The sequence below is a fragment of the Pristis pectinata genome, chromosome 8 (assembly GCF_009764475.1).
Source record: "Pristis pectinata isolate sPriPec2 chromosome 8, sPriPec2.1.pri, whole genome shotgun sequence".
Classification (NCBI taxonomy): Eukaryota; Metazoa; Chordata; class Chondrichthyes; order Rhinopristiformes; family Pristidae; genus Pristis; species Pristis pectinata.
In genome coordinates this window covers 34641037-34785215 of record NC_067412.1, presented here as the reverse complement: position 1 = coordinate 34785215, position 144179 = coordinate 34641037, and the positions used below count along the sequence as shown (strand labels likewise).

General features: G+C 40.4%; 5 protein-coding genes across 9 annotated transcripts in view; 2 read left to right on the top strand and 3 right to left on the bottom strand.

The window, feature by feature from the left end:
* Positions 1-11639, bottom strand: part of drg2 (developmentally regulated GTP binding protein 2) — a 31848-nt gene extending 20209 nt beyond the window's left edge. The window contains exons 1-4 of the mRNA XM_052022487.1: positions 11490-11639; positions 7328-7488; positions 3743-3832; positions 2016-2076 (exon numbers count right to left, since the gene is read on the bottom strand). Coding sequence (XP_051878447.1) covers positions 2016-2076; positions 3743-3832; positions 7328-7488; positions 11490-11553 — 376 coding nt within the window. The 5' untranslated portion in view covers positions 11554-11639. The remainder of the gene's footprint in view (positions 1-2015; positions 2077-3742; positions 3833-7327; positions 7489-11489) is intronic.
* A 4166-nt stretch (positions 11640-15805) lies between these two features.
* gid4 (GID complex subunit 4 homolog) lies at positions 15806-56252 on the bottom strand. 2 transcript variants are annotated; one of them, XM_052022488.1, is made up of 6 exons: positions 55910-56252; positions 37142-37201; positions 34324-34431; positions 32618-32719; positions 24571-24701; positions 15806-18051 (listed from the first exon to the last, which is right to left on the bottom strand). In XM_052022488.1, exons 1-6 carry the CDS (start codon positions 56063-56065, stop codon positions 17988-17990), a joined length of 621 nt encoding a protein of 206 aa, XP_051878448.1. In that variant the 5' UTR covers positions 56066-56252; the 3' UTR covers positions 15806-17987. The 2 variants fall into 2 exon arrangements, 1 of the variants encoding a protein (XP_051878448.1); XR_007956839.1 differs by lacking the exon at positions 15806-18051 and adding an exon at positions 27193-27328.
* A 27209-nt stretch (positions 56253-83461) lies between these two features.
* On the top strand, positions 83462-100996 carry zgc:153896 (uncharacterized protein LOC569930 homolog). Its single transcript, XM_052021363.1, has 6 exons — positions 83462-83729; positions 85612-85757; positions 93644-94267; positions 95759-96005; positions 97681-97807; positions 100939-100996. Exons 1-6 carry the CDS (start codon positions 83462-83464, stop codon positions 100994-100996), a joined length of 1470 nt encoding a protein of 489 aa, XP_051877323.1.
* A 5326-nt stretch (positions 100997-106322) lies between these two features.
* Positions 106323-117736, top strand: eef2kmt (eukaryotic elongation factor 2 lysine methyltransferase). 2 transcript variants are annotated; one of them, XM_052022485.1, is made up of 8 exons: positions 106323-106473; positions 108595-108657; positions 110005-110085; positions 110446-110547; positions 112961-113094; positions 113597-113907; positions 115584-115742; positions 117601-117736. In XM_052022485.1, the coding sequence occupies exons 1-8, from the start codon at positions 106336-106338 to the stop codon at positions 117705-117707; spliced, it is 1095 nt and encodes a 364-aa protein (XP_051878445.1). In that variant the 5' UTR covers positions 106323-106335; the 3' UTR covers positions 117708-117736. The 2 variants fall into 2 exon arrangements, with proteins under 2 accessions (XP_051878445.1, XP_051878446.1); XM_052022486.1 differs by lacking the exon at positions 110005-110085.
* A 335-nt stretch (positions 117737-118071) lies between these two features.
* Positions 118072-139470, bottom strand: alg1 (ALG1 chitobiosyldiphosphodolichol beta-mannosyltransferase). Of its 3 annotated transcripts, none has more exons than XM_052022483.1 (13): positions 139168-139470; positions 137788-137868; positions 134557-134660; positions 134306-134454; positions 129712-129801; positions 127558-127668; positions 126482-126603; positions 125048-125086; positions 122168-122227; positions 121848-121958; positions 121310-121424; positions 120527-120602; positions 118072-118219 (listed from the first exon to the last, which is right to left on the bottom strand). In XM_052022483.1, exons 1-13 carry the CDS (start codon positions 139433-139435, stop codon positions 118088-118090), a joined length of 1458 nt encoding a protein of 485 aa, XP_051878443.1. In that variant the 5' UTR covers positions 139436-139470; the 3' UTR covers positions 118072-118087. The 3 variants fall into 3 exon arrangements, 2 of the variants coding, with proteins under 2 accessions (XP_051878443.1, XP_051878444.1); XM_052022484.1 differs by having other exon boundaries at positions 118072-118206; XR_007956838.1 differs by having other exon boundaries at positions 118178-118219; positions 121299-121424.
* Between the last annotated feature and the right edge of the window lie 4709 nt (positions 139471-144179).

The window sequence follows — 144179 nt, the reverse complement described above, 5'->3', positions numbered from 1 at the left end:
TAGTATTTTTTTGGATGGTATGCACTGCAGCCACTGTGCACAGCCGATGGGAGGAATGAACATTTAGGGCAGTTGATGGAGCGTCAATCAAATATGCTGCTTTGTCAAGTTTTGTGGGAGTTGTTGGAGCTGCATTCACCCAGACATCTGAAGACTTTCGATGCAGATGAAGTCTAACCACCTACCACTGATTATCAAGGGTAGGTGGTTAAAAGCTCTCGTTATAGATGGTCATTGCCTTGAAGTATTTAAAGTGGAGGTAGATAAATTTTTGAAAGATCAAGGGACTGAGTGCCATGGGAATTTGGCATAGAGGAAGAGTTGAGGCCTGGATTTGATCAGACATGTTCACATTGAATGGTGGGAAAGCTGGAGGGGCCTGGTGGCCTACTCCTGCTCCTATGTTCTTGCATTCTTGTACATTTAGAGTCATAGAGTCATAAACAGGCTCTTCAGCCCACTATGTCCATTCCAACTGTCCAGTACTATCTATACTAATCCCATTTACCAGTACTTGCTGAATAGCTTTCTCCGCCTTGGTGATTCAAGTGCTCATCTAGATACTTTTTAAATGTTGTGAGAGTCTCTGCCTCCACCACACCCTCAGACAGTATGCTCCAGATTCCAAACACCCGCTGGTGAAAAAATCCTCCCTCAGATCCCCTCTAAACCTCCTATCCCTTCTCCTAAACCTCTGCCCTCCAGTTTTAACTCCATCATTTATTTCAAAGTTTTTATTTACATCATTAAACCCACAAGGACAGGTTGCTTTTAGTTTGCCTGGCTGTATTCCCGTCTCACCACTCCCCCTCTCTTTATACTGGCTATCTTCCCTCTCCACCATTAGTCCTGATGCAGGGTCTCAACCTGAAATATCGACAATTCCTTTCCTCCCACAGATGCTGCTCCACTTGCTGAGTTCTCCAGCTGATTGTTGTTGCTCTAGATTCCAGTATCTGCAGTCCCTAGTTCCATCACTGTGTCTGGAAGTCCCCCCTCTCCGATCGCAGCCTACTCTGATGTTGCTTTACTGATTTCTTACCCCTTTGCACCCCCCCCCCCCCCCCCCACCCATTCCACCTGGCTGTCCACAGTTACCGGAGGCATTGAGGGGACGCCTAGTTCTTTGTTGTGTTTTGTGGCACAAATGTTGCTTGCCACTTATCATCCCATGCCTGAATGTTGTCTAGTTTTTGCTGCATAGACACAGACTGCTTCATTTGCTAAAGGGCGGTGAATGGAATTGAACATTGTACAGTCATCAGCACTTCTGATGTGATGATGGAAGGAATGAAGAATGTCACTGATGAAGCAACTGAGGATGATTGGGGCTCAGACAATGCCCTGAGGAACTCCTGCAGCAATATCTAGGGCTGGGATGATTCACTGCCAACAACCACAGCAAGCTTCCTTTGTGGAAGGTATGACTCCAACTACTGGAGTTTTTTTTTCCCCATTGACGTTTACTGACTTCATTTTTACCAGGACTCTGTGATGCCACACTCAGTCAAATGCAATCTCGATATCGAAGGCATTCACTTTCACCTCACCTCTGAAATTCAGCTCCAATAAGGCATGAAACCAAGTGTTCCAGGCAAAATTCTAACTGGTGAGCAGGTTACTTGTCAGAAAGTGCTGTGGATAGTAATGTTGAAATCACCTTCCGTCACTTTGCTGATGATTTGCAGTAGACTGATTGGGCAGTAATTAGCTGAATTGGATTTGTCTTGCGTTCTGCAAATAGGACATATCTGGGCAATTTTCCCCATTATCAGGTGGATGTCGCTGTTGTAACTGTACTGGGACACCTTGGCTAGCTGCACAGCTAGTTCTAGAGCACCAGCCTTCAATACCAAATCTTTCATTTCAACTTTCCCAGTCTCCTTTCCTCCAAAACCAGAGTGTAAAATTGTGATTAGAACATTGAACAAAGGTTTTATGACGACAGCCCAACAGTAAAACCTTTCTGAATGAATTATAAGATGTATTCCAATTAAACAGTGACATGTACAAACCTTGTGCTGCTCCTTCAATGATACCAGGCAGATCCAAAAGCTGAATGTTAGCACCTTTATGCTGGATTACAAAAGAAAAACATATTAAGTCATTTTATTCTTGTGTTTAAAGCAACTAAAAATTTGCTCACAATAGTTTCACTCTTTGGCTCACAGGGGTAAAGTATATTTGTGGTATTTAATGTCTTTTAGGATTTCCAAAATCACAAACCAGCCAATGTGCAATATAGGATGTTTGGCTCCAAACTCCCTGCCATCACGCTCCATGATTGTTAGTGCAGAAGTATACAAACATTAGTGATGACTTAATTGTCTGATTATTTTTCTTCTGCTAATTAAGGAAAATATGTTTCATTTAGATGTCTTTATTTTAAACTTCTATGATGAACATCACAATTGTTAAAAGTTGATTTTCAGTCCCAGATAAGTTGCTTGTTAATAATTAAAAGTCAAAGTCATTAAAGAGTACCTACACTAAAATAAATAAGCACTTATATTTTCTGGCAAACACAGTTTGCATATATTGGGTAAGTATATCAGGTTCACATCACTGCACTTGCTTCAGTGCAGAGTCTCTCGGGAAGTTCACAAGAGGCTCAGCAGTGAAGCGTGTGGAATGATGTGAAGTTATTATTATCACAGCCTCCAGAGCAGCAGAGCCACAGACTGTAATATCTGGATTTTTACATTTACTACTACATGTGCAGTCAATGGAAAATTCTATCCAACTTCCAAATAAATATTAGTTCTGACTGCAGCCTACAGTGATTTCTCCTTCACAGAGTAGTTTGTTGTTAAAACTTGAAAGCTATCATGCACTGCATACCATCAGTCTCATGAGACTCCTGATAGGCCTTCCTGGAGGGATGGAATTTTTACATGCAAGCACAGCCCCCGCAACATTATTTCCAGAACATAACCTATTTAATAGGAACTTGGCATATCACCACAATTCCTTCAAATACTGTAGGTAGAGCTGCTGATTTGCCTCCAAACAACTTCTAGCGTTCCAAATAAATCAAGGGGAGCTATAGACAAGGTGGACAAGCATTCACACCATTCAGAAGAAATGGAGGGGAAAAGATTGTTGAAAAATGTAAGAAACTACTTTTCATTTCACTGATCCAGAAATGGATGCAAATTAGTTCAGTTACTTTTTTATAACAGCAGAAAGAGGAGGCAATAAAAACAGCAAGAGAATGAAGAAATAACTACTCAAGGGCTGAAGGGGAATATTATAAGGCAATTATGGCAGTCTGGCTGTTTTAGGAATGAAGAGTGATTTAATCACCAGCAGATGAGCTCTACAAACAACTGAGGTTTGAATAAAAAAACCCTGAACTGGTTGGAATTTAATCGCAGTGAATGGCATACATTCTTCTGTCAAGGGCGGACAAGATCAAATGACAGCAACAAATGCAGTCCACTAGCATCCCAATCACAAGGCACAGGTGAAGATACAGCATTGTTTAATTTTACAAAAGTCCCAATAATTAACTACACAAGAAATGTTCTCAAATAAAAACATTAAATCCTGGAAACACTCAGCAAGTCAGCCAGCATCTATGAAGAGAATCGTCCTGTTGAAAGATCATTGAACTGAAATGTTAATTCCACTTCTGTTTCCACAAATGCTGCCCGAGCTGTCAAGTCAGTTATGAAATCTTGTTTATAATTCAGATTTCCAGCATCTGCAGTTTTTTTTGTTTTTGAAGAAAATGTCTCACCTCGATGACACCTGGAATGCAGGTAAGGGTTGTAAATTCATACGAAGCTGCTTCGCTTGCAGTGGAAGTCATCAAACTCAAAAACGTAGACTGAAAGACAAATATGAAATCATAAAGCACTACAGCACAGAAACAGGCCCTTCATTCCATCTAGTCCATGTCGACCTGATCTTCTGCCTAGTCCCATCGATCTGCACTGGACCATATCCCCCCAAACCCCTCCCATCCATGTACCTATCCAAACCTTTGTTGAATGTTACAATTGAACCCACATCTACCACTTCTACTGGCAGCTCGTTCCACACTTGGACCAACCTCTGAGTGAAGAAGTTCCCCCTCCGATTCCCCTTATATATTTCACCTTTCATCCTAAACTTATGTCCTCTAGTTCCAGTCTCACCCAACCTGAGGGGAAAAAGCCTGCATGCGTTCACCTATCTGTACCCCTCATAATTTTGTATACTATAAGATCTCCCCTCTTTCTCCTGTGCTCCAGGGAATAAAGTCCTAACCTATTCGACCTTTCCCTATAACTCAGGTCCTCAAGTCCCGGCAACAGCCCTTTTTTCTCTGCACTCTTTCAAGTTTATTGATATCTTTCCTGTAGGTAGGTGACCAAAACTTCAGACAATACTCTAAATTTGGCCTCACCAACATCTTGTACAACTTCAACATAACATCCCAACTCCTGTACTCAATGCCCTGATTTATGAAGGCCAAAGTGCCAGAAGCTCTCTTTACAACCCTATCTACCTGTGACACCACTTTCAAGGAACTATGGATCTGTATTCCCAGGTCCCTTTGTTCTACTGCACACCTCAGAACCCTACCATTCACTGTACCCTGCTTTGTCCTCCCAAAGTGCAACTCCTCACACTTGTCTACATTAAATTCTATCTGCCATTTTTCAACCCATTTTCCTAGCTGATCAAGATCACGCTGCAAGCTTTGATAGCCTTCCTCGCTGTCCAATATGCCCTTAATCTTGGTGTCATCGGCAAATTTGCCAATCCAGTTTATCACGTTATCATCTAAATCATGAATATAGATGATAAACAACAACAGACCCAGCACTGATCCCTGCGGCACGCCACTAGTCACAGGCCTCCAGTCAGACAGACAAGCATCTACCACAATTCTCTGGCTTTTCCCGCTAAGCCAATGTTGAATTCAATTGGCTATCTCATCCTGAATGCCAAGCGACCTAACCTTCTGGAGCAGCTCCCCATGTGGGACTTGGTCAAAGGCCTTGCTAAAGTCCAAGTAGACCACGTCCACCACCTTTCCCTCATCGACCTTCTTGGTAACCTTCTCAAAGAACTCTAAGGTTGATTAGACATTGCCTACCATGCACAAAGCCATGCGGACTATCCCGAATCAGGCCCAGTCTATCCAAATACTTATATATCCTGTCCCTTAGAATACCTTCCAATAATTTACCCACGACTGATGTCAGGCTCACCAGCCTACAATTTCGTAGCTTATGCTTAGAGCCTTTCTTGAACAATGGAACAACATTAGCCATCCTCCAGCACCTCTCCTGTGGCTAAGGACATTTAAAATATCTCTGCCAGGTCTCCTGCAATTTCTGCACTAGCCTCCCACAAGGTCCGAGGGGACATCTTGCCTGGCCCTGTGGATTTATCTACCTTCATTCTCCTCAAGACAGCCAGCAGCTCCTCTTCCGTAATCTGGATACGGTCCATGACCTCATTACTCTTATGCCTCAGTTCTATGGACTCTGTGTCTGTCTCCATTTTTCCAATGATCCAAAAATCTGAAACTTTCCCTGCTGCACCATCTCCTTAGCCATGTGTTGAACTGGACTATCTTCCTACTTCTTGCCTCACTAGCATGTGGCACGGGTAGCAATCCTGAGATCACCACCCTGGAGGTCCTGTCTTTTAACTTGGGACCTAACTCCCTGAACTCGCTTTACAGGACCTCGTCAGCCTTCCTGCCTATAATCATTGGTACCAACATGGACCACGACTTCTGGCTGCTCACCCTCCCCCTTAAGAATGCTGTGGACTCATTCTGACACGTCTCTGACTCTGGCACCTAGGAGGTAACATACCATCCGGGAGTCTCGTTCTCATCCACAAGATCTCCTATCTGTTCCCCTAACCAATGAATCCTCCTATCACTATTGCACTCCTTTTCCCATCCCTTCCCTTCTGAGCCACAGAGCCAGACTCAGTGCCAGAAACCTGGCCACTGTGGCTTTCCTCTGGTAGGTCCCCCCCCCCCCCCCCCCCCCCCAACAGTATCTAAAATGATATACTTGCTACTGAGGGGAATGACCACAGGGGTGCCCTGCACTGACTGCCTATCCCCCTTTCCCTGCAACCTAAGTGTGACTGCCTCCCTGTAACTTCTATCATCTCTTCAGTTTCCCGTATGATCCGGAGTTCATCCAGCTCCAGTTCCCTAACATAGTCAGTAAGGAGCTGCAACCAGATGCACTTCTCAGAGGTGTAGTCCCCAGGGACACTGGAGCTCTCCCTGACTTCCCATAACCTAGAAGAGAAGCACAGCTTAGGAAAAAAAAAGGAAAAGCGACTTAATTCAACACAAGTAAGGTACAAAGCTGTAACGTGAAGCTGACTAAAAAGCCTCACTTGAGGTTATTTTTCAGAACTACTTAGAATTTTTTTTGTGAATAAAAAGTTTTTTTTCTTATACTCTAGTATCTCATGGGTCTTGTGTTGATTGCGCCATACAAGCAAAGGTCACCTTGGATCATCCCATTTATCAGCTAAGCTACATTTACATAGTATCTTATTATCCTGGCAAATGTTTCAAAGCATTTTGTACATAAGGAGTTATTTTGAAAATACTTTAAATATTAATTAGTGATGTCCTTAATGCCCTTAAACCATAAGAAAGAGCTAGAAATATTTTAATCTTCTACTTTCTTCATATGATTGACAATCTGATAATAATAAACACAAACCTCTGGCATGAAGATCACAAACTTCTGATTTACAGAAAACAAGTACTGCCTAGAACAACAATTTGACATGTGCATACAGCATTTCACGTGACCAATTACAACAAAGCTTTCATGTTTTGATACTTTAGAGTAATAAGAAATTGTAATCAGAAAAATAAATCTACATTTGACTGGCAGAGCACTTTAAAAAAGACAATTAGAGTAAAAAATTTTCTGTTCAAAACATTGATCAGAAGGTGTAAAGTCCTTCTATGTCCCAATAAAATTCCCACATTACAGAGGATGGTACATGGGTTTTTCTATTGCTGTGGTCACGATTCATGTTGTTTTTAAGGCCTTGGAAGATGGTGGTGGATTAAGAGTAAGAGATAAAGTTCAAATTTACTTACTCAAGACGAAAAAAAACAAAAGCCAAAATAGGAAGTGTGCAGTACAAAGGATTAATGCTTTGGATGTTAGCGGTCATCGAGTGGTTTCCGAAGGAAACAAGGCTTGCACATTTAAGATGCTGACTGAACTACTGTCCACTTTCAGTATCTCCTCTAGTTTGTCCCACCAACCCTGTTGGTCCAAAGAGATAGTATTGTTATTGAAGAGTGTAAAGATGTACAAACTAAACTTGTTCCTACCTTACCCACAGAAGGGAATCCAATCAATGCTACCCTGGCATCTCCTGATTTCATCACATCAAAGCCTTCTCCTTTGGATCCAGTAGATTTTGGGGGTTCCAGCAAGTGTGCTCTATACTTTGCAAGTTTGGCTTTTAACAAGCCCAAGTGATACTCAGTGGCTGTAAAATATCAATCACATTATAGTCAGTCTCCCAGTAGTGGTGACTTCAGGCTTATTCAGCATATTTATTCTGCTGTTCTATGAGATCATTCTTTGTGATATATATAAGTGACTTGGACAAAAACGCAGGTGGGCTGACTCATAAGTTTACAGAATATACCAAAATTGGTGAAGTTGTGGATAGTGAAGAAGATTGTCAAAGGATACAGCAGGATATAGGACAGTTGCAGATATGGGTGAAGAAATGGCATATGGAATTTAATCCGGGCAAGCATGAACTGTTGCACTTTGGGAGGTCAAATGTAAGGGAAACATACACAGTAAACAGCAGGACACTTAAGAGCATTGATATACAGGGCAACCTTGGGGTTTAAGTCGATAGCTCCCTTAAAGTGGCAACACAAGTAGATAGGGTGGTAAAGAAGGCATATGGCATGCTTGCCTTCATCAGTCAGGGCACTGAGTTTAAGAGTCAGGAAGCCATGTTGCAATTGTATAAAACTTTGGTTCGGCCACATTTGGAGTATTGTGTAAAGTTCAAGTCACCCCATGGCAGTAACAATGTGGAGGCTTTGGAGAGGTTGCAGAGGAGGTTCACCAGGATGCTGCCTGGATTGGACAGCATTGGTTGGACAGACCTGGATTGATTTTGGATTGGAACTTCCAAGGCTTAGGGGAGATCTGATAGAAGTTTATAAAATGATGAGGGACGTGGATAGGGTAGATAATCAGAGTCTCTCTCCCAGGGTAGGAATATCAAATACTAGAGGGCATAGCTTTAAGGTGAGTGGGGGATAGTTTAAGGGAGATGTGTGGGGCAAGTTTTTTTTACAGAAAGTGGTAGGTGCCTGAAATGCACTGCCAGAAGTGGTGGTGGAAGCAGACATGATAGTGGTGTTCAAGAGGCACTTAGACAGACACACGAACATCAAAGGAATGGAGGGATATAGATCATGTGCTGGCAGATGGGATTAGTTTCATTTGGCATCATGGTCAGCACAGACATTGTGGGCCAAAAGATCTGTTCCATTGTTGTACTGTTCTGTGTTCTTTTCTATGACCATAAAATCCAGGCTAATGCATCATGTGCAATGGAGAACAAATCACTTAAGGGCAACATGCTTCATGTATTAGCTCTGCCTCTAAAATTGTTCCAACTACTAGTGGTGAACCTGTAAATACCATCCATCACCCCAACATTAGACAGCTGAATAAGCTCCCTCCAGATCCAGCATAAGTTTACTATTAAGAAAATCATAGATTATGTCATCACCTCGAGGTAGAAATCGATGACTAGGCATGATAATGCTGCTGGATACACAGTAATATATGGTTTAATATAAACAGATACAAAGGATGTTTATGTATGGTGTATATATTTATACACCACATCATTGACTTATTATGTGAGAACCTGCAAGATCCACCAAAGGCTCCACTTCAAATTTGTTCTGGAGGCACCAAAAGTGCAGGAACGAATACCTGAACCTGCAAGGTCAGTCCGCAGTGTGGGCTGAGTGTGTGGCCAGAGCACTTGTATGTTTCGTCTTGTTTTGTTCTGTAAAATGTTGAAAATATTAATTTAAAATTGTGCTTTTAACTTTATAATTTACTGCAATTGGAAGCTCAATCAGCTTGATGACATTTTGGCTTCTGAGTGCTGGGAGTACCTTTGAATTGATACCTACAACCAACTGATGTCAGAAAATGGCATGGAGTTACTGAGTGAACCCCCAATCACAGTAAATTATAAAGTTAAAAGCTCAATTTTAAATTGATATTTTCAACATTTCACAGAGCACATAATAGACTGGAACATCAATATGAAATTTAGAAGCTGAAAAACCATCAACAAATTCTTTAAAAAGATATAAACTACTTAAAAATTCCTCCAGGGTGGTAAAAGTTTAGTTGACAGTCCTTCCCATGGCAACTTGCTGCTGCTGTCCATCAACCTCCTTGTATTAACACAAAGGCACTCTAACACCTTACCAACAAGTGAAAATCAAAAAAAAATCTGCAGATACTGGAGATCTAAAACAAAAACAGAAAACCCAGGAAAAACCCAGCAGGTTCAACCTGAAACGTTAACTGTTTTTCTTCCCACAGATGCGGCCTGACCTGCAGAGTATTTCCAGCATCTTTCATTTTACTATCATGCCAGCAGGCTTTGCTTTTATTCCCCATCTAATTACTGTTATTCCTACAATACTCTCTGAGTTTCCAGCATGCATCATTCGGGAAATTTAGAAAATCACTGCCTGTATTCAAGGGTGCAGGAGCTGGTATTGTAGGCAACTGAAATGGGTTGTGCTTTATCTTTTATAATCCACTGGTGATGGGCTTGATTACTGAACACAATCCAATAGGGTACATGGGGTCACTGAATACAATCTGGAGGTCATGAAAGTCGTTGATCTCAATATGAGGAGTGGAACGGGGAAACTAATGAGTGACCTACAAGGTGAAAGTTTACTGAACACAATTTACAGGATGCAGTGGGAGAGGAATACAAACTACAAGGTGTGATGTGGGTTAATGAATATCAATGTGGTGCAAGAGGACCGAGGGTGATGATGAACAAATCTATCTGTGGGAGGACTGACTATTGAACATTCTGTCTAGGCTTGTGAGGTATAATGAACACAATCTATAGGATTAAAACAGTGTACAGTTTGTGTGGTGAGGAATTGATGATCAATGTATAGCCTGCAGGGGGAATTTTTCTGTAAAATCTGAAGAGTGTGGAGGGGTCTTGATAAACACAATCCATGGGTGTAGAAGGACAAAATAACCATCTATAGAGAGCATTAATAAACAGTGTATAGGATGATGTAATGGTAATGAACACAAGCTGCAGGGAGGGAGCAAGGGTTAGAGAACAAAATTTGTAGAGCATGAATGGGAGATATTGTTAAAGTACAGTAAATGGCATGCGAGTTTATTTAACAATCTATAGGGTGTGAGGAGTGTTAATAAACAAAATTTATTAAGTACATGCAGATATTCATGAGCACAAACTATATGATGCTTCAATGTACATAATCTAATAGCAAGGAATGGGGTGAGTGCAAGATGATTTAATGAATACAATGTATAAGGTGCAGCTTGGGTTAATGAATACGATCCAAAGGATGCAAAGGTTAGGTAAATGAATAAATCAATACGGGGGGAGGGGTGTAGAGTTATTGAACAACCTGTAGGGAACAGTGGGTAGTTTACTAATTATGTTTTATGAGATACAAATAGAGGATAATGAATATAATATTGAGCACATACGATAAAATGCAGAAGATGATGAAGGAACTCAGTGGGCCACAGGTGGGGCTAATAAGCACATTCCAAGAGGGCAGAGGGTTAATTAGCACATCCAATGTGGGGCAGGGGTATGTGGGCAGATTCTTTTGGGTTCAGAGGATTAATGCACACATTCTTCAAGGTATGAGGTGGTCCATGGACACATTCTACAGGGTACGGGGGGGGGGAGGGATCCATGGACACATTCTACAGGGTACGGTGGGGGGGGGGGATCCATGGACACATTCTACAGGGTACGGGGGGGTGATCCATGGACACATTCTACAGGGTACGGGGTGGGGGATCCATGGACACATTCTACAGAGTACGGGGGGGGGGGGGGGGTGATCCATGGACGCATTCTACAGGGTACGGGGGGGTGATCCATGGACACATTCTACAGGGTACGGGGGGGGGGGGAATCCATGGACACATTCTACAGGGTACGGGGGGGGGGGGGAAACCATGGACACATTCTACAGGGTACGGGGGGGGGGGGGGGGAATCCATGGACACATTCTACAGGGTACGGGGGGGGGGAATCCATGGACACATTCTACAGGGTACGGGGTGGGGGCTCCATGGACACATTCTACAGGGTACGGGGTGGGGGCTCCATGGACACATTCTACAGGGTACGGGGGGCCATGGACACATTGTAATAGGGCGAGGATGAATTTTATTTTATCCCCTGGCGCCAACCTTTGTTTTTCTGGGTCCGTGCGATTTCTTTCTCGATCTCCGAGATTTTCTCCAGGATCCCCATGGCTGCGGCTTTGAGCCCCGGAGCAGATTCACCAAAAGTTCTCGCAAATTCTGGAAACTTCCCACACCGGATCCGGAACCCGGCGCATTTGCATCCGAGAAAAGAATCCCGGCTTCAGTTAAGTTCTGTCTTTCGTTCCCTCCTCTACTGCTGCTGCTGCAGTGTCCAATTACTCTTATCCTTTCATATTACATATTGCTTCATCACATTTCTGGTTACATTATATTTTTCTTTACTTTGAGTTTACCTTACACATTTTCCTGTCCTAGTAGTTGCTAAAGTAATCTATTTTCTCTTTATTTCATTAATGTAGAAATTTTCATGGAAAATGTGATAAACGTTTTTCTTTCAACAGGGAGAAATGCTGCATTTGTGGCTCAAACCACGGCGGATCTCGTGCTTCAAAACACATACAAAAGTTTCCTCAAATATTTTGCATATGGGGCATTTAAAATAATTTACATTAAAAATTCAGGGGACTTCTGACATTTTCCTGTTGTAACTCTGTAAGGAATTGGCTGGGATTCAGTTACAATCTGTACAGTTTTACCAGAGGTGAAACCTCTGCTTTCTCCTCTTAAGTCATCAAATAGCGGGAAAGACGGTCCTGCATTTGGGGCAGCACAGTGGCAAAGCTGCTGTTTCACAGCTTCGGTGACCTGGGTTCGTTACTAAATTCCAGTGCTGTCTAGGTAGAGTTTGTATGTTCTCCCTGTAACCAAGTGGGTTTCTTCCAGGTGCTCTGGCTTCCTCCTACACCCCAAGTATGTGCAGTTAGTAGCTTAATTGGCCATTGTTACTTGCCCCTTGTGCGTAAGTGAGTGGTAGAATCTGGGGGAACTTGATGGTAATGTAGAGAGAATAGGTCAGAGGAATAGGATTGCTCTGTGAGCTGGCATAGACTTGAATGACCCAATTGGCTTCCATCTCTGTTGTAAGATTATATTTGGCCCAGTACTGGAGGTAGAAATATCTCATGAGTATTGGCAGCCTGCAGAAGGGAGGAAGTATTGGTATCGGTTTATTATTGTCACTTGTACCGAGGTACGGTGAAAAGCTTGTCTTACAAACCGATCGTACAGGTCAATTCATTACACAGTGCAGTTACATTGAGTTAGTACAGAGTGCATTGAGGTACTACAGGTAAAAACAATAACAGTACGGAGTAAATTGTCACAGCTACAGAGAAAGTGCAGTGCAATAAGGTGCAAGGTCACAACAAGGTAGATCGTGAGGTCATAGTCCATCTCATTGTATAAGGGAACCGTTCAATGGTCTTATCACAGTGGGGTAGAAACTGTCCTTAAGTCTGGTGGTATGTGCCCTCAGGCACCTGTATCTTCTACCCGATGGAAGAGGAGAGAAGAGAGAATGTCCCGGGTGGGTGGGGTCTTTGATTATGCTGGCTGCTACACCAAAACAACGAGAGGTAAAGACAGAGTCCAAGGAGGGGAGGCTGGTGTCCGTGATGCGCCGGGCTGTGTCCACAACTCTTCCCCCACACCCCCAAAAAAAGAATCTTTTCATTCCTCAATGGCAAGTCATAGAGGTACAAGTACCATTGAAAGATCAAACTGTCTGGTTGAGCTTCAAGTGTTGCTACAACTGCACTTATTAAGTCAACAGGCTGGGTTTGTGGCAGTTTGGAGTTTGGAAGAATCAGGGTAATCTTACTGAAACAAAAATGATTCTGAGGGGGCATTAGAAAGTAGATGTCGAGATGTTTTCACTTATGGGAGAATCTTGAACTAGGGATATGCTTTCAAGATCAGGAACCAATCATTTAAAACCAAGTATGCAGAAATTTCTTCTCGCAGATTTGTGAATCTCTGGAATTCTCTGCCCAGGGAGTTGTAGAGGCCAGATTGTTAGAGGTTTTGACAGATCAGAAGATTGAGGGTGATGGGGATCTGGCACAAAGAAATAGTTGAGGCCTGGGGTAGATCAGCCATGATCATACCAAATAACAGAGCAAGCTTGAGGTGGCCTCCTCCTGCTCTTATTTTTTTGTGTTCCTCTGATGAATTCTGCAATGTTATAATTCAGCAATGTTATAAACCTTATTTCATCTAATACCATCTTTATTTTCTCCTGTCAACTTCGGCTGGATCACTTTTCCTGTTCTTATTGCATTCAAGGGATATATGTGACTTACAAACTATTAATTCTATAAAAAGTATGACAGTAAATTAGCGATGGCTAATTTGTAATGTAGCTTCCCAGTTTATCATAACCAACTCATAACTTGTGCCTTTGTGGTTTGGTTTATTCAGCTTAAAGATTCTGTCTTTAGATTGGACTAAATAATTGCCTTTATGCAAAATTTACATTCACTATTCCCTCAAGGCCTCTTTAACGACTAGGTCAATTAACCTTTCCCCATTGCATAATACCAGTTCTAAAATAATCTGTTCCCTTGAGATAGCGATGTAGAAGCCATCTCTTAAACATTCATAAAGTCATCCTCCACAGTATTACTGAAAATTTGGTTTGCCTAGTCTATATGCAAATTAAAATTCCTCAATGATTGTATTACCCTTGTTGCATGCATCTCTAATTTCCTGATTTATACTATGACCTATATTTCCACTACAGTTTTAGGTCCTATGTACAATTCTTACCAATATTTTCTGCCCGTTGTTCTTTCTTAGCTTCAGCTACACCAATTCCATTTCTTTATTTTCTGAACTGGGCTTCTTTTTCTCTACTGTCTTTATCCCACTCCTTAAGACAAGGGCTACCCCACCTCCTTTTCCATTTTGCCCATCTCTTCAGAATATTTTATTCCCAATCTTGGTCACTTTGCAACCACTTCTTCATAAATCACAACAATCTAATGGCCACTATTTTTATTTGCACCATTCGTTCGCTACCTTGTTATGAATCCCACATGCAATCAGAGGAAGAGCCTCCACTTTTGTCTTTGTACCATTTTCCCTGCCCTATCTACCTTAGCATTTTAAAAATCAGTAAGATCATTGAAGGTTAACAAGGGCTTCAGAACCTTTATATAAATCATTTTTAATAAACCTTTTCTACTCTCAAATCAGCAAATTGACACAAGGTATCATCAACAGTGCTGCAGGAGGCACTTAGTCTCCTATAACCTGCTCACCAATGTCCAGTTTTTCTGCCACAATCACTCGGCTTCAGAACTCATCACAGCCCAGTCCCAAACATAGATCAAGGAACTGAATTCCAGAGGTGAAATGACAGTGACTACCCCCACCCCATGACATCATCAAGCAGCATTGACCCAATGTAGCACAAAGGAGCCTAGTAAAACTGAAGTCAATGGGCATCAAGACACTTAAGTCGTTATTCATATCTTGAACAAGATGGTTGCCATTGTTGAAGGTCGATCTTTCAACCCCACAGTATTGCTGCAGGAGTTCCTCAGAGCAATGGCCCAACGTCTTCAGCCACTTCATCAATGACCTTCCTTTCATCACAAGGTCAGAAGCAGGGATGTTTGCAGAATGTTCAAATCCATTTGCAACACTTCAGCAACTAAAGCAGTCCATGCCTGCATGTAGCAAGACTTCAGCAACATTCAAGCATAGGTCGCAAGTAATATTCAGGCTCAGAAGTATTAGGCAATGACCATCTCCAAAATAAAAAAGCAGTAACTCTTAAGTACAAGACGAAGCTGCTGCTTGTAGGAAACAACCTGTTGCACCATTACGCAGTTAATATTTTAAGCAAAAATAGTAAAGCTCTTTGTCAGGTGATTCCTAATGAATCAGCGACCGCACTGGGTTTATTTAGCAAATTGCAACCAAAATCAGTTTTAATGGGACCCAGGTCATCTCAGTTCAGAGATCTCTCCTTTTCATCAATAATTGATTTGTACCTACCTGGTATTTCACACCAATTAAGATCCAAATTTTCTCCAGGTAAAATTAGTGTACTGCTTTGTATTTGTTTAAAAAGGCCTAATTTACCCACAACTAAAAACAGGTGAGATAGCACAGGTGGAGACTGACAATACTTCAGTTTGATGACCTTTTATCAGAAAGATCATTTTCCTTCAGATGACAAGGTCATCAGAAAAGTTAACTCATTTTTTCTTCCCCCCAATGCTGCCTGACCTGCATTTTTTTGCTTTTATTTCAGGTTTTCAGCAACCAGTCTTCCTTTTCAATTTTCTTAACATTGTTGTGCTATATTCTATTTACATGAATGCAGAGGCAACAACAATAGAATAATGCCCAATTCCATCTCCCAAACAGAAAATACAAACTCCATGAAGTCTTTCACAGGACCTTTATTGGATGCGGCATCCTCATTAATATCACCACAGATCTGCAACTTAAAAGCTCCTGATGTCTCATGAACAGTGTAATGTAATAAAACATTCATTCCCATGCTCTGATTTATACAATAAAATCAACTCACTTTCAAACCAATTAGTCACTCTCTCAAGTATCAACAGGTCAGACGCAATGTACATGGGCTGCTTCACTCTAATCAGCAATCCTTTCTCACACTTAAACAACTCATGTTTTAAATAAAAAAGGACTTTCAGCTTTATTTATTAGAATTCCAAAAATATGCAAAATTCAGAAAAGGAAGTCTTGAACCATGTGAAATTAAAAGTTCCTATTTTCCAAAAACATTGGGATAGTATGAAGCAAAACGCTGCCCTCACTTTTAGATGTAGGGTTCAAAAATTAGAGTCCATTTGAATATCTCAGGAGAGGCTTTTGTTAAATACCTCCTTGATCCAAGCATAATCTTGATCCATAGATAAAATTCCTCTTCCCATTTACTCTCAAAAACAAAGACACACACATTATCATCTCTCTTGGCAAATCAGTAAAGCATTTATCAAGATTCAACAATTTAAAGAATGGACAAAAAGGCTGGTGCAATACATTTAGTAAAAATGATGGCACTATATTTCACTGTATGTCACTGGATTATGATGGATGCAATAATTTTTTTTCTAAGTTTACAAAAGAGTAGCCACCTCAATTGTTATTTTGAATGTTAAAACATCCATTGTTGAAATCACGCGAACTGCTGGCTACAAGACTGCAACCATTCCAATCTTGTTCAATTAAATCCCATTATAGCCAGTAGATTTAGTTTTAACATGCTGTTATATTTAGAATTTCATTGAGGTGCAATGGGGCTTCTGAAAGAGTCAGTCATTGTGAGAATGTTAACGCCTTGCATCTTGTCTTCACTACCTTAAAAAGGATATTTTTGCACCAATTTTATTAATACATCTATATTTTAAAAACATTATATTAAATAGGCTGTCCAATTTGGAAACCCTTGTTCTCTCCCTCATCCACTATTCAAGTGCAACATCCAACAGCAACGAGCTAGTTTGACCCATGGCTAGATTTAAGGTGGATTTGTTCTCTCTTTGCACATACTTAACATGAAAACTCTGGATCCAATACTTTTCACAGGGTTTGCACAAAGGCTTTCCTTGGAGGGGGTCATGATGGGCTGCGACCACAACCTCAAAATGAGCAATATACTGTGCATGGAATTTCCTACTGATGTAATGTAAATTGAGTATTTCTGTAATTCCTTATGGATTTACATGATTAAAGGCACGCAGTATCCTTCTGTGAACAGCTGAGATAGCACCAACAACACACACACACCTGCCGCATTCACAAAAAAAAAACTCAAACTCCACACACAGCATGTGTTAACAGAAAATTACAAAGCTATAGCCTGGCAACTGTTTGATTTATTCCCTATTACTTCTTGATTAGGTCAAAGGCCTTACTAACACACTGCCAGGCATGCCATTTCAGAAATGCTCTATACAACTTGAGTCTTACAAAGGTCAGTTTTTTTTTAATTAATTGAGCATTTTATTTTAAACTTCACCTCTCCCTCCAATACTGTTTTGTGGTATCTAAACAATTGCTCTCTATTAGGATAAGGCCACTTCTGTTCTCCCATAAAAACCCTAGTACAGAACATGTGCAACAGCACCAGCAGCATAGATAAAAAGGACCACTGCCATCTAAAGAATTCAAGCTTGATTAGCAATGTATAAAAATAGCAACAGCAAAAAAAGGGGGAAGAAACAAAAACACAATAGCACACAGCTCTCACACCATTGGCTCATTGCCAGTTCATGTACAAGTTAGAAGTACAAGAAGAACTTTATAAATCAGAGACCAAAATTGAAAATCTGTAAGTGCCATTTAAATTAGCATTAAAAATGAGATTAAAATGGAGTTTTCTTTTGCTTGGTGAACACAAGCTCCAACAGTCATGCACTTGGATTGGATTATTGATGCTCGAGCTCCTCATCATGTTGTGGTCGGTCTGTCAGCAGCAGAGAAACAATAATTGTTCTCATTGTTACAGAACACTTTTCTCTCTCTACCCGCTCAACAGTTCCACTATTTGTCGACTCTCTTCCCCCAACTGTCTGAGGCAGATTGCATTGATGAACGTCACCGGAACTCATAGATCGGAGTGCTGTGTTCAGGGACGTGTGTCAAGTTTAAAGACTGATACCTGTTAAATAAAAGCAATAATTCAATCAAATATTAAGATTCAAACTTATACACATACAATTAAATACACATACAATTAAATAAAAACTATTTTAGTTTTAGTGTGGTGGATTAAGGAGAGGGGAAACTATCAGCTAGGGCCCATGCTTACCATCTTGTAAGCCTGATAAAAGTTGTGTGTCTGAAATTAGAGTGGAACAGTAGTAAACTCAACTGTGACGTTCTCCCACCTAGTTAACTACTCTGATTGTGTGGTCTAGATGCTTGCATCAAGTCCCAGGTGGATGAAGGATCATCAATGTCCATTAGATTTGATGTCTTCACCAAAGAGACAAATTGAGAAAAGGCGAGATAAGGAATAGAATGAGCAGGAATTCTTGTTCTGTTGTATTATTTAATGTTCAGCTTCTCAAACTTTTCAGGTGATTACTTGTACTTCATACAACTTATTTCTCACTTTAATATTTTATTTTCACCAATGAATTTTAAGTGAAATAGTTCACGGCATGTTTAAATATATGGAACTATGCATAATGTCATCATACAATGATGAAATATATATATAGTTTGAGAGGCACTCCACTAAGTCAGAAATTAAGATTTAAAATCAGGACAAAATCTACAAAGATATGAGGAAAAAGTAGGCCAAACTACATTATTAATCAGATTATAAAGGTAGGTCTGCAAATAGCAATAACATACAAAGAAATAATTCATAATTCTCCTTTGGAGAACAAAAACATGCAAAAAATTTTTCCCGTGACAAATAAGAAACACTCTGAAGGAAGTATCAGTATAATGAGGCTGATGTTGCCTGACCAAGTACAAGGAGGATTTTAGAACTCAAAGGATAACTAAGAAACTGATGAAGTGGGAAAAGCAATATGAAAACAAACCAGAAAAGGCTGCAACAAGGGTTCAAAAGAGCTTCTGTATGTAAAAAGATTAGCGATAGCAAACCTGGGTCCCTTTTGATAGGGATAAAATAATGGCAGATATTAAATAAAAACTTAGTACCCATCATCGCCGTAGATTAAAAAAAATACAGAAGTAGTGGGGAACCAAATTTCTAGTGAGAATAAGGAATTTAAAGAAATTCAGAACAAGAAATAAATAGTACTGGAGAAATTAATGGAATTGAAAACAGACATATTCCCAGAAGACCAAAAACAGGGAATTATAAATCTGAAAACTTGACATTAATAGGGAGAATACAAGAATATTAGAGTTATTATTAACAGCAATACAGCAGCAGGATATCTGAGTAAGGGTGAATAGAAAGAAGAAACAGTGTAATTAGAACAAATGAACAGCAAAGGATCACATACAACTTGTTGGTGGTGGGGCTGGGAAGGAAGAATATAAATATGAAATAAGAGGAGCAGTTGCTAAACTGGATTGCTTAAAACAGATTTTAATTTTCTGAAGACTTGGAAAAGCAGAACAGCTTAAGCAATAGAAGAAAGAAATTTCTAGAATGCCTTTAGGACAGTTTCTGGAATGTGTTTTATAATTAATAAGGGATAAGGCTTCACCAGAGATTAAGTGATGAGTAACAAACCAGATTTAGAAAAAAATTCAACAGGGGAATGTGTCACAATTAGGCACCATAATGTGATTTTGGACAAGAGGGAGATGAGGGAATTGAAAATTTGATATGAGAAATAAGCTGACAAACTGACACTAGAAAATTGGACTGAAACATTAAAGGGGAACCTATGGAGAAACTGGGGGATGGACACATTGGAGGCTTTGTTTGACACAAACACAATACATACCTGGAGAGGGTTCAGTAGCATTTTGGTTATATTAATGGGAATCTAGAGGCCTGAACAAATGATCTGGAGGTCCCCTCACAACAACTCTAAGAAATCTGCTTTAGGAAGATTTTTTCTAAGACTTAAACATGGTAGTGACTATTTCCAAGTCATTTTGGAACACGTAAAGGAATCTGGAGCCCACTCTCCTGGGGTGACTGTCATTGACCATTCCCAAGACAATATAGTTTTACTTGCCAAGTATTGATCTGGGAGGCCTGCAAAATAAATTAGCTTTCTACATTCTTGAGATCTCTCTGCTGAAATGACAACCTGCCCCTGCCCCATAATACATACCTTTTTCAATTTATCCCTCACCTCCTCTAATCTGAGTTTCCCCAACCCACAATGAAATACCAGTTCCTATTCCCCTCCTGTTTGTGTCTTCTCACCCCTTGATGCTGCACTAACCCCATTTTCAATCACACTGTCAGTCTCCCCCCTTCAATCCTCTCCTGTCCGCCTGGCCACCCTTATGTACCATTGGTCTCTGCTCCCAAACCCCCCTCTCTACTCTGTTAGCACCTACCATTAGATGGTTGCCTTCAGCTACTTCCCATAACCCCTCCAAACATGAACTGCCCATCTCCCACTGGGCTCCAGCAACCAAATCCAACAACACAGGCCTGTGGAAAGGAGGACTAGATAGCACATTTTCAAATAAACACATTGAGTAATGCCTGTTGGACCCAAGACTGAGGGTACTAGGATTTCTAGGCAATTGTCTCCACTTAAAAAGAAACAGGACAGAAAGTAGAAGCACAATAAAATCAAAAAAGTAATTGGAGTTAATAGAAGTAACAAAAAGATAATAGGGAAAAAAAATCAACTTGACAGACAAATCCCCAGGGCATGATGTTTTTACCCAAGTACATTTAAAAAAATAGGTGGGGAAGTTAATGATATTTCTCAATTGTCTCCAGAAATGGAAATTATAGTGTTGGATTGAGAAGCTGTAAATATCACTACACAATTCATGAAAGGACCAAAGAAGAAATTAGTGAAGTGCACAACAGTTGGTTTAATGCAAATGTTACTGGGATCCAAAATCAGAAGCAGAATTAACAAGTATAAGCTGATCATGGATTTGTGATGGTGTACATCATATCTAACATTTATTTCCTGGAATATGAGTATTTACAAGGCCAGCATTTAATGCTGATACCTAGATACCTCCGGGAAGGTGAAGGTGGGCTACTTTCTTAAATTGCTGTATCCTAGTTGTGAAAGAGCTCCCACATTGCAGTTTGGTAGGGAAATCCAGGATTTTGAGAGAATTTAGAGTGAGAAAAGAAGAGTGCTATATGCAGATGAAGCAAATCTATTTGAGTGTCTTACTTTTCTATACACCACGTTTGTGATGATCTCCATGAACGTGACATATGTGGGCTTCTTAAGAAAAGCATTTAATAAAAGTTGTGGATTAGAAATTAAAAATAAACAAAAAGTTGAAAGTAGTTAAGTGCCAGGGAGTAGAAAGTGGTTAGAAGAAGAGTGAAAGGAATGTTCTCCAACTGGCAAAATATAATAAATGGTGTACAAGGGCTCTCAGCTTATTCATCAATGAATTGTTAGCAGGAATAAAGAGAAATATCCACATTTGCATATAACATCAAGTTAGGAGACAGTAAATTGTGCTGATTGGAACAAAATATTACGAAAGCAGTGTAACATTAAGTGGGAAGAATTGAACAGGAATGGAGTTCGGGGTGGGGAAATTCAAAGCCATCCACTTCAAACCTAAGAAAGACAGATCATAATATTTTATTAATGGAGATGTGTTTCTCGTACACATGTTAGAAAACAAACATTTTTAGTTAACTATCTTTTAATATAGCAAAACACCCCAAGGAACTTCACAGCAAGTCACATGTTGGGGCTGATGTCCAAAAACTTCAGAGGCAGGTTTTAAGGAGCAGCTTTAAAAGAAAGAGGTACAGAATGAAAAACTTACAGAATGATTCCATACCTTAGACTATCAATTGTGGAGTGACTAAGGTAAGAACTGGAAAAATGGAGAAATCAAAGGATTTGAGAGCTGGGAGAGATTATTGGGACAAGGATAAAGTATGACAGATTCTATCTGCTTTAATGAGTTCTGGGCACCTTATTTTTTTTCTTGATACAGGAATCCAAAACTCAATTGTTCACAAGTAAAAGCATGATGCACTTTTCCCATACAAGTGGTTGTAGAACTTTGGGGCTGGGGATCTAAATAAAGATTGAGTAGGCTGCAGGGAAGGTGGTCTAATTAACAGTTAAAACTGCACAATCACCAAGGTGCCCCTGTCAATTAGTACCTAGTATCAATACATGGGCTGAAAATAGAAACAGGACCAACATAAATGTAAGTGGTGCCATTTTCTGCAATGCAATATTGAGAGCTACTGGCTTGCCTACTTGAGCTCCACTGAAACTAGGCAACAGAAGTGACACCCTCAGATCTTGCTAATAATGGGACCAGAGTGAATGCGAAAGAACACATCTAGCGTCACCGTGTCTCTACATCTCTACATTTGTGTGTTTTGTATTTTGCATCACTGATGAAGATGCTGGGCTGGAATGTGCTGTTTGGCTAGTCAGCAGTTTCGTAGCTACAGTACATATGGAAACATGTGAATTCCATGCCTGCCCACTGTTGTCCAGTCAGGAATACACTAGAGGTCAGATAGCCACATGCATCTGATATTGCACCCTCTCTCTGGACTCATCATGGAGTGTGGGACGTTGCACAAGATGAGTCAAGGGACTAGATATACTTTGCATTCAGCCATTGTCAGCACATCTACTCTGGCTCCATTCAGTTAAAAAGGGTCATCACCTTTCAAATATAAACAAATTTTGCTTTTAAGTATTTTCATGTTTTTTTTATGGCATTCAATACATGTCTTTTATTGATTAAGTTTAATGAGTTTATAAAGAAATTTTTTAAATTGTCTTCAGTTTTTTGAAATACTGAAAAAATGTTCTTTCAGAATAAGTCAAAAAACAAAGACTGCAGATAGGTCATTATCTTCAGCTCCGTTTGTGGAGGACTCTGCCTTGCAGAATGCCGGAGGCAGTGATACCAGCAGGACCTCACCACAAAATGTTAGTGCAGCCATTGGGCTACTGTAGGGGGCAACAGTGAGATATTAGCCAATATTTTGGGGCCTATGCAAGAGAAGAGGGCTAAATTAAGTTAAAATGTGTACCTTTAAAAGATGTAAAATAAAATCTTGCCAGGATCACAAGGCTTTCAGACTTGCATATTAAAAAGAGAAATCATATTCTGCACCATCACCTGGCCAGAGCCTGAAACTGCATGTGGTCTAAAATAGTTCCAAAAGTAACCGGCCAAAATAACTGGAAAATCCAGCTAAAAATGTGAGACATCCACAGAGAAGCATAATTGGATTTTTAGCAAAGAGTCAGAAACATGGGTTTTGGAGGTATCCTTACAAAACAGGTTGGCAAACACAGTGCAGTTATTCATCTAGGTTAGTTGGAATAAAGAGAAAGTTCTCTGATTGGAGGAATGCAATAATTGGTGTTAAGTAGTGATTTGTCCCGTGTCTTCAGCTTTTCATTACATATCAAATAATTTAGATGGAATAGAGGATTGATTTTCCCTACTTAAGAAGTGACATCTAGTAGTATAGTAGGATAGGAAAATGAAGGATATAGATTAAATGGAATGGATTAGCCTAAATTAATTGAGTCAGTCTTCCAAAGAACAGTTTTTGTATCAATTATGTCATGTAAACACATCTCCTACAAGGCCAACATTTATTGCCCATCCCCAGTTGCCCATGAGAGAATGGCTGTGAGCTACAGTCTGAACTACTTCAGTACTCCTGGTGATGAAGGTACTCCCACAAATGTTATTGGCGTGGAGTTCCAAGATTTGTACACAACCACATTTAAAAGGGATCATAGTTTCTATCCATCTGATACCCTTGACCTTCTTGGTAGTCAGAAGTGTTGTCAGAATAACCTAGGGAGTAACAGTGCATTTTCTAAATGGCACACTGCATTTACCACCAGTGTGCTCTTGATAGGATGGTGGACTGGGTATCAAATTTTCCTGGATTGTGTCAATCATCTTAGTACAAGCATGGATGGGCTGACTAGCATGATAACCCCCTTCCAAATCATTCGATGATAGATGGAATTCAAAAGTAGCAGTACTCCATTTTGGATTCAAAAAGTTTTTTTTAAAAAATGATACTAATTGTGCGGTAGAGGGACAAACAGACTTAGGAATCTACTTACAAATTCTTTAAGTAGATAGGTACAGAAAGCAATCAAAGAGACTGGAATGCATTTGCAATAAGCATTCTATTGGTTAGTATTATGTTTAATGCACACAAGAATAAGCTAATTGAAATGTTCAAAATGCATAAAAATCATGACAGATCTGTGGAAAGTTATTTCTTTAGGTTAGTAATTCCTACTGAGGGAATACTTTTAAAATTAGAACTAGGACAATCTGCAATGAAATCAAGAAAGCCTTTTTCATAAAAGTTTAATTTTCTCTTCAAAAGATACGGAAAGAATAAGTGAATAAAACTGGGCACAGATCATCCAAAATAGTACAGGCCAAGGATCTGAAAGACTGTTATCATCATCATACAATCAAGCACAACATAAATCAATAATTTCTATAATGAAATGGAAATATTAAAATCATTTAAATTGAAATCTTTCCAAGTTTCTCTCACCATTCTGAACTCCTGTGATAGTAATAGCCCTCTATTGAAGCTGTGGATTTTTGGAAGCAAATGTAATAAAAGCCTGCGAAGGAAGCACCGCTGATGTCTTTGATTGTGTGATCAGGGACTAGAAATTGTTCCTGTTGGTGGAAAAGAAAGAAAAATCTCGGTACAATTAAATTGATTTATAGGAATAACCTTTAAAACACTTTGTAAACTAGACTAATATATTTTTAAATACATGAAACCTATTGGGAAATGTTGTAATAATATTCAACATAAATGAATCAAAAACAATCGCTATAGCAAAAAAGGCTTGTGTTTATAAAAGAGGCATGGTACACTTTGTACACTTAATGCAAAACTGAATAATGAGGAGTCACTTGCATAGAATGATGTAAGTAAAATACCTTGAAAAACAGTATGTTTCTTACATAGGTATGCCGTGAGGAAATGTAACTAGCACAGAATATCCATATACAACGCAACATGGTTTAACAGAGGGGAAACATTACACAAATTTTCCCATTTGAAAAGCCAAGATACAAAAGGAGAAAGAGAAAGCCCGCAAGAAACAAGACTTATTTTGATAAAATGATTACAAATAGTTCAGATATAAAGGGGTCGAGATGCTTGGATACAAGTATAATTATATTCTACATAATGAAAGTAAACTCTGAATAATGAATGGAAGTACTGCAGACCACTTTGCTTGATGGTTTAATCCCCGCATGTATTTCAGCCCACGCCTGCAGGCATGAAGAAATAACCAACTTTCTTAAGGTGTTCACAACTTAACTATCCCTTATAAAGTTTACCCAAGGTGAAAAAGAAGGGGGAAAAAAGTGGAAGATTTGCTAAAAAAAAACACTTAAGGTATGTTGGGATGCAAAAAAAAATGTATATCTTCAGGATATCCCAAAGCACTTTACAAGAAATAGAACACTTTTCAAATTGCATTTTTTTAATATAAATAAAAATTAACAGTTCATGTAGTAGATTCTTAAAAGTTGTCAGCTTTGGTTCTATTTTAACCATTGTGCTGCAAAGCTAGACAGTTGTGAGTTCATGCTTGCTCCAGAAACAACACAAGTGTTTACAGGCTAGTGTAGTAAATTGGAATATTTCATTGTGGGGAATGCTGAGGAACAGATGTCCCTCAACCAGCATCATTACGCTGCTTTTTGTAGGACCTTGCCGTGCACAAATTGGTTTCTACATATACCAATGTTATAACAGCAACTATATTTCAAAAGCAACTCTTCTGTCTGAGAAGGACTTTGAGATGCCCTAAGATTGTGAAAAGTGCTGTATAAATTCTAGCCTATACATCTTGGCTTCTCTTGCAGTTGCATGATTTCAACTAATTTAGTTTTTAGCTTTTATTTGATTGGTACTTATTTTTGTCCTTCTGGAATTTAAATCATCCCCAACCCCACCCCACATTACTGGCAGAGTTGCCTCAATCTTCTGAAACTCTTCCCTCCAATTTCCACAGCTTATTTCACCTTTAAAAGCTTCTATAAATTCTACTAACATGGACAATCCTATCAGTTAATTTTCCTCATGCTCCTGCTCAGGTTTGTGAAGCACTTTAGGACGTTGTCTCTAGGAGCCCACTACTCTCAAGTCAAAGTTGCTTAATCCAAATGCTAAAATTAATCTTAACATTAAATTCACATTTTCTTGTGCTTTTTACACTGTTGAATTCATGTTAATGGAGAATCTGAATCTTAAACATGTACTTACAAATTAATGGGAGTACAGAAATTAATGCACTAACTGCTTTTGAATGTTTTAAGGAAGCCTCACATTTCAGGTCTCTTTCTCTGAAACCACCCTGATAATAACTTGCCACGATACCCAAATTTAGTAGTCTTCACAAAATTTCAATTTCAACTAATTCTGTAAAATATTGCACAGTATTATTATGCAATAAGGTGGTAAGCATTGTAATTTTTAAATAATTTAATTGGAAAATAAAATCTGAAGAATTTGTAATATATAAAATTTTACTAAGATTATCTTGCTCAGCTAATTTATAAGGAATAATCAACTCAGTTGTGAAGGAAGTGAAATTTCAGACAAAAGTCACCTGTATCACAAAGTGGTTGTTTGTTTATTTTGGAACTGGGAAAACATTACACAGGAGATCCAAGCTGTAAGGTGAGCCCTCCTAAAGGGTATGGCTGTTCTGTAGGGAAAGAGATCTAAAATGGGGGATCCCCATAAAGCTGTCTAAAAGACTAGGATAAGGACAAAAATCTAACGGAGTACAGGTTATTCAGCTTATTATGTCAATTCCGTTATAGACTTGCTCCCACTAGCATCTGTTAATAATCTAACTTAAAGTGGTACAAGTTCATTTCCCAAGTTTTCCTAAAACACTAAGTATTTCTCTTACAATCTTTAACCTCAATCCCCTTCTCAAAAGGTATCAAATGAGCTACTTTCAAAAGTTATCCTGAATTTCTTTCTTCAGGAGTTTGTTTCATGTGTCCACTGTCCTGGTATAAAATAAACTTTTATTTGGACAAATGGCAGAAAGCACCATGAATAAAACAGACTTTTTCCTCTGTGTGACTTGTGTTGATAAGGCAATAAGTACAGACTTTTAATTTTTACACTTACTGTGCTGGCAGCCCTTGCGCACGGAAGATACTTTGAGGTCCTGTGTTTCGGGATCGCAATCATGGAGGGAAGCTGCTGTGCATCAGTTGGTAGAGGCAGGCATGGCATCCACGTCGTGGAGCAGATGTAGGCGGGACTAAAAAGAGGTGTTGAGATTTATTTGAGTTGGAGGATTTTTATGGAGCAGTTGCAGAAGGATGAAGTCAAAACATTAATGAGTTCAATATCCTGGAAATCCTTGTCAATTTCAGGCAGTTTGGAGAAAATTTAATCTGTTTATGTTGCGATGAAAAAAGAAAAGCAATGTTCCTCTGCCCCAGCGTTTATTTTCCTTGGTGCAGATGTGGCAGTCATGGGATAGTTGTGTCCCAAAAGAATGGTTTTGGAGGACTCTCCCTCCTTCCCAATTGAGAAATGCCTTGCCTCTGGATGCCAGCTTGTTCCACTCTTTCCACTCCCCTCCTTCTCCTGCCCCATAGTCCAAATACTAATTGTGGCCCAGGTGGAAATGGTGGGATTCATAGAAAATTATTTGGATGCAAATTTATTGATGATCAAACAAAGTCAGTTTGGTCTCATCATAAGACAGCATCAAATTCTGAAAGCAAAAAACCCCAGCACAGTGACTAAAAGCAAACTTTGACCTTCTGACAATAAATGATTCCTTGCCAATATACTTAATATGTTAGAATTATTAAAATGTGGCCAAAAAGTTACTGTGCTGTTAAAATACATTCCAGATTAACTATATACTTCTCATTTATAGCCCTTGTATAAAATGTGTTTTTTTGACTAAGGGCTTGATACATACTGTAAGGTGTCACCTTTTAGATTAATCATACATCCACAAAGAGGCAGTCAAAGACCCATCACCTCTCTTTTGAAGAACAGAGTTCTTTTGGTGCTCGAGTCAAGATCCACCATCACAAAATCATTTGTTTCTCAGTCATTACAAGCACCTTGTTATGTGCAAATTGCCTGCCATATTTAACTACAAAAGGCTGTGAAGTGCTTTGGGATATGCTGTGGACATAAAAGGTGTTATTTAGATGCAAGTCTTTCTTTCCTTGCCAGATTTGTAAATTACACCTTATTTTTGAGGTGCTCCTGAATAAACTCCTGTCTTACAAAAGTCTGATCAGGAAGACAGAAATTTGGTTGCTTTGAGAATCCTCCAGAGTTAGACTTCTCTCAAAGCATGTTTCAAAAACAAGTTTTCATTTCCATTGCAAGGTCATATATACAAGAAGATTTCATTTTCCCTACAACTCTTTGAACATGGGGAGCCCCACAGTTACTTTACAAGATGAAATGTTTGACTGATTGCCAGAAATTATTGGTTTCTTGTTGAGCAGCTGCAACTTGATGGAAAACTAATCAAATAGACATAAACTAATTAATAGTTAAAAGAAAAGATGGTGCCCTTGAAGCTTGGATGAAAAAGAACAGTGATGATTCCCATTTGGAGAATTGAAATCCCCATTGCCAAAATCCTTGGTTTTATTGAATATGTAGGCATCATACCATTATGGGAGAATAGGTTATAATATCTACTAAATAAATAACCAGAAATCAAGAGATCAGCTGAAGTACAATATAAAGCCTATAAATTTCAATATTAAAAATCAACAAATGATAATGTCGATTTTGAAAGTTTTCCATGCAGGAACCAACATTCACTGAATACCTTAAAAGATTTGATGAAGATTTTAAATTCACATTACACTACCAATTTAATACAAAAGTCATTGAAGTAGTATCACCTTGAGGGCAAAGCATTAGAATGATAGGTTTTTCATCACTGTTGAACAGAAATCTAAAGACTGCAACACAAAACAATTGTTTTCAAGATGTGGGAAGCAGCAAGTATCTCAGCATCTCAAATCAAATCTTCAATTAAAAGATTAGAAATGGAGGGCAAGTCCATTTTTGACAAACACAATCAATAAATTCTTGCTTCCTTACAGAAATCTATTTTTGGCTTATGTATTTTGCAGAAAGTCAGACATTTTGATGAGCAATCTAAAAAGTACATGAAACATCATCCTTTCCTGTCAGAAAGGCCTGCAGAAGACTAATTCTTCACTATGTTCAATGGGTATTAACACTTCCCACTTCAAACATCAGAACAAGGAAGGATGACAACCTCCGAAATTCATTTAGATTAGTTAAGTGTCTCCTTGCCAAGGATAAACCTGCAACACTCTTTCCACAGTTAGAGACACCTACAAAATTTTTTTAAACATCTTCATCAGAAGTTTAATAGAACCCTTATCTCAAGCATGCATTGATCTGCTTTAAATGGTGATATCTTAAACTAGATTTCTTCTTCTAATGTATACTTAGCTTCAAAATGAAACATTAAAATAATCATCAATGAGGTCACAACCAATTCAAAAACAATTATTACAGGAACTGTGCAAGTTTGTAGCAGTGTTATTTGTCATTGAGGCTCTATTATCCAAGTAAATATTATCCTCAAAGGGGACTCTGAAGATTACACTGAGATGTGATGGGACAAGGGTCTGCACCTGTGCTTCATCACATAATGCATTTCTAAATTCAGTTATGCCAATAGAGATTATTAACAGGTAAATGCAAGAACTTTGCCACAGAAGAGAAAGAAATTGAAAACTGCTAATTTGGGTAAATACTTTTCTGGTCCCTTTCACATACTTCTATTTTGCTACAGGCCAAAGTGAAAATAAAGAGGAACAGGATCCAACCCAAATTGATCAGTTTGTGCATGAAGACCAAGAAACAAGTCCCTTGAGGTGAAGAGTAGGAGTTATCTTAGAATATGTTGATCTCACAATAGACTATAGAAAAGATTCAAATGGTACATTTATCTAAACCAATTTCTCCAGGGGTTACTTCTAACTTCTGCACAATAAGGATAATTAAATAATTTTCACAGCACACACTGGAACCTAACACTGGAAAACATCAAGCTGAAACGGGAATTTGTTTTGATTTGCATTGGGGAAATCCCGAAAACACAGAACTTACAGAATTAAGTTCTGACACTTAGCTGAAACCACAAAGCACAATATCATACAATCCAGGAATTGCCTTTGAGATGATTTCTGAAGAAAACAGATCTGGGTCAAGAAACATGTGAACCCACATTTCAGTAAAGTTTATTTTGATAATTTCCCCTCACTATTAAATAATCGATGCTACTATTTCCTAGCAGCATAGAGAGGCCAACTATCCATCTCATTTGGCATCCAGAACACAATTACTCAAGGGTGCCCAAACTACTACAACATCAGAACATACCTCTGATAGCAGCAAATCTACTATAAAAGGAAAAACAATAAAAATAGTATTTTTAAGTTCTTCATTTGAAATCTGAGCATTATATTCCAACTGAACAAGGGGAAATAATATTGGTGTCACAAACTCGGTAAAGGCAAAACGTACTAGGTAATAATTTTGTAATCAATTATACTCTGAAAAGTTCAACTTCCAATCTTATAACAATACTGACTTAAATTAACATATATAGTACATAAAGGAATATTACAAGATAATTGACGTTATTCAACAAGATTATTTATTTTTTGGGAGTAATACAATGGAGAAGATTGACTGAAGGAATATAAACATAAGATGCACTGCGCTTCATTAATTTGCTTGTTACCTGCCTGGAGTTACAGCTTTTTAAAAAAAATCAATTTCATGTACTTTAGCAGTAATACATAGACACAGTGGCACAATCTGATCTAATCTTCAAACTAAATGACCCCAGTCTTGGCTGGGATTTCCTTTTGGACCATTGAAGAGTTAAAAATGATTTAAGTACATTGAAACTGAAGGCCAAAGAAAACTAGAATTATAGTATTGATACGAGATAAAAAGGTGGCCATTTGGCCCAATAGAGTCTGTACCATCACCAACCTAAAACAATATGGTTTGTCTCATTCCTCTGCTACAGGCTATGATGAGGCATCTCAGAGCAGCAATACTTGGCCCTGAGCTACATAGATCCCCTTCAAAGTGAAGGAGGCACAGGACAGAATAGTTTGCCCTATTACAACTTCCTGCTTTTCTCCCTAATAAAATTTTCTCATTTACTTCATACACAAACTTGTATAAACACATCAACTGCATATTTTGTGCATCAGGGAATTGGATCAAACAAAGTTCGCTTCAAAATATTTACTCCTCACTGTATACATCTATGCAAGTGCTCTTCAGATTGCTATTTCTTTTCTGGGTTACCCACTCCCTTTTAAAGAAGGCTCTATATTAAAGTCACATTTTTAGGGAAATACCAGCAGATGAAATTCCTCAGTTTCTTGCATTTCGCTAGCATAATTTTGGCAAAGATCTCATTTATTTGTGGAAATTGGGCTTCTACTGAGGTCACAGTAGCAGAGCAGAAGTGAAAATCTATCTCAATTATGTTACTACCAGTGAATTACTTTTGTCCAATTCAAAAGACAGGAGGGGAAAAAAAAAATCTGTTGGCCTTTAAATAAAAGGTGGCCATTTGGCCCAATCAAATCTGTGCCATCACCAACCTAAAACAATATAGTGGTCTCATTCCTCTGCTACAGACAATGATGAGGCATCTCAGAGCAGCAATACTTGGCCCGGAGCTACATAGATCCCCTTCAAAATGTTTGTCCAGAATCACTGAGCATGCTAGTGGTCAATTTCTGGAGTACTGCAGATACTGCAGCTATGATGGTCAATATTTCTGCTACCACAGGATCTCCAGCTGTACTTGGTCATAAACATCAATCCAAACAGTCTGCACTCAACACTCACAATGAAGAAGTTTTGAAAAACATTTTTCCATTTGACAAAATTTTCTCCAATGTCATGTGGAAAGATGTCCAATGAAGATAGCAATTTTACTTATAACCCTTCCTTTGAGAGCAGAGTTACCAAATGTATCAACACAGTTTTAATCCCTAGGAGATGACTCGTCAGGACATCACAAATTGGGAAAATTAATCAGGGTTGCTACACCAGATCACTATCCAAAGAGTCCAGTAGGAAAATGTGTCCTTGTGAACAAGATAGTCCTGAATTCAAGTTTCAAATAGTCCGCTAACACACTCGTACAAGAGCAAGCACTTAGAAGTATTATAATAACATAATTCCCATAAAATTATGCAATGGGGGAGTCAAAGTCAGGAAAGAAAGGAAAACTTAATCACAAGAATTGATAACCTTACATCAGTCTGTTGGACTGTGCATTAGGCTGTGGAACAGTTTTGAATATATCCTTTGGAAACTTATTAGACCTTTTATTTGTCCACAGTAGTAACTAAAGTAATTTAAAAAGTACATTAATACTTTTATTTTGGCTTTAGTCTATTATAAGCCAAAATATAGTGCTAAATTTTGGTCACTGATCTGTTAAGAGTGAAGCAGGCTTCAACACACATAAGTAAATAATCCTTGTTACCTTCCACCTCATGAAGACAAAGTCACTGTTCTTTAACTCTTCATAATCAAATTCATCTGAGTTAAATGTTTTCGCATATTGGTAAAATGCCAAGAATTTCCCCTGAAAAATAAAAGAAAACATTAGCTGGAAAACAGCAAGAAAAAGTTAAATTACTGAAACAGAAATACTCAAATCTTATACCGGTATAGGAGAAAAAGTGTTGAAAGTGTACAATCCTCAAAAGCTATCCTAAAGGTTAGAATTCAGAACGAAATGGCCCCAAAATGGATTCAGTAAGAAAGCAATAGTTGTGTAATCACTTAAGGGGCAATTTTATTGGGTTCCATTCTCTGTTCCACCACATTAAAAAAAACTCTAGTTGCAAATTTGCTTCCTAAAGATCTATTTACTGAACCATGTCCATTCAGTTAATTCCTATACCAGACAGATTCTTTATTCACTTGCAGTCAAAAGTGTTAAATCTGTATTTCAGATTTTAAAAAAATCACATCATTGTCCAATGCAAGTGGAGGTATCTGAGCTTTTCAAGAAACAGTCTTATCTATGCTGTGACTACATAGATTAACTGTTTCACAAAATGCAGAGAAATTTCATGAACAATCTAACCAAGGCTAGACAGCATTGGCTTATTATTCTGAGCACCTCTCTGGCTGACAACATGTGCTTTTTCCATGTAGTGCTTAAATAAACTCAAGATGCTGGTAAAAGTAGCAAGTCCAAAAGATCACCAATTTTCTCCAGATTTCTGACACAGCTAAACACCAATTCTGTTACTGTCAAACTTTGTTTGTGATTGAAAAGTGCTGGACCAGCTCAGCAGCTTCTAACATTCCACATCAGCACCAATGAAATTTGTCCTCTGAAATTTTTTAATTATCAAGTACTCAAATTTAGTACTCATTGACAGTCATATTTACATGGAATGTCTCATAAGCAAATTGTAAAAGTAATATGGTTGAGGCATACTGTTGGGGGGAGATCATAAACATTATATTCAGTCCCTTGCTGAAACCACCTGGGACTGATGGCTTCAATGCATCAACACCTGTCACTTCAATGGACAGAAGGCTCACACAAAACAAGCCAAAATTCAACCCCTGCCAAAATGAGTGAACTTCGTCAAATGTTAAAATTTTTAACAATCTAAAAACCTATCCCCATGTGCCCATTGGAGGGTTAATGGCAGCCAGACAAGGGACTGATAACTAACTTGATTTCCAGAGGAAAGTTGCCAATTTAAAAATTTTAATGTCTAAGCACCCTCTAATTTTAATGCCTTTGCAGCTTGCTTTTTTTTTACAGTGCTTAGCAGTGTTTATGAAGCCTTGAGAAACCTGACAACTGAAGGAAGAAGACAGCATTTATAGCACTGCTTGTGGACCAGAAGGAACAGAGGTGCTCCCTAGTGGCCTCCGAACTCCCCCACCCCTCAGACTCCCTACTCAAGCAAATGACATCCCAGGATCAGACCTTCCTATTCCCAAGACAACATCCTAAATTCTCACAGTTTGACTGGAAGCTCAGCCCATTAACCAGTCTGAGTTCTGCGTTGGAAACCTGGCTACAAAAGATGCATGTGATGCAGATAAAAATGCACTGGGGAAATAGGAACTTTTTGGGTTCCCTTCTGAAATTGATTAACACCTTTCCCCAGACTTAAATATCCTGCCCATTAACATCCAAAAATGAAGTGCAAAACTTACCCAATGTTTTCGATCTACATCTTCATCTGCATCCCATTTTCTTGTTAAAAATGGATGTTTTTTACTGATTATTTCTCCTTCAAAAAACGTGGTAAGAGTTGGATATTCCTGCAGGAAATAAAGTTGAACAAAGACTGTAAGGCAATGCCTTTTCATTATGATGTCTTTCTACACAATTCTGCCCTCAGTATGATTACACCTCAACAATAACCACTACATGACCGTTAGATTAACAGTATTGATATTATAATCTAACAGAGCAGAGCAACTGGGTGCAGGTACCAACTGTTGGGGAAAAAAATAAAAACTATTTCCTTAGTTCTACTGATGATTATTGTAGAATTATTCATGATCCAAAATATTATGTACAAGATAAACTCAAGTGATTAAACTTTAAAGTCCTTCACTCATTGTAGAGTTTTAAATGCGATTCCCTTGTCATTGAATGGTCAAATTCTTGTTGCCTATACTTTTGAGAAGTTGGTGATGAGCCACCCTCAAAAATCATTGCAGTCCTTCAGATGATGATTTCCCTTCAGTGCTCCCACCTCACAATGTCATTGTGGAATCAAAATCCTGGGACACTCTACTTAACAGTTTTGAGGGAAACTATTGTAGGGACTGCAATGCCATCATCCGCAAGGACAATTTTGTCATTTGTTATGATATCCCACAGACGTGACCCAGACTTGTTGTTACTACAGTGCCATCCTTGCTGATGTTTTGTTTTTAAAAAGTACATCAGCTACTGGAGACTTGGGTTACTAGAATTATCCCAACCCTTACACTTCACCTTTGGCATCTAACTTGGAAGACAATTTCATCTCATAAGGATTTTGACATGCAAGGCAAGAATAGTTATTTTTTAATACTTCCAGTTCAACAGAAGCAGGAAAAGATGGTTTCATTGTGTTCCTATGTGTTCCCAAGATTTCTGTACTGGAACCACTTACATTTCTTAAGCAGAAAGAAATTTCAAGGTGGTTGTTCAATTATGATTCAGACTGCAGCACAAGGAAAAGTGGCTTTGGTCTCAAAGATTTCCAGTTTCAACAAGTCATTTTTGATGGATTTAGTTATCAATACAAGGAATTGTCTTCTTTGTAAATGCCCTGGAACTCATTAAAGTTCAAAGTGTACTTCACAACATGCTATCTTCAAGAGGCAAAATAAAAGGAGAAAATATTGGAAGTTCTCAACAGGTCAAGCAGCATCCATAGGGAAAAAGGATTACTGTTTCAGGTTGATAACTTTTAGTAGAAGAAAGACCGTCAACTTAATGTTAACTCTATTTCTCTCTTCCCAGGTGCCGCCTGACTTGCAGAGTATTTCAAGCATCTATAGTCATGAACCCACTCAAAAATTAGGCAGACATTTTTGAACAAAACATGGTCAAAATACAAAATAAACAAGCCTAAGACAATAAAGAAATGTAAAACAAAGAACTTGATGGATGAATTTAAAACTAGATCAAATTTTCAAGAAAATGATTAATAATACTAAAAGGAAATAGATGAAAAGCGTTAAAATTGAACAGAAACGAAAAACAAAGAAAATAATCAACTTTAAGTGTGCACAATAGAATAGATAAGTGGAGTGGTAGATGGCAGGATCTACCTGCCATCTATCACTCCACTTCTCTAAGAATCTAACAAGACTATTGCACAGTGACTAGAATAATTCTTACCTAAAGTGCAATTGCTGTGGAAAAGAGAGCGAGTGGGATGGAACTTCATGTTGGTGTAGTAGTAAGTGATCTTTTAAGATTATGGCTTTAGACATATTGTCACTGTGGAGGAATAAAGGGAGTTGTACACTGCAAATGGCCACATCCATCAGAACAAAGCTCAGCACTGACAAAGATGCTAAGAATTAAAGTGTGCTATTCCCAAAGCTGATGTGACTGAATGTAACATTCCATGTTTAAAAAAAGTTTCACTTGGTTTGAAGTAAGACTTAGACTACACTTCAGAGTTCCATGCAACTTTTAAAAAAATCAGTGATCTTTGTGAATAACTAATGACCTACACAAGGAAGACCAAAACAGCCATTAGTTCCATTCCTGAGTGCTTGCCATTAAATCTTTCTGGAGCCAACTGTGAACCTCAAGTGAAGAATCAAATGCAATTGTGCTTCCTTCCAGTTAAATTGGCCATGCCACAACGAGGGAAAGATTCTGTATCTATGGAATTATACCCTAGAAAGTGTCTGCAACTTCAAGGAAGAGCAGTAAGTAGTACAACCACTAGGTTTTCATGTACCATTTCTCACAAAGCACATTTACCATGACAACAGAGGGGACCCTAGAGCTATTGAAGTCCGTCCATTTTCTAAATTTCTTAACCACCATAGCTCCTTTTCATACTGATTTGGTCCTGAATGAAGATTTTCTGTTAGCCTCTAATTTCCACACCCCCACCCAACTATTAACCTATTGCTCCCCATCCTCCAATTGCTAGAGACCAGTCAAATGTGTTCTTTGGCTGGTGGATTTTCTGACTGGAAGCTGGTCAGCCTGTTAATTTAGGCAACTGCTGGGCAGGGACGAAAGCAATTTAAATTTTAAAGCACCTCCCAAAAATAATAGCAATCGTACTAGAGATCATTCCTGCTTGGGCAGAGACACATTTATGGTCTAATTTCCAACACCGTAGTAGGAATTAGAACTTCCAATTAACAATAAATAGTATTAATTTAGACAATTACAAATATAGCTCTGCTCTGGGTAGCATTTTTTTTGTAATTTGTGCATTGTCTAAGATAAATATCAATAACTACTGTATACTTCAGCTAAGAACCTCTTTTCTGATTGGCTTACCTCAGTGAGCCCTTTGATCTTTAGGTATCCACAGAGAAAAGAGTTTTCCATGTCAACATGCTACAGGAATAAATAAAATGTTATTAGTTTGTATGCACTTACCAGAAGTAATTAGAAATAAACAAATTATTCAGATGGATCAAGGGAACAGGAGAAATTTCATTACGCATAGAAACAAAAATATTCCATAGACATGTGCACAGCAAAAAGGTTGCAAGAGAAGACGTGGGACCAGAGACCAAAAAGGAAATCTGCTTATGGAGTCAGAATTCATGGTTTTGTACTTCACATCCGTATTCACCGAGGAAAATGGAATCCTAGCAAAGAAGATGCAATTGAGATTCCAGATGGACTAAAAATTAATAAAGAGGTACTAGAAAGGCTAGCTGCACTTAAAGTGGATAAATCACCTGATCAAAATAGGATGCATCCTTGACTGTTGCAAGAAGGGAGGAAATTGTACAGGCCTGGGACACAACCTTCTAAATAGGTATAGATTCAAGAGTAGCATCCAAGAAGTGGAAATTGCAAATGCCACACCTTTTTCCAAAGGGTGCAAGGGTAAAGCCAGCAATTACAGATCAGCTCAACTTCAATAGAGAGGTACGTTTTAAAAAACAATTAACAGGGGCAGAACAGCAGTTACTTGAACAAGCATCAATTGTTAGGGAAAGCCAGGATGAATTTGTTAAAAGTAAAATCATATCTAGCTAACATGGAAAATCGTATCTAGCTAACTTGATGTGGTATAAATGGACTTCTAAAAGGCACTTAATAAAATGCCATAAGCCTCTTGTTATCAAGACTAAAGGCCATGGAATACAAAGAGAGAAAACTGGCTACATAACAGAAAACAGTAGTAATGCAAAGCTATCTTCAGACTAGAGGAAAGTGGAAATTCTCAGGGAGTTGGTACAAGGACCACTGCTTTTCTCAACACATATACTGATTTAAACCTTGGGTGTTCACTTACTTATTACTACAGAGAGGTGCCTATATGGCCCATCGAGTGCAGAAAGCAGATTTAAGGGTGGTGTGACTGCAAGGTTTTACTTGTGGGGCTTTTAGTCATATATATTAATTATTTAGATTAAACATAGGGTTCATCAGAATCAGATTTATTGTCACTGACTTATATGATGTGAAATTCGTTGTTTTGCAGCAACAGTACAGGGCAAAGACTTAAAATTGCTATAAATTACAAACTAAATAATGCAAAAAAATGGACGTAGTGTTCATGAATTGTTCAGATTATAAGTTTTCAGATGATACAAAATAGCCTAGAGGATGACAGGGAGGAAGAAAGTCTTAACCTTCAGGAAACTTAGGATGGGCTAGCCATTGGGCAAAAAAAAAAATGGCAATCGAATGTAATTCAAAGAAACATAAGGTAATACGTGGGGGTGGTATAACAAGGCAAGAGAATACAAAATAAATGGGAGGATTTGATAAATATGTAGGAACAGAGAGACACCAAGGAGTCTATGTCCACAGATCCTTGAAGATAGCAAATAGTTTGGGGAAAAAAAAGCATACTTCCATTAGTCAAAGAACATAAGTGCAGGGAGGCTAATATTAGAACTGTGCACAACGCTCATCATGTCACAGCTCAAGTATTATGTACATTGCTTGTCACCATAATACAGGAAAAATGTAATTGAACTGCAGAAAGTACAAATGAGATTTATGAGAATATAGTAACAATGGAAATCTTTAGCTATGAAGAAAAACTGGACAAGCCAGTGTTGTTTTCTTTGGAAACAGGTAAGACCGAGGGGAAGACGTATAAAAGTATGAGGGACTTGGACATTGCAAATAACTTAACATAAAAGATAACAGAGAGAATGACATCAGTGAAGGCCCATAAAATAATGCAACTTCCTATAAATTGAAAAAGCCAAGAGAAAGGCCAAGGCCTTATTATCAAAATTTAAATAAAGACAGGCAGACCAAACTAAATTGGGGTTTGAAAAGGCTGTTGTCTCCAGAAAGAAAGAAGTCCGATTTTGACTGACATTTTTTTTTGGTCAAATGCAGCATACTTTATACAATGTTAAATTATTTTTAAATATCAGAACAAACAGCTTTCCACAATTGGCAACCAAGCATTGTCAATAACAGATCAAAAGAAAATTTTCTTCCTGTGCTAAAGCTCACCAGAGTTCACCTATGTAATAGCTCCAAGTATCCCTCTTAAGCAAGATTGCCAATTTTTTTTTAATATATAAGTAACTTCGATTTTAAAATGAAACACACTATGATGCTGGAGGAACTCAGCAGGCCAGGCAGCATCTGTGGAGAAAAGCAGATGGTCAATGTTTGAGTCAGGACCCTTCTTCAGGGCTGAAGATAGGAAAAGGGGAAGGCCAACAGGAAAAGGGAAAAGCAGAACATTGATACGTGGACAAGAGGGGAGGCGGGCTAGGCAGAAGGTGGTGATAGGTAGATTCAGGTAAGGGATAGTGATAGGCAGGTGTGGGGAAGAGGGAGAGTAGATCCATGGGGTAATGGGTCAAAGGAGGAAAAAAGGGGGTCAAGAAAAGAGAGATAGGCTAGGAAAGAGAAAAGAAGCAGCATGGTTGGGGGTGGATGATGGGATTACTTAAAGTGGGAGAATTAGGCTGCAAGGTTCCAAGACAGAAAATGAGGTGCTGTTCCTCCAGTTTGCGCTTGGAATTCTCCTAGCAGAGGAGGCAGCTGAGGACAGACATATCTGTGATGGAGTGGGAAGGGAGAGTTGAAGTGACTGGCAACAGGGAGATGCAGATTGCAGTTACGGACAGAGCGCAGGTGTTCTGTGAAACAGTCATCTAGTCTGCATTTGGTCTCGCCAATGTAAAGGAGGCCACACTTGGAGCACCGAATGCAGAAAGATGATATTAAGGGAGGTGCAGGTAAATCTCTGTCTCACCTGAAAGGGCTGTTTGGGTCCCTGGATGGAGGTGGTGTAGGGGCAGGTATTGCACCCATGGCAGGGGCAGTGAAAAGTCCCTTGGGTGGGAGCGGGATGGGTGGGGAGGGAGGAGTAAACTAGGGAGTTGCAGAGAGTGGTCCTGCAAAAGGCAGAAAGGGGTGGGGAGGGGAAGATATGCTTGGCGGCGGGGTCCCATTGGAGATGGCGACTGACATATCCGTGATGGAGGAACAGCACCTCATTTTCTACCTCAAGAAGTCTAAGCACAAACTGAAAATACAGCACCTCATTTTCTGCCTTGGAACCTTGCAGCCTAACAGCATGAACATTAAATTCTCCCACATTAAGTAATCCCCACAACCCCACCCACGCCTCTTCTTTCTTCCTTTTCCTAGCCTCTCTTTTTGCCTACCTTTTTTCCCCTCTATATCTCAGTAGTGTAGCAGTTAGCATAACCACTATTACAGTGCCAGCGACCCAGGTTCAATTCCGGCCGCTGTCTGTAAGGAGTTTGTCATTCTCCCCATGTCTGCATGGGTTTCCTCCACATCCCAAAGCTGTACAGGTAGGAAGTTGTGGGCATGCTATCTTGGCAACGGAAGCATGGCAACACTTGGGGCTGCCCCCAGAACACTCGACTGCAAAAGATGCATATGTGTTTCAATGTACATGTGACTAATAAAGAAGTCTTATCTTACCTTCCGGTGGATCTGATCTCCTCTCCTGTACCTGCCTATCACTATCACCACCTTGTGCCTACCCACCTCCCCTCTTTTGTCCACCTATTACTGCTCTGCTTTTCCATCCTATATATTGGGCTTCCCCTTTTCCTATCTTCAGCCCTGAAGAAGGATCCTGACCCAAAACATTGACCACCTGCTTTTCTCCATAGATTGCTGCCTGGCCTGCTGAGTTCCTCCAGGCATCATAGCGTTTTTTCATCTAGATTCTAGCACCTGCCAGTCCTTTGTTTCTCTCGGTTTTAAAATTTTGATCTCTATTTCCAAATACATCTGTGACTTCACCACTCTCCAATTTCCTCCAGCTCTAAAATTTCTATACTCTGCCAAATTTTGGTCTCTTCTCATCCTTCTCTTTTCTCCTTCAAAATACTCAAACTTTTTTCCTTGATCATTTTTTGACTCGCAAAACAGAACAGCACAGTATGTGCCCTTCGGCTGACGATGTTGTGCCGACCTATATAAACCTACTCCATGATCAACCTAACCCTTCCCTCTTACACAGACCATAACCCTCCAATTTTCTTATCCATGTGCTCATCTAAGATTCTCTTAGATGTCCCTATTCTATCAGCCTCTGCCACCACCCCTGGCAGTGTGTTCCAGGCACCCAGCACTCTCAGTGTAACAAAACCTACCTCTGACATCTCCCCTAAGCTTCCTCCTCTGGACCTTACACTGATGTCCTCTGGTATTGGCCATGGCCACCCTGGGGTAAAGGTGCTGGATGTCCAGTCTATCTATGCCCTTATACACCTCTATCAAGTCACCTCTCATCCTACGTCACTCAACCTTTCCTCACAAGACATGTTCTCTAATCCAGGCATCATCATGGTAATTCTCCTCTGCACCCTCTCTAAAGCTTCCACATCCTTCCTATTATGAGGCAACCAGAAATGAACACAATACTCTAACCAGAGTCCAAGCAGAGTGTGGTATAACCAGAGTTTTATAGAGTTGCAGCATTACCTCATGGGTCTTAAACTCAATCCCCTTACTAATGAAGGCCAGCACACCATATGCTCTTTTAACCACCCTATCAACTTGCACGACAACTTTGGGGAATCTATGGACCCCAAGATCCCCCTGTTCCTCCACACTAAGAATCCTGCCATTAACCTTGTACTCCGCCTTCAAGTTCATTCTTCCAAAGTGTATCACTTTGCACTTGTCCGGATTGAACTCCATTTGCCCTTCTCCTCCCACTTCTGCTCCTGTTCTATATCCTGTTGTAACCTACGAAACCCTCTACACTAACCCACCAACCTCCAACTTTCGTGGTCATCTGCAAACTTACTAACTCGTCCCTCACTTCTTCATCCAAGTGATTTATAAAAATCACAAAGAGCAGGGGTCCCAGACTAGATCCCTGCAGAACACCACTAGTCACCGAGCTCCAAGCAGAATACTCTCCATCTACTACCACTCTCTGCCTTCTGTGGGCAAGCCACTTCCAATCCAGGCAGCCAAGTCTCTATGCATCCCATGCTTCATGACTTTCTGGATGAGCCTACCATGGGGAACCTTGTCAAACGACTTAAAGTCCATATACACAACTCTACCTTCATTGATTTGTTCTGTCACTGCCTCAAAAAAATTCAATTAGGCTCATGAGGCATGACCTGCCCCTCACAAAGCAATGCTGACTATCCCGAATAAGACTATGCCTCTCCAAATGCTCAGAAGTCCTGTCCCTAAGAATCCTCTCCAGTGATTATAGACTCACTGGTCTATAATTCCCAGGATTATCCCTATTACCTTTCTTGAACAAGGGAACAAGATTTGCAATCCTCCAATCCTCCAGCACCACTCCCATGGCCAGGGAGGACGCAAATATCATCATCAATGCCCCAGCAATCTTTTCCCTTGCTTCCCGTAGTAACCTGGGGTATATCCTGTCTGGCCCCGGGGACCTATCTATCCTAATGTTTTTCAGAAGCTCCAACACTACCTCTTTCTTAACCTCAACATGCTCCAGCACATTAGCCTGTTCTACACTGACCTCAAATTCATCAAAGTCCCTCTCCCTAGTGAGCACTGAAGCAAAGTATTCATTGAGGACCTCCCCTACCTCCTCCACCTGCAGGCATATTTCCCCCTTTATCCCTGAGCAATCCTACCCCCATTCGAGTCATCCTCCTGATCTTCATGCATGTGTAGAACACCTTGGGGTTTTCCATAATTCTACTCACCAAGGCCTTCTTATGTCCCTGTATTGTGGAGGGTCGTGGCTGTCACGTGACACCACTACCCATCACCTGGTCGAAAGACACACCACTGTCAATCAAAGTTTGGCTCCACCCCACCCATCAGTGCACACCTGACCACTGGTCCCTTTAAGCACCTTTGTACTTAGCCTCGGGCCATTGGCCTTTTGTGATCGATTAGTCCTTACTGGCCCCAGGCTATTGGCCTTTTTGAACTACCTGGGCTGAACCTCCCAACCCTCCAGCACTATAAAGAGTGCCACATGTGCTCAGTTCATTCTCTTTTGACTGCTTTGAGGGATTTACTCTGCTTCATCCCAGGCTGAGGAACGGCGCTGGAGAGATCGTTGGTAAGGTGTGCACTGTCAATAGGGTTAGGAGCATTCTAGTTAGTATCCCTGGTAGCAGAGCCATGCCTGCACTGAGTCAAGGGGCGGTGAGTATTGTATTGTTTTTCCTTGATTGTCTGTACCTAGTTTGTTTTGTGTATGTGTATACATCCCTCCCTCTCTCTCCCTCTCTCTCTCATATATCTCATACATATACACACTTGCTATAAACAGTGCACGTGTGTGTGTGATGTTCCCGTTACCCTTTCCCCACATTTGTCTTTTGTAAATAAATCATTTATCTCTAAAACTGTGCCTCTGAGACCTCAAATCTGTTTCACAACAGTCCCCTTCTAGCTCTAAGTCTCTTAAGCTCCTTCCTGGCTACCTTAATTCAAGAGTCCTGCCTAATTTTTGCTTTCTAAACCTTATGCTTCCTTCTTCCTCTTGATTAAATATTTCACCTCTTGTCAACCATGGTTCCTTTATCCTTTCCCTGTCTCAGTGTGACAAACCTATCCAGAACCCCATGCAAATGTTCCCTGAACAGCCTCCACATTGCTGCTATGCATTTCCCAAAGAGCATCTGTTCCCAATTTACACTCCCAATTTCCTGCCTAATACCAGTGATATTAGCCCCCCCCCCCCATTAAAAACTTTCCCATATAAACTGCTCTTATCTTTATCCACGGCTATGCTAAAGGTCAGGGAATTGTGGTCACTGTCTCTGAAATGCTTGCTCACTGAGAGATCTGTCACCTGACCAGGTTCATTGCCTAGTACTAGATCCAGTATGGCCTCTCCTCTGGTCAGCCTGTCCACATACTGTGCCAGAAATCCTTCCTGGACATGCTTAAAATCTGCCCCACCTAAACCTTTTGCACTAAGGAGATTTCAATCAATATTATGAAATTGAAGTCACTCATGACAACAACCCTGTTATTTTTGCACCTTTCCAAAATCTGCCTACTTATCTGATCCTCAGTATCCTGGTGGTTACCTGGGGGGCCTATAGAATACTCCCAATAGAGTGATTGCTCCCTTCCTGTTTCTGACCTCCACCCACACTGACTCAGTAGACAATCCCTCCATGATGTCCTCCCTTTCTGCAGCTGTGATACTTTCCCTGATTAGCAATACCACTTCCCACCCCCTCCCCATCCCTCTTGAAACATCTAAACCCTGGAACATCAAGCAGCCAATCCTACCCTTTCAACATCCAAGTCTCTGTAATGGCTACAACATTGTAATTCCACGTCCTGATCCATGCTCTACGTTCATCACCCTTATTCTTCATACTACTTGCATTAAAGTAAACACATTTCAACCTATCCAAATGACTGCATTTATGCCCTATCCACTGCCTATCCTTCCTCACAGTATCTCTGCACATTTACACCAACTGCTCCATCATCTGATCTAAGCCTATGGTTCCCAACCCCCTGCTAACCTAGTTTAAACCCTCCCCAACACCTCTAGTAAACCTGCCTGCAAGGACATTGGTCCTTCGAGTTCAGGTGTAACCCATCCCTTTTGTACAGATCATACCTTCCCCAGAAGAGATCCCAATGATCCACAAATCTGAAACCCTGCCCCCTGCACCAACACTTCAGCCACGCATTCATCTGCCATACCTTTCTATTCTTACCCTCACTGGCACGAGGCACAGGCAGCAATCCAGAGGTTACCACCCTGGAATTCCTGTTTTTTTTAGCTTCCTTCCTAACTCCCTGTATTCCCTCTTCAGGACCTCATCCCTTTTCCTCTGTCATTGGTACCAATGATATACTACACGAATGTCATTTTCTTGGCTCAATGACAAAACTTGTTTAGTAATGCCCTTGTGGCACGTTGAGGCACTTTCAACATTAAAGAACCATTAATGGAAATACAAATTGTTAGGAAAACACAATTAAAATGTAAATTGCTGTTCCCTATGCATGAAGAATTGGTAACTGATTTCACAAATTAGTAAAGATACACAATTCACATTTACAGCTGTTCAATACCAATAGAAAGATTACTGATACAGGGACAATATCACACAAACTCAGTTTCACTACACAAACAACAGACTAAAGTGAAATGAAAAAATGACTGTGGTCCTAATCTGTTCAATTATCACACCAGAACACAACACAGATATCAGCATAAGACCATAAAACACAGGAGCAGGATTAGGCCATTTGAGTCTGCTCTGCCACTTGATCATAGCTGATTTACTTTTCCCTCTCAACCCCACTCTCCTGCCTTCTCCCTGTAACCTTTGATGCCCTTACTAATCAAGAACCTATCAACCTCCTCTTTAAATTTACCCAATGACTTGGCCTCCACAGCTGCTTGTGGCAATGAATTCCACAGATTCACCACCTGCTGGCTAAAGAAATTCCTCCTCATCTGTTCTAAAGGAACGTCCTTTTCTGAAGCTGTGCCCTCTGGTCCTAGACTATCCCACTACTGGAAATATCCTCTCCACTTCCACTCCATCCAGGCCTTTCAACATTTGGTAGGTTTCAATGAGATCTCCACTCATCCTTCTAAACTCCATTGCCATCAAATGCTCCTCATGCATTAACCCTTTCATTCCCAGGATCATTCTTGTAAACCTCCTCTGGACCCTCTCCAATGCCAGCACATCCTTCCTAAGATATGGGGCCCAAAACTGCTCAATACTCCAAATGTGGTCTGACCAACATCATAAAGCCTCAGCATTACATCCTTATGCACATCATATTGCTAACAGTTACAGAAGGTAGTTTAAAAACATTGGTTCAGGTTGAGTTAAGTGGTCAGGCAAGAAAGTACATAGAACATGAAACACTGCAGCAAGGGAACAGGCCCTTCAGCCCATCATTTCTGCCCTGACCATGATGCCAATCTAAAACTCATCCCATCTGCCAGCACATGTTCTGTATCCCTCTATCCCCTGCCTGTTCACATGTCTGTCTAAGTGCCTCTTAAACATTGCTATTGTATCTGCTTCTACTTTTCCAGGCACATAGCATCATATAATAAACTCACCTCACAAATTTCCTTTAAGCTTCCCCCCTCTCACCTCAAAGCTATGCCCTCTAGTTTTTGACTATCTATACCTCTCATAATTTTGTACACTTCTATCAGGTCATCGTTCAGCCTCTGACCTCTTAGAGAGAAAAATCCAAGTTTGTCCAACTTCTCCTTATAGCTAATACACCACCCAGGGAACATCATGGTGAACCTCCTTCTGCACTCTCTCCAAAGACTCCACATCCTTCCAACAGTGTGGTGACCAGAAATGCATACTATACTCCAAATGTGTGTAACCAATGATGTGTGTGTAACCAAAGTTTTATACAGCTGCAACACAACTTGCCAACATTTATGCTTATGCCCCAACTGAAAAGCAAGCATGCTGTACACCTTCTTTACCACCTTGTGTTGTAGTAAAGACAACTTGTCAACTTGTGTTGCCACTTTCAAGTGGTGCAGGGTTTCTGAACAAGTTCTATGTTAGAACAAGAGATGGGGGAAAATAGTCATCCAGGGTCTCTATTACATCATCTGGTGACAAGTGTTGGACACACATGCAAGTACTTATCAAGCATGATTCATGGTCAGACTCAGTTTCAATGCCCTCTGCAAAACATTTGAAGTTTCATGTTAAAAATTATATTTAAGAGCTCTGCTCAATGGACAACCTGCCAGTAGTTGTGAAACCATACTTAACCAGGACTCAGAACCTCAAGAAATAGTTGCTAGATAAAACTTATACAAGAAAATTATTTGTATTTTAGAATGAAAGGAACCAAATGAATACTATTGAGATCTCAAGAAAGAATGCCTTTGAGAAGGAGACTGCAACCACTTTGAAGAAATAAAGAAACTGCAGAGAAAAGTGAAGAGCCTGAACAATAATCTGTGACACTTAAAGCCTTCCTACAATGGAAAAATCCAGATAGTTAATCCACCATAATTTGTGAATTTTAGGCACCAATTCATTCTCAGTCCACTGATGTCTTTGTCTTGCCATGGTGGGACAGCTTACATGTTCTAATGATTCCTAGAGTCTACACGGCAGGAGCTTGGGGGCAAGGCATAGGACTAAAGGCTCTGACCTAAGAATATTATAGAAACAGTGGTGGAGAAAACCACCACTACTGTCTTCAGGATTCAATGACTTCATGATTACCAGAGACAAAAGCCAAAAGGAAATCACTGACCAGGAGACTGAAGCATTCACAAATGAAACAAAAATTGGATTTTGAATCACATAGATAAATGCATAAAACAGGTCAGAGCAGAGAGAAGCCTTCCCCAAAAAACAACTGTAAACTAAGCAGAATAAGCTGGAGCATAGCCGTAGATTCATTGAAAGACTTACCATAGAAGGGGCTTAAACACCAGTGACAATCAATGGCAAATAAGTAACTATTCTCCCCTTCTCTAACATAGCAGACTGAAACTCTAAACACAATGCTAAAAGTTTCATAGAGGACGCCTAATCTGATATTGTGCAGCCAATGCAACTGAGTTTTATTTCAGTTTATATATCTCACTTGCTGAATTGTCATATTTGAACTTAGAGCCTTGGCAAGGGTTGTTGAAGCACTACTGTCTCATTGGCAGTTAAGTCCTAAATCAGAACACCAAAATCAGTTACCAGCAGCCACTCCAGATATACAAAAATCACTAGCAAAGTGGATAAATTGTAGATAAAAGCATAGAATGTGTGACTTAAGGATACCTTGTAAAACTATTTTGTGTGGTTTGACATTTCTATTGGCATCAGACAGCAGTGAAGTGATTTATATTATGCTGATTATTCATTCCTGTATCTTTTTGACTCACCTATAAGTTTTTGCATCAACTACAGATATTGTCTGGGAAACACCATGTTCATATTGTTAAGAAGTTACACAATGCATTATCCATATTGATTGTTCTGATGTGGCTTTACCCTATTTACACAGAGGCAGCTGCCCTTAAACCAGATTCCCAAATTCCTTCCAAAATAAACAACAATTTATTTAAAACTCCATCACCAACACCTTGATGATACCAAAGTCATCTACCCATCCTCCCTTTCCTTGTACATCCACTAGCTCTCAAGTAATAAAATTCAAAGTTATCGTCTTTCCCTATCTTTATATCTTCCACCAGCTCTGCATTTCAGAATACATCTCACTGTTCCAATTTTTTTGCATTCTCCCCTCTGTTTCAACATTAATGGAATGACCTTTAGCTATATAGATAATCAGAAACTTCAACTTATTCTCATTCCTTTAAAACCTACACCTAGTATTTGTTCACCTCACCACTTTTCATTTACCAGTACTCCAAGTTCCATGTTTATCTGTGTACAATACTTGAAGGTGCATTATTATTTTAGTAGCCTTCTCATCAAAAGCTTGCATTTATAATAACAGGGTAACATGCATACTGACCAATTTAGACTGCATGAAAAGCAGGTCATCTTATTGCTTGCAGAGGTGACGTCCTCTACAGACATATCTGAAAAAAAGTCTATTATGGATGCCCCGCAAGCAGCTAGAAGCTGGTTTCTTTACCTTGATGCAATGCTGGCAAAAGCTGCTGAATTTTTACAATCCATGTGGGGTAAAGGAAATGCACTGGGAAAAGCAGGTAAAAAAAGTTTGGTACTCAAAACTTGGCTTGGTTGTACTCCATCTGGAGCCTAACTAGAGATTTAAAGATTTTACATAACTTCCTTGCCATTGAATTTCGTGCTGCTGTTAATAAAGTCAAGGATCCCATATGCCTTTTAAAAAGAAAACAAAACCAGCCTTCTGAATTTACCTTGCCACCTTCAAAGACTATGAATAACAGGCAGAACAAGGCAAAACCAAAAATAAGCCGAGAGGAAACATAACATTGTTACAACACAGAAGGAATCCATTCAGCTACTGATCTTAAGGCAGTTCCTTGCACATCCATCCCCATCATTCAGATTCCCTGGTCTTTCCCCAAAGCCATGCAAATTATTCTCCCTCAAATGCCTATCCAATACCTTTCTGAAGGTACTGATTAACTCTGTTCCCACTACCCATAACAAATTCCAGATCACAACTACAAGTTAAAAAAAATTTCTCACATACCTTTGTATCTTTTGCCCCCAACCAAAAAATCTGTACATCTCCCAATGCTTGAACCATCTGCTAATGGCAACAAACTCCCTTCTCGTTACTCTATTGAAATCAGTCAAGCCCTCATACACCTCTGTCAAATCTCCTCTCGCCCTTTGTTCCAAGGAAATCAAAGGACCATGCAATCTTGCAGGGTGGCATGTGGGTAATCATCATCAGATGGCAACAGGAGGAGAGAGAGCGAGGGAGGAAAAAAAAATGGAAACTACAGACCATTAGCCCCACACCAGCTGTGAGGATGATACTGGAGTCTGTCATATGGGATAAGAGTGCTTGAGCATGCAAGTGGTCACCACATAAGTCAACAAGGATAGATCATGTACGACTAAATGACTTCTTAATGGTGGGAAGTACGGACTATTGAAAAAAGTTGAGATTTCAATGTCTAAATACACAAATCAATAAAAATACAATGCACAAAAAGATTATTAAATAATATTCCATAACTTTGTTCTTTAACTCAAGGGGGACCAGTGTATAAAGGAGAGGAAATGACACTTAGATTGCATTCTACAGTTGAGGACCTTGGTTAAAGCTCAATTGAAACAGTGCTTCCAGTTCCAGGAATAACCCCAGGAAAGATAGTTTAGCCTTTCTGGGTGGGACGGCACAGATACAAAAGAAAAATACCAGGCCTCAATAAGATGACGGATTACATAAACTACTTCATGCTTTCTTAGGTATAGACTATAAGAGAAATTTTTAAAATGAATTGAAAGGGTAGATACAGAAAAAAGCATTTCCTTTCCGACAAGATTTCAATAAAGAGCCATTCACAAGTAAAACCAGGAAGATATCTTCCACACAAAGGGCTGTGGATGCTGAGACAATTATATACAAGCATACAAATCAGGAACAAGAGTTGGCTATTCAGATCATCAAATCTGCTCCACCCTCTAATAAGATCACAGCTGGTCTGACTGTAACATCAACTCCACATTCCAGTCTACCCACAGTAACCTTTAACCTTCTTGCTAATCAAGGACCTATGTACCTCTGCCTCAATGATATCCTGTTGCCTTTTTGAGGAAGAAAGGTCCAAAGAATCAATTTTCTGAGGGAAAAAAATTAACTCATCTGTCTTAACAGACATGATCCCTAGTTCTGAATTCCCTCACAAGAAACAAGCTCTCCACATCACCCTGTCAAGACTTCTCAAGATCAATAAGTTTTAATAAATTTTACTCTTGTAAACTCCATTGGAGACAAACCTTGCCTGTACATCCTTTACTTGTTAGATAAACTCACCATTTCAGGTATTAATCTAGTAAACCTCTCCAAATTGTTTCAATACATTAACATTCTCCTTTAAATAAGTATTCCAATGATGTACACAGTACTGCAGATGTGGTCTTATCAATGCAATATAACAGAAACAATCACCCTTACCTTTGTATTCAATGTCCTTCACAATAAATAACATTCCTAACGATTTGCAGTACATCCTACATGTCTACCCCCCTCCCCCCAGCAGAAGCCAGTGCGCAGGCACGGGAAGTGGCAGCAGGGAAGAGAGCAGAGAGTCACCTGACGCAGTGAGGATTTTTTTCTCTCTCCTTGCTTGGGGTCTTTAACCATAAAAGAGATGTGGGGTCTTTAACCATAAGAGAGGTAGGGTATAGCGGAGCGGACATCGTTGGGAGTGGGAAATTGGAGGCTTTGACTCAAGAGGCTTCGAGAGAAGAGGCCGAGGCAAAAGAACAGGTAAGAAGGGTAAGTTAGTCCTTTTATCATTGCTGCATTGGTCTTAGATTCCCTTAGTACAGTGTAGGTAAGATGGCAGATATGGCAATGGAATGCTCCTCCTGTGGAATGTGGGAATTCATGGAACTTGATGATCTCCCTGATGACTACACCTGTGGGGAAGTGCAGCCAACTTCAGCTCCTGAAAGACCAGATTAAGGAGCTGGGGCTGGAGTTGGATGAACTAAGGATCATCTGGGATGCTAAGCAAATCATAGGTAGGACTTTTGACCAGGTGGTTACATCCAGAGTGCAGGATGGGTGAGCACCGAGAGAGGTAGGGGGGAAAAAGTCAGTGCAGGGTCCCTCTGTGGCCATTCCTCTCAGCAACAAGTATACACCTATGGATATGCTGAGGGGGGATGACCTATCTGGGCAAGCCAGCAGCAGCCAGGCCAGTAGCACTGTGGTCAGCTCTGAGGCTCAGAAGGGAAGGGTGAAGTCAGGTAGAGCGAGAGTCCATAGGGGACTCGATAGTTAGGGGGACAGACAGGAGATTATGCAACCGCAAAGAGAGACACCAGGATGGTGCGTTGCCTCCCAGGCGCTAGGGTTCTGGATGTTTCGGAGCGGTTGCAGAATATTCTTAAGGGGGAGAGTGAGCAGCCAGAGATCGTGGTGCATATTGGTACCAATGACGTAGGCAGGAGAGGGGTAGAGGTCCTGCACAATGAGCATAGGGAGTTAGGAAGGAGGCTGAAGAGCAGGACCTCCAAGGTAGTAATCTCCGGATTACTCCCGGTGCCATGAGCTAGTGAAGGAAAGAACAGGATGATGGCACAGACAAATGAGTGGCGGGGGAGATGGTGCAGGGGGCAGGGTTTCAAGTTCTTGGATCACTGGAACCTTTTCTGGGGAAAGGGGTGACCTGCACAAGAGGGACGGGTTTGCACCTGAACTGGAGGGGAACCAATATCCTGGCAGGGAGTTTTGCTAATACTATGGGGGAAGGTTCAAACTAGCTTCGCAGGGGGATGGGAACCAGAACAACGGGTCAGTAAGTGAGGGAATGGGCAGGAGGGCTGATGTCAGGGAATGTAGTATTAGGCAGATTCCTAATAACAGATGTGATGGGACGTATGGTTTGAAGTGTTTGTACTTTAATACTACGAGTATTATGGGCAAGAGTGATGAACTTAGAGCATGGATCAGTACATGGAACTATGTTGTTGTGGCCATTACAGAGACTTGGTTGAGAGAGGGACAGGAATGGGTGATCGATGTACCAGGGTTTCAAAGTTTTAGGAAGAATAGAGAGGGGGTAAAAAGAGGGGGTGGAGTTGCAAAACTAATTAGAGATAATATATCAGCTGCAATCCAGGGAGACATAACAGAGGGCTCAGACACAGAGTCTATATGGGTAGGAATAGGAAGGATGCAATCACTCTCTTGGGGGTGTAGTATAGACATCCTAATAGCCACCAGGACATTGAGGAATCGATATACAAACAGATCAGGGAAATGTGTAAAAATTAAGGGTTCTGGTCGTGGGAGACTTCAACTTCCCTAATATAAATTGGGACTTTTTAGTGCAAGGGGATTAGATGGGGCAGAATTTGTTAGGCGTATTCAGGAGGGGTTCTTAAATCAATATGTTGACAGTCAACAAGGGGAAAGGCTATTCTGGACCTGTGTTGGGTAAAGAGCCTGGGTAGGTGAATCACCTATCAGTGGGTAAGCAATTGGGGAACAGTGACCACAGCTCATTAACTTTCAGGATAGCTATAGATAAGGATAGGTATGGGGCTAGTGGGAGGGTTTTTAAACTGGAGCAGGGATAATTATGAAGGCACAAGGCAGGAAATAGCTAGAGTAAACTGGGAACACCTTTTTAATAGCAAGTCCACATCGAACATGTGGAAAGTGTTTAAGGATCAAATACAAGGGTACAGGATAGGTATTGTACCGATTAGTAGGACATGAATGGCAAAGTAAGGGAACCTTGGTTATCCAGAGAAGTGATAAACTTAGTCAAGAAGAAAAAGAACAAGTATGTAGATAAGGTGGTTAAGGCGGCTTATTTGAATGCTTGCTTGCATTAATCGAGGTATTGAGTATAGAAGTCAAGAAGTTACGATGCATCTCTATAGAACTCTGGTTAGGCCACATTTAGAGTATTGCGTGCAATTCTGGTCACCTCACTAATAAGAAGGATGTCAAGACTTTAGAGAGGGTGCAGAGGAGGTTACTAGGATGCTGCCTGGATTAGAGGGCATGTGCTATCAGGAAAGACTGGACAAACTTGGACTCTTCTCTGGAGTGGCGGAGGCTGAGGGGTGATCTGTTGGAAGTGTATAAAATTATGAGAGGCATAGGGTGGACAAGCAATATTATTTTCCCCATTATTGAGTGATCCAATACCAGGAGGGCATGCATTAAGGTGGGGGGAGGGGGGAGGTTCAGAACAGATGTGAGGGGTACGTTTTTGTGTTACTCTCAAGAGTGGTAGATGCCTGGAATGCACTGCCTGATAGGGCGGTGGAGGCAAATTCATTGGGGGCTTTTAAGAGGGGCTTGGATGGGCACATGAATGAAAGGAAAATGGAGGATATGGGCATTCTGTAGGTAAGAGGGATTAGCTATGTTGGCACAACATTTGTGGGCCAAAGGGCCTGTTCTGTGCTGTACTGTTCCATGTTCTCTGTTCTTTGCAAATCATGCACTATGACACCCAGGTCCTTCTGTATCATACTGCAAACTCTATATACACACACTTATATTTTGTTTTTCCTGCTATATTAGACAATTCTGGGACACTATGCTCCATTTCCAAGACATTTGTCTACTCACTTAACTCGTCTATATCCCCTTGTGGCCTTCTTTTGAGCACTTTACATACTTAGTTTCTTAATTAACCTCTAAATTTTGCAAATATACATTTGGTCCCTTTATCCAAGTAATTTATACAAATTGTAGAAGGTTGAACCCCAGCATCAATCCCTGTGCTACACCCTTTATTATATTTTGCCAACCAGATAAAGACTCATTTATATCTATTCTGTTTCCTGTTGGCCAGCCAGTCTTCCATCTATGCCAATATGTTACTTCTACTCCATGAGCTTTTATTCCTTGCAACAACCCTTTGAAATTTTCAAGGTATTTAAGTTACAGGTATCTGTTAGGTAAAGGCATTGATGACTATGAATTACTATCAGAAAAACTGGGTTGAGATAATTAAATTGTGCAAGATAGTCATCGGAGGATTACCGACTCATATTCACTTGAGCCAAACATCACAAATTTAATAAATGGCCACTGCAAAGAAAGTTTAGGCATGATCATCATCTGCAAAAGTTTCAACTTCCAACTGATTTTATATATTAAGTGTCATACATAATGGAAACAAGCCCTTCAGCCCATCATATCCATAACAGCCATCAAGTACCTAGCTATACTAACCCCATTTTCAGCACTAGGCTCATATCCTTTTACCCTATTCCCATAAAGCCATGCTGATTATCCTTGATTAATCCCAGCCACCCAATGCAGATTTAGCCCTTCAGTCAATTTTTTAAAATAATATGGAAAATGTCAATCCCACAAGCGATACAAAGAAATAGTTACAAGTTAATAGAAAATGAAACAGCCAGAGTCCAACCTCCCATTATTGTAGAATTCAATGGTTAACACCAAAATTATAAACATCTTTTCCCCCAGATGCTATCTGACCAGTGTTCTTGCTTCTAAGAGCAAGATACATTTTAAGTGTATAGAAAAATAAAAATGCTGAAAATACTCAGCCAGTCCAGCAATACTACAGTAGAGACAAATGGAGATAATGTTTCAGGTCACTGACTTTTCATCAGAAGTAGAAAAGTTGTAAATCAAAATGTTTCAACTTCTGATACAGACTGGAAAAAACATACTTGCCAAAATTGTTGAATTCAATGTTTAGTCTCAAGGGCTGTAATGTGCATAGTTTGAAGATGCTGGGTTTTGTCAGTGCCAGAGGCCAAGGATGGGTGTGGGATGGAGAATTAAAGACAAGCACCTGGAAGTTTAGTGTTACCTTCGTAGACTGAATGGGGGTGTTCTACAAAGCAGACACCCAATATGCATTTGATTCCTCTAAAGTAAAGACCACTTTGAATGCACCAAATGCAGTGCATTAAATTGGATATATAACTGAATCACTGCTTCACGTGAGAGAAGTGTATGGGCACTGGATAGTGAGAAGGAAGAGGCAAATGTTACATATTGCATCACCTATAACTGCATGGGACAAGAAGGGCAGTGGGTGAAATTGAAAGAGTGAACCAAAGAGCAAATGTTCTCTTCAGAATTCTGAAAGTGGAGGTGATGGTACATTAAAAGTGAATAAGATAAAGATGAATACAACAAGATATCAGTTTTTAAATGACTAATTAAGATTACTGAAAGTTGCGTAGCAGTCAACAAACATTGATTAATATAGTCATCGGTAGAACCAGAAATGAGTAGGCCAGCAGCTTCCCGAATCGTTAATGGTCTCTCTCCACTGCTGTTGCTTCATGCTCGATGGGCTAATTGGTTTCCCTTCTTATCTTTCAATATGCAGAGCCATTAACAGGAAAATGCCATTTATCAGGGAGGAGACGTGACATGATTGTAATCTCAGTATCATTTGGGTTTCACGACAGCGATGACAGATTTAATCAGTGATCAGCATTCCGAGGAGTGAGCATGCGGAACAGGGAGCAATTATAACTTTACCTGCAACACCACTTCCACGTCATAGGAGTTGCCTTTGCTTTTCTGGTGTCCCCTGAACTTGGAGCCGCTGTACAGGAGTGTGGTGGCGACTCCGGGCTGCTGCGTGTTGATGGGAGGCGGCGGGATGAGCGAGGCCGCCTCGGTGCGGACCGGCATCTCGCGATGTCCGCCCGGCCCACCCCCTGCGAGCGAAGAAGAAAGGGGGAAAGGGCGGGGAAAAGGGGGAAGGGGGATGGCTCGGCTGTGAATCGGAATTACCCGGTCACCGTACCCAACGCCGCTTCTCCTTCACAACCCCTGACAACGCGAGATGCCGCGATCAGCTTCTGACTCACGGGGACAACATTGCCATTTCTCATTGGCTCATTTTTTTTCCCGTCACTATGGACCTTAAATGGTCGCACATTTCCATTGGCTGAGAGACGAGGTACAAAGTCACTGTCGGATGAGAGGACATTCGACTAGTGCGCCTGCGCCGTGTGCCAGGCGCATTCTGGGAGTTGTAGTCCCTGAGTCTAGTTTGACGCAACCAGCCTGACGTCGCGTAGAACCGACGGGAAAGGAGCAGCAATGGTCAATGGATAGGAACTCTAACAGTACTTTACATGTTGGTAATTTACTGTAACTAATGGTTAATGATCGCTATTTTTTAAAAAATCTACTTATCTACATAGTTGTCCATTTCTTCAAAACTGTTCATTAATTATTTCGGGATTTAATGCCACTTGTAAAGCCACCATTTATTGCCCATTCCATAATTCTCCTGGGGTGAGCTGCCTTCTTGAACTACTGCAGTTCTTCTGGTGAGGGTACACCCACAGTGCAGTTGAGGAGGAAGATCCAGGATTGAAACATGGTGATGATGAAAAATCCAGTGATATATTTACAAATCAGGATGATGTTTGACTTGGAGGGAAAAACGTTGGTTGGTTGTGTTCCCAATGTACCTTGTGCCCTTGACCTTCGTTATTGCTAGAGGTTGCAGCTTGGAAGGTCTATCAGATTAGGCGAGGTATCTGCATTGTGTTTTGTAGATGGTACACACTGCAATCACTGTATCAATGGTGGAAGAAATAAATGTTTAGGGTGGTTGATGGGGGTGCCAATCAAGAGGACTGCTTTGGCCCGATGTTGTTGAACTTCCTGAATGTTGATGGAGCTGCACTCATCCAAGCAAGAGGACGGTATTCCATTATGTTTCTGACTGGTTTTATGATTGTGGGAAGGTTTTGGGGTGTCAGAGAGTTCATTGCTCCAGGTTGCTCAGCCTCTGGTGTGCTTTCTAGCCAATGTATTTATATGGTTAGTGTAATTGAGTTTCTGGTCAAAGGTAACACCCCCCCCCCACCCCCAGGATATTGATGGTGTAGACTAGGTTGGGGTAAAGTAACTAAATTTCAAGGGTAGATGGTTAGATTCTGTCTGGTTGGAGATGGTCATTGGTTGACATTTTTGTGATGTGAATGTTACTTGCCATTTAGCAATCAAGCTTGAAAGTTGTCCAAGTCTTACTACATGGAGACATAGATTGCTTCATTTGCTGAGGAGTTCCAAATGAAATTGAATGTTGTGCGATCATTCGTGAACTTCCGCATCTCTGACCTTGCAATGGCAGGAAGGTCTTTCATGAAGAAACTGCAGATGGGTTGGTTGTAGGGCACTGCTTTGAGGAACTCCTTCAGGGATGTCTTACGGTTAGGATATAGAACTCCGACAACCATAGCAATCTACATTTGTGTAGAGCATGACTTCAACCACTGGCGTGTTTCTGTTTGATGCCCATTGTTTTCTGTTTTACCAGAGTTGTTTCAAGCTGCCTTGATGTCCATAATCATAGAATAGACTTATAGCATGGAAATGGCATGGAAGAAAACGCATTTGGCCCAATGAGTTCATGCAGCTTCTTTGTAGATCACCTGCCATTCATATTCCATCGCTCTTTCCCCAAAACCCAGCAAATTGTTTTCACTCGGATAACTATTCAATTCCTTTTGGAAACACCAAATCTGTTTCCACCACCTTCCAAGGTGTTTTGAATCTGTGTCTCCAGGTCTTCGTATGATCCCCTGATCAGAATAAATCTTCTACACCTCAATCAAATTTCTTTTGACTTTTTTGGAACAGCTCCAGCTTCAGGTGTAACCTTGTAGCTGAAATCCATCATCTCTGGAATCATTCTAGAAAATCTTTCATGCATCCTGTCTAGGACTTTCATGACCCTGAGAGTGTGGTGATCAGAATTGGGCCTTATGTAACCTAACCAGTGTTTTATAAAGGTTCAACATATCCTCCATAGTTTTGTACTGTAAACCTCTATTTGTGAACCCCAAGGTTTGATATGCTTTGCTGTCTGTTCTCTCAATATATCCTACCACTTCAAAGATTTATGGACGTATTGAGCAGTCCTGCTGTTCCTGCACTAGTATATATTGTCGTGCCTCATTGTTTTTGCAAAAATATTTGCATTTCTGAGTCAAACTTCATCTGCCAGTTCCAGTCCTTTCTGCTAACCTCTCTTTGTTTTGAAGCCTATCTATATCCTCCTCGCTGTTTATCACAGCTCCAAGTTGGTGTCATTTGCAAAATTTTGAAATTTTGTCCTACAGGCAAAATCTTGAAATTTGCAAATGATATATGTTTCAAAAAAGACAGTGGTCCAAGAACTGACCCCTGGGAATAAAATAATCTTCCATTGTCCAGTTTGTAAAAACAACTGTTTACCGTGACTTAGCTTTTTGTTCTTGAGCAAGTTTTTTTAACCATGATTCTACTGATCATTTTATTCGACATGGCTCAGTCTTGCTGACCATCCTTTGTCAACTTTGTCAAATGCCTTCTGAAAATTCTGCATTCTCTTCTTCAATATTCTCTGCTCCCCTATTAAAATATGCAGTGAGGTTATTCAAATACATTTTGCCTTTAACAAATGGAGACACAGGAGACTGCTGGTGCCGAAAGATGCAGGGTCCAGCAGAGTCTTGACCCAAACCATTGATAATTCTGACCACCCTCCCTCCACCGATGCTGCTCAGTCTGCTGGAGAAACAATCTGTGATGGGTCTATTTTAGAAACTTAAACATCAACAATGCTTATTAAATTTTTTCCTGATTATGGTTTCTAAAAATTCCCCCCCATCCCTTGGTACAGGTGACCAACTGATCAGCCTATAATTCCTGGGCATGATCTTGTATCAGTTTTTGAACAAGCGTGTCACATTGCCATTTTCCTGTGCTCCAGTTAACCTTATCATCTAATAGATCCAGGATATCTCTTTCAGCAATGCTAGTACTAAAAAGATACATAGCTTTAGAATTTTTTGGCTTGTCCTATATTGAAGTATTATAGCAAATATAAAATTACACAGAATGTATAGCTATTCAGTTTAAGTATTCCATGCTAGTGATTATGCAACTCATTAGACTTCTCCCACTTGGCTTTATCTAACTTTTTCAGTATAATCTTTTTTCCTTTGTCCTCATTGTGCTTTACTAGTTTCATCTTAAATATTATCTGCATCAATTACTATATGTGCAATATTCTAACCACTGTCTGGGTAAATAAGTGTCTCCTAAATTTCTAATTGGATTTATTAATGACAATTTACAGCCCTTAGTTTTGGTCTCCCTCTCAAGTGGAAATGGCCTACCTTCAGCTACCTATTCAAATCTTTTCATTATCAGTAAAACTTTTGGTATACATTCATGCTCATATTCTTAAGAAAAAATGCTAAGTCTGTCCAATTTTTCTAAGATAAGACTTCTTAGTTCTTGTATTATCTTTCTAAATCTTTTAAGAGACACTGATGCCTAGAAATTAGATAATTTAAGTGTTATCTATCTGAATTTCAATGTTTTGTGAGTGACTTGCTATAATTGCAAAGTTCACAAAATTTGGCCCGGCATTCTGGTTGTGATACCTGCCAATGCATCAGACTTTTGCATATAGAATGTATATACTTGATTTCGTCTGTTGTCCAATGCCTACTTAGAGTATTGCCAGATGAAGTAGCCAAGTTCTTCCCTTTGGTGCATTTTCTCATCAATGGTTCAAAAAGTGTCCATTTCATCTGCCAGATTTGCATTGGAGTTTTTCTCATTGACCTGCTCTGATGAAAGGTCATTAATCTGAAACATTAACTCTATTTGTCTTTCAATATATGCTGCCTGGCCAAAATATTTTATAATATTTTCATCGTTCATTGCAACAGTACTATTCAGCTGCTGGAATTTGTTGGCAATCTGCTGCAGAACACTGGAGGTTGCCTGCAACTCAGGGAAGCTGCTGCAAGGTCATGTGGAGACTTTAGGAGATGGCAGTTTACCTTATTCAATGCATGGAGAATAATTTTTTTTCTCAGTCTATGGTAATGCTCACTGATCTTATGAATGGGCCAATGGGTCACCTTGAACTTCTTGGCCTCTGGGTTATTCCAAGTACTAGTTAGGTTAGTGCCACACTTGGAGTACTGTGTGTAATTCTGGTCACCACACAATAGGAAGGATGTGATTGCGCTGGAAAGGGTATAAAGTAAATCCACCAGAATATTACCTGGATTGGAGCATTTCAGTTATATAAAAAGAGATTGGATAGGCTGAGTTTGTTTTTCCCTGGAGCAGAGGAGGCTGAGTGGTGACTTGATAGGGGTATACAAAATTATAAGGGAGTAAAAAATCTTTTTCCCAAGGTGGGGATATCGACGACAAGAGGGCATAGGTTTAATGTTTTAGGTAGGAGGTTTAGAGGGGATCTGAGGGAGAATTTTTCACAGAATGGTTGGAATCTGAAATGAGCTCCTTGAGGAGATGGTGGAAGCAGATACTCTCACAACATTTAAGCATCAAGACAAGCACTCAAATTGTTAAGGCATAGAAGGCTATGGACCTAATGAGGGTAAATGGTATTAGTATAGGTGGGTGCAATGATCGGTGCAGTTCAGGGGGGCTTAAATGTCTGTTTCTGTGTTGTACAGCTCATTATTCAATCTGCGCCCTATTTTCCAATATGTGTTACAAAATAGCATTACGGAGTTGACTGGTGCTCCCAACTTAAGGAAAAATATATTTTTCTCCTTGAGCAGAGGTCAGGCATATTTAACGGAAAACTGAAAGTTCAAGGGGTGAAAGACTCCACTCATAGTGTTTCTGTTTCCGATTCAGAATCTGGATCTCTGCTTGAATTGTAAAGTTGTTTACTCTTAAGTGTGAGGCTTTAGTTCGACCAACAGCAAATCTGGCCAGTCTGATACAAACGAAGAAAATAAATAACCTGAAATCCTTGTATCAGTTTCTGAAGGCTGCGATGTGCCCAGAGAAAAGATGAAGCGCAGTTCTTCATGTATGTAATGGGCTCAACTGGGGTGTCTGGAGCATTTGTGTGATTCTTTATTCAAAGTTGACCCATGCTGCATGCCATATCTACCCATAAGGATTATCAAGAGGAAAAGGGCTTTCCTTCTTTCGTCAGCATTTGACTCCTATCCATCCTTATCTGGTGCAGTTGAGTGCCATTATAGCAATTGCAATGTAGATCAAAGATAATGGAATCAGGGTCCCCAAGATGCAATTCCTGTTGCCTGCATTGCTCTGGGTGCATCCTGCAGTATCCTCCACAGAGGATTGAATACTTTGCTATGTGCTGTGTCCCACATAATCCTGCCATCAGGGTGGCTCTGCCTTTGCCTTTGCCAGGGAAGAAGGTTAGGTAGGAGGAGAAGGAGCAGATAAAGCAGGTAATGGAGCAGGAGGACATCTGCAGTTGGCAGCAAAGGGAAGCCCTTTCTGGACTTGTTCTCAAGATCAATCTCATTGGATAGAAATTGTCTTTAGGACTCAACTCCTTGAGCTTAGTGTCCTGTAAGGAAGGTAGTAGGTGGGGCATGAATAAGCAGCCTGTGATATTCAATTGCCAAGTTACCATGTCATGACACTACTGTGCAACCCACTCTACACTTCAGCTGCTGCAGACCTCACCTACAGTCTCGTAATAAAGTCTTAACCCTTGCCTGCAATGAAAGCAGGAACAAGCTGACCATGACAGTTGACAATCTTCTACTGAGGGAAGAGCATTCCTTGGGTGCCAACACAGTAGTGACAAAACTTAGTGGGGGGATGGGTTTGTGGGGGGAGTGGGAGTGGCAAGATGTGTTGGGGTGGGTGTGGTGGGATATGGGAGTGAGGGAATGTGTGTGGGTGGGTAGGGTAGTATGGGGGGAGTGGGGGGGTGAGTGGGAGTGGGGGGATGTGTGGGGTGGGGGTGTGTGGGGTTGGGTTGGGGGTGTGGGGGGGTGGGTGTGGGTAATGTGGGAGTGGGGTGTGTGGTGGGTGTGGGGGATGTGAGAGTGGGGGTGTGGGTGGGTAGGGGAGTGTGGGGGGAGTGGGAGGGGGTGAGGAAGTGAATGGTTAAGAATTGCAACCATACCTATAACTGGCAAACAAAAAAATATATATATTTGCCTTTATACTTCTTTAGCAAGGACTAGCAAGCTGCTGACCCACTAGTTAGGTTGGAGTGTTTAAGTATGTTAACTGCCTTTGTTTCGGGTAACGAACCATTCCGATATGTCAGACGGTGGCGATACTGAGTGTAATTAGCATCGAGGTGAAGACTTGGTCTGAACAATGAAGGGTGATACCTGCCTTTGAAAGCCTTGATTCTAACTCAATTATACTAAGACAAAAGGTGTGATAGCTGTTTTGGGATCTCTATAGCTTGACCGAAACTCGTGGTGCCGTTTGCATGGGATGTGCGTGACAATTCCTGTATAAATGTCTGTCTGCCCTTTGTTCAGAGAGAACCCGGGAAGCGACTCTTAGTGAGTGCTGAAGAGAATTCTCCTAGCGGTGCACTGCTAATAAAGGTATTTGTTCGAATCGACCTCGTGGCAACTGTGTTATTTACAGTGGACGGAAAGGGAAATTGATTTCGGGATGACAATTTGGCGAGCCAGCCAGGAGTCCAAGACGAGGTTTCGGAAGCGGCGTGAGCGACCGACGGGGATAACGGCCACCTGAGACGGACGGGCCCACAAGGTACGATTCACCTTGATCCCTCTCAGGCAGTCGGACACCTGATCGATCCCTTCACTTACCGACAATCCTCTGATGGACTCCCTCGCGAACCTGTCCCGAGTGCCACAGGTAAGGTGGGGTTCGAGTCCCCAATTAAGTTAATTTCTGTTCGGGGTTTGAGTCCCCAGTTAAGTTAATTTCTGTTCAGGGTTTGAGTCCCCAGTTAAGTTAAGTTCTGTTCGGGGTTTGAGTCCCAAGTGGAGTGGAGTGGAGTGGAGTTGAGTTGAGTTCGGGGTTCGAGTCCCCAGTTGTGGGTTTGGGATTGGAAGTTGTGAATTTCAAGGTCTTGAGCTCTAAGTTCTGAGATCGGTTCTCCGGTACTACCACCCTGCTTTAGACCGGTTCTTAAGAGGGGAAATCCCCCACGAGAAGGTCAGGAACCTGAAGTGGGTGAAGGAAAGAGACCGATCTTATAGGTAATCGCAGCGATCGGGTAGAATACAAAAATGGGACAAACTCTCGATAAGTCTGGGTCAATACCCCACTATCTAAGTTATGGTAAAGACCGATCCGAAGAACGAGAGTAACTTCCGTAAATTATCAGCATGCCTTCAATAAGAAATTGGGAAACGAAATATGGCCATTGGGGGAACTTGGGACGTAGATAAATGCCTAAAGGCGAGAAAAGGCAATTTGGGAGCGGAATACAGGGGAAAAATGGAAATTATTAATGTCCACTTGGAGAAAAACAGCCGAAGACCTAACAAATAAATCTAAGCAGCTAGCTGGGAACATAATGTGCGCAGAAGGGGAATTAGTGTGTGTGATGAACAGGGAAATCGTAAGAGTTGGGAAGTCCTGAAGTCTCAGTGCGGAGACCACGATGCTGAAAGAGCAGAAGGGAGAGAGAAGAGGTAATGAGGTGTATAAGGAGAAGAGGCAGAAATAAAAATAAAAGTAGTAAGGATAAAGTGGAGGTACCTCCCGACATGTCTGGTGTGCCCCTGTTGTTCCCAAAGTAATGATAACGGGACGATAGAGGAGGAGGATTGGATGGTCCGACCCACAGCCCCTACCTACCTCCCGGTTTCATTGCCGCCCCCATATAATTGCGGCTAGCCCGCCAGCCGTCCCGCCCTTACCACCAGCGACTGCTAGCCAAGTCCCACCCACAGGACAAGTCCATGGCCCTATTACGTCCCGAACCAGGATGCGGCTTAGTCGAAGGGAAAGCCCACAGACAGGTGGCTCTAAGGCCACAGACAAACGACAAAGCTTTTTGGCAAGGGATGGTCCTTCAATAGATTCTCAGACGGACACCGACTCTGATTCTACCACTGATTATGGCGACCCTACAGATCCCAGCCTACCAACCATGTTGAACAGGGTTAAGGGAGCCAAGGTTAAGAAACAGTTCCCCAACAGGAGTGTTCCCAATCCTGATCCAGCCCAAGCCAGCACTAATCCTACAATCCAAATTTACACCCCTTGGAAGCCTCAGGAGATGTGCTTAATCATGAGTCAGGCGCCCAACCGTAAAACCAACCCGGAGGACTTCATAGATTATGTGATTGGAACAATTCAGATGTATCAGGCCACCCCACAAGACCTTTTCAGTCTTTGTTGCATGACCCTTACGACTAATGAAGTGGCACAGTGGAAAGAACACCTGGGGAACTATGCTGACTGGACAGCCTTTCAGGCGGCCTTCCGGCCTCGGACCAGGTGGCCACTATTAGAACTGCCCTTCGTAAAACCCTCCATCAGCCTATTGACATAACTAAAGTTTTAGAATGCCGACTGAAACAAGGTGAGGACCGTTTCTGTTCACTTTACGGTACCTATATACAATAGAGGCAATGCCTCCCCCCCAGTTTAACGCCCTCTTATTACAATGCATCCCTGCGGGAGTGGCCTCAGCTATCTGCACTAATGACATGAACTGGCCTGACCACACACGACAAGCCATGAGGAGGGCGCTAGTCCACTTCTGGAGTAATGGGCGCGAGTCGAAAGCCACAAAGACAAAACAGGAAATGGTGCAGAGACCCCCCTCGGCCCCAACCTTCCTACTCCGACAATATGGGCTATCAAATGGAGCGGCAATTTTGCGTTCCAGAAGGGATTGACTGGTCCGGTAAAGGATACCCACTGTACCCCAATGATTTAAGAGCCCCAGTGTACGGGCCCCCCTTGTGGGCCACCACCACCACCCTCTCGTAATTACCTAGGACCCAGGGGACCCCAGCAACCCACACTGGCGAGCGCCAGGCCGACGGGATGCTACCTTTGTGGGGCACCTGACCATTGGCGGAGGGACTGCCCCCACTACTGTCATTGGCAGACCAGACCCCCTGGTAGACGACAACCTTTTTCAACCAACAACCCGTTTTCTGCCTGACTAGATGTGGAGAGTAGCCTCTCCATGTACCCTGCCCTCACCGATAACCTGGATGATGAACCCATCATCAATTTCTTAGTTGAAGGAAAGCCAATTCCCTTTATGATAGACACGGGAGCAAATACTTCGACCCTTGAAGCCCCTTGTATTACCCAGCATGATTTTAAACTGTCCACTGCTTCAGTTCCATTGAGCGGACTGGAGGGACAGGAAAGATCCTACCCCTTAACTGAACCCTTACAAGTTAAATTTGAAGATCGGGAATGCCTGATCCAGTTTGCAGTAACCACAAGCCTGGGGGTTAACCTAGCCGGGAGGGACCTGCTCTGCTCCTTCCAACTCAAAATACAATGCCTGGATGACGGTATTACCATTACTGGTCCTAAAAACCATAGGATCCTCTGGATTCACCAGCCTCCTCAGTGGTGGACGGTGAACCTCACGAGCAGCAATTTTGACCCACCCTTGGAAACCACTGACCCGCATGTGACGCTAGCTTACGACCCCACTGGGGCCTCAAGGGAACTAGAAGGGTTGTATGCTCCTCTCCTGGGTAGCATGGTGACCATCACTATTTAAGGGGAAGTAGTGGGAAAGGAGGGGGCAGCACTTCTAGTCCAAGTGCCTAATGAATTGTGGAATCAGTCAGGCTTGATGTCCCCTCACATTACCCTGTCAGTTAACGAGGGACATAGACCAAAGGAACTGGGATTCCTAGCCCACCGGCTTGAGGTACAGGCAAACAAAGGCCTTATCGTGGTTCCTCAGGCTCCGCCAGGGGGGGCCCTGACTTATTACCTCGTCCCTTTCTTGGTGACGGGCTGTTTACACCATCACCGGCCCCATCGACTCCCTTCGGATGAACCCACCCCCGATTTATGGGCCGCATCGAAGTCCGAGGTGGGATACACCCCAGTGACCCCAGTCCAGATCTGTGTAAGACCAGGAGCACAACTGCCTTCCGTCCCACAGTATCCCCTTCGGAGAGAGGCAGTCGACGGAATAACTCAGTTAATAGATTCGTTCTGCAAACAGGGCATCCTGGTTCGTTGCCAATCACCTTGTAACACCCCCATTTTACCCGTCCCCAAACCCGGACGAACAGAGTGGCGCCTTGTACAAGACCCACGTAAGGTCAACGAGGTGGTGGAGCCACTACATCCCGTGGTCCCAAATCCAGCTACCATTCTCAGCAGTATCCCTGCCGACTCTTGCATTTTTACCATTGTGGATTTGCAGCATGCATTTTTCGCAATTTCTCTCTCTCCCGACTCGCAGTACCTGTTTGCTTTCACCTTCCAAGGTCAGCAATACACGGACGCGCCTCCCGCAAGGTTTTATACACTCCCTGACTATTTTTTCCTCAAGCCAGTCCGTGGGACCCTTTGAACTTACCAAGGAACAAAGGGAGGCCTTTGATAGCCTCAAACAGGCCCTTGCCAGCGCCCCAGCCCTGGGACGCCCTTTGTATGATCGCCCATTTCAGCTCTTTGTGAATGTCCTAGAGGACTGCGCTACAGCCGTCCTTACTCAAACCCATGGGGATAGGAAAAGACCGGTGGCACACTACTCCACTCGGCTGGACCCAGTTGCAAGGGGACTTCCACCATGCTCACAAATGCTTCCAGCCATTTATTCCCTAGTAACAGCAGCCTCCAATATAACCCTGCAACAGGCAGTGGTGGTTTATTCCTCCCATACCGTAATGGCACTCTTAACTTCTCACCAGACGCAACACCTTACCCAGGCCCGCTAAGCAGATACGAGGTAGCACTCCTGAATAAACCCACTCCTCACTTTTGCCTACTGTATGACCATTAATCCTGCCACCTTCCTAGAGGCCCCACCCGAGGATCTTGCGGACCCACCTCATGACTGTCTAATGCATAACCACTTTTTAACTGCACCCCGCCCAGACCTTTCAGATAAGGCCATCCAGTCAGCCGACTTAAACCTGTACGTTGACGGTAGTTCCTACATTTCTGAACAGGGCATCCACCTTAGCGGCTATGCCGTGGTTAATGACTCCCAGAGTGTGGAATCTGCATCTCTGCAGCCCCCAGTCTCTGCCCAAAAAGCAGAACTCTTTGCCCTGACCCGAGCTTGCATTTTAGCCAAGGACAAAGTAACTAATGTCTTCACTGACTCCCACTATGCTTTTGGAGTTGCCCATGATTTTGGCCAACTCTGGGCACACAGGGGATTTCTGACCTCTACAGGTAGCCCCATACAGAATGCGGTTTATGTAAAGAACCTCCTCCAAGCCATCCTCCTCCCAAACAAATTGGCCATCATTAAATGCTCCGCTCACCTTTCAGATGCCTCCCTAATAACCCAGGGCAATAACAGGGCAGATACAGAAGCGAAATTGGCAGCACGCCAGGGGTCTAAAACCGTTTCCACTATGGAAAAACAAGCAGTTGTTTGCAAGCCAAAGATAGCAACGCCAGGCACCCCAGACATGGTCACTGTGCAGCACTTACAGGGGGACGCCCCTGACTCAGAAAAACAAATGTGGAAGGCGCACGGGTGTACGCACTCTGCGCTACACGGCCTCTGGGTTACTCCAGTCGGTCAAGTATGTATACCTGATTCTTTGTTACCAATGCTTATTGACTGCCTACATTCTGACACCCACCTTGGCAAGGAGGGAATGAGTAACATTTTACTACGTACCTGGTGGCACCCCAGATTGGAGGAAGCAGCACAAGGCAAAATATGGTCGTGCTTGATATGCCAACAAACCGATGCTGGGAAAGGGGTGAAGTGCACCCCAGGCAAAACCCCCTTGCCAGGTGGTCCTTTTGAATGCATACAACTCGACTTTATTGAATTACCACGTGTACATTGTTACAAGTACTGTCTTATTATTGTTGATGTATTTAGTAGATGGATTGAAGCTTTTCCAACCACCAACAATAAGGCCTCAACAGTGGTAAAGTTATTGCTCACAGAGGTTATACCAAGGTTTGGGGTACCCTGACGGATAAGTTCTGACAATGGCCCCCACTTCATAGGGAAAGTAAATAAGGAAATGTGCGAGGCACTGCATATCGAACAGCAGTTCCACCGCACCTACCACCCTCAGTCAGCAGGTGTAGTAGAGAGAGCTAACAGCACCCTTAAGAATAAACTAACCAAATTAGTGTCAGAGACAGGTCTAAACTGGTTGAAGGTTCTCCCCTTAGCATTATACCATATGAGAATCACCCCCCACTCAGCCACCAGGGTATCGGCTGCTGAAATCGTCTATGGGCGTCCGGGAAGAACCCCATGGGATGCCGCCACCCAACCCCCCCACACAGGTTGACCTTAATATCATGGGGGATGAACTACAAAGGTATTTCAGACAACTTACGTCCTCTTTAAAGTTTCTTCATTCGCAGGTGGAGAGTGCCTTTAAACCACCTGAAGGGCAGAACACGGAATTGCCTGACCTGGAAATCGGAGACTCGGTACTGATACGGGATTGGGAGCACCCTAAACTGGGACCTCAGTGGAAGGGCCCCTTCCAGATACTACTCCAAACACCGACAGCTGTGAAAGTAAAAGGCCAGGAACGTTGGATTCATCTAAGCAACTGCAAACGATGGCCACCGGAAGAAAGCTAATACCTTTTAAATTCAGACTCCTCACCATTACCAGTACTCTTGTGTGGGTGTTAGAGGATAATTTGTTTTACAAAATACATATGCAGCTACATGGGAATCGCACCATTTGTTACCCCTTGGCAGAGTCAGTGGAAGGCCTTTTTATAGCCACACCAAGCTGGAGCCCCAGGGCCTCTTAAAGTATGAATTTTCAAAAACAAAGTGTGTTGGACAGATGGGAACTTACAGGAGGGTGCTGCCGGGTAAATGCTTGCAAGGAATAGTAACAGGACCTAGTAGTACAGCCCGCCACCAGTCCTTCTCCCAGTGTTTCACTGGCAGAGGGTGGGGTTGTGGGTGAGCAATTGTACAGCATACGATAGCATGTGCCGCCACTACCCGTACAAAGAGGAATTGCGGGTTTAAAGGGGGATGGTTTAGCTGTGAGTGCACTGCCACCAGGTGTGCTACGTTACTTGCAGGAGAGCGATGGGTTTGCGGAGAAGGGAATGGGACCCACGTGAGATTGTCTAATGTCTCTTTAGAATGGCTAACCAGGGAGAATTACCTGAGGGAGCATGGGAGAGATGTTGCTGGGATCTCTTGGTATTCTCAAATGCCCAGTCCACGGCAATCGGGTAATGTAACCTGCTACCGGGCTAAGGAAGGGTATGTGTTCCTCTTTAATGGCACTTACACCACAGCCACCCCCAATCTGCCAGCCTGGTTTGCAATAGGAACAATCGGGCCGGTCACGGTCCCCTGCCCCCAGAAGGCTCATGTCCGACGAAGACTTGTGGTGCGGTCAGTTAGTGAGGAGTTCTGTGGGGATTTGAGGGATCCTATGTCATTGGGATCTCCCTTAGCATCGTTAGGCTATGGATTCCTGAGTACTCTCTCTCTGGGGGGTGCGGCAGGAACTATAGCTGCAAAAAAATCCAGAACTACCTTATTTGTGGACTGGCTGCACTGGGAAACAGTACTATGGAGGGCCTGAAGGTGGTGAACCGGGAACTGGCAGAGCTTCGACTTTATGCCCAGCAGACCCAGTATGCTGTGGACTACCAGTTGGCTCAGCAAGGAGGAGTATGTGCTATAGTTGGGGACAAGTGTATCAACAACGTGAGAGACGAGTCCTACAACATCTCCCATGCCATTCAGGACATTCAGACGCAAGTAAGATAGCTTTAGACAGGGATTTACAGGAGGGACAAGTTGGTTGGGGTGGCTGCTAGGAGGGTCGTGGGCATCATACCTGCTGCATGGAGCTGTGGGACTAATCGTGATTATAATAGTATACTGTGTGGTGCTGGCCTGTCTAAATACCTGTTGCAAGGTCCTTATTAATGAGGTCTTGGCCCCGTTTTCAGCGCCACTCTATCATGAAATGATAAAAAGGAGGGAATGAGGAAGTGAAGGGTTAAGAATTGCAACCATACCTATAACTGGCAAACAATATATATATATATATATATATATATATATATAATATTTATATTTCTTTAGCAAGGACTAGCAAGCTGCTGACCCACTAGTTAGGTTGGAATGTTAAGTATGTTAACTGCCTTTGTTTCGGGTAACGAACCATTCCGATATGTCAGACGGTGGCGATACTGAGTGTAATTAACATCGAGGTGAAGACTTGGTCTGAACAATGAAGGGTGATACCTGCCTTTGAAAGCCTTGATTATAACTCAATTATACTAAGACAAAAGGTGTGATAGCTGTTTTGGGATCTCTATAGCTTGACCGAAACTTGCGGCGTCGTTTTTATGGGATGTGCATGACAATTCCTGTATAAATGTCTGTCTGCCCTTTGTTCGGAGAGAACTCGGGAAGCGACTCTTAGTGAGTGCTGAAGAGAATTTTCCTAGCGGTGCACTGCTAATAAAGGTATTTGTTTGAATCGACCTCGTGGCGCTGTGTTATTTACAGCAGACGGAAAGGGAAATTGATTTCGGGACGACATGGGGGGATGTGTGGGGTGGGGGTGTGTGGGGTTGGGGTGGGGGGGTGTTTGGGGTGGGGTGGGGTGTGGTGCATTTGTGGGGGGGAGGAACGATGATCCTCCAATCTTTGAGAGGAGGGATGATGACTGTCCAGTCTTCAAAAAAGACTCCTTACCTGGCATCACAATGAACATCATTATCAGCAGGTGTGCTTATGAAGATTGTTTAACATATCCAAGGGAACCATCCAGTGCTTTCATTAAGGATCCTAATGGTGAACTGCTGTAACTACTGTCTGGACAGATATTACAGAGTACCATACACATAATTGCCTGACTCTGTTCTGGTCAAACCTGGAAGTCTGTGACTGTTTCTGCTAAATCTGGGCAGACTCGGCAGCTGTGAAGCTGTGCTGTTTGACCGGAAATTGGCATGCAGCAAAGAGTTAAGAGACTGGAGAGATATGAGACTTTATGTTAATTCTCAAACATAATCAATGTTCCTGCATTGAACACTGCGATGCCATAAAAAGAGCAGCTGACCAAAACTTTGACTTTAAGTGGCTTAAGGAGCAGAGACTATTAAGAATGGAAACCACTTGACATCCTCAGCCATATTTGCAGATAACTTTACACATGCAGACTATTGTGTGCATATCGGTGGTGTTCACATCATTGCATGTTAAGGGTCTGAAGACAAAACCAACAAAACAGAATCCCTGTTCTATTGAAACATTTCACCTCCCAGTTGAGGAATAATTTAACAGTGATTTCACCTGTGCATCCAAAATGAGCTCTAAGTGAAAAGAAAGTCAAGATGTGTGCTCAGGATTATGTAAGTAATCGTACTGGCCTATCCACCCAATTATTTGAATCGCTACTAGTTATGTCTGTATACAAAGCTATCAGAATGCCCTTATCTCTGTATATCCATCAGAATCAGGTTTATTATCACTGACATACGTCGTGAAATTTGTTGTTTTGCGGCAGCAGTACAGTGCAAGACATAAAGACGTAAAAATTACTATAAGTTACAAAAATAAATAAATGGTGCAAAAGGGGAATAATGAGGTAGTGTTTATGGGTTCATAGATCATTCAGAAATCTGATGGTGGAGGGGAAGAAGCTGTTCCTGGAATGTTGAGTGTGGGTCTTCAGGCTCCTCTACCTCCTCCCTGATGGTAGTAACATGAAAAGGGTATGTCCCTGTGGTGAGGATCCTTAATGATGGATACTGCCATATATCCATGCTATTATTATCAGTGACTTTACAAAAGAACCTCACTAATAGGACAGGTCTGATTGAAGGCCCTACCAGATGTGCTTCCTCCTAGTGCTGCAAACGGTCCCCACTCTTTAAAAAGTTAAAGATCTGGAAGAAATTACATTGAATTGGGGAATGAGATAATATGAGTAAATGACAATAGCAAAGCACTCTGACACTAATCCATTTATATACTGTACGTCTGCCAAGAAACTGGAGATAACATGGCAGCAGATTCATCTCCTTGTTAAAGGGAAAGGCCAAGGTGACTTTGGAATTTATGCACATTAAACCATAGAATGAATGTGATGATGTGTCTGCTTTCAAAAACATTCAACAAGTGAACAATAAACATTGCACAAAAGACTATTCATCAAACAATGCTCCACCTTTCTAAAGTCTCGCTCATCCTTCCATCTGGCTGGAACATTTCGAACAAAAGATTTTAGTGAGCATAAATGTCAGAGCATTAACAAGAAAGGAAAGTTGATGTCTACACAATGATGTGAATGATTCACCAATATGTTTTCCTGCAGGGATAGGGGCCGAGGTTTTGCAGTCTGGAAGCTGGCTGTGGGACACCTGTAATGGCATTGCTTGAGAACCAGTGTTGGGAAGAGGAATGCCAATACCTTGAGAGAAGAACCTATCTTTAAACTGTATAATCCTGGTAGAACTCTCCTGGGACTGGGCAAATAATGGATTGTATTTCTACCGTGACTAGGATTATATTGCTGCCATCAATGCCTCCAGATCCATTCTAACAGAAATGATTAACTCCTGCATGGTAGCATCTGCCCATTGATGGCAACAGTCTGCTCCTAGTTATCAGATCTCTGTTGATGCAAAATAAAAGTCTGCTCCAGATGGCAGTTGTCAGTTCACGGGTGCCACCTTTACACTAGGAGGACACAGTCTTCTCCCAGTAGCAACCTATTCCTGGTTGCTATTTCTCTGATTTTGAATAACGTTAGTCTTCTCCCACATGATAGCAATCAGAGCTCTGAATGGAATGGTCTGAGATTCAGAAAGTCACAAAGCCCCTGATTTTATCTCAGTTGGAAGCTAAAACCTGTACCATCAGCCACTGTCTGGTGGAGTGTCAAAGTCATCTGGTATCACAGTGTGCAGCACTTCCAAATGGAAAACTGACATGTTCTGCCTTCACATTAGGTTCTGCAAGTGAATAGAGATGGACTTTCCCATGGTCTTTGACCTCTCATATTCCATCAAACAGATTAGACCATCCTCCAAATGGGTTTTGGTATTTAGTCTCTGGAACTTCCTAGTACAGAAGACATCGCTGCTGCATTCCACCTTATCCAACAAGATATTCAGCTCAGAATCAGTAAAGCAGGGACATGCTTCCTCTCCTGCTGACCCTCCCTTGCTGTTCTTCACCACTTCCAGCGATACTATGGTTTAGTGGAAAACAAAAATCAGTTGGTGGCTCAATTGATCAAAAGGTACACTTTTATTAAATAACAATCTGGCCCTGCATATTAACACTTTAATGACAGCTTTGCATACTTAAAATGTGTTCATATATTTTCATAGGATCATAATGGAATATTGCATTTAATCCTCACTGATATGAACAGGTTCAGGTTAATTGGACAACATAGATTAAGTATTCTTATTTGGAAGTGATCCATTTATGAGGCTTGGATCCTTTTTGTAATATGGACACATCAAATTTTTTTGCAGTTCAGTTTTGTCTTTATAAAAGTATGTCCTTGTGTATGACTTGCTTTCTTTTTGGATGGGGTATTAACCTGTGACACTACCTTTTGAGATTTGATTAGCTACATTCCCAGATTTCTTTGCTTCTCCATCCTTTTTGGACTTTTATTTTGCAAGGAGTACTGTGATCCTTGTTATTCCAACCAAACTAGACTACTTTATACTTAACTATATTGAAATTAATTTACAATCATTTCTGCAGATTTATTAATATTACCATGTTTCCAGGCTATGTTCGTGAATCAGCTGCTGGATTGAATCGTGAATGTCCATGTAATAATCCTCAGTGTCCTAAGCTCTAGTTGCACCCACTTTTCCGGATACTCTTAATTTTGCAAGCGATATTGACCCTTTGTCTCCTCTCTTGTTTTCTGCACAAAACCAGCAGAAACACCTGGAACTTTTCTAATTTGTGATTGAATGTGTTCAGTTATTCATCTTCAGGTTTCATTGCATTATAATCTCACTTGAAAACTTACCTGCTGGTAACTACTGTTAATTACAGCGTATATTATAGGTTCACAATCATTGTCATAAATACTGCATATTTTAGTCTGATCTATTATTTGGTTTTGGTTGGGCTAATATTGTACTTGATTGCAAAACCATGTTCCTCCATATCTTGATAAAGTTCCACTCAGTGGATTCTGAGGAATGTCCTGCTACCTTTTGTCATTCTAACTTTTCTAATTCATGTCATGTAAGCATTTATATGTCCATTTGTGATGGATATTAGCATTCAGGTATTACTTGGAAGTGTATGTTTATGTCTGATCTCATAAACCAAGCAGACCCATACCTGGTTAGTATTTTGATGGGAATACCAGATGCAGTAGGCTTTACATGGAGAAGACATGGCTCGAAGTCATTCTGCCCAGAAGTCAGCTCCAATACTAAGTATTTTGTGGCATCTAACATGCTCCACCAGTCACAGTGCCTTCCAGATTGACTTTGATTTTGATCCCTAGAACCTATGCTGACCTCGGACCAGAGAGAGAAAAGAGGGTTCACTAACCAGTCATTGTGGTGTCTAATGGACACTATATTTTAGGGCAGTACTTTAGATGTAGACTGGAAATTAAATATCAAATGTCCATGCACTGGGTGTTATATTTTGGGTTTATCACACTGTACAGCTCCAGATTTGGGACACAAGAGAGATTGCAGATGCTGGAAATCTGGAGCAATACACAAAAAATGCTGGAGGAACTCAGCTGGCCAGGCAGCATCTATGGAGGGAAATGAACAGTTGACGATTCGGGCCAAGACCCTTCATTAGGACTTCATTGAATACTCCATTGAGTATCATACAGCCTGTGAGGCACCAGTATTGAGGATAATTGTGGTGGAGGTGTTGCTGCCTATCCTTACTGATTACGGTCTGTTGGTCAGGAAGTCAAGGATCCCGTTGCAGAGTGAAGTGCTGAGTCCTAGTCTAGGAGTTTGGAAATGAGTTTGTTCTGAATTATGGTATTGAAGGTGGAGCTATAGTCAATAAATAGTAGTCTGACGTAGGTGTCTTTGTTATCCAGATGTTCCAGAGATGAGTGTAGGATCAGGGAGATGGCGTCCACCCTGGACCTGTTTCGGAGGTAGGCGAATTGCAGTGGTTTGAGGTTGTCTGGGAGGCCAGAGTTGATGTGTGCCATGACCAGCCGCTTGAAGCACTTCATGGTGATGGATGTCAGAGCCACCGGGCGGTGGTTATTAGGGCCTTATTTTACTTTGGCACCGATATTATAGTGAGATTCCTAAAACAGATGGGAACCACAGATTGGAGTAGGGAGAGGTTAAAGATGTCTGTGAATACTCCCGCCAACTGATTTACACAGGATCTGAAGATATGGCAGCGGCCTCCATCTGAGCCAGTCGCTTTCCACGGGTTCGCTCTCAGGTAAGCTGATCTGACAGCTGCAGCTGTGACTGTGGGTACAGATGTGTTGGATACTGTTGGGTGGTATCATTTCATTGCCCTTCTGTTCATAACATGCAGAGAGTGCAATGAGCTCATCGGGGAGGGATACGTTGTTATCAGTGATACTGCCCGACTTCGTTTTGTAACCCCTTATAGCATGCAAGCCTTGCCACAACTGACGGCTGCTCTGGGACTCTATTTTGGTCTGGTATTGTCTCTTGGCATCCATGATAGCTTTACAAAGGTAGTACCTTGATTTCTTGTATAGGTGAGGGTCACCCGATTTGAATGCCGCGGATCTGGACTTAAGTAGGGAGTGGATCTCTTGGTTCATCCATGGTTTATGGTTGGGTAACACCCAAATTGACCTCTTTGGTATGCAGTCCTCAACACTCTTGCTGATGAAGTCTGTGACAGAGGTGACATAGTCATATAGCTTTAGACCCATTCTAAATTTTGTAAAATATTCTCCATGTTTAGATCAGATTCTTTTGTTTGTACTAGAATTCCATAAAGATATTTAACACATTCCTATAGTAGAGGGATGATAGTGTCATTCAAATTTGGTCCAGTATAAGTTTAAAAATTTTAGTAAAATGTTCTGCTTAAAGATAGGGCCATATTGTGGATAAACTGGGTAACACAATCAAATAAGAAAATGATTAAAATTAGATCTGATATATTTTTAACAGTTTGCTATAATTCATTGGATACCAAGCAGATGAACTCCTCATATTAGCTGACAGATTTCAGAAAATACACAAGACAAGTGAATGCTCAAATGTTTCACAAGTCTAATGTTTGTTAAAATGTTATTTTGTAATAATTGATATAATGTTAACTTCCTAAAACAATTAATTTTTGCAATTGACTTACAGCTGACCAGGCCAAAGGGCTCTTAGTCCTGAATTCTGAATACTCACAGATATGTACACTTCTGTACATTTACAATATATCTGCTCAGGCTTCATGCAGCAATGCCGGGAACCTGCATATCGGGAATCTATCACCAGCAGGGGAGGCCAGAGATTCATGTCAGGTTCTCAGTACCCAGGTTCCTGGCACAGCAAATCAGCAGCAGCAAAGAGGACAGGAGTTTGTGCCAAGTTCCTGGCAGAACAGCACTGTCAGTAATGCATCTAATCTGCTGTAATGACCCCTTTTATTGTTGATTCTATTAGCACTCTTGTTCCTGGAATACATCCTGAGCTTAAGTAAGGTACTGTACCAGCAAATAAGCATGAAATTATTCAAAACCAAGGTGGAAGTTCTATTTCTTAATCATTTGTCCCAGCTAATGTACTGAGTCTTCACATCTGGAATTTCCTTAGCTATAGCTCAGTTCTTTTCCTTTGTGTCATTGGGTTGCACTCATTTGACTCATTATGGTTTTTACGGTAATTGGTAGTTCAGGGATATCACACCCAAATCTAGTAAATCCTCTAGATTTACATTCAAACCATCTCTCATTCGTTTATGTGAGGCATTGCAAGGAGGCTTTTCCTGACAACTGTGGTTTTGGTAGGTGTATACAGTAGATTCCAGGGTTAATTGCACATTTAGTGATCCATAATAATAAAAGCTGTTCTTGTTCTCACACTTTATGGTCCTGTCATTTCCATGGTATATTTCAGCCCCTTCTGTTTCCAAATGAAACCACATTTGTCTTTTGAGTGCTCATGTCATTTGATCAGGTGGCAGCATCCTCAGTTGTACAACATTCTTCTTGGTTTGGTCTTCTAGTTCAGGGTAAAAGTCAAAGTCGAGTTTGTCATATGCAGGAGTACATGTATGCACAGGTGCAATGAAAAGCTTACTTGCAGCAGCATCACAGGCACATAGCATCAGATACACAACATTCACAAGGAAAACATAAAGTATACACAATTTTTACAAGAAAGGACACAATTAGAACAAAAAGAACAAAGTCCATTCTAGTGCAAAGTAGTCATAGTGTTGCTATACTGAGGTAGTGATTAGGGTTGTGCAGGTTGTTTCAAGAACTGATTGGTTGAAGGAAAGTAGCTGTTCTTGAGTCTGGTGGTGTGGGACTTTAGTCTTCTGTACCTCCTGCCCAATGGTAGCTGTGAGAAGATGGCATGGCCCGGATGGTGGCGATCTTTGATGATAGATGCAGCACCTCATGCAGATACTACCGATGGGGGGGGAGGGATATGCCTGCGGTGCATTGGGCTGAGTCCACTACTCTCTGCAGCTTCTTACATTCCTGCACATTCGAATTGCTATATCAGACCTTGATGTAACCAGTCAGGATACTCCCAGCATACTTCAGACAAACTAGTGGGTTTGTCAGGAATTGGTGAATATCATTCCCCCTCACTACCTTTGTGTTTTCTATTCTAAGCAGGTGATTCAGTACGGTTCATTTCATAAGATTAGGAATTAGTTACATCAGTCCCAATAACTTCTGGCTCCCTACTTTGTCGTATTTGCATGTAAGTGATCAGAATGTAACCAAATACCTAATCTTATATGGCTGTGCATCATAATAATTAGAGCCCTAACAAACATTTATTGGTTATCCCAGTGGGAAGTTGATCGCCACCTGCATTGTTGGCTGCTTCAAAGCATTTAGTCTGTGTGGCTTTCACCTCCCTGATTCCCTTCAATAAGTTGCATGCAGGCTTAACCATTTCTGGGACCCGTGTTCACTTTCTCAATTTCTCAACTAAGTGCTATAGGTCACATTTATCTCGTGCTAAAAATGGACTGAAAATTTTTCTGTGTTCATATCAAATATTCCAAAGCATAACCTCTCCTCAGCCTTCTAAGTCTTTATAATTGATTTGTCTCAAAGAAATTTATGTGCTTTAACTTATCTCTTATATGTTTCAAAATCAGTTTCTCAATGGATTATGTCAGTGCCTCATCTTTCTCTGTCCTGAGCCACAGTAAACCATTTCACAATATGCTTTTGTCAATGAACTGTGCTTGTCAAGTGAGAATTTGACAAATTTGCTTTCTCAGACTTGTTGCTTCTCTCGCAACCAATCATATTTGCATACTCACAGCAGTATCCCAGCCTTTCAGATATTCTTCAAAAAAATATTAAGAATCTGGAGATCTAGTCTTGTCCCTCCAGGTCTCAAGTAGCAGACAGGTTATCAAAATCAGTTCCCTTAAAATGTTCATAGATAAAGACAAATTTCTTTAAAAGTAAATACTTACTTACTATTCATAACAACACATTTTCTAACTTGAAAATCAAACTAAGATATGTTGATGAATTACACCCAGGTAATTCAATCCTATTCAAAAACAATTTTGGGAAACTTTCCATTGGTGGAGTAACTTCCCCTTTTGTGATTGAGAACATACTTATTGCAAAGGAGGATATTTGGCCTATCAGTTCTATGCTGGCTCTCAGCACAGCAGTCTCATCAATACCATGTCCCTCTCCAATTTCCCTGTAGTTCTGAAACTTATTCTCTCTCACATGCCCATCAACATCCAAAATGTGATGGAATTTCTTTACCATCTTACTCAGTAGCCCAAGAATAAAAAGCACTGTCTAATACAGTGTTTCCCTTAAATATTTAAAGTATTAAATCACCAACACAGACTTTTTTTGATTATTTTAGTCCCAGAATTGTCCCAATATATTGTGCCTTTGTTCTTTTCCCATTTCTAAACTAAAACCCCTTTTGATGGATTGATTACAGATTTGAAAAGAAATAAAATCTTGTTCTTATTTCATTCTTTACTAATTTGTTATGTTGATTAATACCTTTCTTTCCCAAACAAGTTTCTGGTTCCTTACTTTTAGGGATGTGGGAGGAGTCAGTCCACAAATGGATTTACAGTAATTTATTGTGTGTTAATGAGTGTTCAAATGAATAAATAATACTAATTTTAACAAAATCAATTTCATAACTGTGGTTGAATTTAACTGTAGTTGAGCTCAGTTTTTTTAAAAAGACTGAATTGATTTAAACCAGGCAACGTAACTTTAGAGCAAAAATAGAGAAGGCAGGAAGCGCTTATCAGGTCACTGTAACTTTGATTTTTTTTCTTCAAGACCACATGCTATCTCTAATTCTCCATAATGGTCAGAACAGTGATTAAGGAAACGTATCAATGCCTGTAATTAAAACGTTAATCTTTAGTCATTCATTAAAAGTTCCTTCCAAGATTGGGTATACAGACTTCAAAAAATCTTAACAAATTAAGAAATGCACACCACTTGAGACAATTTAGAAACATGGATCCATATGATGGGTTAGAAATTCAAAAGTTTGTTAACTTTTCAGGACCATCCAAGTTCATGGGCCAAAACAATCATACTATTTAGATCAGTTAAAAAAAACAAAAACAGAATATAAAGATATAAAAACACTTAAAATAACTGACAAGGCTGCAAAGGATTAACAGTTTTCATGTCTCAGCATAACATTGACTGATCATGTAAACAAACAGCAGACACTTCTTAAAGATGTACTTGCATGTAAGGAAAACCCATGCAAAAACTTGACATACTTTCGTACAAATTGAATCTAGGTTCCTTTCACTACCTCAATAGCATCAATGCTGGTTACCATCATATCATTTATGTAACTCAGGTCAGCATCAAATTCTGAAAAGATCCACCTCCTGGGTTATGGATGATATCATCCACATCATCACTCTGCCCAGGTGGAGTTATTTCTATTGCTGCCACCAGTACCTGTTATTTGCCCTACCTCTCTTGTAGCTCTACCTCAGGGTAACACAAAGAATGGTCCATCTCTTGTGGGAGATGATTGATGGCTTCCCTAATACACCCTACCTGCATCCTCCAACTTATGTTTAAGGCCCACATTTATAGACTGGCTCTTTTTCAATATATCTTTCATATTTTGCCATGCCTAAAAATGCCAGCAGCCTGTAAGACTATTACGCTTAGTGTGAAGGGAACTTTTGGGGGGGGGGGGGGTATATAAACTTTTACTAGATTTTTCAACTTCTTGGCAAAAAACAAAACAAGGGTCCCCATGCTCATCTGACACCCAGCTTTCCTGAAATTTTGAATTACCAAGCCAACCTGAACCATATTTACAACGCTGTTGTGTAATTGCAGTAGCTTGCATCAACCTCATTCTGCTCCTCTAATATATCATATTTATATCATGCTACCCAGATATCTTCTCATTCTAAGCAAGGAATACCTCATAAACCCACTCTGCACAAATCCAGGCAGTGTACATCATCAAACTCATTGCAAGACCTGTTCCCCAATGAATGCCACTGTAACCTGAAAAGATGCTCTCAGATATTTATTCAGACACTTCAGTAACAATGTCTGTACTTGTGGATTGATACCCTTATTTCTCATTTGAACTTTGAATTATTCCCAAAGATTCCTGTTTGGCACTTTGGGTGTACTTTAAAGAGGCATTATCAGTCAGCATAACTAGCAGTCCATGGAAATCTACCAGTGATCAAGTGATAACCACTGTATCCAGTGACCTGTACAGACTAATACTTGGTTTCAGTGTTTGTCAGATCCAGTTTAGGGTGCCTCTGTAAGATTCTGCCAATTGTAATTTATTTTAGTTTCAAATTTTTAATTTTAATTTATCTGAAGAAATTGCATCTGGTACAAAGAAACAATACTTAACAAAGATGATAGTCACAGTCTGATCCTCAGGACCTCGGAGGCTCACCCACTGAGTGACTTTGGTTTCTTTTCTTCCTACTAGGTTCTGTTCGCTGCAGGTCTGTCTTCTAAGTCACACATGGAATAAGCTACTTTATTCCTTAACTCAAAAAGTACATATTATGCTTTATTTGTTATCAGCCCTGTTCCTTCTTTCTCAGACTGTGCTACAGATGATCTTGGACTTCCACCTAACAGTCCTGTACTTTGCCACAAATGTCCTTGTTCCAGTGATGAAGCCTTTAATTCCATCTTTTGTTCTTCACCTCTTAGCTCATTTGTTTTAAAAACCATCCTTTATTAGTCCATTCCTTCTGCAATTCATTAAAATCCTAATCCAAGAACACTCTCTGCCCTTCATAATCTACAGGTTATAAACATGTTCCCACTTTAGCCTTTCTCTGCAGTTGGCATCACTTTTGCCGTAATCGACCACCATTCACAATATGAATTTGGCCATTTCATGGGTAGAGTTCCAGGGAGTACAAACCTGCCGATTGTCCCTAGGCTACCCACCTCCCCACCACCTCAGGATGACAGCATACATGATCTCACCATCACTTGCCAGTGCAGACTGCTGCCACTCATGACAAGAAGTGCAGTGCAAAGCCAGGTCTTCTGGGACCAGAGTATCTTAAGGCTATTGTCCAATTCTATCTGTAAGCTCTCCAATATAAGCAAGTAGGATACCATCATCTTATTCAGTCATCTTCCTTTTGCCATCACTGATTCTCATTAAGGGCTAGCTGTACACATATGTGGATGTTTCAGACTTGAGGAACAAGACTATTTATGACTGTACATCCTTGTCACCCAGTAACTGGAGTTTGACTTGCCATGAATGGCAATACAAATGATATACGGGGCTGCTTTAGAAAGAAGGAATTGCAACAGCACTGAGGATTCCTGGAACTCTCCTGCAAGTTGTGCTGCTTGTGGTCACATTCCAGCTGCATGCTGAGAATTGAATGCCAAGTTCATGTGAGGTGCAGACAAGGAATGCCTGACAGTCAGCAGAACATTTCATGAGGAGGTCTGCAATCCAAACAATCTCTTGTGCTTAGAAGTCTTGCTGGTCTATTGCAGGAGGGATTGGGAAGAAGCTAAGCTAAGTTGCCACAGTCACATTGACAACCAAAAGCAATGTGGTCCTTGCCCTTCTCTGAAGTTGCAACTGTGGTCCTACATCATCTCCACTATTCTCGAAGTCATAGAGAATTCCAAGGAGAAGGCCTACCAGAACATCCATCCCCAGGGATAACTGGAAGTCAAAATAATAAACTTTTGAATCATCAGAAATGTCTTTCAATGATCACCTGAAGCCACAGCAAGCACCTACAAACATGTCAACATTTGAAGGCAGCCAGAAGCTAACCTGTAAGTATTTCTTGATCGCTTTAACTAGCTCCAGCAGGAGAATTCTGCAGACATTAATATCATGCTCAGCTCCATGAGATTAAGCAAACATGAGGTCATGGTGCAGAATTTGAAAATGGCACTGTGAAGTTAAGTCAGCATTGAACACTGATTGGTGTCATAACTTCCTGCTGGGTCCATGGTGCAATCCCTTTATCAAATGGCCTTTATTGCAGTTCTTGTCAGAAACATGTGTAAGATCTTGGCTGATATTTTTGAGCATTAGAAAGTCATGTTGCAACTTCAGTTAATAGGCTCCAGGGAACAATTTCTCACTGATCTCTTCAACAACACTTTGGGAATGACCTGGGTAAAACCCCTTTGTACCCCTTGGCCCAATGATCAATCAATGTGGGTTTAACTACTGAGCTCTGTATGGTGAAACTTTTTAATAGAGTACAATTGATCAGGTTAATTATCAGAGAAATATGCTGACTCAGAATATAAAACCAAACTTGATCTTTGTCTCTTTACACCAAGATAAATGATAATACACAAGCAATCACGTACAGAACTGTGCTGATTAAAGGTGCCAGCTGTCATTTTGTTGTTCTCTTTCAGCTGCTGAACAATCTCATCTGAATTTCTAGAGGTATCTGTTTTAACTCAACATGGAAACTGGCATGAAGTCTTTAATTTTCGCAGCTCTGACATCTTTCTTGGTAACTGTGGTGAGATGTGTGCCAATCCAACAGACCCACAGCAACAAGAAGCCAAATAAACTCTTGTTGATCTCTTTCGATGGATTTCGTTGGGATTATGATCAGGACGTGGAGACACCACATCTGGATTATTTGGTAACCAAGGGAGTAAAGGCAAAATATATTAATCCACCTTTTGTCACCATGACATCGCCTTCACATTTCACAACCATCACAGGTGGGATTTCAGTGTAAAATAACAAACTTAGAATGAAAAAATTGAATAGATTGAACTTGCTCAATGTTGCTAATTTACTGTTTTATTCATAACTGAATGTAGACAAAATTTAGAATGAAAAATATTAGAATGAGACTTGCTGGTAAATGTAGTAGTTGAGTATCAGAATGCCGGACTACAGAGCTGGCTGACAGATTCTTGCTGGTGAATCTGTAACTGTATTTTGCCACTGAACTTCACATCCAGGATCTATGAGCCTATTTATTTGAAGGTAGATTTCCTGACTGTGAATAAAAAGATTAAGAATAAGTTAAGTTACATTATTTTAAAATATTTGTGTTTTCTATAATGTTTTAATTATTTAACAAGGAGTTATGTTAGAATGGTCTTCGAACTGAAGCATTAAATTTGTTTCTCTTTCCACAGTTACTGCTTGACTTGCTGAGTGTGTCCAGCATTTTCCAATTTTGTTTCAGGATAGTAGGATCTTGGAAGCATTGGTGCTTCCTCTGTGGTCAACATTGCACTTGGCTGATTTTGGAGATTTAATGGGGCATTGTCGAAGAAGCCTTAGTAAGTTGACGTAGGGCACTCTGTAGGTGATATACTCTGCTGGTAGTATACTCTGCAGACATTGTGTGCAATGGTGGATAGAGAATGGTTAAAGTTCTTTTTAATTACCCTCAGGACAAAATGGATAAGAAAATAGTTTAATAAATTTCTAATATGGTTTAAATTCTTTTACAGTATCATGCTTTTAATCTCTGATCTCTAGGCTGTAAACTGGGATGAAAGGGCATATTTTATCATTTGGCTTTCAAAGCAGACCAAATGGTCTGTCAGCACTTTCTTTTATTACTATTGTTGTAAAAAACAGGAGTGGATTCATTAAGATGGAGAAGATTTTGTCAAAGAACAATTGATCTGATTTTTGCTCATTGTTCTCCTTCATTATATTTATTTTGTTTAGTCTGATTAAGGAACTTCCTCACTGTTTCTAATTATAGTAAAAGGTGTACATTGCTGGCAGCCCTACTGCACATGACCATTATTTCATTTTCCCAGCAGGTGCAAAACCTTTTCTTTGAAACCCAAGTGAGAATAATGGCGTTTTATTGTAGATTACACAAATGTATCTGTAAAATTGAAGACCTGTTGATAATATTTCTAGAATTCCAAGAACTCTACAAATAATTCAACTGCAGTTGCAACCATTTTGCCAACATCAAAATAGACACAGGAATGGATAAAGGAGATCATTGCTGGTTCAAGTATGCACAGAGTATATACAGATTAATAACAGTAGCACAAAATGTTATAGGTGGGAGGGATTATTTTGTTGCCACTTTACTGTAACTAGGTTAAATGGTTAACTTTCTAGAGATGCTAAGTGTTAAATATCTTGGATTCATAAACATATAGAGTCATACAGTGCCAAAACTGTCCCTTCTGCCCAGTGAATCCTCACCAACCATTAAGTACCCATTTATCCTAATCCCATTTTATTCTCCCCACATTCCCATCAATTTCCCCCAGATTATACCACTCTCCTTCACCCCATGGGCAGTTTACAGTGACTAATTAACCTACCAATGCACAGGTCTTGGGATGTGGGAGGAAACCCACAGAGTGCCTCTACTAACTCCACTACTGTGCTGCCTATGAAAAATTTCCAGAACACAAGGAATCCACAGATTTAAAACATGATATGTACTTCTTAGCTTCCAACTACTAAACAAGATATTAATGATTTTAGGCTGGGGCAGGTTATAACACAGTGATTTGCAATTTAGTTAGTTGATTGAATGTATTTTATTTGGATTTGCAGCTCTCTGCCCTATGTTGGTCCAGTAGCTGAAGTTACATTTGTTTTCTTTCACAGGACGGTGGATTGAAGATCATGGAGTTGTTCACAATATGTTTTACGACACGAAAACCCTGTTTAAACTACCACATAAACTTACACTGAAGAAGACAGTGTGGTGGGATAATGGAGTACTTCCTTTATGGATCACAGCTCAAAACCAGGTTTGTTCATACTTTGACCTCCCTAACTGTAGCACTTGCAGCAAATCATCCATTAACCAAATTAAATAGAATCGTAGAATTGTACAGCACAGAAACTGGCCCTCAGATCACCTTGTCCATGCCAACTGTGATGCCCACATTATGCCCATATCCCTCTACGCCTTTCCTATCCAAGTACCTATCCAATGCCTTTTAAACACTGGAATTGTATCTGTCTCTACCACCTTCTCTGGCATCTTCTTCACCACCCTCTGTGTGAAAAACTTACCTCTCAGATCTCCTTTAAATCTTTCTCCTCTCACCTCAAACCTTTGATCTCCAGTTCTAGACTTCCCTGCCCTAGGAAAAAGATTCTATCTCTCCTATCAATGCCCCTCATTCTTTTATAAGCCTGTGTAAGGTCATCCTCAGGCTCCTATGTTAACGAGAATAAAGCCAACTTAACCAATCTCTCTTCATAACAGCCTTCCATTCCAGGAAATACTGTGTTGAATCTCTACTACATTCTCTCTATTGCTACCACATCTTCCCTGTAATACGGCAACCAAAACTGTATACAATACCCTTAGTGCAGTCTAACCAATGTTTTGTACAGCTGCGACATGACATCCCTACTCTTATACTCAGTGCCATGGCCTATGAAGGTAAACATACCAAATACCTTTATCACTACCCTATTCACCTGAGTCATCACTTTCAGAGAGTTGTGGACTTGCACCCCAAGGTCTATCTGTACAGTGTTGTTATAAGTCATAGATAGCGAAGAACATTGTCTAAGGATACAGTGGGACATAGATCAGCTGGAAAGTTGGGTAGAGTGGTGGCCAGTGGAATTTAATCCAGGCAAGTGTGATGTAATGCCAGTTCTGATGCAAGGTCATCCACCAGTAACATTAACTCAACTTTTCTCTCTTCACAGATGCTATCTGATCTGCTGTTTCCAACATTCTCTTTTATTCCAGATTTCCAGCAACTGCCTCTCACAGTTCCGATACCGTCTTTTATTCTCTGTATTGTCCTCAGTCATCTCCCTCTTTCTGCACTTCTCCAGGCAGATCAGCTGTGATTAACAAATATTTATCACCCTCTCTTAAATGGCACCAACAACATTTTCGTTGCCTGGGTAATCTTGGTTTGCACCATAACACAGGCATTCCATTTGCTCTCTCCACCGTACCATCCCTTTGTATCTTAAAATTATTTCCTCAGGTTTCCAATTCATCGACCTGTTGTTGACAGAAGAGCCTGCAGATGCTGGAATCTGGAGCAAAAAAACGAACTTCTGGAGGAACTCAGTGGGTCAAGCAGCGTCTGTGGAGGCAAAGGGATGGTGGACATATTGGGTTGAGACCCTGCTTAAGGACTTGGGGTGGAGATAGAAGACAGCCATAATAAAGAGATCACAAGATAAGGGAGCAGAAGTAGGCCATTTGGCCCATCGAGTCTACACCATGAGCTAAACTAATACTATTCCTATCTAGCCCCAATTTCCGGCCTTATCCCCATATCCCTTGATAGCTTGACTAATTAGATACCTATCAATCTCCTCCTTAAACGCCCCCGAGAGGTGAAAGGGAAGGGTGAGACAGGGGCTGGTAGGTGGTAGGTCAAACCAGGTGAGGTGGGGGATGATGGGCAGATGGAGCCAGGTGCGGGAGGAGGAGGGGGAGCAGTTTATTGGTATTGGTATTGGTTTGTTATTGTCACTTGTACCGAGGTACAGTGAAAAACTTGTCTTACAAACCGATCTTACAGGTCAATTCATTACACAGTGCAGTTACATCAAGTTAGTACAGAGTGCATTGATGTAGTACAGGTAAAAAAAAACAATAGCAGTACAGAGTAAAGTGTCACAGCTACAGAGAAAGTGCAGTGCAATATGGTGCAAGGTCACAACAAGGTAGATCGTGAGGTCACAGGTCATAGTTCATCTCATTGTATAAGGGAACTGTTCAATAGTCTTATCACAGTGGGGTAGAAGCTGTCCTTAAGTCTGGTGGTTCGTGCCCTCAGGCTCCTGTATCTTCTACCCGATGGAAGAGGAGAGAAGAGAGAATGTCCCGGGTGGGTGGGGTCTTTGATTATGCTGGCTGCTTCACCAAAACAACAAGAGGTAAAGACAGAGTCCAAGGAGGGTAGACTGGTGTCCGTGATGCGCTGGGCTGTGTCCACAACTCTCTGAAGCTTCTTGCGGTCTTGGGCAGAGCAGTTGCCATACCAAGCCGTGATACATCCTGATAGGATGCTTTCTATGGTGCATCGGTAAAAGTTGATGAGAGTCAAAGGGGACAAACCAAATTTCTTTAGCCTCCTGAGGAAGTAGAGGCGCTGATGAGCTTTCTTGGCCATGGCATCCACGTGATTTGTCCAGGACAGGTTGTTGGTGATGTTCACTCCCAGGAACTTGAAGCTGTCAACCCTCTCGACCTCAGCACCATTGATGTAGACAGGTGTATGTACACCGCCCCCTTTCCTGAAGTCAATGACCAGCTCTTTAGTTTTGTTGACATTGAGGGAAAGGTTATTGTCATGACACCATTCCACTAAGCTCTCTATCTCCCTCCTGTACTCTGATTCGTCACTGTTTGAGATATGGCCTACAATGGTAGTATCATCTGCAAACTTGTAGATGGAGTTAGAGCAGAATCTGGCCACACAGTCATGAGTGTATAGGGAGTAGAGTAGACGGCTGAGGATGCAGCCTTGAGGTGCACCAGTGTTGAGGATAACCGTGCCGGAGGAATTGCTGCCTATCCTCACTGATTGCAGTTTGTTTGTTAGAAAGTCAAGGATCCAGTTACAGAGGGAGGTATTGAGTACTAGGTCTCAGAGTTTAGTGACAAGCTTGCTTGGTATTATTGTATTGAAGGCAGAGCTGTAGTCAATGAACAATAGTCTAATGTAAGTGTCCTTACTGTCCGGATGCTCCAGAGCTGAGTGAAGGGCCAGGGAGATGGCATCCGCTGTGGACCTGTTTCGGCAATAGGCGAATTGCAATGGGTCCAGATTGTCTGGTAGGCTGGAGTTGATGTGTGCCATGACCAACCTCTCAAAGCACTTCATGATGGTGGATGTCAGAACCACTGGTCGGTAGTCATTGAGGCATGTTACCTTGCTTTTCTTTGGTAGCGGGATGATAGTGGTCTTCTTAAAACAGGAGGGAACCTGAGATTGAAGCAGGGAGAGGTTGAATATGTCTGCGAATACTTCTGCCAGCAGATCAGCACAAGATCTGAGCATGCGGCCCGGGACACCATCTGGGCCAGGTGCTTTCCTCGTGTTCACTCTTCGGAAGACTGATCTTACGTCCTCCACTGTGATCACACGTTCAGCTGCGTTGGTGGCTGTCAGAGTGGATGGTGGCAATCCACTTCCTTTTTGTTCAAAACGTGCACAGAATTCATTAAGTTCATCAGGAAGCGATGCGCTGTTATTAGCTATGCAGCCTGACTTTGTCTTGTAGCCTGTTATGGCATGTAAGCCCTACCATAACTGGCGGCTGGTCAGGGACTCTATTTTGAGTTGGTATTGCCTCTTGGCATCCCTTATAGCTTTACGAAGGTCATACCTCGCTTTCTTGTACAGATCAAGATTACCAGATTTGTGTGCAGCAGTCCTCTCCTTCAGTAGGGATTGGATCTCCCGGTTCATCCATGGCTTCCTGTTCAGGAATACCCGTATTGTCCTCTTTGGTACACAGTCCTCCACACACTTGCTGATAAAGTCTGTGATGGTGGTGGCATACTCATTAAGGCTGGCAGCTGAGACAAAGGCTGGTGATGATAGGTGGAAACAGATAAGGAAAACAAAATGGGCTGATGGAGTCAGGTAGGGGGATAAGAGGGTTAAGGTGGCTGTAATGTAGAACCAGATACAGAAGGGATGATGGACAGATGGGGGAGGGGACAGGAAAAGTAGGCTAGGGAGAAGAAACCCAGGTGAATAGGTGTGCGGGTGTTGAGCAGATGGAACCAGTTGGGGGACGTTAATGAATCTAGGTAATGGGGGGGGGGAGCAGGGGAAGAATAGAAAGGATGAACAAATGGAGAGAGAAATAGGTGGACCAGTAGGAGTGGGAAAGGGTTCTAGGGAGTGTGAGTTATATAGATGACAAAATGGTCGCCTAGTCCACGCTTGGTCTTGCCAAATGCAATAGAGGAGGTTGGAGGAGGTGTGAATCTCTGTCTCACCTGGAAGGACTGTTTAGGTCCCTGGATGGTGGTGAGGAAGGAGATGTAGGGACAAGTGTTGCACCTCCTACGATTGCAGAGGAAAGTGCCAGGGGATGGGGAGGGATGGAAGTTCACATAATCTAGCAAAGTTTTTCTCACATCCAACTCACGCAATAATGCCAATAGTAATGCAACACCCAGAGTTTGTTTCTAATGCAGTTTTTAATCAAAATTAAAATCAAAATCACTACAGATGCTGGAAATCCAATGTAAAAACAGGCAATGCTGGAAACACTCAGCAGGTCAGGCAGATACATGGAAAGAGAAACTGACAAAGTGTCTGAGGCCTGAAACAATAACTCAATTTTTGATTTTCATTTACCATTGAATTCACTGCCATCTCTCTTCCAGGAATGCCAACCTTGAAGAAATTCTCCTCTACTCTCTAACAAGCTAAATTGTGACAGAGGTATTACTCTTTCACAGAAATGTCAGCTTTTAATAATGCTGGAAGATCAAACTGAGCATTATTCAGAGGCTAAGACACATTTCCCTTGTGGTCCTTAGCAGAGCGCTTCACAGTGCTGTCATACAAACCTCATTTGGATGGACCCAAACTGAGCTTGCAGTCACCACGTCATCAGATGGTTTCCACACTTCCCCACATCCCCCCACCCCCAACCAAATTAACTTACCAGAAATGCCTAAACAAATCCTGCAAAAAGTGGTTCCATGTTCATCAGATTGGAAACAGTTAAAAAAAATTAGAGAAAGACAACTGATAAAAGATGTGCCAATCATGGTAGGAAGTTGTCAGGAAGTTGTCTGTAAAGGCATGAATGTCCTCTATAGGTTCCAGCACGTTAGGGAGCCCTGCAATGCAGCCAAATGCCCATTCTAATGTTAGTGCAAAGTGACATTTAGAAAAAATGGGAGGAAAATAAAAAACAAACTACAGATGCTGGATATCTGAAATAAAACAGAAATGCTTGAAACACTCGGTGAGTCAGGCACCATCAATGGAAAGAGAAACAGTTAATATTTCAGGTCCAAGCCCCTTCATGAAAACTGGAAAACAGATGAACACAAGCTAGTTATTAATAGCAGAAAAAGGTTGGGCAGGGAGGGGTAGAAAGAAGAGAATATTTCTGACAGGGTGAAACCAAAGTCAAAGTCGAGTTTATTGTCATATGCATAAGTACATGCATGAACAGGTGCAATGAAAAATTTACTTGCAGCAGCATCATAGGCACATAGCATCATATAAGCAGCATTCACAATAAGAGCATTAAATAAGCACAATTTTTACAAGAACACAGTTAGAACAAAAATAACAAAGTTCATTTTAGTGCAAAGTAATCAAGGTGATCATAGTATTGCTAAATACTATGGGCAGGCACGGTAGTGTAGCGGTTAGCGTAAAGCTTTACAGCGCCAATGACCTGGGTTCAAATCCGGCCACTGTCAGTAAGGAGTTTGTACGTTCTCCCCATGTCTGCGTGGATTTCCTCCGGGTGCTCCGGTTTCCTCCCACATTCCAAAGACGTGCAGGTTAGTAAGTTGTGGGCATGCTATGTTAGCGCCGGAAGCGTGGTGACACTTGTGGGCTGCACCCAGAACACTACTCAAAAAGATGTATTTCACTGTGTGTTTCGATGTACATGTAACTAATAAAGATATCGTATCTTATCTTATCTAAACTGTAGTGATTAGGCTTGTCCTGGTTGGTTCAAGAACTGAATGGTTGAAGGGAAGTAGCTGTTGTTGAACCTGGTGGTGTGGGACTTCAGACTTCTGTACCTCCTGCCCAATGGGGAGCAGCGAGAAGATAAGTTAATGAGTTAATGCGGCAATTAGAAGCACATTATGCTTTGTTTGGTCATGTGTTGCTAATAACAGGGTTGTGGAACATGCCCAACAGCCAGACTATACTACAGGTCTTCCCCAGGTTATGAACACACAACTTATGTACATACAAATGAGCATTTGGGAACCAGTGGGGTGGATTTGCCGGCCACTGTGGGCTGCAGGAATCTTCTGCCACCTGGGAACTCAGGTTGTGGCTGCATTTCTGACTTGCGAACTGTTCAGGTTATAAACAGTTCACAGGAACGGAACCCTACTGTAATCTGGGGAGGACCTGTAATAGAAAAAGACCTAACAGAGCTAAACTGATGACAGGCAGAAATGGCCAGTTTTGATACTGACAGAAAGAAAGGATGAGTGACCTAAAGTTGGAGAATTTGATATCGAGTCCAGAAGGCTACAAAGTGCCCAGAGAAAAGATGTGGTGCTATTCCTCTAGCAGTGCAGGAGGCCACAGACAAAAAGGTCAGAGTGGGAGTGGGATGGTGAATTAAAGTGGCAAATATAGGAATTTCCCAATCTGTGCACATTGTCTTTGAGAAAGCTGTGAAGGTTTAGCTGCCCTCCTCTTTCTCAGATTTCTTGTCTCAGGATGCTTGCAGACTGCCATTGCTGGGTTCTGCTGTATTTGCTGCTTACTGCCGTATTGCAGAAGTTAAAAAAGCTCTATTAGCAAAGTCAGGAACCTTGCAAATTAGCTCTTGCATAAGACAGCTGCTTTCTGTCTTCAGTGTTCTTCAGAGGACAGTGCAGATACTGCCCATTGTTGGACTTTGCCACCCCCTCCGATCATTTGAGTATTCACTCATTCCTTGACAATATTGCCAGTAACTGAATAAGTGTTGGTTATATCATCGTGTGACCCTTTTATGCCAGAGCTTTGAAGAAAGATGATACTCATGAGGGAAATTTGATCCCTAGTGCCCATTGTTTCAGAATCAGAGTAGTGTTACAGAAGGATGCCTGTCAGTGGTGATTTGGAACTGGCGTTAATGAATTTTTGTGGTTTTTTTTTAGTGCTTTTTGAAACAATGTTAGGGAAACTGATACAGAAGAAATTCTGCAGATGCTGGAATCTGGAGCAACACACAAAAAGTGCTGGAGGAACTCAGCAGGTCAGGTAGCATCCATGGAGGGAAATAAACAGTCAACGTTTTGGGCCAAGACCCTTCATCAGGACTGTAAAGGAAGAGGGCAGAAGCCAGGATAAGAAGGTGGGGGGAGAGGGAGGAGTACACACAGGCAGGGGATAGGTGAGTTCAGATGATAGGCGAGTCCAGGTGAGGGGGGGGGGGGAAAGTAGTAGGTGGGGGAGGGGGAGAAGATGTAATAAGCTGAGATGTGATAGGTAAAAGAGGCAAAGGGCTGAAGAGGAAGGAATCCGGTAGGAGAGGGCAGTGGACCATTGATAACATATTAGGGAAATTGATAACATATGGATGAAGTTTCTAGGCCATTGTTTCAGTACTGCTTACTCTGAGCTTTCCAGGGACTTGCCACATCTCATCAATTTCTTGTTTTGAAGTCTTCATTCTATTTGCAATTTACTCTTGCTTTCTCCATTTGGGTCTTAAACCCTGCTACTCTTTATTCTAATGTTGTCTGCCTCTCCAAACTCTCTCAGCACCAATTTTCACACCTTTTGTAACAATCTTACTGTCACCCTGGCTGATACTGGCTAACTCATCTGGCTGATCCAGACACCTTTCTCATCTATTTTCTAGGTGCTACACATATTAAGTATATTTTCCCAATGAAGCATTATAAAAGTCATTCCTAAATTCTTTTGGGAGTGAATTTTCATCATTAGGAGAAAAAACTAATAAGTATTTTGAATTCTGCACACAGGGAAAAAAAGTTGCATCATTCCATTACCCAGGAGGAAATGTGACCTATGGTGGACAAGCAGTGTATAGATCTCTGGGGGAATCACTCACTCACCCAGATTCTAATGAAACAGAATGGAGAATAAATATTGATATGGTCTTGGATTGGTTTGAAAAGGAAGACTTCGATTTTGTGACTCTTTATTATGGAGAGCCTGATAACATTGGGCACAAGGCGGGACCAGAAACACCACAGAGGCGGGAGATAATCCGACAGATTGACAGAACCATTGGTTACTTAATATCTAGTATTGATAGGCACAATCTGAAAGACAGGCTAAATGTTATAATAACCTCAGACCACGGGATGACAACAGTAAAGAAATACCCTGAAGTTGATGAAATCAGGCTGTCAAAATTTATCAGTTTTAAAAATATTAAATTTGAATTATTAGACTATGGAGGATTTGGGATGATTATGCCAAAGAAAGGAAAAACTGAAGAAGTCTACCAGGCACTGAAGAATGCACACCCTCATTTAAAAGTATATAAAAAGGAAGAATTTCCTGAAAGATTCCACTATAGTAAAAATGATCGTATTTTGCCCATCCTTGTTTATGGAACCAATGGCTATAATGTAAATGGGGTAAGTAGCAGCTATGTTAGTTTCCTTTAAATTATTCAAGGGGTGAAATATAATCAAAGCTTATGAATCTACTTATTCTTTATATGTTCAACAATGGACTAACTGAAATTATGAATAGCAAAATAATCTGAATGTCTGTTCATTTAGAGCATGTTTATTTCTTTCAGCGCCTTGTCAACAAAGAACTTCTACACATCATTTTTATGTGTTTCCTGATTCCATCCTCAGTTCTTTCTATTTTCTTTGTCCTTTTTATTCATATTTTCAGGCAGCAGCAAGATACCAAAACAACGGCTACTTAGTCATAGTCATAGTGTAGTCATGGTGTCATACAGCATGAAAACTGGCCCTTCAGCCCACCAAGCCCATGCCGACCATTAAACACCCATTTATGGTCATCCTACTGATCCCATTTTATTCTCCCAACTTTCCCCTTTAACCCCCCACCTACACACTGGGAGCAAATTACAGTGACCAATTAACCTACCAACCTGCACATCTTTGGGATGTGGGAGGAAACCAGAGCACCCATGTGGTCACAGGGAGAACATCCACACTGACAGCACCAGAGGTCAGGACTGAACCTGGGTTGCTGGAGCTATGAGGCAGCAGCTCTACCAGCTATGCCACTATGCAGCCCTTCTTACTTTTTAATTCTGTACTCTTATTTTATTTGCTGTTTTCCTCCTTGAACAAGTCAATTCTTGCTACACAGCATTCCCAGACTGAAGACACAAGAGGCTGCAGTTGCTGGAATCTGGAGCAACAAACAATCTGCTGGAAGAACTCGGGCGGGGCGGGGGGGGGGGCGCGTCAAGCAGCATCTGTGGGAGGAAAGTAATTGTCAATGTTTCCGGTTGAAATGTTGACAATTCCTTTTCTCCCACAGATGCTGCTTGACCCACTGAGTTCTTCCAGTGGATTGTTTGTTATTTCCAGACTGAAGACAGGAATTCTCAGTAATGTAGTGTGCCTTGAAATAGAATCACTGGGCATGCCTTCATGTTTAGTTTGCCGTTCTCAGGAAGAGCACACTGAGATTGGGAGTGTATGTGTGGAAAAGTGCAAGTCCCAACTCTGGTGCCTTACATGTTACCACCAGCACACTTTAACAAACTGGTCACTTATTACTGAAACAGTTATTAGCACTTCATTTCTACTTTTTTTTCCTACTCATGCCTGTTTTTTCATCACACCATTCTCCTAGTTGGCTTCCAGGTTCCCAATGGAATTGCATCTCTGCATTTCTCTTAAGTTGCTGACTGATTTTCACACTTACAATAAAATGGTGGACACTGTTATTAGCTTTGCCATTATTTTTACAGTAAATTCAGGGCCTATATAACTTCAAGTTCAGTAAAGTGATTACAGATTTGATTGATTTATAACACAGCACCTGCAAATTTCTGGATACAAAACAAAGCAGAAATCCTCATTGTCTGTGCTATTTAAGAATGCCAAGGGGGGAAGACTGACCATTTATCATTTCAGAGAATCATCATTTACTACAACAAAGGAGATCATGGATTTGCCAATGAAGAAATGGATATGAAGATCATTTTCCGAGCATTTGGCCCAGATTTTAAGAATTCTTATCTGGCAGAGCCCTTTGACAGTATTCATATATATCCTTTGATGTGCAAGTTATTGGAAGTGACACCTGAACCGAACAATGGATCATTGACATTCACTAATGGGATGCTAGTAGATCCATCTGACAAAAGAACAGATTATCCAGGTGCTGAAAGAACTCCTTCTGTATTCATCTATATATTTTATGACATATACATGTAATTTTAAGAGGAAGATACATTACTTACTTTCAGTTGTGTGCAAACTAATACATTTTAATGTCAGCTGAAAACTTCATTGAACAGCAATTATAGAACTTCACAGCAACCGGAAAACTGCTAATAATGGCAAGTTTTGGGAAACTTTTGTGGTTAGCACTGTATGCTTGCCCTGGCCTTGGGGGAAGGGATCTAATGAGAAGAGGTGAGAGGACAAATCTAGGGAATCTGAGGTTACCTCTGGCTGTCTTCCCAATGGAGATTTGTGAAGGCCATTGGGAAGATGGTTTGTGTCTTGGTTTTCATATGGGGACATCAAAACACAAAATGAGTCAAATGCTTTGACAGCCTGCTCTATTATGACCCCAAAACGGGACAGAACTGTGAAAATATCAAGAACTCTGCATTCAGCCCAAATTTCCTTTTCCATGAAGAGTCCAAGGTTGGAGACTGACCTCCTCAAAAATCCCATTCTATTGCTTTCCACTCAAGAAGGGGAACTTGGGTCTTCTTAAGAGAGAGAGCTTCCATAACACAGCAGTGTACTCCAATTTGATTGAGGTGATTTTGTGTTTCCATTGCCAGCCTGGAAAGAGCTAAGGGAAAAAGTTGGGTAAATTAAAAACCCAAAGGTATCCTGCAAGTTGAGGCAGGGAATATAGCCAAAATATTAAATGTGTCCTTTCCCTCTGTCATCAACAATGAGACGGACTATGATGTCTCCCTTATACAATGAGATGGACTATGACCTCACGATCTACCTTGTTGTGACCTTGCACCTCATTGCACTGCACTTTCTCTGTAGTTGTGATACTTTACTCTGTACTGTTATTGTTTTTACCTGTACTACATCAATGCACTCTGTACTAACTCAACGTAACTGCACTGTGTTATGAATTGACCTGTACGAGCAGTTTGTAAGACTAGTTTTTCACTGTACCTCGGTACAAGTGACAATAATAAACCAATATCAATACCAATACCAACAGTGGACGCAGAAGATGTGAAGATTTCACTAAAAGTGGAGAGAGAAGTTATAGACAAGAAAGCAATGGAGAATAGTTGCTGCCTAACCCGCTGAGTGTTTACAGAATTTTCTGTTTTTACCACAGGGCATATGGCCAAATTGATATCTGTCCCTGCAATAAGATATAATGAAATCCTTTTGTTTATTTTTGGGCCTAAAGTGGTGTGTACAGAGCATGGATGCAATACATGAAAGTTTCCCGATACTGAATCTCAGGCCTGTCAATAATGGTCCAGATTTTGTTGTTGAAATGGCAGTGAAATTGCCAACATTACTCATTGAAAATTACATTACCTTTGGAAGTCCTTAAGTTCTAACAGAGATTCTGCACTCCTCCTCAGGGTGTGCCATTTTTGTCCTTCTCCAGTATGATCAAAGTCAAAATTGAACCTAAAGGAGGTTTCATTCTGGGAGGTTTCATAGAAACATACATGTGCAAGAGAGTAATCACTCCAGCTGATGAAATGTTGTACACTGTTTTAATACTGCACAGTGATGTATCCCTTTCATGGCAAGTTGCATATTTCAGCTATAAATGTAAACTGTTAAAGAACTCCAACAAAACAGTAAGTTAAATTCATCTTGTTCTCTTTCAGGTCCTCAAGAGGACCAGGGGAGATCAGTTCGCACCTCTGCAGTCATAGGATTAGGTTCTGTCCTTGCGTTTCTGTTCGTAGCGTTTACAATTATTGTGATATGGAATGCCATTCAAAGAAGTAAAAGGTAAGGAGATGTTGAAGCAGCCAACTGTAGTGTAGTTCCTTCGTTAAGATTCCAAAGTGATTGGAAATTACAGCTGAAAGTGGACATTAAACATAACTTGTGTAATGGTACTCTAAAAAACACATTAAGGAAGGGCCTGATTTCTGTGATATTTTCAGATCTGTGGGCACTTAGAATTTCTGTCACCTTCTCTTTGAGATGATGCAGTCATTTGCATCCACTTTTAGGCCTGGTTATGTGATCTCTTTTCGCAGGAAAGCACACCTGCTCCACTTCACTTTGACATTGTGCCTCCAGAAAATCTCTACGCACACTCCCAAGTACTCTTCCTCAGTTGCTGTGGCAATCAGATATTGTACTGATTACAGTGACAATGGGGAGTGACCTGTAGCATTGGATCCATGACTGCTGGTGAAATCTCAGGGGCCAATTTTACCCAATGTAGTTTTTTATGTTTGCATACGAGTCTTTTTACCATTGAGTGGTTTTGGCTTGCCTGCACCACCTTGAACAGGGTATATACAAGTCAATCTTGCTGAATAATGTTGCTACTGTCATCACTCCTTGGATCATGTGCAGGGAATAATATTCATCATTCACTGCTCTGTTCAGTGGGGATTCATAGTCACTACTGAGGTACCCTTGTTGGACTTTGAAGTGACGACTCTAAAGAGTCGCTCATTCCCTTCCCACTATCTTAACAAGTGCTCCATGTTGTTCCAACTTCTTTAGTTCTGCCTTTACTTAAGTTTTAAGAGAACAGGGCACAGTCTAGGTTTTGCATCTTCCTGGATGCAAATACGAATCTCTTTTATGCAAATACAGAAATCCTTGAATAGGTCTGTGCATTGCATCAAAATAGTATTCTGATCAGCACGTGTTGGACTGAGTGTACATATCTTGTTTTGCTTGAATGTCTTCAGCCAGCCTGAATTTCTATAACTTGCATGCACTTATGATTTCAATCTGCATGCCCAAATTATAGAATCATAGAATGGTAAACAGCCTAGACTGAGGGTCCAGAGACCCTCTGAGCCTGTACCAGCTCAGTGCAAGGACAATGCAGCCAATCCTATTCCTCTGCTGTTGCTCTGCAGTTCTGCAAGTTTTGTTTGCAAGTTTTGTTTGCAAGTTTGGACCCAATTCCCTTTTGAAAGCCATGGTTAAATCTACCTTTGCCACCCTTTCAGGCAATGGAAATGAGATATTCACCACTCAAACTGTAATGTAACATCACTGGTTGTTACACGATTTATTTTTTAATCTTGGCAAACTATCACACTTTTTCAATTAATCTTCTGATCTTATTCTACATACTTGTAGGTATTGTATGGTGTTTACCAATGCAAAAGCTCAAATTCACAATGCCATTTGACTAACGTGAGGTCCTACTTAGCCAGGAAATTACCTTGCAGAATTTACCAAGGGATGAAAGTTGTCTTTCATTTGTAGGACTTGCTCTTACCTGTTTAATTCCTAGGATCTTTTCTTCAGGAAAGAAAGGTCCTAGAAATCCTTGCTGTTGGTTAGGGAGTTACACATTGTGATGTCCTCTTCAGGGCACCTGAGATCTAGTACGACACAAGGAAATGTGCATCTCATTAGCAACTGAACTCTAGTTTCCATTTTACTTTAAAAACACAGAAAGTTTTGTTTTAACATGTAGTACTGTTTAATGTAACCAGATTCTTTAATTAGGTAATCCTTCCATTCTACTATTAACCTGCAATATTAAAGTATATTGTAGATACTTTACAATTAAAATGCAGAGTTATTCCTCCCATGTCAATGTATTCTTCCTGTAGGTCAACTAATAAAATTGTTCTTTCAGCGATGAGGCTTGCTCTCTCCCCCTCTATAACAGGTCATATAAGAATATGAGAAACAGATTCAGGAGTAGCTCAATCAGCTCCTCAAGCCTGCTCTGATGTTCATTAAGATCATGGCTGATTCAATTTTTGGCCTCAACACTACTTTGGTGCTATCTCCCCATATTCGTTGACTCTCTTGTTTCTGTTAATCTCTGCTTTCAATGACTTTGCCTCTTCATTTCTCTGGGTTAGAGAATTCCAAAGAGTCAAGGTAATCTGAGAGGCAAATTCAACCCCATCTCTGTCTAAATGGGTGACCCCTTATTCTGGTACTTTGCCCATTAATTCTAGTTAACTCCACTTAGGGAAACATTCTTTCAGCATTCACCCCATCAATCTCTCTCAGAATCTTACATATTTCAATAAGATTGCCTCTCAATATTCTAAATTCCAATGAGGTGAAGCCCAACCTGCTCAACCTTTCTTTCGAAATCAACCTCATCCTTCCAGGAACCAACCTGTTGAACTTCCTCTGCACTGTCTCTACTGCAAGTATATCCTTCCTAAAAACAAAATAGGGACCAAAACTGTACATAGTTCTCCTGGTGTGATCTCACCAGTTCCTCTGTGAAGGAGTGTCAGAACTTCCCTCTTTTTATACTTCATATCCCTTGCAATCAAGGCCAACATTCCATTAGCCTTCATCATTTCTTGCAGTACCTGCATATCAACCTTTGTGTTTCATGCACTAGGACTACCAAGTCCCTTTGTACTGCAATGATCTGTAGTCACACTTTATTTGCTTGCTCCAATAATTTGCTTTTTCATTCTTTTTTCCAAAGTGGAAAACCTCACATTTGCCCACATTATATTCCACCTACCAACTTCCTGCTCACTTACTTAATCTACCTGTAGATCTTGTAGGCTCTTTACGTCTTCCTCACAACTTGCTAACCCACCTACTCTGGGATGGGAGACTGATGATCTAAAACGTAGTTTAAAAGTGAAATTATATTATAGGAGCTGTAAAGATATTTGTTTCCATTAATTGTTAAATACAGAAATAGATTAAGAAAGAAATGCATGAGAAATTCTGTAAATTTCAATATTTGTCGAAATCAATATATAAACTAATTTAGTGGAACTTCCCCTGCACAAACCATGCTAGATTGGTATGTGCAACAATTTTTGTAAGTAGATTAAAATGTTAGCTAACATTTGTCTAAAGTATGCAACCAATAAGATGTAAGTATCTTTTCTTTATTTTTCTTTTAAGAATTTCCAGTTATGTAATGTTTAATTTGTGTTTCAACTTCCCAGATCCAAGCATGAAAATCCTCACAGTGACGGAAATCCAATTTCAGCAACGGCGTTTTGATTCTGAACTGATTATCATAGCAACCAGTTTATCAATTACACCAAATTTCAAAAATTGTAATGCTGTTCTATTAATTCAAGCTTGAAATGTTGAAGAATTTTCTTTCCTTGTGAAACTATAGGTGGTGACCCTCGCTTCTACTGAGGAATATCGTTTTATCCATCCCTAACAATGGAAAAATTATATTTTTTCTTTCTTTCTGTACATTAAGAGATGAAAGCAAGGCAAAACCCAACCTTCATGCTGCTATTATCTTAAAGCAAGGCAGTGGTTCATATTTTGGAGGCATTATAATAGCATCATTAGCTACCAGTTACATGATCTGCAATGGATTCATTAGGATATAATGCTAAGATTTAAAGTGATAGAAGCCTAGATATTAAGGTGTGAAATTCAACATTATTCTTCAGGTGTGGGGTCTGAGTGGAGGGGGGATGGGGGTGTAAGGGGGAGGTAGGTAGAGTGTTAAAACTGCCAGTTGTGAACTTCCATGAAACAGAAATAAGACATTAGGTTTAATGGGTGGCTAACTTATTATCCACCCGTTTTGTGCTCAATGCGTCAGATTGTCTAGCATAATTCAAGATTTTTACCAAAGTAAAATATTGCTAATGCTGGAAAACCGAAATATAAACAATATTGGAAATGCTCAGCAGGTCAGGCAGCATTTGTGAAGACTCAGAGTGAGAGGAAAAGAGCCGTGATGAAAGGTCAATGACGTATGACATTGGTTCTCTTTCTCCAGAAATACTGCCTGACCTGAGCATCTCCAGCATTTTCTGTTTTATTATAATTGAAGAACTTTATAGTTTGAAATTGAACTTTGCAATATCATTAGCAAACTCATTCATAATGACATTTATTCATCTGATATTTTAATAGGATCTTGGGCTTTGGTTAAAATAATGAACATGGAAAGAACAATTTTAGCTTGAGCTACATAATAGCAGAAAGCTTACATTGCGACTACTGTAAAGTCCAAACAATTTTGGGGTCTGCCCCTTGTTTGTATGTAACCAGCGAACTGTGAGTGCCAAGCAAGCATCCCATTGTAACTTGCAAGTTGTGTGATGGAGGATTATCGCACTGAGCCAATTAATAGGTGTGCTGAGTGGATGATCTATCTCCTGATATCCCCACCATTATAAAAGCCAGTGGCCAGCCAATTTGATTCACTCCATGTGATATCAAGAAATGGCAGGGATCAATGGATTCAGCATAGGCTCTGGGACCAGTCAACACCTCAGCTGCAGTGCTGAAGAAATGTGCTCCTGAACAAGCCACTCCTATGGACAAACTACTCCAGAGCTGTTACAACATTGGCATCTACCTGACACAAAATTGCCCAGGTATCTCTTATGCACATAAAACAGGACAAATCCAATCTGGCTAATTCCCATTCAATCAGTCTACTCTTAATCATCAGCAAAGTGATGGGAGCTGTCATCAAATGGCACTAACTCACCAAAAACTGCCTAGTTTGGGTTCCATGGGAACCACTTGGCTCCAGACATTGTTTCAGGCATGGATCAAAAAGCTGAATTCCAGGAGCTAATGTAAAATGACTGTTCTTGACATCAAGTTAGTACTTGAGCAAGTGTGGCATCAGGAAGCCCTGGTAAAAACTGAACTCAAGGGATAAGCATTCTAAATGTTAGAGCCATGCCTCGCACCAGGATGATGTAGTAAAATAAAAACATAAATTGATGAAAACACTCAGAAATTCAGGTGGTACTTGTGGATAGAGAAATGGAATTAATCTTTCAGTGCAAGGATCTTTTATCAGAAGATGGTTGTGGATTTTAGAAGTCAATCATCTCTGTCCCAGGACATCACTGAAGGAGTTCCTCAGGGCAGTAACCCAGGCCTTCCATCCAAGTGCAGCATTCCAAAGTGCACACAATCCTGACTTGGAAGTGTATTCATCCATCATCACTGTATCTAAATCCTGAAAATCCCTATCCAACAACACTGTTAGAGTATCATGATCAGAAAGACTGTAGAAGTTCAAGAAGATGGGCCAGCACCACCTTCATGAGGCTATTCAGGGATGGGCAACAAATGCTGGTCTTGCCAGCCAAGTCTGCATTCTGAAAAATAAAGGAAACTAACAGTTGGCGCCTAAGACGGAGGCAATCCCAAATTCCATTCATTTGTACCCTGAAATTACAGTCAGGATTCTAAATTTCTGCGCACATTGTGGGATCTCAGGGTGCATTTAAAAATGGCTTCCTGCTTGAAGTGGCTCCAAACACCCATCCTGGGACAACACCCACTGTGGTCAGAATATCAGTATAAATAGGAAGACAAGTCACTTTAAATCAAGGTATCAATGCCAGACCTGAGGGTTTAAAAATTCACCTCATGAATTTAGGGAATTAGATAGGCTACATAGCTCCTTGAATCCATATGCCTTTCAGTCAGGCATGGCTCACCTCTATCTTAACTTTTATTTATTAGATTTAATTCCATGGTTCTTGATGCCCTTCATTACCAAATACTCATCAACTTCAGTTTTGCATTCTTCTCTTGAACCAGCCTCCAGATTCCTTCACTTCATGTGTGAAGAAGTAATTTCTGATATAACCCCTGAACCTCTATTTTCTCTGTTCTGAGTTTCCTCTGCAGTGCAATGGTTTCTACCTAATTAAAATGTCTCAATGATACCATTGTTTAATCTTTTGTCTCTGAGGGAACAGAAATTTGCCTGTGCAATATGTCATAATTTAATCTGCCAATTCCTGGTAACAATTTAATGTTCTTTCCTTCCAGAAGAGCAGTGACAGCCACAATCAACTAGTTTGTCTAAAATGAATACAAAGTGCAAGACAAAGTGGTTGACTCAGTGAGCAACACAATGATGTTTTAGGGTAATACTCAGCATAAAAAGTGTGCTCAAGAACAGTAACAAACTCTTAAAATTATGTAGAATATGTATTTGCACTATAACTTCTTTTTATGGATACATATTTCATTGCAATTGATTTTAGAGATACCATCTAACATTCCAATCAAGTTTTATCTCCTGTATTTTTTCTTCACATTAGTGTTGATGTTGTTTCCTCTCAAAGCTTTTTATAATTTAAAAGAAAACCAGTGTAAAATTTTATTCAACATTTTGTAGCATGTAGAATGTAGAGAAAGTAAATCCAACACTGAGAACTATACACAGTGGCTGATTTTGAAATGGAGTACAATGAGCAGCTGCTACTACATCCTCCCCCTTTTGTAGCAGTCCCTTGGAACTGAGGATGACTTGTTTTCACTCCTGTCTTCTGGGTTTGAGGTGGTTAATGAGGCCAATATGAGAACTGCAAATTCTTCCATGGATGGGGCAAGTGATGGCTGACAGGGTGGGCAGATGTGTAGTTTATGAGATGCTCCTTCTCACACATACCTAGGGCCTCTGTGTGCTCTGGGTGTATGACCTTGAAGTTCTGAATACCATTCTGAATGCTCCTTCTCCTCTTTGAGTAGCCATGGGCCAGAAGTTCCCAAGAATCAGAGAAGATATTGCATTTCTTCAAGGAGGCTTCGAACCCATCCTTGAATCTTTTCCTCTGTTTGCCTGGTGATCTTCTTCCAATGATAGAGCTCAGAATAGAATATCTGTTTCTGGAGTCTGGTGCTGAGCATTTGAATGATGTGGTCTGCCCCACATAGCTGACTCAGTGTTATTAAAGCCTCAATGATGAGGATGTTGGCTTGGGTGGGGGCAATGACATTGATTCCTTTATTCTTGCAGTGAATTTGGAGGATTTTGCAGAAACAATGCTGGTTATATCTTTCCAGTGCCTTGAAATAACTGTATGTCCCCCAGGTCTCACAATTTGCACATATCTGGTTGAGCTGATATGGAACGCACGGATAATTTGTGCCTTCACCTCATTATCTTGATTACAGCATCCATTCAATCCATGCTTGCTGGCTATGCTTCACAAGTAGCCATTATCAGTTGGGCTAGCTAATGCTGAATAAAATCATGCCTGCAACTCTTAAAGGAAAGATGCTCAGTGGCTGTAATTGGTGGTGGAAATCATTCCATAGAGTTTATCTTAAAGCCAAAGCTGATCACAGGCAGAGTGGACATTCTGGCTTTCAGACATAGCTCCGAGGCCTTGGTTGAAGAATTAGAGAAGATCTTTACCCTTAGGGCCCTAGGAAGTTCTCCAGATAGTCAAGTGGGGCGGAGAGGAAGTATAAAAGACAGTTCTGTGAAGGGTTTAATGACCTCATGTGCCTAGTCAAGTTGAATGAATATATCTTCAAATCTCATATTCCAAAAGCCTCACCAACCTCTGCTCCATGCAATAGACCTCATCGCTGATTTATCCACAATCTCAATCATCAGGTTTGCTACCTAACGTTAACACACCACCACACCCTCAACATTATTACGAGTCTGATAATGACATCTCAGATTCCACATGATCAGTTTACATCAGGAGATGGTTTCTTCCCACAGAAACCCAGCCCCACAAATACCTGGCACTTCTGTAATACCGTTCACTCTCTGGGCATCCTTTAAGTATATTACACGCATTTAAGTATTTCTGAATTGCAGCCACTGTTGTACTTTGTCTTCGTTATCTGCTGATTTGTTGTTTGAAGAGCCGCCTACTTGCGAAGCTGGCCTCAGGCTCCATCTTGAACTTATTTCTAACAAAAATATCTATATACATGCACACACTGAACCATTCTGTTTCCAGACCACTTGTGAAGTGTCTCCTTGCTGACCCTCGCTCTAATAGTGTTTACACAGGCGCACCAAAACCTTTCATTGCCTGTAAGTTTCGATGGAAATAGGCTGTTAGCTAATATCACTACCTTTCAGGTAATTAAATATTTTACTGTGTTCAGTAACGTACATTAATGCTTTTAACGCATTATAAGGCACATGTATGTTTATCTGGGGGTGCAGCGGGCACAAAGGAAAATCCTCAGCGGTACCCGCGGTTTTGTTATCTGCGGGAAATCCCTTGTGGATGACGGGGATTTCGTGAAATTAGGGAATAAACACAGTAAGATCCCACAAAATGCAAGGTGAGAGAAACCGTGCATTGGTGAAGTTGGATAAATGCAGGCACCCGGGCAAGTGGACCGCTGTCCCTGTGATCAGCCAGTCACTGGCGGTTTGCCCCCAACCCGCGGTTGTTGCCTGACCTGTTGAACGTGTCGAACGAGGTCCGAGTCGCCGGCAGCTCCGCCCCGCCCCGCCTCGCCTCGCCCCGCCTCGCCCCGCCTCACCTCAGTGCGGGGTGACCTGGAAGCGCCGCCGCCGTTGCTCGGCGGGTGACCCGGAAGCGCGGTTACTCGCCGGCTGGCCTGGAGGGTGGAAGATGGTGTCGAATGGTCCGTGGCGGCTGGAGGTTCACGATCATGGCCCCGAGTGGCGGGAGCAGGAGGAGGGACCTTTCCTTCTCACTTTCCAGCGGTTGTTTTTCGCCATGTGCCGGCTGGACAGCTTCCCCATGGCGGTAGGTAATAACGCATGCTTCTGCCATTCGCCCCGCACTGAGCGGCCGCGTCCTGTTCAGCCCTCACCCCTGAGCTGGGGCGGTGACTCCGACCGGGTGTAGAGTCAGAGCGTTATACTGCACGGAAAGAGGCCCTTCGGCCCGACTCGTCCCTGCCGACCAAGGTCTTTCTGTAAGCTAGTCCCATTTGTCTGCATTTGGCCCATATCCCTTTAAACCTTTCCTATCCGTGAACCTGTCCAAATGTCTTTTCAACGTTGTAATTGTACTCATCTCTACCACTTCCTCTGGCACCAGTACACCGTTAATGGCAAGACACTTAACAGTGTTGATGTACAGGGGGATGTTGGCGTTGAACTCCTCAACCTCCGACGCTCCAGAGAAAACAACCCAAGTTTGTCCAACCTCTCTTTATAGTACATGCCTCTAATCCAGGCAGCATCCCTGAAAGTGGCTGCACAGGTTGATAGAGTGGTAAAGAAGGTGTATGGCATGCTTTTATTAGTCGAGGCATTGAGTTAGAGAGTCAGGAAATTATATTACAACTTTATAAAACTCTACTTAGGCTGCATTTGGAGTATTCCATTCAATTCTGATTGCCCCATTATAGGAGAGATGTGGAGGCTTTGGATAGGGTGCAGAAGAAGTTTACTAGGATGCTGCCTGGATTAGAGGCATGTACTATATAGATAAATTGGACAAACTTGGGTTGTTTTCTCTGGAGCGTCAGAGGTTGAGGGGAGATCTGGTTGAGGTTCATAAGATTGAGGGGCTTAGAATAGACAGCTGGTATCTTTTTCCCAGGGTCAAAATGTCTAATACCAGAGGGCATTTGTTTTAAGGTGAGAAGGGTAAGTTCAAAGGAGATGTGCAAGGCAATTCTTTTTACACGGAGAGTGGTGGATGCCTGGAATGTGCTGCTGGGGGTGGTAGTGGAGGCAAATATGATAGAGCTGTTTAAGAGGCCCTTAGGCACATCAATGTGCAGAAAATGGAGGGCTATGGACATTGTTTAGGCTGAAGGGATTAGTTTAGTTAGGCATTTAATTACTAGTTTAATTAGTTCAGCACAACATCATGGGCTGAAAGGCCTGTTCCTGTGCTGCAGTGTTCTATACCCACCACCCTCTGTGTGGAAAAACTTGCACCTCAGGTTCCCTTTAAATTTTTCCCTACTCATCTTAAATCTACTCTCTCTAGTTTTAGACTCCCCTACCCTGGGAAAAAGAGCATGACTATCTACTTTATCAATGCTCCTCATGATTTTATGAAGGGCAATAAGGTCACCCCTCGGCTTCCTTCACTCTGGGGGGGGGGGAAACAGTCCCAGCCTATCCAATTGAGACAAGAGATTACAGATGCTGGAATCTGGAGCAACAAACAATCTGCTGGAGGAACTTGGTGGTTCAAGCAGCATCTGTGGGAGGAAAGGAATTGTCGATGTTTCCTGATGCAGGTTTTCAACCCAAAACATTGATAATTCCTTCCCTCTCACAGATGCTGCTTGACCCACTGAGTTCTTCCAGCAGATTGTTTGTTGCCGCAGCCTATCCAATCTCTCCATACAACTCGAGCCCTCCGGAAGAGATCCCAATGGTCCAAAAAATTGAACCCCAGCATCAGCTCTTCTAGCCATGCATTTGCCCTACCCTCACCCTCACTAGCACATGGTGTGGAATAATCCAGAGATTACAACCCCAGAGGTCTTGCTTTTTAACCTTCTGCCTAACTCCCTATATTCACTTTTTTCAGGACCTCATCTGTTTTTCTACCCACGTTGTTAGTACCAATGTGTACAACGACCTCTGGGTGCTCCCCCTCCCCCTTGAGAATGTTCTGCAGCCGCTCGAAGACATTCTTGACCCTGGTACCAGGGAGGCAACATACTTCACTCACAGCCTCTTAGTCTCCTATCTGCCCTCCTAACTACTGAGTCTCCAGTAACTTCAGCTCTCCTAAACTCCAAAGTCCCCCACCGTGCATCAGAGCCAGTCGTGGATGCACAGACTTGGTGGCCACTGCTGGTCTCCTTTGAAAGTTTATAGTTCTGTACAGAACTCATTTTGAATCAATTTTTCTCTTTTAAAATCAACTCTTGACTTTTTTTTGTATACTTTTTAGGAGCTTGAAGACAGATTGAGGAACAACAGAAATTCTACTTTATTGCATCAGATTTTGCAACAGGTATACAATAGGACTGGATTTCCATTATCTTGTATAATTTGAGATGGGGAAATAGTGAGCCAACTTGTGTATCATCCTCATTTTCAGATGGGTGTAAATCCATACAATTGTCTAGTATTGGAACAAACAGAACCGATGAAGCTATAAGGTACTGGGTGGAGGTCTGTGAATAACCAATACACATCTTTGTCCAAAGATTATTTTGCACTATTTAAACTGCTTTACTCAGAGATTGAAGTGCCATGTACACTTTCATTTTCACAGATATATATTAAATTTCAGGAGAAGTCTGACAGAATGAGGGCTTTTAACAACCTGCCTTCCTGAATGAAATAGAGCAGAAAGCATTTCTAGCCCTTGTGTGATTTGGAGGTTAGGTGAACCACTGGAGAGCCTGGCTAGAAGATGCCCAGGACCTGCTGTGTCTCTGTGATATGACAGTCGAAGAGGTGGTTTACCATCAAGTTCTCAAGGACAATTAGTGATAGGCAGTAATTGCTGGCTTTTCCAGTGCCCACACTTTAAAAAAAACTTGACCAAAAGTTAAGCTGTCTGTCTGACTGGAACATTGTCTGTTACAGTCATTTTCTGCTATCAATGCTGCTGATCACAAGTTTGTTTGAGTTGAAATGTGTTATTGTCAAGTTGCAATTGCTGCATAAAATGTCTTTTTGTTGAACTGTTTTCCAGGTTTTGCAATATTAAAAACCATTAAAATATTTTCAAGTAAATTGAGTGCAGCAGTGCAACGAAACACTGTACAAAATTATTTAGATTTCCTGTATAGTTTAATTTTTTATAGTCAAAATGAGTTTGTTACAGTTAGAAAGTGTTTCCATTTGAGAGCTGTGTCCAACTCAGTACAGAAACTGCTGCTCCTTTTTATATTCTGCAGGAACATGGAAAGTAATCAACAAGCAAAGGAGTTGGTTAATTGACAGAGTTCATCCACTCACTGAGCCCTCAACTGAACGTGTGTAATGACTAAATTAAACACATTGTGATAGGCACTGACATGCTGCATGGTGCAATATATGCAAGTCAGGGATCACAAATTATCTGCATGTTGAGGGATTAGTAATTTATTTTATTCATATCAGTGTGAATATTCTTAAGGAGAACCTTTTGCTTCTGCTGTCTGATAGTTGCACACAAGCATCTGTTTACTCTTGTCAAATTGAAGTTGATACTTTTTGTGAATGTAATTATTGGATATTATTTAATTGAGGAAATCAGAAGATCAAAGGCAGGCCTGATTTTTTGCCTCTGTGGAAACCAAGTTATAAAAATGATAAAGTAAACTTGTAGGAACTACAACTCATCTGCATTTCTTAATTATTTTGTTAGACAGTTCTTCATCCTCTTTGCAAAAAATATCCTCCATCGGTGAAGTACAGGAGGTTTTTTCTATCTGAGCTGATTAAAAAGGTAAATTCTTTTGAACTACAGAAACCATAGTTTAAAGAATTGCAGGGAAATAATAATTGAACAAGTAATAAAAACTTTAAACAGATTACACTTCATTATTGTTTCCAGTTAGAAACCCGTGATGAGCGCTGTAAATAGAGTATCACTTCTGACCATAAAATATAAATAGCATCCTCTTTCAAATGACTAATATGCTGGTTTATACCCTGTCTATTGGTAGCTTGTGTGAAGGTACTGTACAATGTATACTACATTTGATTCATGGCCACTCCAATGAGTGTACTTGGTATACATGTAGGATACTATTTGTGTTTTATTTCTGCAAATTTGTATCCATTAAAGTGTCTCTTCTCAATCTAGCATGAAACAACAGGTGCTGAGCTGCTAGATGATTTGTATAATGCACTGGGTGAAGTGCTGAGATCGGAAGATTCACCGATGTGTTACAAGAACTATTTTCTGGTTGGTATACAACTTTCATTTATTTCGTACAAAATCAATTTTAGCAAACCTAACAAGAATAAAAAACATTCAAATTAATAATGCATAAACAGTACATATGATTTATTAGAGGTTAAAATTATTGGTGCAACCTAACAAGAATAAAAAACATTCAAGTTAATAATGTTAATAATGCATAAACAGTACATATGATTTATTAGAGGTTAAAATTATTGGTTTTTAGATTTGTTTGTTTATAGAATGGGAATAGTAACAAGCAGCAATACAATTGAGTTTCCTCTTCAATATTGCTGCTGTAGTATATACTAACTATAATAATCTGGGAAGGAAGAAAAATAAGTTATCCTCAGTGAATATTGATTCCTTGAAATTGACCAACAACAACTTTCAGTGTTTGAAGCTGATGGGAGTCTAGTACCAATGGAATCCGGGGTAAGCCATTCAGCCCGTGATCTGCTCTGCCACTAAATTAGAATTTGTACTACAGCAGACTGTATCGCATGTCCTCCATATGCCTTGAAATACTTGCTTAACAGAAATCAAGGTCTTGAAAGCTCCAGCTAAGAATACCAACAGTCTTTTTAGGGATAGAGTTCCAATCTATACCACCCAAACCAAGTTCTAGACGAGGATGTGGAGCCACTATCACATTGTGTGTTTACAGCAGGTGATCAAGGATGAAATTCTTCTTGTATTTATCAGCCATGGATCAGTTGGTAGCTTTGTTCCCTGTGAGTGAGAAGTTTGGGGCTTAACTCCCACTCCTGAAACCAGAGTCTACAAACCTAAGCTGGGCATGTGAATGTAATGTTCATCTTTGAGTAAGAAATTAAACTGAAGTTCCTTTTACCCTCCAAAATAAATGTGCCAGATATCATGAGACTGTTTAAGAGGAGTGGGGTGTTCTGTTGTTTATCTCTTAATTCATATCACCTTCCTTAAAGGTTATCCATTCATTATCATCTTGCTGTTTGTGGGACTTAGCTGTGTGTAAATGATTGTTGGATTTTTTTTTACATTTACAACAGTGACTGCACTTCAGGAAGTACTTCAGTGGTTGCAAAAGCACTTTCTGATGTTCTGAGGTCAAGAAAGGTGCAACATAAAGGCCTTTTCATCTATGGGGGGGGGGGGAATATATTCAGATTAGATTTGATCAGATGGACCATGAAAGCAATTAATCACGAGCTATGAAGGGTTATTTGATATTTTATTAGTTAGAAAATAATTAAGAATATGTTAATATTCTCTTTTAGCAATGAAATTTGCCCAAGGTTCAGAGGTGATGCAGAACAGTTAGGCCTAGTTGCTATCATATACGTAGAATTTGCAGCACAAACAGCAAGCGTTTTGGTTCAGCAGGTCAATGTCTGTGTTTGTGTTTCATAAGAGCCATATCCCAATCTATTTCATCTAATCTCTTCTGCATATCCACTTATTTTGCTTTCATGTATTGATCCAGCTTCTACTATATTGCATCTTGTTATTCTGTTCATTGACTCCAAGTTCCACATTGTAACGCTGGGGTGAAGATATTTTTTTCTTGTTTGGAATCTAGCAGGAGCAGAAATATCTTCCCTACATCAACCCTTTTGCAATTTCAAATTTTTATTGGGTCATCCCTTGGTTAGTTCTGTCCTGTAGAAAGGAGTACCAGTCTTTCCAGACCAGAACCAGTCTATTTAAGTCTTGATATCATCCTTGTATTATTTTTTTACACCTTCATCACCTCTGTTATTTGTAATTGGGAGATTAGAATGGTGCACAATACTACAGTGTGGTACAGCTATCAGTTATGCTTTCTGATTTTTTTCAGTTCTTTTCCTTTTTTTAAAAAAGAGCATTGGTACTTTGTAATTATTATGACATTAATCTGGATTACAATTTTTAATGCTTTTCGTATCCATTCACCTGGGTCACTTTGGTCATTTATTTCATCTACACTAATTTTCTGACGATTGTGTGGCATTTTTATTCCTACCATCAAAAGCACCACATTTATCTCTATTGAAATCCATCCATTTGTTAGTGTCTTTTAATTTGTTATGAATTCCTCATTGTTGAGGCTGGTCTCCAGTTGTCTCTCATCTACTAATTTTCTATTCCATTAGTGAAAAATAACATTGGTCCCAGAACTGATCCCTGGAGAACATCATTTTGTACCTCACACCAGATTTTTTGTTGTCAATGCTGCTTGCTCATTCATGATGTTATTGTGTGTGTGCTTGCCATGATCTTATCAGAATAATAGGATGGGGGTGGGCTTTTGTCCCCCTTGCATACATCCCTGTTATTAGGTTAAAATGCATGGAATAATTTTCTATTGTCTTGTGATTTAATTGCACAAAAATGAGTAGTGGGAAAGAAATACTTCAGTGTCTTCAAGATTTTTTTAAACAAAATCATTATTCAGTTGTCAGGAGAGAACATTACACTGGCTGAAAATGTGGCAATAATCTCTGAAGGAACCACTGGTCTGGTCACATGGGAAGCTGCACTGTACTTTGCAGAATGGGCGATGGAAAACCCTGAGGTGTTTAATTGCAGGTCAGAATTATTAGAAATAGAAAGGCAGCTATCATGGGAATCTATTTTATTTCTGTGAAAAGGGAAATTAATATCTTCTCACTGACTTCTATTTAAGGTAAATTTTAATCAGTTTAAGTTGTATTTTCCCTTTTAAATGATTGTACCTTTTTAAAACTGCTTCAAGTTTTATTAGAAGTTGTCTAAGTACAGCCTAGACTCTTGCTCTTTTTTTTGAGGAACTTGCCAAATGATGAGTCATTCCTCATATAATACCACTCCCATGTTGGTTCACCAATATTGATTGCAAATTTTCTATTTTTATTGTAAATGTATTGTTCAGCTAAGCCTCTTATCGTTGCAAACCTAACTGGGTATCATAACATTCAAGGTTACATATGAAGTAGAAACTGCTTGGAGGCTTGTTAGAAACAAATACAGTCATTTGTTTAGATAATTATCAGCCTTCAACATGTTGCTAATGATCCAATTATGAAGCATCTAATTGTTAACTTTGTATCAGGACCATTTTGGAGTTGGGTAGTGGAATTGGTCTCGCTGGAATTGCCATTTGCAAGACTTGCAACCTGAAACGGTACACATTCAGTGACTGTCATCCTAATGTACTTAAGCAACTCAGGAAGAATATTATTAGAAACAATCTGCAAATAGATTCTGACATCTGGAACCCAAAAAAATGTGGAGTAGAGGTCAAGAGTAACAATGGATCTGAAGAAATCCGCAGACCAAAAGTTTCTGTTGTTCACTTGGACTGGGGAGAAATTGCACAAGAACAGATTTCAGAGCTTCAATCAGATATTATTATTGCAACAGGTAGGTTGATTTTTGCAGGTCAGTAATTTTCTTGATAGTCTTATTCAGAATGCACAATGATCTAATCAGTACTTTCATGTGAACTAATTACACAAATCTGGAATAGTTTGTAATACCTCAATCCTGAGGACTAGAGAAGTTTGTTTCTAATCTGTTTAATTTCAGTTTACCGAGAAAAGTTTGGTATTATGATGTTCAAAGAAGGGATATAGTTTTCCACAGGCCCTTGTCAGTAGCCAAAAAGTGGATGACATATAGTTCCTTTCAGACCCATGCCAGTTACGTAAAACCTTAGTCACATGATTGAGAACATTTTACCTATTGTATCTGTGCTGGCTCTATGAAAGAGCCACTCTTATCGTATTGCATGCTTGCTCTTCCTGAGACCACACTTTAAGTATTGTGGACGGTTCTAGCTATACACCTGAGGAATGATATGGTGGCCTTGAATGAAGAGCAGCACATGGATTTACTTGAATAATACTTGGACACCACATTCTAAGTTACAAGTGGAGTTACTGAATTTACAAAAATTAAAATTTGTATTCCCTGGAATTAGTGATTTTTTTTCTTAAATAAGAGTTGTTAAAATACTTAAGGAAATCAAGGATGGATGGAGAGAATCTCTTCTAGTTGGTTGAGGTCTGGGACCAAGGCTCATAGTCCATATATTTTTAAAAAAATCAGTGCCAGGCCTTTCAGGAGGAAGTTAGGAATCTACTTGCAAAGGGTGGTAAATGTTGGGGATCCTTCTGCAAATCCAATTAGTGCAAAGTCAGTATTAAATCTGAGTTTGTTAGATTTTTGTAAACCAAAGGTGTGCGTCAGCCATGCCTCATTTGGAAGCACTCCGTCTCTTTGGTCAGATTCAACACTCATTCCAAAGGCTGGAACACACAATCTAGCCTGGAGCTTCTGACCTGTAGTAATGAAGTAATGCTGTCTTTTGGATGAGAATTAAACTGGGTCCCATTATTATGGACATAAAGAGGAGTTATCCCTGTGCCTTGGCCAATGTTTATCACAAATTATCATATTTTCTTTGTGGCAGTTGCACTTATTTACAATGGTGACTGCTCTTGAGAAGTCTGTAGTTGGCAGTAAAGAGTTTGGGATGACTTGAGAGTATGAAATGTGCAAATGCAAGCTTTTTGTAAGGATGGGGTTAGGTTGGATCAGCCATTATTTTATTGCTTGGTGGAGCAAAGTGGCCCACTGTTTCATTGTAAGGAATGATCTACTATACATATTCTTCATTGTTTCATTAGCCTTTTCCTTTCCAAATATTCAAAATGATCATTGGCTGAACTTTGAGCGCACATTTAAAGCAACCTTCACCATTGTTTCACAAAGTCATAGTATGTGATTGTGCTATGTAGTGAGTCAGATGAGTTGAGGTCATCTTTGTAGAGAACCATAATATCTATACTTCAGCTATTCTTTCATGAACTAAAAGCCAACTTTGCTTATTTATGATGCTAAAAATAGTGAGCATAAAGGTAATAAACAACACTGTAATGTAACAAGCATTGAGTTGTCTGAATTAGAAATGTAGAGATCCACACTTTTCTCCATTAGTATGTGCATGGATGTTAAATCAAGAGGCTATTTTTCTATATTAATAGAGTGCAGTTGAAAGTGTATGTTCCCTTCCAATTTATTCTCTTAATAAACAGATATAATTTATGATCCTGAGGTTGTCCTCTGCTTAGTTTCTCTACTGGAGAAACTTCTTGTTGCTACACCTGATGGAAAGATGAAAACAAATTCTGTTGTCTATTTGGCATCCACCATACGTAATCCAGAGACTTATCACCAATGCAAAATGGAACTTGGTAAGTGACTGGTAGCTTCTAAAGAGACAATTGTTCAGCTTCTTCCAGTAGCTGTTTCCATCAAAGTTCTGTCTGATACCAGTTCTTGGGGCTAGGATTATTAAAAATGCTTGGTAGGATTCAAACTACTGAAGATGCTAAATTCATGTACTGTGGCAACAACCACACCTACTCTGACAAGTTTTGGACGGTTCTGGTGTCTTTGGGGGAAATGGAGGGCAGAGATGGTGAGAGGACTGCTACAAGGGCTCTCTCCTATCAATATCACTTGCCATAATTTCCTGCAAGCCATCATTACTTTTGTGTTGATGTTGTAAATGTATGACCAACTTGAGTCAATAGGAAGCCCTGACATGGATTTTACTTAATTTTTTTTTGTTATATTTTGGCATGGCAGGTAAACTCAGGCATGTAGGCTTGTTTACTCCATTTCTAGCATGCCATGTTTGGTCCTGAGAAGTGTCAGATGTTTGTCAGCAGTGCTTGTAATCTTCAACAAATACTTATACTTTGGTTGAGGGGAAACATTTGATTTTCATATCTAGCTTACCTTGTGATCACTCTGATCTCACCCCACTGGAGATAATTCCCTCTATCCTATTCACTCTCCTCTGCATCAACTACTACTTTCCCAGTTCTGACAGTTTTTTTGACCAGAAACCTTAATTGTTCCTCTTTCCATAGATGCTACCTGACCTGTGTTTCCAGCACGTGCAGTCTTTTTGATTTTCTTTTGACCTCTCTATGCTCCATAAAATTTAGTTTTTCCTAATTCACTAAATTTAATTTACCCCTACTCTTTGCTTGCCTACATTGGCTCTGTTTCTCCTAATTCAAAATATTCACCCTCACATTGAAGTTCCTCCATGATCTTGCTGCTTCCTGCATCCTACAGCCATCAACTCTGCTCTTTCAACTCGGGCCTTTTCAGTAACCCATCCCTGCCAACTCCCTTCACCTGACAATCTACATCCTTCTCTGCAATTCATTCAACCACTATCTGGTAAGGTTCTAAAAACTGAGTTCCAGTTCTTCATCCTAATCTTCAGTGCATTTTTTTTTGTTAATATGGAAGAACTATTTAGGCCCCTGACTTATGAACAGCCAAAATGAAATGAGCAAAACAAAAACAAGCAGTGCAGTCTGCTAAGGACTTTAAATTTGAGTCTGCCTAAGCCTTCACTGTTTCTAAGTAATGAGCTAAATGTTTTAAATTGAACATGCATATCCCTCCAAATGGAATTATAATGCATTTCATATTCCCTCATTTACTTTCCCAATCTTTACCAACTTAGCTGGAACAATACTTAATGAAGCAACATACAAATTAAACTTTTATTTTTGACATGAAGTGAACAAAGCAACAGGTAAAGCTAATTCCAATCATAAAATAAGCAAAAAATAGTAACATGCTGTCTGTTAATACATACTCTCATTTGCTTTTGCCAGTAGTATTACAGTAACTGCAAATTAGTCTGGTTTAATATCCATCTGTCAATTCTCTCCCCCACCCCCCCCCCCCCCCCCCCCCAAACATAAACAATCTGTTTTGAAGAAAATGAACAAATATCCCTGACATGCACCCTTGAAACAATAGTTCCAAATCTCCCACCATTTCAAAGTTCTCATCATGGTATTTAAATTATCATTCTTCCCCATCTCCAAGGTCTCTGCTACACCTACAAACCCACTTACTGACGACAGTCCCCTTCATCCAACCCTAATGCTTTCAGCCACAGGCTCCAGAACTTAGGATTTTTATTTATATTTTAATCAAACACCTTTTCCCCCACAATCCTCCCCTTGCTTGACTTAATTCATTGTAAGATAAATGACACTTCTGCTCTTTTGAAAACAGATAAAATTGGAATTGAATATCACACAATGAAAGGACCTGCCACAGAGGTGTTTCCATACAACAGGTGCACAAAAATAGAGTTGCTTAAATTATATTATGGAACTTAATGTCCAAAATGCTGGAACACAAAATTAAATTGTTTTGCGTTTGAAGAATTGTGTACTGTACACTGCTGAGTGGACAAGTTTTTTTTAAACCAAAGTTGTGCTGTAGCTTTTAAATTATTATGTCCAATTTTTTTTTAAAAAAATGTTGAACACATTCCATTTGAAAAGGATACCTGACTCTTAAAACGTGAGGATTTTCAGGTTGACTGTCGTAAAGTGTAATAATTCCAGAAGTTACTTAGCATTCATTGGTATACCTAAGGGCTCTAGCATCATCTTCACACTGTTTTTTCTTATCCATGGCATTCCATGATCCAGCCAGAAACAAACAACTATAAAGACAGCCAGACCTGATTTAGTCTCAGTAGTGGTCACAGATTTCAGTGGCTTGCCAGCAGAGGAAGCACTGTTTGATCCCAATTCTCATCCCACCGAACCATCTTAGCTTCTTTCAAGTTTCTTTTAAATACACCAAGTTTGTTTCTTTCTTTGTGGAAATCTGTAAAGAGAAGCTGAAAATACCACTTTATTAGCTAAAGATAGAAGAAATGGTTAAAAGATCTAATTTATATTTGCACAAATAGCTTAAAATTTTAAAATCAGAGGTAAAGGGAAAATGTGTCCTCACTAAATTCCAAAATATAGGGGCTGCAACAGGGCCTACTTGTGTTTTTTTAATATAAATGCAGTTGCTTTTTGTTGCTATGTATAAACTTCAATAAATTACAGAATATCAAATCTTGATGAGTTGTTAAGTGGTAAGTGCTAAAAATTAGCCCTTTGCTACAATACCAACCTTAGATATCAGTTAGTGTTTGGAATTCAGTTTTATAGCTGTAAAACAAAACAGCTTTCCAATTACTCTGACCCTGCTCCCTCTTTTTTTTTTAAAAAACTCATTGCGTCTGAAAAGCTTGGCCTGAATGTGCTACCTCTTCTCTCTGGCTGGAACATATCTTCACCAGCTTCATTTAAGGTCAGACAAGCATAATGTTCAGTTCAGTTCCATTCCCACTCTCATCGTCTCAGGAAATTAAGCAATCTGTGCTTGAATGCAACAAGACCTGGACAACACTGCTTGACACTGGTGACTTGAGAGTAACCACCTCCCTTTTGACAATGGCATCATTATCAAAACCCTCTCAGTATCCTGAGAGTCCTCAATGAGCACAAATTGCATTAGACCACCACATTAAAAGAAAAGCTGGTTACTCACCTCCTTACTAAAGAAAGCCAAATCCCAGTATTTTGACAAATAACAGATTCAGTCTTTAGTTTTACCATGACCCCCTACCCTCACAATATTTCTTAATGTTGACATCCAAGGTTCAAAATAATACTCTCCCTACTCCCCACCCCATGGCAAGTCAGTTAAACTGACTTGTATTTAGTCTGCAATTTGCTATCTGATTTAATTATCATCTCATCTCTACCTCTGATACCCTTGTTTCCAGAAAAACATTCATTTTGGTCCTTTAATCCTTGCAGATACTATTCCTTTTTAAAAACATTAACCCATCCTCAAAATAAACCACTTTCACCTTTCCAGCACCAGCCATCATTCTCAATAGCAATTTATGGAGTCAGTGTTATTTACTTGAATTTCTTTATTAGAATAATGTAACATGATTTAATGTTGAGTCCATAGAACAGATAGCAATCCTTTTTTAAATACACTGTGTAGTTTATTGGTAGATGATCACGGACAGGTTGACTAGTTGGCAGCTAGTTACCAGTGGAACACCAAAAGGTTAGGATTAATAGTTATAAATTATTTGGAAACTAGCCAAGTCAACAATGGTCATTAAGTTAATTAGATTGTATCAATTAGTAGTGAGGAGCTCCATGGGCAGAGAAATATAGTAGGTTCAATTTTGTATAAGAAATATACAGTTACAAGATTTGGTAGTGGGAAATTTGAGATAAATTGGAGGCAAAATAAGAGTATGTAAGATATCAGAGCATGACAGATTATGGTCCTTGAGTTTTTTTTTTACTGCTCTGACAACTAAATGTTCCCGTGCTATTTAGAATATAATCAATGTTGGGATGAATAGTAAGGATTATAACATAAATCTAGTAAGATCATTTTAAAACTGCTTGGCACTGGTAGGATCATTGAGTGCTATGTGCAGATTTGGTCTCATTTCAAACAGGATATTGTAGGCAGAGAAGAGGTACATTGAATCTATGACATGTAGAAATCTTGACAACCCGAGGACTTGTCCATTTATGTGGATCATAATTAATGTAGATAAAGAACTAATTGGTAAAAACCTAAATTTCAATTATTAGTGCAATAAATGATAGTAAGGGATAAATGTAGATACATGGGTATAATTAAAGGCTTCATGAGAAATTAAGTCATTGGTAAGGATGACTAACAGCACAGTTTTACATTAGTTAAACAGGCTTCTCATTGATATTGACTTTACCACTCTTGTATCCCATCTTCAAGTAAAATCTATTACATACCCACAAGACTGGACAAATCGAGTTTAGGGCAGTTTATCAAAGAAAGAATTACAGGTGGGTTGTTGTATACAAGTTAGTGAAGATCAAAAAAAAGTGATCACATTATTTGCATATTTACCAATGATTGCTGCATCAATGTAAGAATGGCAAAAAATCTTTAATATGAATAAAATATTAATGATTAACTTCAAACTCTTGTATCTAATTATTCATGGGCTTTATCAGAAGCCATTTTAAAAGGACTAGAACAGATTGTCAGTATGGGTGTTAAAATAATTCATTTTGGGTTCCAAAGCAATCTTTAAAATTAAATGTTCACTATTTCATTGCAAATATCACTTTACCTTTAGTTGCTCAGCCAGTTCATGAGAATTTTTAAATATTAGACCGTTTTCTTCATGTTTCACAAGTTCTGGTAGACTGCAAAATAATGGGAGATATATTACAATTTATCTCAATTACCAAAGATTGGAGAGATTAGAGACGAGGGCTGTGAAGAGTGAGGCAGAGACAGGGGAAGTTGAAAGAGAGTGGAGGGGCATGGAAAGTGGTAAAAGGACAGTAATTATCAACAAACATATCTAAACAAACATCACAGATTTGGCTGAGAGAGAATGGTTAGTGAATTTCTGGTTTTATTGATTTTGATACTTGTTATAATTTGTGCAGAGGACTAATTCCAAAATTTAATGAAAAATAGAAATATCAAAATCCATTACAAAAAATAAAAATGCACTATATAAAAATAAAAACTTGAACAACTCTTCCCCAGCACAGGGACTATGTAATACTGGATGCCTGAGGGAGCCATACAAGTACTGAAGCTGCTTTGTGGGAATATGCAGGTTCCAAAGCTGTAGTTTGATGGTAGAGGTACTTCTGCTGTTGGTAAAGGGCCTTAAGATAACAGCTGAATACTTAAAATTTGTATTGACAAGTAATCAATGAAACAACAGTGCCTCTCAATACTCATACATATTTACTTGTTTGATTAATCCCACTTTTAAAGAGTAAATCATACTGCAGGATTTACCATAATTAAAAAGCACTGTAAAGAGACAATAACGTACAAGTCAGGTTGAGGTGAAAGGAAGAATCAGGAGGGTATTATTTTACCTTATACGTACCACTGGAAATCAAGTGCGCACACAGGCAAACGACAACCAAACATGTCCACTACCTTCATTGGCAAATCTAGCCCACTGCTTGATTTATGAAGACAAACTCCTAGATCACCAGATCCTGTAAAATGATTAGAAAATACAAGGTAATGGAGAAAAGTGCACTAAATGTTTAATTCTATTGCATTATGGAACTTTATTTCAGTACAAAATATCTTCCCTAAAATCTTCAGGAATTTAAAACACTGCATGATTGCGAAGAATCAAATTGTAGGGTTCTATGATGACCCAGTTACCAACACTCTTATGGATACAAAGTTCTTTGCCTTCAGAAACCAATATTACCCTTAAATATTGAAGTTCAGTAAGCTCAGCTATGCTCCCTGAAATATGACAAGATACTTAAATCTGCACAAAGTATTGACAGATTAGAAGGTCCACCATGCTATATCTTCAATCAGGTTTGATCATGAAGTTAAAAAAAAATCAAAGCACTATTACAATTACTGCTAATATAACATTTGCATATCAAAAGCAATTTTACCTAGTAGCACTGGATAGTCCTCTGCTTCCAGCCATGGAGTGCAAATGTGAACATGCTTAAAATGCATTTTTTCAATTAGGTGGCTGTAGAATTCCTTTAATGGACCTTTTCCTGAAAAAGAAAGTGAATTTAAACATTGAATGTAAAAATGAAATAGGAGGGGTTGATGGAGATGGGGAAAGAAAGATGTGGGGTCAGGGCAGTGGGGAATGAAAGTGGAAGAGGACAGGGAGTGAGAAAAAAGGTGGGAGTTGGGAACAGGGAAGAAAATAAAGAAGTTTCCAGGAGGAATAAGAAAGCAGGGATGTTCAGAAATATACCTGTAATAGCACAAACAAGGATTGGCAACTTTATACCGCTGGTTATAAATCCTTCATACTCTGAAAGGAAAACAGAAAAATGCTTAAATTAAAAAAAAATGCACAATCCTTGCATAATTTTAAAAGTAAGACAGTATAAGGAAATCCAATTAAATTGTTGTACTAACCATGTAATGCTTTTTCCTCCAAGTATTTATATTACTAAAGAATCTGATTCCACCACCCTTCAAGAGGTGGCACACTTACAGGCAAGTTGCTGTGTCAGAGAAAGTTTCTTTATGGCAGCTCTGATTAATTTGGCCATCATTTTTTATCTGTATCCTTTTGTTATAGAAGGTTTTGCCACTGAAAATGCAGTATCTGCTTGCTAGCTACAAATCAGTTCACAATTTAACACCTCAATCAAATCTTCTTTTAATCATCTTTTCTCAAGCAAGGACTACACAGCTTTGCCAATATCAGTATAAAAATGAAGTTTCTTATCCTTGGTACTGCTATAGGTCTTCTGCAACTTTTCCATGGCCTTGATACCCTTCATAAAGTTTAATGGCCAGAACTGAACACAATATTCAGCAAAAGCTCAATCGGCATTTTAAAAGCCCAACTTTTCCCACTTGTAGGCATTACTTCTGGTGGTTTCTTTGACTGCAGTTCATGATGTCACTGACCATCTTGGCAGCAATGAGCTTAAGCATACATTGGCCCATTATTACATGTATATATAGCACCTGTCTAAAATACTTAATTATCCATGTGGACTTATGATGCCACATAACAACTGAAAAACTGGCCCAATTTCAAGGTTCATTTGTCCTATATAATTCCCACAAATAATATAATTCGTACATTTTGATGCAGCTGCTATAATACTTTCAATTCCAGCATTTCCAGTCAAGCAAATCGGATATGCTATCATTAGACTATATTGATCTCCATCTTGCCTTGATGCAATAATTTCATGTGCTCCCCCAGAATTTGATCCTACAGATCATTCATTCTACCATCACCTGGAATCAATATCCTTGCAGTGGTTAGAAATCAAATTGAAAATGAAATATTGGGCATTAAAACAATAGATTTTAAATCTATTTTATGTACATATTTATAATATATGATAGAAATACATTTATTTATAAGCCTGAGTTATGCAGACAGGAGGCTGCAACAAATATAAACAGCCATTTTTAGAAAAGCAAGCAGCTTTGAATTTGCATAACTTAAGATTTTACAAGACAGCCAGATAGCTAACATTGAGCAAGTTCACAAGACGAAAACTAAATTATATCTTCATGATGGAAATGGGTTCCAGCAAAACTGCAAGATGGATAAATGCTATTCCTTCATTCAAAATAAGCGGTGTAACTGAGAACGTAAAGGAATTTAATATTCCAACTGAAGTTGTTCCTAAGTCATGCTTGTGTAAAGCACAGAGACACAATGATGAAACCATGGTGTCAGCACTTCCCATCTCTAGTATCCTCCAAGATAACTGTACTTCTCTAATTCTGGCCTCCTTCAGATCCCCCAATTTAAATCCTTCACCTTTGGCAGTTGGCCTTTGGCTGGAATTCTGTGCCTAATCCTCTCTGGCCCCTCTCCCTTTCTTCCTTTAGGGTCTCCATAAAACCTCTCTCTTTGACCATGGCTTTTGGTTATCTTCTAACATGGCTCAATATAACCTTTTTGTTTAATGACACACCCATGAAACTCTTTGGGATTTTATTCTTGTGTTAAAGACATAAAATAAATAATGTGGTTTGGACAATTCTGTTGGAGGACATCTTCATTAAAACACAAAGTAGAAAAAATGGACAGAGCAAGAGGTCATCTATGCAGAAAACATTGTGACAACAGAAATTATAAAATCAGAAGATCTCACCCTGCAATAAACAACCAAGAAAAAGCTAAAGAAAGAAATGTATATCTCCCCTCATTACCAGAGGGCAGAAATAAAATGAAGATAACAATTAAATCACAGAATCATAGAATGGTCAAAACATAAAAGACAGCTATTCAGCCCTTTGATAAATAGTTGTTATTGTTGCGTGGACTTCTAAGCAGCAAGAAAAATTTACGCCACACAAGTGAAGCACCATGACCAAGTACAAGGGAAGGTATAACCATGTCCCTTTGACATTCAATTGCATTACCATCACTCAATTCCCCCAACACCTACTGGACTAGTCACACAAATACCATGGCTATAACGGTATGTCAGAGGCATGGTATTCTGCAAGGAATGATTCACTTCCTGATTCCACAAAGCCTTTCCACCATCTCCAAAGCACAAGTTAAATGTGCAATGGACAAGTGCACTATCCAGGACAAATCAATCTGCCTGGTTGGTACCTCATCTGACAACCTCAAATTCACTTTTCCCATGACCTATATACAGACTGTAGTATTTATTCTCTACAAAATATTATGCAGCAATTTGGCAAGATCTTCTTGACAATACTTCCCAAACTTGCAGTCTTGACCATTCAGAAGGATGAGGATAGATGGTATATGGGAATGCCATCACCTGCAAGTCGCACATTATCCTGACTTGAATATAAACTGCTGGCTCCTGGAACAATTTACCTCACAGCACTGTGAAAGTACCTTAACTAAAAGGATTGCTTCAGTTTAAGATGACAGGTCATCATCATATTCTCATGGGGACCTTAGTGGGTGAGCATTAAATGCTGATTTTGTCAGCTTATTTATGTCTCATGAAAAAATGAGTTGCGTACACAGGAGGGACAAAGTAAAAGGTTTTTAACTGTTATAAATTTTCTGCAGTTATCCATTTAATACATGCATGTATTCAAATCCTTTAAAAGAAGGATAGTAATGTGCCACACATTTAAACGGAAACAAAAATTAGCAATAACCTACCTTCTAAAGCTTTTAATAGAATGGAGAAATCTTCATCTTCTGAAAATCAAAGAAGGATAATCCATTATGGTGAAGCCAAGCTTTCTTCCTGGGCCACATAAGGATCTATGGGACCCATAAGCCAAATTTTAACATATTTTATATATTTAACAAGTTAATATGCATAAATCTTAAATTAGTAATGCAAACAGATTTGGCCATTTTGACAGCATGTTATGTACCAACAGCAATAAACTTAGCCCTCTTCATGAAACCTAGCCCACATGATTTACAGGACAAATTAGCATGTTTGCAAATAGACTCTTACCTAAACATTAAGGATTGGAATGTGTGGAAGGCATGAACAATATGGTCACAAGATGACCCCACGATGTACGATATACTATCATTATTCTGGAATTAATTAGGTTTGTCTGAATATTACAAAGGAAAAATTCTGACATTTCCCATTGATTTTATAACTGAAATGCATAAAATTTTAAATTTAGAAAAAAAATTATCATTGGTCCAAAAATTTCCTCATCTATTAATTTACGAGGAAGGAACAATAAATATGGGATTGCCAGTATGAATGAATACATAATTTAAAAAAAAATCCACTTTGGGCACAACTTTTGATCCAAGTGTAAGCTGCTGCCCAAAATTGCATTAGTTTTGAAAAGTCATTTTATGTTTAATTTTCATTCAAATATACTTGCATATTACCAAATGTAAAATCTGGCATGAACTCAGCACACAAAAAAGGTCGATTTACTTAACAGCTGTAACTTGCTACAGTTTGATTACCATTGCTGGTGTTGGTTTATCACAAAAAAAACTTAAGTCAGAATAGTTAATCCATTTGTGAGTAATTCAATTCTGGATCACTGAAAATGAAATTAAAAGCCTACAAGGTGTGTAGATGCTTGGAACAGGCTGCCAGGGGGAATGATGGAGGCAGATACTATAGTGGTGTTTAAGAGGCTGTTGGATAGACACATGAATATGCAGGGAATGGAGGGATAAGGATCATGTACAGGAGGAAGAGAATTGGTTTAATTCATAATCGCATTCAGCACAGACATTGTGGGCTGTACTGTTCTATGTTAGTTAAAATGGCATACAATATTAGACAAATAAAAATTCTAAATCTTTTAAAACCTAGCTTTCATTGTACTTCTGTCTAAAATAATCAGCTTAATTTAAGAAGCTTCTTTATAGGTCATAGCTATTTGAATTTATTAATTGGCGCTGGTTCCCATCTTTTTACATTTCAGCTCTATTTTCTATTCTTCCATGTTTCTAGCCCTTTCAAGATCATTTTCATTGGTATCCCTCCCGTCACCTCATGCTGTGTCATTTTCATAACGATATATAACTATCCAATTATTAATATACATAGCAAACAGCACAATAAAGCTGGCTTTTTTTTAAAAAAAGAAAAATCTGACTTGCCTGTCCAGCTAGTACTGCTAAGCAGCAATGCAGGTCTTTCTCGGACATATGTGACATCTCCAGTATTAATATTCAGTTCAGTAAATGCTGTCTGTTCCAAATTAGAAGGCACAGATTTGGTCCTAATTTCACAGCAAAAAATGCATAGTTTATCTATAGTGTCAAACTAAAGACTTATCTGAAACTAAAATTGTGTGTATGGCATCATTAAGCAGATCTACTGTTACGGACTAGGTTACTATTGGTGAATGTCCCTTTAAGATAGAGTTGTGTGTGTGTGTGTGTGTAGCGTGATGATGTCAACAGAAGATAAGGACATAATGACGTTGGTGGAGCAGGCAGAGAGGGACCAGCCTGCTAGTTTCTCTAACGATGGATGAGAAACAATAACTGTGTCTGTCACTACAATTGGAGTAATCTGGTGGAGTCCACTTTGTCGTTAATCTGTAGAAGGAAACAGGTATTTGTGTGGGCAGCCACAATTCGAGTGCCTTTCGGGGTGGCAGATACTTCGGAAGAAAGGAATGGAGCATCAGTGATTGATGTGTCGTAAGAGTTCCATCGTGGAACATTTGAATTTCGTAATTACTCCCTATTTTCTCTCTACATTTCCTCTTCAGTCAATGGTGGTTGTTGAAGAAGCCTTTGCTCACGTTTCACCTTATGGCTTGCTGAACTGAACCTTGAGAACTATTCCTGGACTTGGAGTTTGGGAATTTGCCACACACACACACTTCGAGTTTAGTTTTTGGGGTTAATGTTTAAGATCTAACATTTTTACTTCTAACATTCTAACAATTTTATTTTTCTTATTATCATTAGTTATTAATAAAATAGTTTTTACCACTTATACATGACTCGGAGTGTTTCTTTTGTTGCTGGTATGTGACACTACTTTCTTAAGAAATGTTTTGGAAATTGGCAGTCACAGAACCAGTATGCATTTTCTATACCTGATTTCAACTGTTTTTGAAATAAAAATGATACTACAAAAAGAATAAACATTCTGAGGCTTTGTCACTATATTTAATAAACAAAATGTGTTTAACATTTTCTGTCACACATATAAAACGTACCTTGCTCTAAATGGGGCAAAATCATTGGCAAGCTTCTTAAACAACTTATGCTGCAATTCTAGAGGAGCTTCTCTGAAAATGGGAGATGGGGCATCATATAGTGTGATTGCCCTGTTGAAGAAAAACACTTTTTAAAAGAAAGCTGAAGCATACTCAATGTACCACAGAAAATTAGGACAGATATATTGTCTTTATGAATGTCAATAAAAACATGCAATTAAAAACTCTGGACTATGTTTTTTTAAACTATTCATATTTGGTATTTGGGTGGTACTGGCAGGGACAGCATTTATTGTTCATCCATAACTACCTTGAGAAGATGGCGGTGAGCTGCCTTATTGAATGGATGCTGTCATTCAGTGGAGGTCCTCCACAATGCTGTTGGGTAGGGAGTTCCAAGATTTAGACCCAGCAATGAAGGGCAGGCAATGTACTTCCAAGTCAGGAGGTTTTACGAGATGGAAGAGAACTTGCAAGTAATGGTGTTCCCATACACCTGTTGCCCTTGTTCTTCTTGGTGGTACAGGTTGCGGATTTGGGAGATGCTGTAGGAATAACCTGGGTGAGTAACTGGAATGCATTTTGTAGATGGTAAACACTGCATCTGCCATGCAGAGGTGGAAGGAACAAACTTTAGGGAGTGCCAATCAAGCAAGCTTCTACCTCCTGGATGGTGTTGAACCTCTGGAGAGCTGTTGGAGTTGCACTCATCCGGGCAACTGGAATAATCCATCATGTTCCCTACTTATGCCGTGTAGATGTTGGAAAGCCTTGAGTATCACAAGGTGAGTCATTCGCCACAGAATACCCAGCCTCTGAACTCTTCTTGTAGCCATGTTATTCATGTGATCTAGTCCAGTTGAATACATGGTAAACGATGACTGTCAGGATATTGATGCTGGGACTTTGTGGTGGTAATGCCATTGAACGTCAATGGTAGGTGGCTAAATGCTCTCTTGTTGGATATGGTCATTGCCATCTCATTCCTGCATGCAGCAAGACCTAGACAACATTCAGGCATAGGCTGATAAGTGGCGCAATGTTACTTGCCACTTATCAAGCCATGCCTGAATGTTGTCTAGTCTTACTGCATGTAGGTATGGGCTGCTTCATTTGTGAGGAGTTGTGAATGTAATTAAATGTTGTGCAGTCACTAGAAAACAGCCACACATCTGACCTTATGATGGAAGGATGGTCACGGATGAAGCAGTTGTGTCTAGGACACTGCCCTGAGGAACTCCTGCAGTGATGAACTGCAACTAGAATGATTGATCTCTAACAACCACAACCATCTTTTTTGCGTGAGGTATGATTCCAACCATTGGAGGATTTGATGCCATTAACTTTAGTTTTGCCAAGGACCCTTGATGGCACAGTCAGTCAAATGCAACCTTTATGTCAAGCAAATCACTTTGGGATTCATCTCTGGAATTCAGGAATTTGGTCCATGTTAGGAACGGTCTTGGCAAAAACCAAAGTGAGCATCATTGAGTATGTTAGTTGGTGCTGCTCGATAGCACTCCTTAAGAACTAGAATGGATATTAGGGTGATATCCCTCCATGTCCCATAGACCTACAAAATCTATCCAGAGAAATAGGAAAGGACTCAGGACAAATCCTTGCAGGACACTAGAGAGGGTGGTATGGAAGTGGGAAGGTTCAGTCCAGTTCATTATTCACTAAAACAGGCCACACCAAACAGTTCTAGGGGCCAGATGTGGTCTGTGGGCTATGTATTCTGCACCTCTGTTCTACAGTACGGGTCATTTATTCTCTTTATCTCAACCAATCAATTGTGGATAAATCCAACCTTCAGCATTTCTCGTTACTACATTATTTCCTTAAATTATGTCTTTTCATACTTAACTCCACAACTTGACTTGACGTAACAAGGAACTTTCTTAAAAGATCTAATTATTAGCCAGAAACTTTCAAGTTTCATAACTCAGCAACAGAATACATGCAGCCCACAATGACAGCCAATCTACACACTATAGGAATAAATACCAGATCTAGCTGAAGCCACCCAGTTAAAGAATGTGTTAGAACCTGGGTTTACAAAACAGAATATAGCAGAACATGCTTTAAGCAATTCAATCAATTTTGTTTGCATATATTATGGTCAAATATATTAAACAAAGAATGCATACTCACTTGATACTCCAGTTCACTCTCAAGTCTTCTTTCATGGCTTCAGTCACACACAGATTTGAATCAGACAGCTTTCCAAAAAAATGTTCATACCTAATTAAAAACAAAATCAATGCAAATATTAATAACAAATCATGATAAATACATTAATTTTAACCTTCAAACATTTATATATTTAAACCAAAACACATCTATTTTTTGATGAATAGATCTAAAGAATTTGAAATTCAATTTGTGAAAGGTATTAGTCTTAAAAATTGACATGGTAACGTCCAGAACCAGGGGTCATAGCCTAAGGATTGTTTTGGGCCCCATATCTTAGGAAAGATGTGCTGATGTTGGAGAGAGTTCAGAGGAGATTTACGAGGATGATTCCCGGAATGAAAGGGCTTACGTATGATGAGCGTTTGTCGGCTCTTGGACTGTACTCACTGGAGTACAGAAGAATGAGGGGGGACCTCATAGAGACATTTAAAATGTTGAAAGGACTGGACAGAGTAGATGTGGCCAAGCTGTTTCCCTTGGTCCAGGACCAGAGGGCACAATCTTAGAATTAGAGGGTACCGGTTTAAAACAGAGATGAGGAGAAATTTCTTTAGCCAGAGGGTGGTGAATTTGTGGAATTCCTTGCCACGGACAGCAGTGGAGGCCAGATCACTGGAGGCATTTAAGGAAGAGATAGATAGATATCTAAATAGTTGTGGTATCAAGGGATATGGGAATAAGGCCAGAAATTGGGGTTAGAATAGTGTGTTTTTTTTGAGCCCCCTGCCCCCCCCCCCCCCCCCCCCCCCCGATTTCTCATTTCTTTTTTCCCCTTTTCCTTGGAGCAGACTCGATGGGCCGAATGGCCTACTTCTGCTCCCTTGTCTTGTGATATGTATTATGCCATTAATGTCTGAGATGAGGAGAAATATCTTCACTCAAGAGTGGTGAACTTGTGGAATTCTCTACCACAGAAGGCAGATGAGGCTAAATCATTAAATGTATTCAAAGAGCAACAGAATATATTACTAATAGCTAAAGAGATCAAGGAATATAGGGAGAACACAGGAACAGGGTACTAAATTGGAATGATCACCCATGATCACATTGAATGGCTGAAAAGGCTCAAAGGGCTCAACGGCCTACTCCTGTTTCTACTTCCTATGTTTCTAGGTCTCCTTCACTGACATTATTAAAGTGATTTGTTGATATCACCATGCAAGAAGCCTTCAGTATTAGAGGTAATTTACAATATTAACAAACCAACCAACACGTTTTCGGCATGTGAGGGGAAGCTGGAGCATCCAGGGAAAACCCATGCGGTCACAGAAAATTTGCAATCTCCACAAAGAAAGTGCCAAAGGTCAGGATCAAATCTAAACTGTGAGGCAGCAGCACTAACAGCTGCCAACTTTCCACATAAAAGATTGGTTAGCACTTTTTTTAAATGTTGTTTACAAGTGGGCTCTCCTTTATTGGTCCATGAATGCCCAATTGGCTATTCATTTTTTCCAAGACTGTTTCCAAAACCATCCCCCAATGACAGAATTAACGTCCAGCACAAGGATCGACAATATATGTTTTGGTTGGTACAATATGTAACTCTTAAATTCCCTTGAATTACCCAAGTGGGCAAGGAGGACTGAAGGAATGCTGTGATCACATCTCCAGTTTCTACTTCTAATTTCCTCAGCAACCATAATCCAGAATACGTGACTAAGCAATGTTTAAGTATTTCACCACTTCTTATTTTTATTCAGCAACCTGTATGTCAAAAAGAGACAGAAAATACTGCAAATACTCAAAGTCAACGTTGCATCTGTGGAGGGAGAAACAGAAGTAACATTTCAGATAGATGACAAAACCTTGTTGTTCACCATCACTTTTGCAAAAATCCTCTTCCTTGATAACTATCTGCATAATGTACCCATTTAGCACCTCAACTATACCTTTTGCCTCCAACAACAGATCTGTTTTAACATTTGTTCCCAATGCCCTCACTGTTCCTGACAGACTTCTCACTGTTAATATGATTAGAGATGACCTTTTGATTCTTTTTTATTTTAGCCTCTTATCTATTCTCATATTATTTTTATACCTCTTCATTTCCCTTTTAACTTCTCGGTTTGTGTTGAAAATAAAAAAGGTTTGAACTGACAAGAGAGTGAAACTTTTTTCATTAGCAAGAAGGTCCATAAACATTCAAGATTAAGACTGAATTAATATTGAATTAAGATAATTAGCAAAAAATCCAGGGGAAAACGTGGAAATGAGAATGGTTCTGGAATGGATTAGCTAAAAGGGTGGTGGAAAAAGATTCAATAGTAATATTCAAAGAGCAATTGTATTTACATTTGGAAAGGGAAAGGGGAATTTGCTGGCTAAAAGAAAAGAGCAGGGGAATGAGACCAACTGGATAGATCTACTAAACAACTGGCAAAAACACAATGGGCTCAATGGCCTCCACCTCTGTTGTATGACTACTACTTATGACCCAATTAAAAAATTAATATATAGTTTACAATTAATACATCTCCCTTTAAATGCAAAAACTTGTCAAAAGTGATAATATATAATGATATAATAATATATCAAAGAAAAATGCATATAATATTCCTAAAATTATATTGTCCGATGCCTGGGAAAAATTAAGCAAAGTAGAAATAATACATTGATAAGAAAAGAGAAAGTAGAACATCAAAATAGGCAGATGAGAAATGATAGAAATTTTAAAAAAAGATTAGTTAAAATTAATGTGAGATGCTTACTGACCAAGACAGGAGAAATCATATTGGGGATTAAGGAAAAGGCAAAGAAATTAAATAAATATTTTATGCCTGCCTTTCTGGAAAACACAGAAAATCACTCACAAACAGTGTAGTACTAAAGATTTAGAGTGAATGAGGAACTCAAAATAATTAGCATTAGTAAAAAAAAGAAATAGTTATGGAGACATTAATGAGACTGAAAGGTGTTAACTGCCCAGAGCCTGATGACTTTGATCCCAGAATTTTGAAGCAGATGTTTATAAAGATAGAGGAAACACTGGTTCCCATTTTCTGAAATTCAATAGATTCTACAATGGGTCTCACAGATTGAATGGTACTAAACATAACCCTCTACAAAAGGCCTTCAACAAGATGCCACACTAGAGATTATTGAACAAAATTAAAGCACACTGTATTGGGGATATATTATAAATATATTAGCTGGAATTGAGGACCGATTAATGGACGAAAGAATGGGAATAAATGGTCATTTTGTGTTGGGAGGCTGTAATTGGTGGTTGCTGCAGGAATCAAAGCTGGAGTAACAGCTGTTCACAATCTATGCTGCGATTTGAATGGGGGTCAAATGCAATGCATTCATATTTACAGATGATACAAAGCAAGGAGCCAGAGTGGACTGTGAGGAAGATGCAGAGAGGCTTCAGGTGAAAAAGGTTAAATGATTACATCAAAGACATGGCAGATGGAATACATCATGGCAAAATGTGAGGTCATCCACTTTAGTAGAAAAAATATAAATGCAGAATATTTTTAAACAGTGGGAGAATGAAAGATGTTGGTTCAAATACACCAAAGGTACCTTGTACTCAAATCACTATGCTAACATCCAGGTGCTGCATGCAAAACTGGCGGTCTACTAGGCAGCAGTAATCCCTGCCCTCCTGCAGCAGACATCTCAAAACACTGGAAAAATACAACAAATGCTGTGTCTGCAAAATCCTCCAAACTCACTGGAAAGAAAAGTAAACTAGTTATCAGCGTCTCTCCCAGGTCCTAGTTACATTCCGTCAACTCCATTAGGCAGGCCATATTATTTCACATGCCTGACACCAGACGCCAAAACAGAATCAATTCTGAACTTCATCATGGGAATGGATTACCAGGCAGAGGAAAAGATTCAAGGAGGTGCTCAAGGCAACATTTGCATTAACTCCTGGAAATTTCTGGCCCATGACTGCTCAAAGGAAGAGCATTCAGGACCTTGAAACCATGCACCTGGAGCTCACAGAAGTCCAGCACAAGCAGTAGAATGTGCACACCACCTCACAAACTATCCACTTGCCTGCTTTGTCAATCACCTTCTGCTTCATCTGCCACCTCAAAAATTCTGTGGTGGCCGATGAGGCAAAACCTCAGGCTAATGTGCAAATTCAGCAGTTCCACATTAGCCTCATCAGCCACCTCAGAACCCACAAAACTGGTATGGAAGCAAGTTATCTTTGATGCCTTGGTCTGTCCAAGAAGAACTGTAAGCAATTAGGAAAGCAAACAATATGTCGGCATTCGTTGCTTAAAGATTTGAATATAAGAGTAGGGATATTTTGCTCCACTTATATCAGGCCTTGGGAAGACCAAATCTGGAAAATAGTGTAGCCTCCCTACATAAGAAAGGATGCATTTATAATAGAGAAAGTGTGAGGGGCCTGTTGCTACTTCTATGTTCTTATGTTATAATTCGCTAGTTTGTGATTGGTATTTGTGCAAAACTATCAAACTTGCTGATTCTTCAAATAAAATACATGTTAGACTTCATGACAGTATACAGAATAGCTACAATAAGATGTTGTATCAGAACTAAATATAGAAAATCATTCTATACTAACCATTTGGCAATCAGCACAATCGGGTGATGATCTCCATGTGTCAGTCCCATAATGGTGTAACCATAATTATGCCAGTCAATAATAAATTTACTTCCGCTGAAGAAACATACTGCCCATACAGCTGCAATTGCAGGGAGGCCTGGAGGATTCTGCATGGAATTATCAAAAAAAAGCATAGAAAATTGAATCTTATCAGTTTATTCAAGTAATTCAGAGAATAGAAAACCAAAAATCTAGAATAAACCTTTTACCTGCAGCAGCATGTAGGATGGTGGATTAATCTTTAAGAGGACATAACATATTTGCAAAGTCTGCACAAAGATCTTGACCCCATATTGAAAAATCTTTGGTCCAACTACAAAATATAAAAACAGATCTTAATCCTTTGTAAACTGATTACAGAATATTTAAAAATACCTGTATTTCACAGATACTTTTTGTTTTGACTATAAACTTAGAGCATACCTTTATGAATGACTGGGTTCATTTGGAACATTCAAATTGGTTTTCCTCTACATTTTAACATTAAAGAAAATAAAATCCACAAGTGCCTAATCAACATGTATCAAAGTATTTCAAACACCAACATATTCATTTTGTCCGTTTTTCCCTGTGCCATCTTTTATAGAGGTATCTAGTTAGTCCCATTCCTCTGATCTTTCGCCACAGTCCTACAAATTCTCCCTTTCACAAGTCTTTTGGAAGTTACAACCAAATCTGCTCTGTCACTCTTCTAGGCATAGGTTCCACAACTTGATCTCTACATTTTCCCCCTCTCAGTTTTTTTGATAATTACTTTAAATTTGTATCCTCTGTTTACTGACCCACATGCCAGTAGAAATAATATCTCCCTGTCCAATCTTCCCAGAATTGTTGATCTGGCACACTACTTGGAGCCTCCCCATATCCATAATAATCCAGCATGAATACAGAGATGGATCCTGGAGTAATTGGTCCTGGAGTAAGTAGTCTTAGCAAAGCCTCCATGGCCAGGGGACATACCGTGGAAGCCCCATCTGTTGGAATGCCCTGACAAAATTTGACTGGATGCATAGCTGTGGGTGGACCTGTGCCTTTTGCCAAAAATGTCAAGGAATTTAGCAATTTTTAAATATCTGACATTCAGAGACATTTCAAACAAAAAATCGCAGCAAATAACAAAGATGAAAAGAAATCCAAGTGGAGTTTAGTTGGAACACAAGAAGACAGGGGAAGGAGTAAGCTAATCTACCCTTTAAGGCTGCTCCACCATTCAATAAGATCATGCCTGATGCAACCTTGGCCTTAATATCAATTCCCCACTTTTTCCCCCATACCACTCGACTCTCCTGTGTTTTTAAAAATCTGTTAATCTACACCTTGAATATTTTTAATGACTCCACCTCCACAGTTCTGTGGGGTACAGAATTTCAAAGATTCACAATCCTCAGAAGAAATTCATCCTCATGTCTATATTAAATGGGTGACCCTTTACTCTGAAACCATATCTCCCCCACCACTCCAGATCCACCCAGTTCTAGATAACCCCTCCCAGCATCTACTCTGTCAATCTCCCTCAGAACCATAAGCATTTCAACAGACATAATCTGCTCAATCTTTCTCCATATGTCACCCTCTTCATCCCAGGAATCAATCTAGTGTAACTTTTCTACATTGCTTCCAGTGGAAGTATAACATGGAAACCAATTACTCCAGGAGCAGTTTCACCAGTGCCCTGAAAAGCTGCATCAAAATACATTTTTTTTATATTATATACCCTTTGCAATAAAGGCCAACATTTCATTAGCCTTTCAAATTACTTGCTCAACATGCAGACTAACATTTTGTCCTTCATGAACTAGAGACCTCAGATTCTTTTGTATTGCAATATTTTGTTGTCTCACTCCTTTTGAAAAATAATGACTTTTTAATTCTTCCTTTCAACAAGGATAATCTCATATTTTCCCACATTATATTCCATCTGTCAACTTCCTCCCCATTCACTTAACGTATATTCCTTCGCAGGCTTTTTGTGTCCTCACATCTTGCAAACAAACCTATCTTTGTATCATCAGCAAGTAAGTACAATCAATTCCTTCATCCAAGTCATGAGCACAGCCTGTAAATAGTTGAGTGCCCAGCACTGGTCCCTATAGCATACCACTAGCTACTAACTGTGAATTTAAAAATGACTCATTTATCCCAACTGTTTTACTGTTAGCTAGCTAATCTCCTATCCATCCCAGTATTGGTATTGGTTTATTATTATTGTCACTTGTACCGAGGTAAAGTGAAAAGCTTGTCTTACAAACCAATTGTACAGGTCAATTCATTACACAGTGCAATTACATTGAGTTAGTACAAAGTGCATTGATGTAGTACAGGTAAAAACAGTAACAGTACAGAGTAAAGTGTCACAGCTACAGAGAAAGTGCAGTGCAATAAGGTGCAAGGTCACAACAAGATAGATCGTGAGGTCATAATCCATCTCATTGTATAAGGGAACCATTCAATAGTCTTATCACAGTAGGGTAAGAAGCTGTCCTTAAGTCTGGTGGTACATGCCCTCAGGCTCCTGTATCTTCTACCCGATGGAAGAGGAGAGAAGCGAGAATGTCCCGGGTGAGTGGGGTCTTTGATTATGTTGGCTGCTACACCAAGACAACGAGACGTAAAGACAAGAGTCCAAGGAGGGGAGGCTGGTGTCTGTGATGCGCTGGGCTGTGTCCACAACTCTGTATATAACCCCTTATCTTATGCAGTAATTTTTTTGTTAATGTGGCACCTTCTAAATCTATTGATTCCCCTTTATCCATCCTGTTTGTTACATCCTCAAAAACCTAGCAAATTTGTCAAACACGAATTTCCCTTCCATAAAACCACGTTGACTTTGTTTGATTGTGGTATGGTTTTCCAAAGGTCCTGTAATTGCTTCTTTAATAATGGATTCCTGAATTTTCTCAATGACAGATGTTAGACCAAATGGTCCGTGGGTTCCTGCTTTCTGTCTCACTCACTTCCCAAATAACGCTGCTATGTACTCAATTTGAGTCATCTGGGACCTCTGCAGAATCCAGGAATTCTGGTAGATTACAACCAAGCATTCACTGTCTCTGTAGCCAGTTGCTTTAAAACACTAGAATCCAGTAAACTTGCTGGCCTTTAGCCCCACTAGTTTGTCTCGTACTTTTTCTCTAGTGATAAAGACTGTTTTAAATTCCGCCCTCCCCTTAGTGCCTTGATTATCTTTCATTATTGTCTGGTGTCATGAAGACCAATCCACCGTACTTATGTAAAATCTCTGCCATTTCTCCATTTCAAATTATTAATTCCCTGATCTCATCCTCAACTCGCAGAAATAGCACCTGCAGCTCAATGACTCCCAGAGGGCTTCTGTGTGAACAGTTCAAAGCTGGTTGTTCACAATTCAGCCCATTTACTTATACCCAACACACTTCCAAGGTTAGTCATATAATTAGTGTAACAAAGGTGACAATACTTACACTTTGTTGCTGTCATAACCTCTGTTAAGTAGACAATTTTAATGTTATCATTATTTAAAATATCTTCATGAGGTTTTGCACCTGAAAAACATAATTCAAACTGAGTTTTAAAACAAATCTGGAAATTATAGATTTGGATAACATTAAGTAAAGATGTGTAAAGACAAACAATCTATTGGAGAAACTCAGCAGGTCGATCAACATCTGTGGGAGGAAAGGAACTCTCAACGTTTCAGTTGAGACGCTACATCACGACTGTGAGTGGAGAAGGGGTGGGGTGAGACAGGGACCATTAGGTGATGGATGGACCAAGGAGGGGTGAAGGATGAAAAACAGATGGATCCAGGTGGGGGAATGGGAGGGGTGGAGCTGGGACACAGAGGCAAGTGGATGATAGATGGAAGCAGACAAAAAAGGCAGATGGAGTCAGGTGGGGGGAGAAGAAGGAGATCAGCAGGAACACAAAGGCTACCAGTGCTGGAAGCTGACAAGTAGCAGAGAAAGGTGAAGGGCTGATGGAACAGGATGGGGGAAAGGGATCCAGTGGGTGAAATGTGTGGGCAGCAGGTGGATTGAACCAGGAGGGGGACAAAAATTTGGGGGGGGGGGGGGGGTGGGAAGCAGGCAAATAGACCAAACTCAAGGTCCACAGCATAGTTCAAGTTAAATGCAAAGTACCACATCCAACATAAATGGCTAAAGAGAAGCTAATCAATCTAATATGTTTGAGGTTTAACCACTACAATGTGTCATGCCAGTGCACAGTGAGCAGTGTTAAATTGTTAGAAACACTTTAAATGAAACCTTAGGAGAGCCCTGTTAGCTTTTTGTATAAACATTAATTAAAACAAAACAGGTAAGTTAGTCATTATCACGATTACATCTGTGGGAGTTGACGGAGTTCAAATTTGCTGCCACATTATAGCAGTGATTACAGTTCAAGGGTACTTTAATTGACTAGAAGAGGTTTTGGAACATCCAGAGATCCTGAAAGATATGAAGCAAACACAAATCGTTTTTTTCTCACCATATGCAAGACATTAAGGACAAAAGGAAGGCTACCAAAATCACAGATTCTAAATTTGACACACAATTAAATTTTTAGGTTATCATCTAAAATCATTTGCTTTAGATGATTTACAAATAATATACACTACATCAGTGTGTCAAATTATAGAAAATGGTCTTCGTTGGCTCAAAACATCCCCCCACTTAGTCAGATGTAAGGGGTTAAGATTAATTTAACTGAATGATTAATTGCATTTAACTTTCCTTAAATTATTGGTTTAAATATCCGAGAATTAATTTGATAGCACTTTTGCCAGACATCAGAATGAGATGTAGCACACTTGAAGAGGGCAGTTAGCGTCGTTAACGTACCAGGGTAGCCGACAGCAGTGACGCTGAAGCCGTGCCTGGCCAACGACAGCGTGTGGTACAACATGCGGGGGCTCCGGCCCAGGTCCCCCATAACCAGCACACACACAGCCCTACAGGCGACACCACCCCACCGCCGGCGAGCCCACACGACCGACACCAACAGCAGCACCGCCCCCACGCTCAGCAGAGACACGTTCGCATCCGCAAGGGAAAAACTGCAGACGGAGAGCACCAGAAATAAAGCTGCTAGAAACCATAACTCCGCCATAGCAACCGGGCGACCACCGGCTGCAAGCGGCACGGCGGACGTAGAGACAAGTGACGCGACCAGGGCAAATCTCGCGAGGCCAGACCTAGAGATGGGTTTGCGCCTGTGCGGAGCTCTGGGTGGGAGAAGCGGGGCCGGCAGTAGGGGGAGCGCGGTCTGGGAGGCTGCGCCTTGATACTCGCCTGAAGGCGGTCCAAGGCTCATCGAACTGAAACGTTTTTCTCTGGTTCTCTCTCTCCCCCGACGCTGCCCGACCTGTTGAGTATTTTCAGCACCTTGTTTTCCACCAAACAGGTCGATTTAGTGACATCTGTAGAAAAACAACAAAAAACTTTTGCTGACACCTGAAATTAAAACGCAAAATGCTGGAAGTAATACGTAGGTCAAGCAAGATTTGTGGAGTTTGAAAGAGTTAATGTTTCAGGCTGCGGCCCTTTCATTAGCGTCAAGAAAGGTATAAGTTGAGAAGAATGATTATCACAGACGGGATGCAACATTGAAGGAAACCATTGATCAGATACCTTTATTAGATACATGTACATTGAAGCACACAGTGAAATGCATCTTTTGTGTAGAGTGTTCTGGTGGCAGGCTGCAAGTGGAGCCACACTTCCGGCGCCAACGTAGCATGCCCTCAACTTCCTAACCCATATGTCTTTGGAATGTGGGAGGAAACCAGAACACCTGGAGGAAACCCATACAGACGCAGGGTGAACATAGAAACTCCTTACAGACAGTGGCTGGAAATGAACCTGGGTTGCTGGCACTATAATAGTGTTACGCTAACCGCTACACTACCATGCTTGTTGAGCCTGTTTGAGTCCATCCTGACATTTAGTGTATGTACCTGCATGCTCCCTTCCTCCCATCTCCCTGTATTCCTGCAAATTCTTGTCTTTCAGGTACTTCAACAGGCCCCATTTGAATGCCAGAACTAAATTTGCTTCCACTAATATTCCTGGAATGCATCCCTGATCCTAAGCACTGGCTGTATAAATAAAAGTTCCTTGTGCTACTTTTGGTTCTTCTATCAAGTACCTTCATTCCATGTTCCCTAGTTCACAAAGGAACTGTTTCTATATACTTTATCTTCATGATACTGCTACTAGATCTCCTCACAGCCTCTATTCCAAGGATAATAACTCCACATTCTTCAGTTATCCATGTAAGTAAAATCCTTCCTCCTTGGAATAATTTTGGTAAATTTGTGTATTGTTGAAAGCCTTCCCAACTATGCTAAAGTTTGATGTTGCAGCATAACTGGCCATAATAATGTCCTATTGCAGCTGAACTAATGCTTTATAAAGATTAGTCATGGCTTCCATTTTCAGAGACCTATTACAGGAATTTTGGCTACAACTGATTTACATAAAATATTTTATTAACCGTATAACATAACTTTTAGAATTGCATTTATATCGGAACATTTCATTGGATGTAATGAAAATGAGCAATATGATTCATCACTTAATGAAAAATATGCCTTTTACTCGGATACCTTAATACTGTTTTCATTTTGCATACTTTTCAGAAACAACAGTCCTTACTTGTTACTAATCCTGACATACCATTTCACCTATAATGTTTATCATTAGGTTTGAAATAAATGTGAATATTTAAATATTTATTTTTATTTTATTAACATATATTTATATTTGATTTATTTACAGTATTTATTTTCACTTAATTGCAGATGTATACAGTATACATACACCCTGGTTTTTAAAAAAAACACAATAAGGTTGTCAGCAGCAGATGGCAGTCTGGCTTCGTACAATAACTCCTCACAATGCTGAAGTTAATCTTTATAGTGTTCTATATTCACATTGACACATTCCTGAAATACAGAAGTTATTCAAGTTACAAAAGTGTAAGTTGCCCATTTCTTTTTCGGAGAGGTGTATATCTTGGATTGCTTTCTCTGAAGTATCGGAGGCTGAGGAGTGATTTTTTAGAAGTACATACAATTATGAAAGGCATAGATAGGGTAGGTAGTCAAAGCCTTTTTTCCTAGGGTAAAAATGTCAAATACTAAAGGGCATAGCTTAAACTCTATCAATTTCCAGGTCATTGACTGGAAATGTTAACTGTTTCCCTCCACAAATGCAGTTTGATCTGTTGAGTATTTCTAATATGTCCTATTATCAATTCAAAAGCTTCTATTTAATCCTCTCAATCATAACTCAAATGAATGCCAGTCGAAATTGTTCAGTCCGTCTTCACAATTTAATCTTCTAAAACTGGTATCATTCTGGTGAACCTACATCAACCCTTTTCAAGTTCAAGTTATCTTTTCTGAGATTTGTTCCCAGAAACAATGCACAAGATTGCAATCCACCTCATTAAGATACTAACACATTTTGTGGTAGAAATCCCGTAAACTCCAAGAAAATTTGTTTTTGAATACCCTGGTGTCCATTACCTTCCAATGTGAAAAGGAATTTAACTGTTTTGTCATGAATGGACATCCTTTGTATTGTTTTACATTCATTTTCAGAAAAGAGTAATTGAGCGCTGGATCCTGAATTTGAAATGAGATGAAAACTATTTTAAAATTGCAGCTTACTGGAAGGAATAATTTGTTGAAGAACAGACTTTATTTTCGATCTGCAATTGGCTCAATCTGAACAGTGGTGGAATACTATACCCAATCTCCAGCACATAATCTCATATCACTTCCATTACAGTAATGGGTAAAATTTTTATGACCCTTCTGTTCCAATCCAGCGAGAATGTCGTACATGCTGCTTGTGGGAATAGTAAGCAGGTTGTAGGAAGGATGACCAGAATGCTAAGTTTGGCAGCATGGAGAAGGAGACTGTTTATGAGTGAAAGCAAACTACAAATAGAAAATTGCAGTGGATTTAATTAAAAGGGGAATATGTAGAATATTCTGCAGTTGTGAAAGATTGGGAGGGTGTTTTATCCACCCGGTGCAATGACAACAGATATCTTGAAGCAAGAGGAAGGGGAGTTACTGTTATCCTTATCAGGACCAAAAAGTGTAAAGAACAGGGAGCCTAGAGGTAACTTCAAGATAGGACCTCTCGGGTAATTAGGTTGGGATTACCAACCAAACCATATGATGATTGATGTTGGGATAGACGAATCAAAAGATCAAAATACACAACTCAATGATTAGTGTGGGAAAGAACAGTTCAATACCAGGATTAACTCTACCTGAACCCAAGTGCTTCTAAAGGCCTAGTGGGGAGGGCTTTTAGGCAGGTAGGTAAACTTTAAATTTGTAAGATGTGTAAGGACCTGACAGAAGTAACCAGACTCTCCCCATACACACACCAACGTGGTAGGGATGCAGAGAAGGAATCACTCAGTGCCTCTGGATTCTGCAGGCATCACAGCGTCTTTGTGATTAATAGGTGGAAAATGCAAGTGACACAGTACTGACGCCCCACCCGTGGGATGTCCTGATAAACCTCGAATGAATAGAAAGTGGAGGGCATAGTTTTCATTGTGCCAAAGTTGTTAAGGGATTTGAAGATCTCTTCAAATAAATAGAAATAAGAACAACAGGATAAAAGAAAAGGGAGATGAAAGTAAAAGTCAGATTAATTGTCAAGGACAATACTGCCATACCCTGCTTTTCCCTTCCCTATCTTTCCTGAACCCATTGCATTCAAGACTATTAATTGCACTGCAGGATCCTCCAACCTTCTGAGCAACACCTTACTATTTAACTGCAATGTGGGATCAAGCCTCTTATCTACGAGAAAAACTATTTGCAGTGAAACTTGATAAGTTAGCCTTGGCTCTGGGTGGTTGATTTGTGTTCCAAGTGAGGTTATGCAGTGATGATGTGGATGTGAGAGAAAACCACATACCATGTTACGGCATGAGAACAGATAAACATTAATAAAATTATTCTACAGGAGAACCAGCCCTGTAGCTGTCATAGGAATAGAGCCATTGTCAGGGAATAGAGCTCCAAGGACAGTATGATGGAGGAGGTAAATAGTGAGAGGGTATTGGGGCCAGTCGGGGCAATTAAAGATCAAGGTAGGGTGGAGAGTTTGGAATTCTTGGAATGAGTTGGAGATTGTGAAGTAGAAGCTGGTAATCAGATGTTTGGGTGTGAGGTATTTTTAGACTTGTGAAATCATTCTTCCCTCTTCGACTGGAAGCAAAAGACATTCCTTACTCAACAACAGCAGTGTCTAAGCACAGATATATTGTGCTTTCTGCAGAAGCTCACTTACTATAGTGATTCTGGTTCTCTTGTTCACTGAGGTCACCTGCTGGTCTGATTCAGGTGGCATGAATGTGGTGAGCAGGATGACTGCCCCACTATGATGAAATTCTTCTGAGTGAATACCATCAAATATAAAAGTTTTCTGTGCTCACAATGTGAATACTTAGGGGAGAAAAAACCCTTTGTGGTACTGGTATAAAGTCATAGCCAGAGAGTTACAGCACAGAAAAGGCACATTGGTCCTGTGCTGACCATCATCACCCATTTTTACAATAGTCCTACCCTAACTCATTTTATTCCCCCATATTCCCATCAACTTCCTGAGATTCTACCACTAATCAACACAACTAAGGGAATTTACAGTGGCCAATTAACCTACCAATCCACACATTCTTGGGATACGGGAAGAAACCAGAGAAAACCCCCATGGTCACAGGGAGAATGTGCAAACTCCACACAGGCAGCATTGGCCGTTATGACAGAACCTCGGTCAATGGAGCTGTGAGGCAGTAGCTCTACCAGTGTGCCACTGTG

What these genes read in the sequence shown, in the direction of transcription:
- alg1 (XM_052022483.1), bottom strand. Translation starts at nt 139,435, where the DNA reads ATGGCGGAGTTATGGTTTCTAGCAGCTTTATTTCTGGTGCTCTCCGTC. An exon ending in CATCCTACATGCTGCTGCAG is followed by an intron (nt 134,455 to 134,556) that starts GTAAAAGGTTTA and finishes AATTCCATGCAG; the next exon opens with AATCCTCCAGGCCTCCCTGC. An exon ending in TTTGCCCCATTTAGAGCAAG is followed by an intron (nt 126,604 to 127,557) that starts GTACGTTTTATA and finishes CTGTGAAATTAG; the next exon opens with GACCAAATCTGTGCCTTCTA.
- zgc:153896 (XM_052021363.1), top strand. Translation starts at nt 83,462, where the DNA reads ATGGAAACTGGCATGAAGTCTTTAATTTTCGCAGCTCTGACATCTTTC. An exon ending in ACATTTCACAACCATCACAG is followed by an intron (nt 83,730 to 85,611) that starts GTGGGATTTCAG and finishes TTTCTTTCACAG; the next exon opens with GACGGTGGATTGAAGATCAT. An exon ending in GGATCACAGCTCAAAACCAG is followed by an intron (nt 85,758 to 93,643) that starts GTTTGTTCATAC and finishes TTCTGCACACAG; the next exon opens with GGAAAAAAAGTTGCATCATT.
- gid4 (XM_052022488.1), bottom strand. Translation starts at nt 56,065, where the DNA reads ATGCCGGTCCGCACCGAGGCGGCCTCGCTCATCCCGCCGCCTCCCATC. An exon ending in AGATCAAAGGGCTCACTGAG is followed by an intron (nt 34,432 to 37,141) that starts GTAAGCCAATCA and finishes TATTTCCTGCAG; the next exon opens with GAATATCCAACTCTTACCAC. An exon ending in ATGTAGATCGAAAACATTGG is followed by an intron (nt 32,720 to 34,323) that starts GTAAGTTTTGCA and finishes TTTATTTTTCAG; the next exon opens with GGGAAATTCTTGGCATTTTA.
- eef2kmt (XM_052022485.1), top strand. Translation starts at nt 106,336, where the DNA reads ATGGTGTCGAATGGTCCGTGGCGGCTGGAGGTTCACGATCATGGCCCC. An exon ending in TATCTGAGCTGATTAAAAAG is followed by an intron (nt 110,086 to 110,445) that starts GTAAATTCTTTT and finishes TTCTCAATCTAG; the next exon opens with CATGAAACAACAGGTGCTGA. An exon ending in GTTACAAGAACTATTTTCTG is followed by an intron (nt 110,548 to 112,960) that starts GTTGGTATACAA and finishes ATCATTATTCAG; the next exon opens with TTGTCAGGAGAGAACATTAC.